A 144179-nucleotide genomic window follows, 5' to 3' on the forward strand; every position below is an offset into this window, starting at 1 on the left:
TAATGTTAGTTTAGTAAGTGCAAGATAATTTACCCACTGGTAATTTTAACTATTACTTTTGGAGCAAAGAATGAATAAAGTAAATGAAATATTACATCTGAACTATAGCTAAGTAATTGCCTTGTTTTTTTCATTATTTATTCACTTTACAACCCAACATTAGCTCCACACCCCCCTTACACTGTTCCTCCCCCCACTTTCCCTTCACTTTCTTCTCTGAGCAGAGGGAGTCCCTCCCTGGGTATCACCAAACCCTGGTACATAAAGTCACTGCAGTACTAGGCGTATGGTCTCCCACTGATGCCAGACTAGGTGCCCCAGTTACGTGTGAATGGTATGTACAGGCAGGCAAAAGGTTCAGAAGCAGCCCTCACTCCAGTTGTTGGGGGACTCCCATGAAGACCAAGCTGCAGATCATCCACGTATTTGCACAAGGCTTAGGTCTAGCCCAAGCTTGCTCTTTGCTTGGTTGTTAATTCTCAGGAAGCTTCCAAGGGTCCAGGTCAGTTGCTTCTGTTGGTCTTCCTCTGAAGTTTCTATTCTCTGCCCATCCCATCTTTCCAACAACTGCTCCACAAAAACTCTTCAATCTCAACCTAATGTTGGGCTGTGGATCTCTGCATCTCTATCAATTAGCTGTTGGATAGAGCCTCTCAGAGCACAGTTAAGCTAGACTAATGTCTATAAGCATAAAAGAGTCCCATTAATAGTGTCAGGGATTTTTTTATTTACATTTCAAATGTTATTCCCTTTCCCAGTTTCCCAGACATAAGCCTCCTATCCTATCCCCCCCTTCTTCCATAAGGGTGTTTCCCTACCCAACCACCCCCTTCCCCCCAAATGTTCCCCTACACTGGGGGTCCAGCCTTGGCAGAACCAAGGGCTTCTCCTTCCATTGTTGCCCAACAAGGCCATTCTCTGCTACATATGCAGATGGAGTCATGGGTCAGTCCATGTATAGTCAGTCTTTGGGTATTGGTTTAGGCCCTGGGATCTCAGCTTGGTTGGCATTGTTGTTTTTATGGGGTTGCAAGCCCCTTCAGCTCTTACAATCCTTTATCTAATGCCCCCAATGGGGATCCCATTCTCAGTTCAAGGGTTTGTTGCTAACATTTGCCTCTGTATTTGACATGCTCTGGCTGTGCCTCACAGGAGACAGATATATCAGGCTCCTGTCAGCATGCACTTCTTGGCTTCATCAGTCTTATCTAGTTTTAGTGGCTGTACATATATATGGGTTATATACCCAGGTGGGGCAGGCTGTGAATGGTGTTCCTTCAGTTTCTGCTCCAAACTGTGCCTCCATATCCCCTCCTATGAATATTTTTGTTCACCCTTTTAAGAAGGAGTGAAGCATCCATATTTGGTTGTCCTTCTTCTTGAGCTTCATATGGTCTGTGGATTGTATCTTGGGTAATTTGAGCATTTGGGCTACTGTCCACGTATAGTGAGTGCATACCATGTGTGTTTTTCTGTGATTGGGTTACCTCACTCAGAATGATATTTTCTAGTTCCATCCATTTGCCTATGAATTTCCTGAAGTCATTGTTTTTGACAGCTGAGTAGTACTCCATTGTGTAGATGTACATTTTCTGTATCTATTCCTCTGTTGAAGGGCATCTGGGTTCTTTCCCGCTTCTGACTATTATAAATAAGGCTGTTATGAACATAGTGGATCGTGTTTCTTTGTTGTATGTTGGAGCATCTTTTGGGTGTATGCCCAGTAGTGATTGATATAGCTGGGTCCTCAGGTAGTGCAATGTCCAATTTTCTGAAGAACCTCCAGACTGATTTCCAGAGTGGTTGTGATGAATTTTCATATATTGAATCATCCCTGCATCCCTGGGATGCAACTTTCTTAGTTTTGATGGATGATGTCTTTGATGTGTTCCTGAATTCAGTTTGTGGTTTTTGAGAATTTTATTGAGTATTTTTGCATCAATGTTCATAAGAGAAATCAATCTGAAGTTCTTTTTCTTTGTTGAGTCTTTGTGTAATATGGTGACTGTGGTCTCATATAATTAGTTTGTCAGTGTTCCTTTGTTTGTATTTTTGTGAAATAGTTTGAGGAATATTATTATTATCTCTTCTTTTAAAATCTGGTAGAATTCTGCACTAAAACCATCTACCCTGGGCTCTTTTGGTTGGGAGACTTTTAATGACCACTTCTATCTCTTTAGGGGTTATGGAGCTGCGTTGGTAATTTGCCTGATCTTGATTTAACCTTACTAAGTGGTACATGTCTAGAAAACCATTCTTTTAATTAAGAATTTGAACTTTTATGGAGCATAGGCTTGTGAAATAAGACCTAATGATTTTTTGAGCATCAGTTGTTATGTTTCCCTTTTCCTTATTGATTTTGTTTATTTGGATACTGTCTCTCTCTCTCTTGGTTAGTTTGGCTAAAGGGCTTGTTTATCTTGTTGATTTTGTCAAAGAATCATCTCCTGGTTTTGTTGATTCTTTGTATTGTTTTCTTTGTTTCTAAATGATGATTTCCTGCCTTCTATTCCTCTTTGGAGTGCTTGCCTCAGTTTTCTTCCCTCAAGCATTCAGGTGTACTTTTAAATTGCTGGTATGAGAAGCTTTTAATTTCTTTATGCAGGCATCTGGTGCCAGCCTCTTAGCACTGCTTTCATTACATTCCATAAATTTGGCTATGTTGGGTCTTTATTTTCATTGAATTCTAGAAAGTCTTTGATTTCTTTATTTCTTCCCTGACCCAGAGATCATTGAGTAGAGAGTTAATTTCCATGAATGTATAGACTTTCCAGTGTTTCTGTTGTTGAAGTGAGATGGCTGTTAGCAAGACCAACATGCAGTCCCTCCAATGACACTGATTAAAAGAGACCTGATACAAATTCAGTGTAGAAAAAAATAAGGTGATGTTCTACCCAATAGACTACAATTCACATGATTTTTCAGGGACATTCAAAATTTTATGTTTTCAGAAACAAGAATATTTGAAAGGAGTTCATATATGCCTCAGTATTTAAATAAAATGAAATAAAACACTTAAAAGCAAGAGTCATAAGCAACAAGTTTGGGATACCAAAAAATGTAACTCCAAAGAAGGCCTCATGGATTCCCCAACTCTGTAATAGCTTTGGAGAAAAATATACACCAAAGTTACAGAAAATACCTGGTGAAATAGAACACAAATGTTTACATTGGAACTCATTCCTGTGGTAGCACAAATGATCCCATAATCAACTAAGCACAAAGAAAAGAGAAAGCACAAGTTCCCTTTCCTGATGATCAGAGATAGGAAAATCACCAATGAGAGTACTTGATACTTCACATCCATTTCAGTAACACACTACAGAGCCCTTCTTTCACTTTCAAAATCCTCCCACTCAGGGACAGAAGGATAATTTGTAACCAAAAGTTAAATAACATCATAACATATAATGAGACTCTAAGAAAGGGTTCTTACTCAGCACAGGGACTAGTGAACTCTCCTGTCATTAAGAAAGTAGCTAGAAAGAAAGGAAGTTTTACAGGAAACAAAGCAGTTTCACAAACAGAAATAGGATATATTTTGTCTTTTTTGGTCATGTGGAAAAAGAAGGCTAAGCTTTTGTAAAAGTCATAGTTACAAAGACATTGTGGAGGGAGTGAAATGCTACAAGAGAAATGATCAAAGTCCATTTTAGGCATGCATAGAAATGGCATAATGAAATTGATTATGCGATATATATATATGTGTGTGTATAATATATATTTAGTATATCTTATTATACTTGTTTTGTAACTATTATTATAATTTGAGCATGTAATACAGTAAATAAATTGTAATTATAAAATAGTGTAATTATCCATTTAGTATAATTAGAATATATTAAAATATTCATAATTAGCATAAACATTAAATATATTTCACATACTATATACATATATACTACATGTATTAATTTATTATGGGTACTAAGTATAAATATTTTTATTGGATTTTAAAAATTTATTTATATTTCAAATGTTATCCCATTTCCCCTATCAAATGTCCCCTTCCCCTTCTTCTATGAAGTTGTTCCCCCACCCATCCAGCCATCCCTTCCCACCTCCATGCCCTGATATTTCCTTACACTGGGGGCTTGAGCCTTAGCAGGACCAAGAGCTTTACCTCCCATTGTTGCCCAGCAAGCCTACTGTCTACTACATATGCAGCTAGAGTTCATGTATACTCTTTGAGTGGAGGTTTAGTCCCTAGGAGCTCTGGTTGGTTGGTTGTTGTTCTTATGGGGTTGCAAATCCATTTAGCTCCTTTGATCTTTTCTCTAACTCCTCCATCAGGGCCCCATTTCTCAGTTCAATGGTTGGCTGCAAGCATTTGCCTCTGTATTTGTCATGCACTGGCAAAGCCTCTCAGGAGACATCTATATCAGGTTCTTCTTGGCATGCACTTCTTGGCATCAGAAATATTGTCTTGATTTGGTGGCTGTATGTATATGGGCTGGATCCTCAGGTGGGGCAGTTTCTGGATGGCCTTTCCTTCAGTCTCTGCTCCAAACTTTCCCACCATATCTCTTTCTATGAATATTTTTGCTTCCTCTTCTAAGAAGGACTGAAGTACCCACACTTTTGTTGTCCTTCTTCTTGAGCTTCATGTTGCCTGTAGACTGTATCTTGAGTAATCCAAGCTTTGGGGCTAATATCCACTTAGCAGTGAGTACATATCATGTATATTATTTTGTGATTGGGTTACCTCACTCAGGATATTTTCAAGTTCCATCCATTTGCTTATGAATTTCATGAAGTCATTGATTTTAATAGTTGAGTAGTACACCTTCTATAGATTATGATATTTTCTGTATCTATTTCTCTGTTGAGGGGTGTCTTTACAGCCTCTGGCTATAATAAATAAGACTGCAGTGAACATAGTGGAGCATGTGTCATTGTTATACGTTGGACCATCTTTTGGGTGTATGCCCAGGAGTTCTATAGCTTGGTCCTCAGGTAGTACTATGTCCAATTTTCTGAGAAGCTGCCAGACTGATTTCCAGCATGGTTGTACCAGCTTGCAATCCCACCCACAATAGCGGAGTATTCCTCTTTGTCCACATTTCCACCAGCATCTGTTGTCACCTGAATTTTTGATCTTAGCCATTCTGAATGGTGTGAGGTGGAATCTCAGTGTTGTTTTGATTTGCATTTCCCTGATGACTAAGGATGTTGACCATATCTTTAGGTACTTCTCAATCATTCAATATTTCTCAGTTGAGAAGTCTTTGTTTAGCTCTGTATCCTAATTTTTAATAGGAATATTTGATTCTGAGGAGTCTAAGTTTTTGAGTTCTTCATATATATTGGATATTAGCCCTCTGTCTGATGTAGGATTGGTAAAGATCTTTTCCTAATCTGTTGGTTGACATTTTGTCCTAATGACAGTATCCTTTGCCTTACAGAAGCTTTGCAAATTTAAGAAGTCCCATTTGTCAATTCTTGATCTTAGAGCATAAGCCATTGTTGTTTTCTTTAGGAAATTGTCAGATGCCTAGAACAAATGAAACTCAAGATGGATGATCAAAATGTGAATGCTTCACTCCTTCTTTAAAAGGGGAACAAGAATACCCTTGGCAGGGAAGAGAGAGGCAAAGATTAAAACAGAGACTGAAGGAACACCCATTCAGAGCCTGCCCCACATGTGCCCCATACATATACAGCCACCCAATTAGACAAGATGGATGAAGCAAAGAAGTGCAGACCAACAGGAGCCGGATGTAGATCGCTCCTGAGAGACACAGCCAGAATACAGCAAATACAGAGGTGAATGCCAGCAGCAAACCACTGAACTGAGAATAGGACCCCCATTGAAGGAATCAGAGAAAGAACTGGAAGAGCTTGAAGGGGCTCGAGACCCCATATGTACAACAATGCCAAGCAACCAGAGCTTCCAGGGACTAAGCCACTACCTAAAGACTATACATGGACTGACCCTGGACTCTGACCTCATAGGTAGCAATGAATAACCTAGTAAGAGCACCAGTGGAAGGGGAAGCCCTGGGTCCTGCTAAGACTGAACCCCCAGTGATCTAGACTGTTGGGGGGAGGGCGGCAATGGGGGGAGGGTTGGGAGAGGAACACCCATAAGGAAGGGGAGGGGGGAGGGGGATGTTTGCCCGGATACCGGGAAAGGGAATAACACTCGAAATGTATATAAGAAATACTCAAGTTAATAAAAAAAAAGGAAATTGTCCACTGTGCCCACGTGTATGAGAATCTTCCCTACTTTTTCTTCTATTAGTTTGAGTGTATTTGGTTTTATATGGAGGCCCTTGATCCACTTGTGCTTGATGTCTGTACAGGGTGACAAGAATGGTTTGATTGTACATGCTGACTTCCAGTTGAACCAGTGCCACTTGTTGAAAATGCTATCCTTTTTTCCAGTGGATGGATTTAGCTCCTTTGTCAAAGATCAAGTGATCATAGATGTGTGGTTCATTTCTGGGTCTTCAATTCTATTCCATTGATCTACCTGCCTGTCTCTTTACCAATACCATACATTTTTTATCACTCTTGCTCTGTAATACAGCTTGAGGTCAGGAATAGTGATTCCCCCAAGAAGTTTTTATATTGTTGATGATATTTTTTGCTACCCTGTGTTTTTTGTTATAACAAATGAGATTGCAAATGACTCTTTCTAACTCTATGAAGAATTGAGTCAGGTTTTTGATGGGGATTGCACTGAATCTGTAGTTTGCTTTTAGCAACATGACCATTTTTACTGTATTAATCCTGCCAATCCATGAGCATGGGAGAACTTTCAATCTTCTGAGATCTTCTTCAATTTCTTTCTTCAGAGACTTAAAGTCCTTGCCATACAAATCTTTCACTTACTTGGTTAGAGTAACACTGAGGTATTTTACATTATTTGGGACTATTGTGAAGGGAATCATTTTCCTAATTTTTTTCTCAGCCTGTTAATTCTTTGAATAGAAGAAGGCTACTCATTTGTTTGAGTTAATTTTATATCCAGCCACTTTGCTGAAGTTGTTTATCAGGTTTAGGATCTCTTCTGGAATTTTTGTGGGCTCTAAGTATACTAACATATCATCTGAAAATAGTTATATTTTGACTTCTTACTTTCCAAATTGTATCCCTTTGACCTCCTTTCATTGTCTGATTGCTTTGGCTAGGACATCGAGTACTATATTGAATAGGTAGGAAGAGAGTGGGCATCCTTGTCTACTTCTTGATTTTAGTGGGATTATTTCAAGTTTCTCTCCATTTAGTTTGATGTTGGCTACTGTTTTGCCATTTATTGATTTTACTATGCTTAGGTATGAGCTTTGAGTTCCTAATCTTTTCAAGACTTTTATCATGAAGAGGTGTTGAATTTTGTGAAATGATTTCTCAGCATCTATTGGGATGATTAAGTGGTTTATTCCTTTAAATTTGTTTACATAGCAAATTATATTGATGTATTTACATATACTGAACTATTTCTGCGTTACTGGGATGAAGCCAACTTGATGATGATGGATGGAACTTTTGATAAGTTCTTGGATTTGGTTTTCAATAATTTTATTCATTATTTTTCCATCAATATTCATAAGGGAAATTGGTCTGAAATCCTCTTGTTGGGTCTTTGTGTAGTTTTGGTATAAGCACAATTATTGCTCCATAGAAGGAGTTGGGTATTTTTCCATTTGTTTCTATTTTGTGGAATAGTGTGAAGGGTATTAGGTCTTCTTTGTGGGTCTGACAGAATTCTGCACTAACCCATCTGGTACTGGCCTCTGTTTGGTTGGGAAACTTTTAATGGCTGCTATTTCTTTAGGGCTTATGCAGTTATTTAGATGGTTTACCTGGTCCTGATTTAACTTTGGTACCTGGAATGTGTCTAGAAAATGGTTCATTCCTTCCAGATTTTCCAATTGGTTGAGAATAGGCTTTTGTAATAGGATCTGATGACTTTTTGAACTTCCTCAGTTTCTGATGTCATGTCTTCCTATTCATTTCTAATTTTGTTAATTCAGATACTGTCTCTGTGCCCTCTGATTAGTCTGGCTAGGGGCTTATCTATCTTGTTGATTTTCTTAAAGAACCAGCTCCTGACTTTGTTGATTTTTTTGTATAGTTATTTTTGTTTCTACTTGGTTGATTTCAGCACTGACTTGGATTATTTCCTGCCTTGTCCTCCTCATGAGTGCATTTGCTTCTTTTTTTTAAAATTTGTTTAATACTTAATAATAATTTTTTGGTTTCCGGGCAAACATCCCCTCCCCCCTCCCCTTCATTATGGGTGTTCCCCTCCCAACCCTCCCCCCGTTGCCGCCCTCCCCCCAACAGTCTCGTTCACTGGGGGTTCAGTCTTTGCAGGACACAGGGCTTCCCCTTCCACTGGTGCTCTTACTAGAATATTCATTGCTACCTATGAGGTCAGAGTCCAGGGTCAGTCCATGTATAGTCTTTAGGTAGTGGCTTAGTCCCTGGAAGCTCTGGTTGCTTGGCATTGTTGTACATATGGGGTCTCGAGCCCCTTCAAGCTCTTCTAGTTCTTTCTCTGATTCCTTCAACGGGGGTCCTATTCTCAGTTCAGTAGTTTGCTGCTGGCATTCGCCTCTGTATTTGCTGTATTCTGGCTGTGTCTCTCAGGAGCGATCTACATCCGGCTCCTGTCAGTCTGCACTTCTTTGCTTCATCCATCTTGTCTAATTGGGTGGCTGTATATGTATGGGCCACATGTGGGGCAGGCTCTGAATGGTAGTTCCTTCAGTCTCTGTTTTAATCTTTGCCTCTCTCTTCCCTGCCAAGGGTATTCTTGTTCCCCTTTTAGAGAAGGAGTGAAGCATTCACATTTTGATCATCCGTCTTGAGTTTCATTTGTTCTAGGCATCTAGGGTAATTCAAGCATTTGGGCTAATAGCCACTTATCAGTGAGTGCATACCATGTATGTCTTCTTTGATTGGGTTAGCTCACTCAGGATGAAATTTTCCAGTTCCAACCATTTGCCTACGAATTTCATAAAGCCGTTGTTTTTGATAGCTGAGTAATATTCCATTGTGTAGATGTACCACATTTTCTGTATCCATTCCTATGTTGAAGGGCATCTGGGTTCTTTCCAGCTTCTGGCTATTATAAAAAAGGCTGCGATGAACATAGTGGAGCACGTGTCTTTTTTATATGTTGGGGCATCTTTTGGGTATATGCCCAAGAGAGGTATAGCTGGAACCTCAGGCAGTTCAATGTCCAATTTTCTGAGGAACCTCCAGACTGATTTCCAGAATGGTTGTACCAGTCAGCAATCACACCAACAATGGAGGAGTGTTCCTATTTCTCCGCATCCTCGCCAGCATCTGCTGTCACCTGAGTTTTTGATCTTAGCCATTCTCACTGGTGTGAGGTGAAATCTCAGGGCTGTTTTGATTTGCATTTCCCTTATGACTAAAGATGTTGAACATTTCTTTAGGTGTTTCTCAGCCATTCGGCATTCCTCAGTTGTGAAATCTTTGTTTAGCTCTGAACCCCATTTTTTAATAGGGTTATTTGTCTCCCTGAGGTCTAACTTCTTGAGTTCTTTGTATATTTTGGATATAAGGCCTCTATCTGTTGTAGGATTGGTAAAGATATTTTCCCAATCTGTTGGTTGCCGATTTGTCCTAACCACAGTGTCCTATGCCTTACAGAAGCTTTGCAGTTTTATGAGATCCCATTTGTCGATTCTTGATCTTAGAGCATAAGCCACTGGTGTTTTGTTCAGGAATTTTTTTCCAGTGCCCATGTGTTCCAGATGCTGCCCTAGTTTTTCTTCTATTAGTTTGAGTGTATCAGGTTTGATGTGGAGGTCCTTGATCCACTTGGACTTAAGCTTTTTACAGGGTGATAAGCATGGATCAATCTGCATTCTTCAACATGTTGACCTCCAGTTGAACCAGCACCATTTGCTGAAAATGCTATCTTTTTTCCATTGGATGGTTTTGGCTCCTTTGTCAAAAATCAAGTGACCATACGTATGTGGGTTCATTTCTGGGACTTCAATTCTATTCCATTGGTCTATCTGTCTGTCTCTGTACCAATACCATGCAGTTTTTATCACTATTGCTCTGTAATACTGCTTGAGTTCAGGGATAGTGATTCCCCCTGAAGTCCTTTTATTGTTGAGGATTGTTTTAGCTATCCTGGGTTTTTTGTTATTCCAGATGAATTTGCAAATTGTTCTGTCTAACTCTTTGAAGAATTGGATTGGTATTTTGATGGGGATTGCATTGAATCTGTAGATTGCTTTTGGTAAAATGGCCATTTTTACTATATTAATCCTGCCAATCCATGAGCATGGGAGATCTTTCCATCTTCTGAGGTCTTCTTCAATTTCTTTCCTCAGAGTCTTGACGTTCTGATTGTACAGATCTTTTACTTGCTTGGTTAAAGTCACACCGAGGTACTTTATATAATTTGGGTCTATTATGAAGGGTGTCGTTTCCCTAATTTCTTTCTCGGCTTGTTTCTCTTTTGTGCTGAGGAAGGCTACTGATTTATCTGAGTTAATTTTATACCCAGCCACATTGCTGAAGTTGTTTATCACCTTTAGTAGTACTCTGGTGGAACTTTTGGGATCACTTAAATAAACTACCTTATCATCTGCAAATAGTGATATTTTGACTTCTTCTTTTCCGATCTGTATCCCCTTGATCTCCTTTTGTTGTCTGATCGCTCTGGCTAGAACTCCAAGAAGTCTATTGAATAAGTAGGGAGAGTGTGGGCAGCCTTGTCTAGTCCCTGATTTTAGTAGGATTGCTTCAAGTTTCTCTCCATTTAGTTTAATGTCAGCAACTGGTTTGCTGTATATGGCTTTTACTATGTTTAGGTATGGGCCTTTCATTCCTATTCTTTCCAGGACTTTTATCATGAATGGGTGTTGAATTTTGTCAAATGCTTTCTCAGCATCTAATGAAATGACCATGTGGTTTTGTTCTTTCAGTTTGTTTATATAATGGATTACGTTGATGGTTTTCCGTATATTAAACCATCCCTGCATGCCTGGGATGAATCCTACTTGATCATGGTGGATTATTGTATTTGATATTAGAATGGCTACTTCAGCTTGCTTCTTCTGACCATTTGCTTGGAAAGTTTTTTTCCAGCCTTTCAGTTTGAGGTAGTGTCTGTCTTTGTCTCTGAGGTGTGTTTCCTGTAGGCAGCAGAATGCAGGGTCCTCGTTGCGTATCCAGTTTGTTAATCTATGTCTTTTTATTGGGGAGTTGAGGCCATTGATGTTGAGAGATACTAAGGAATAGTGATTATTGCTTCCTGTTATATTCATATTTGGATGTGAGGTTATGTTTGTGTGCTTTTCTTCTCTTTGTTTTGTTGCCAAGATGATTAGTTTCTTGCTTCTCCTAGGGTATAGCTTGCCTCCTTATGTTGGGCTTTTCCCTTTATTATCCTTTGTAGTGCTGGATTTGTAGAAAGATATTGTGTAAATTTGGTTTTGTCATGGAATATCTTTGTTTCTCCATCTATGTTAATTGAGAGTTTTGCAGGATACAGTAACCTGGGCTGGCATTTGTGTTCTCTTAGGGTCTGTATGACATCTGTCCAGGATCTTCTGGCCTTCATAGTTTCTGGCGAAAAGTCTGGTGTGATTCTGATAGGTCTGCCTTTATATGTTACTTGACCTTTTTCCCTTACTGCTTTTAATATTCTTTGTTTATTTTGCGCGTTTGGTGTTTTGACTATTATGTGACGGGAGGTGTTTCTTTTCTGGTCCAATCTATTTGGAGTTCTGTAGGCTTCTTTTATGCCTATGGGTATCTCTTTTTTTAGGTTAGGGAAGTTTTCTTCTATGATTTTGTTGAAGATATTTACTGGTCCTTTGAGCTGGGAGTCTTCACTCTCTTCTATACCTATTATCATTAGGTTTGATCTTCTCATTGAGTCCTGGATTTCCTGTATGTTTTGGCCTAGTAGCTTTTTCTGCTTTACATTATCTTTGACAGTTGAGTCAATGATTTCTATGGAATCTTCTGCTCCCGAGATTCTCTCTTCCATCTCTTGTATTCTGTTGGTGAAGCTTGTATCTACAGCTCCTTGTCTTTTCTTCTGATTTTCTATGTCCAGGGTTGTTTCCATGTGTTCTTTCTTGATTGCTTCTATTTCCATTTTTAATTCCTTCAACTCTTTGATTGTGTTTTCCTGGATTTCTTTCAGGGATTTTTGTGTCTCCTCTCTATGGGTTTCTACTTGTTTATTTATGTTTTCCTGGAATTCTTTCAGGGATTTTTGCGATTCCTCTCTGTAGGCTTCTACTTGTTCTCTAAGGGAGTTCTCCACGTCTTTCTTGAAGTCCTCCAGCATCATGATCAAATATGATTTTGAAACTAGATCTTGCTTTTCTTGTGTGTTTGGATATTCCATGTTTATTTTGGTGGGAGACTTGGGCTCCGATGATGCCATGTAGTCTTGGTTTCTGTTGCTTGGGTTCCTGCGCTTGCCTCTCGCCATCAGATTATCTCTAGTGTTACTTTGTTCTGCTATTTCTGACAGTGGCTAGACTGTTCTATAAGCCTGTGTGTCAGGAGTGCTGTAGACCTGTTTTCCTGTTTTCTTTCAGCCAGTTATGGGGACAGAGTGTTCTGCTTTCGGGCGTGTAGTTTTTCCTATCTACAGGTCTTCAGCTGTTCCTGTGGGCCTGTGTCTTGAATTCACCAGGCAGGTCACTTGTAGCAGAAAAGTTTGTCTTACCTGTGGTCCCGAGGCTCAAGTTTGCTCGCGGGGTGCTGCCCAGGAGCTCTCTGCGGCAGCAGCAACCAGAAAGATATGTGCCGCCCTTTCCGGGAGCTTCTGTGCACTAGCGTTCCAGATGGCGTTTGGTGTTTTCCTCTGGCGTCCGAGATGTGTGTGCAGAGTGCAGTTTCTTCTGGTTTCCCAGTCGTGTCTGCCTCTCTGTAGGTTTAGCTCTCCCTCCCACGGGATTTGGGTGCAGAGAACTGTTTATCCGGTCTGTATCCTTCAGGTTCCGGCGGTGTCTCAGTCGCAGGGGTCCTGCCGCTCCTGGGCCCTCCCCTACGGGAACCCAGAGGCCTTATACAGTTGCCTCTTGGGCCAGGGATGTGGGCAGGGGTGGGCAGTGTTGGTGGTCTCCTCCGCTCTGCAGCCTCAGGAGTGCCCACCTGGCCAGGCGGTGAGATCTCTCCCACGGGGTTTGGGAGCAGAGAGCTGCTGCGGGCCGGGATCAGCGGGTCGCATTTGCTTCTTTTTGTTCTAGAACTTTTAGGTGTGCTGTCAAGCTGCTAGTGTATGCTCCCTCCAGTTTTCTTTTAGAGGCCCTCAGATCTATGAGTTTTCCACAGCACTGCTTTCATTGTTTCTCATAAGTTTGGTTATGTTGTGCCTTCGTTTTCATTAAATTATAAAGTCTTTAATTTCTTTATTTTTTCCTTGACCAAATTACCATCGGGTAGAGTGTTGTTCAGCTTCCATGTGTATGTGGGCTTTCTATCATTTTTGCTCTTATTGAAGGCCAGCTTTCATCCATGGTGATCTGATAGGGAACATGGGATTATTTCAATCTTCTTGTATCTGTTGAGTCCTGTTTTGTGTCTGATTATATGGTCAGTTTTGGAGGAGGTACCATGAGGTGCTGCAAAGGTGGTCTATTCTTTTTTTTTAGGATGAAATGTTTATAGATATGTTAAATCCATTTGGTTCATAACATCTGTTAGTTTCTCTGTGTCTGTGTTTAGTTTCTCTTTCCATGTTATGTCCATTATTAGAGTGGGTTGCAATGTGTTCTTTGAGCTTAATAAAGTTTCTTTTATGAATGTAGGTGCCCTTCCATTTGTGCTGCAAGGTTATAGCAGGGTATTACCTAGCATGGTCCATTAAATAGCAGTGTGCTTTGGGTGGCAATGAGATGACCTTAGTGTCTACTAGGGCCCCAAGAAATGGTTCACTATGTGGGGTTATGGAGGGTGCCTAACAACTGCTGATACACAGTTCATGTAGAACTGCATGGTTGGTGAACAGAAAGGCTTGTCATAGAGTATGTTACATGGGGCTTTGTGGGGAAATATTCAGCTGGTTCTAGATGAGCAATACATTTGAGGAGATGGTTTTGGGGGATGGGACTTCAAGCTGGGCCAAATACTACTAATGGTATTTGAGCAGAGCAGCTGGAGGACATATGTGTCAAGTCCTGACTTGCTGGTATGTATTGAATAGAGTGGTGGAGAGAGAGGCATCCAGACCTGATACATTGTAATGTTTGTGGAGTTTTGGTATGTGTTTGTGTGTGCGTGGAAAAAGGTCTCAGTTAAGACCTAATATCTAGAGGTATATGTGGTATAGGGCCACAAGTATTTGCATGGGCTGGTACCTACTAGTGTTGGAGCTGTGCTGTGTCCAGCAGAGCCTGGTAACTTGAAGTCTTTGTAGGGGAGCAGGAGGATGTCTGCACGGGTTGATAACTAGCAGTGTGTATAGAGAATTCATAGGACATGTGCAGCCCTAGGCTTTCTGTTTTCTAGGAGAAGCAGCATTGAGACACTCAAGCTACAGAATGTTCCATGTCTTTCCCATCTTTTACCTCACTCTTCTACTTTCCTGAGGTATTTGGAAGTCAAAAGCAAAGCTAACAGTAAGAGCTGGAAGGGACAACACAGCTTTGGGTTGTGATCATTCTTCTATCCCACATTCCTGTGGAGAAATCTTGGAAGTGGATAAGGGAGTCTTGAGTGTAATACAGCAGCAAACAAAGCACATCTGCCTGTCTGCCAGGACATTCCCTTGGTACTGCTAAATAGTAAATCAGTATCTTGGCATAGGATAGGAATTTGTGGCACCTGGGTGTTACAGTGATGAGGCTCACTCTAGATGTCCTAAGGAGGTGTTTGAACAAGCCAGGCTCCACATTCTGTATTTTCTTGTCTGGTAAATGCAGAGCTCCTGTGTCCATAGTTCACCTTTTCTGTGTTATGTTATAACATAACTGAATAATCCTCTTCACAACGTCACAGTTAGGTAATTCTCTTAGGTAACTTTTATATGAACACTATAGTTTTAGATTTTGGGACAGTGTAATATTGGTGACAGTGTTCATTATTTCAATGGCTTTCCTACTTGTTTTTTTAAGCTTCTTTTGCAACCCTTGTGGATAAACAATGTTATCTGCCTTGATTTGCCTGTGTGCCTTTGACAGAACTAGCTGACTTGAATTAGGTGATCTGTTGCTGGTTTTTGTGGTCAATCTCATGTGTTCAGTCTTTGTTCCTTCCTTGTAGCACTTTCTGTTTCTTGGAGGCTTTGTGTGGAAAGTGCTAGAACCAGAAGTGCAGGGTCTTGAGGAATCTTTTCTGCCCTCTTCCAGTAATTTGTTACATTTGGTATTTGAGCATCATACTAGATTTGGCTAAGTCTATAGATGAAGTGCTAAAGTTCCCTCATGTTAACAACTTTATATTTCTATCAACCAAGTTTTAAAGTTTTCTTAATGACAATTTACGTAAGTTATGTTGGAATTCTTGAATACTTCAATATTTAAATAGAATTTTTCAGTGAGAAATTGTCTAATAGGATGACCTCCAGTTCACCCTCTTCAGCTTAGTTGTAGCCAGGCATAATTGGTCCATGGACGTTGCCTTTCTCAGATCTAGTCTAGAGGCCCAACAGTTGTGCATTCCCTTCTCAAGACTCTACTGAGACACGTTCCTCATCTGATAAGGCCAGTTTCCTTGGTAATCCAAGACGACATAGATGACATTTCTGCACTGTAGAAAGCATGAAAATGAATTGGGGATCTCATCTCCCGAAAGGCTTTCACAGGGTGTCTTTATTCCCAGATACTACTGAGAAGTGAGGATGGTAGTCTATAGGTAGATGATGGAATAGAAACCATTTCATTGTTATTCACAACATGTCTTTCTGATGCTGTGTAGAGCCTCTATGATCCTTTAAAGCTCATGCAATGGCCTGCTGGTCTCCCAGCAGAAGGGTGGTGTGACATGCTATCCTTCATCTCTGGACAAGTGTTGAGTGTGAAGGTCCTGGGATTGGGAAGTGGAAATGAGCTTCAGGATGTGGCCAGGGACCTACAAGAGAAGAAATATTATGGATCAATGAAGAAGCTGGCCAAGAGTTTCACATTCCCCAAGCCCAATACCTGTAACCCTGGTAGATAACAGTAGGCTTATTTTTTTTAGTGGAATCAGGACTGAGACAGATATAAAATTTAGTGTCTTCCAGTGTGAAAGTCGCTACAATGACATCATCATTGTCTCTTCTGTCACCTCTGACTACAAGTTAATGATTTCTCACTGATGCCCTGTTACTTTTCAGAAATCAGGCCCTAGAAGCAAAGGAGGTAAAGCATTCCTCACCAAAATGTCTAAACATATGCACCTAATTCTTGCAGCACAACTCACATATGTTTACATGAGACTAAATGCATACATGCTGAAAGTAAACCTCCACAATAGAATATGTCCAAAAGAGTCTGAAAATATTAGAAGAGAAAGGACAGTCAATGAGAGATCTGGATTTGGCCTCTGAGTCTCCAAAGAAGCCAGGTGCACTGGTTACATATGGTCAAAAGGTTTACTGGGTAGAACTTAAAACACTGTCCCAACCAAAACTGATCTGTCCAAAAAAGCAAGGTACAGAGCATCTCAAGGACTCAGTTTTGTCCTCTATGAGGTGAATACCTGTGGAATGTTTTGAGATGATCTTTGTGAAGACCCTGCTACAAATAGCTGGACTGACTGCCCCTGCTCCTATTCCCTCCAGCAGATAGGGAAGGAAGGAAGTACTGGATGTGTGGTCCTGGTACTCATCTGATTTCTCTCCTATCGGGTAAAAGTCTACATGGAGCAATGCCCCTCACTGAGTAGCAAGGGTACACAAAGTCCCCATCAGATTTACGCATTTCATTTGTTGCTATTGAAATATATCATCTTAGAGACATTTAGCTGGATCTGGAGCCAATGATTCATGCTGGTGAATTATGTCAAATGCTTTCTCAGCATCTAATGAAATGATCATGTGGGTTTTTTCTTTGAGTTTGTTCACATAGTTGATTATGTTGATGGATTTCTGTGTATTGAACCATTCCTGCATTCCTGGGATGAAACCTCATTGATCCTGATGGATGATCATTTTTATGTGTTTTGGGATTTGGTTTGCGAGAATTTTATTGAGTATTTTTACATCAATATTCATAAGGGGAATTGGTGTGAAGTTCTCTTTCTTTGTTGGGTCTTTGTGTGGTTCAGGTATAAGCTTAATTGTGGTTTCATAGAAGGAATTGTATAGTGTTTCTTCTGTTTTTATTTTGTGAAACAGTTTGGCCAGTATTGGTATAAAGTCTTCTATGAAGGTCTCATAAAATTCTACACTAAATCCATCTGGTACTGAGCATTTTTTGGTTGGGAGATTTTTAATGACTGCTTCTATTTCTTTAGTTATTATGGGCCTGTTTAGATGGTTTATCTAATCCTGATTTAAGTTTGGTACCTGTTATCTATCTAGAAAATTGTGTATTTCATCCAGATTTTCCCGTTTTCTTGAATATAGGGTTTTGTAGTAGGATCTGATGATCTTTTGAATTTCCTCAGAATCTATTGTTATTTCTCCTATTTCATTTCTGATTTTGTTAATTTGGATACACTCTCTATGCCCTTTGGATAGTCAGGCTAAGGGTTTATCTATCTTGTTGATTTTCTCAAAGAACCAGTTCCTGGTTTTGTTGATTCTTTGTATAAGTTGGTTGATTTGAGCCCTGAGTTTGATTATTTCCTGTCATCTACTCCTCTTGCGTGTATTTGCTTCTTTTTGTTCTAGAGATTTTAGGTGTGCTGTCAAGCTGCTGATGTATGCTCTCTCCTGTTTCTTTTTGGAGGCACTCAACTATGAGTTTTCCTCTTAGCACTGCTTTCATTGTGTCCCATAAGTTTGGGTATGTTGTGCCCTAATTTTCATTACATTCTAAAAAGTTTTTAATATATTTCTTCATTTCTTCCTTGACCATTGAGTAAAACATTGCTCAACTTCCATGTATATGCAGGCTTTCTGTCGTTTTTGTTGTTATTAAATACCAGCCTTAGATTATGGTGATCTGATACCATGTATGGGGTTATTTCAATCTTCTTGTATCTGTTGAGGCCTGTTTTGTGACTCAGTATATGGTCAGTTTTGGAGAAAGGACCATGAGGTGCTGAAAGGAAGGTATATTCTTTTGTCTTAGGATGAAATGTTCTATAAATATCTGTTAAATTCATTTGGTTCATAACTTCTGTCAGTTTCTGTATGTCTGTTTAATTGCTCTTTCCACGATCTGTCGATGGATGAGAGTGAGGTATTGAAATCTGCTACTATTCGTTTGTGAGGTATAATATGTGATTTGAGCTTTAGTAAGGTTTGTTTTATGAATGTAGGTACCCTTGCATTTGGAGCATACATATTCAGGATTGAGAGTTCATCTTGGTGGATTATTCCTTTGATGTATATGAAGTGTCCTTCCTTATTTTTTTGGATGACTTTCAGTTGAAAGTCGATTTTATTCAATATTAAAATGTGTACTCCAGCTTGTTTTTTGGATTATTTGCTTGGAAAATTGTTTTCCAGCCTTATACTCTGAAATAGTGGCTATCTTTGTCACTGAGGTGTGTTTTCTGTATGCAGCAAAATTCTGGTTCCTCTTTACATATCCAGTCTGTTAGTCTATGTCTTTTTATTGGGGAATTGAGTCCATTGATTTGGAGAGGTATTAAGGAGTTCTGATTGTTGTTTCCTATTATTTTGTTGTTAGAGGTGGAATTATGTTTGTGTGTCTCTCTTCTTTTAGTTTTTTACTTTTTCTAGGGTGTACTTTCCCTCCTTGTTTTGGAATTTTCTATCTCTTATCCTTTGTAGGGATGGATTTGTAGAAATATATTGTGTAGGTTTGGTTTTATCATGGAATATCTTGGTTTCTCCATCTATGTTAATTGAAATTTTTGCTGGATATAGTTGCCTTGGCTGGCATTTGTGTTATCTTAAGTTCCATATGATATCTGCCCAAGATCTTCTGGCTTTCATAATCTGTGGTGAGAAGTCTGGTGTAATTCTCATAGGTCTACCTTTATATGTTAGTTGACCTTTTTCCCTTACTGCCTTTAATATTCTTTCTTTGTTTTGTGCATTTGATGTTTTGACTATTATGTGATGGGAAGAATTTCTTTTCTGGCCCAATCTATTTGGAGTTCTGTAGGCTTCTTTTATGTTGATGCTTATTGCATCTCTTTCTTTAGGTTAGTGAAGTTTTCTTCCATAATTTTTTGAAGATATTTACTGGTCCTTTTACTTGGGGAGCTTTGCACTCTTCTATACCTATTATCCTTTGGTTTGATCTTCTCATTGTGTCCCAGATTTCCTGAATGTTTTGGGATAGGTGCTTTTTGCATTTTTCATTATCTTTGACAATTGTGATGATTTTTTTTAATGGTATCTTCTGCCCCTGAGATTCTCTCTTCTATCTCTTGTAGTCTGTTGGTGATGCTTGCATCTGTGGCTCCTGATCTCTTTCCTAGGTTTTCTATCTCCTGGGTTGTCTTCCTTTTTGCTTTCTTTATTATTTCTAGTTTCATTTTTAATTTTGGATGATTTTGTTCAATCCCTTTACTTGTTTGTATTTTTAGGGATTTTTGTGTTTCTTCTTCAAGGGTTTCTACTTGTTCTACTTGTGTTGTTCTGTATGTCTTTAAGGGAGTTATTTGTGTCCTTCTTAAAGTCCTCTATCATTATGAGACATAATTTTAAATCCAAATCTTGCTTTTCTGGTGTGTTTGGATATTCAGTATTTGCTTTGGTGGAAGAACTGGGCTCTGATGGTGCCAAGTATACATCTAAGTCTAGATACATGGAATAGCTTGATGCTCTGTTGCTTTAAGAAAATACTGACTAAAAGTAAGGAAGGTGAGAAAAAAGAGTTTATTTCATCTCACAAGCTAGGCTATCATGAAGGAATGCCTACACAGTAACTTTAGACAGGAATGAAGAGGAGAACATGGAGTTACATTGTTTGCTGCCCTGCTTTCCATATTGTCTGGGTGTGCTTTAGAGAAACCAGGACCTCCTGCCAAGGGGTGGCACACACATTTGGCAGTACCCTCCATATCAATCATGAATTAAATGCTCCACAGACCTGCAAAAAAACCAATCTGATGGACATAATTCCTCGACTGGAGTTTCTTCTTCCAGGTGACTCTAGTTTGTGCCATGTTGACAAAAACTACCCAGCACATATATTAAAGTCATTGTTTGCACATCCTCATACTGCCATTCTTCATGATGTCTAACTCCTCACCGAAAGCAATCAACCAATCAATCAACCAACCAACCAACCAAATAACAATAAAAAACCATGTAGTATACATTTTTATTCATTAACAATTTGTGTTTAGGGATTATTAATTATGAATAATGGAAATTAACATTCTCCTAAAATGAAGACTTTTTTTCAGATTCATCTCTATATGATTTACTTAGTAAATCATCACAGGAGTCATTCATTTGACTCCTAAGCTCTTTTTAAAAAATATTTATTCATTTATTTATTTATTTATTTATTTATTTAATTGATTTTATGCTTCTTGGATATTTTATGTATTTACATTTCAAATGTTATCTCCATTCCCCTTCTCCCACATCCCCTCCCCACTCCTCTTGCCTCTTTGAGGATGCTCCCACTCCCACCCACCCACTCCAACCTCTCTTGGTGACCAGTATGCTCAGGAAAAATGCCACATTTGGTGTTGTGCAGTTTGGCGGTCGGGAGAAAATGATCCACAAGGTGCAAGGTTTTAGTTGAGTATGATACCCCAGTCTCTTCCACAAATTGGGATAGGTACTTCTTTGACAATTCTGGCTAAGATCTTTTTGCCTGAGAAGTGGTTGTTTCAGGGGCATAGCTGAATGCAAGGGCATGGCTTGCTAATGTGGAAGTTCAGGGTGCTGGAAAGGGATGTAGCCCTGTGAAAAGAATGGGACCTCAGGACTGTATGGGGTCCATGTGCTCATCTGGAAGGGCGAGTGAAACAGATTTATGTTTCTAGGACTGTAATACCTTTTTGCGTGTCTCATAGTGACCTGAGGTGCTGAGCCATGGGTCCTTTTCAGAATTTGCCTGCACCCGCAGTGGAGCCTAGGGATGTGTATCCCAGCTCCTCACCTGGTCCAAGGTCTAGTATGCATCCCCAAAATCCTAAACCTGAGGGGCAGTTGAGAGGGAACACTGGAGGGCAGAGTCCCCAGAATGAGTCTACATGGGGGTAGACTGAAAAATACTAGATTGTGATTGAGTGATTTATTTGACATTTTAAAATTGTGGTCTTATTATACCTTGTTCATAGTAAAAATATTATACAATTATTTTTGCTAGAGGATTTTACTCTCTATTTGCAATGTAAACAACACATTGCAAATGTGGAAATAGTTAAAATGCTGGCAGCTCATGGTAAACATGGGTTTCTTATGTTGGCTAGTGTTTGCACAGAGCTGTGAAACCTGTGACAGTTATTTTCTAGAGTGGCATGGCACTTTTTAATTAGAATGTCTCTCTCTCTCTTTCTCTCTCTCTCTCTCTCTCTCTCTCTCTCTCTGTGTGTGTGTGTGTGTGTGTGTGTGTGTGTGTGTGTTCTGTGTGAGGTTATCCACATAATTTATAGATTTTAAATCTATAAACCACCATGTCTGGAGAAGGCTGGACATATATACAGGACACATGCCCTTTCTTGACATGTACAACACAGACTTTGTCTTAAACTATTGTCTAAAGACTCTTTTACAGCTTAGAAGAGCATTTAAATCATAGTTAATGTAATTGAATAAATAGTAATCATTCAAAAATAGCAAAATCAAGAGGGTTGTGAGCCCAGTTTTAAGGGAAGTTATAAACCGTATATTAAGGACATATTTTGAATAGACAAAATTCACAAACACAGCCAAGAAGAAGACAGATTTGGAGAGAATAAACAATAGATCTATTTGCAAGTTTTCCAATGAAAATATAAACTGGATAGAATTTATCTTCTCCCCTATATAGCTTTTGTTTTAGCTTCTTCCTGAATTTTGTTTCCATTTAATGCCAGAAAATTATTTGGCCATGTTATGTTCATTTGGCATTCATTTCTATGTTTTGGGATTTTTACAATTTATACTGTCGTGGGGGCACCAATGCCAAGGCAGACATTTAGAAGTCAAAAGACAATTTTTCAGAAGTTGTTTTCTTCTTCCATCATGAGGGTTCTGAGAATTAAACTCAATTTCTGGGAATTGACCTCAGTTCTGGGAATGATCAGCTTTGATAACAAATACCTTACATTTATCCTGACATGAACCTTTATCTTAGATGAGGTTGATATTCCAGAGGGAGAATAGTGTTATGTCCCAGATACAAAGCATGCTCAGTGATATTTTGTGTCTCTTTCATGTTTTTCATAAGCCTCAAATATTTCAAACTACTTCCAGCACCATGCTACTTTCTTAGATAAGTTGTTCCTGGAGAGAATACCTATATCGTTTATGCTTGTTCTTTCAGAATTGTGTGCTCTCTAGTGTCTTTTTCCCCATGTCAGTTATCCAAATAATTTTACTGATGTGCTGTGCAATCTGGAAAATGTTAACAAGTGTACTGATTAAACAAAATTGCAAGTGTTGGGACAGGCTTTTGAAGATTGTGGTAGAGGTGTCCTCTTTAGAAAAGTGCTGAACAAATTTGAATTGGATTTTCAAGCAAACACCTGTATGTATGGAAAACACTGCTGATTTTTAGTAGATTTGTTGAGGGCTTTGTACAAATTGTGCTATGGAGATTGTATAGTATTTGCTGTTTAAGCATTGGGGGTATAAATTCCCATTCCCAGGACATACAGAATAATCAAGTAACCTTAGTGCTCTATGGCAGAGAGAAGAGTACATGTGGGGAGACCCATGGATCCAGCTGCATATGTAGCAGAGGAATGCATCGACTGGTATCAAAAGGAAGAGAAGACCTTTGTCTTGTGAAGGCTCATTTCCTAGTGTAGAGGAATGCCAGTGTAGTGAAGCATAGTGGGTGGATGGGAAGGGGAGCATTAGGAGTGATGGCAAAGGGGTTGTACTGAGAAAGGGGATAACATTTGAAATTTAAACACATAAAATATCCAATAAAATAAATGAAATTTAGAAAAAGAAAATTCTTTTTTTAAAAGATTTTCCAAATTGTGGAGTGCAAGTTTTTAATATATTTCCTTATGATTCTCTGGATTTTCTCAGTTTCTGTTGTTATCTCTCTCTTTTCATTTCTAATCATGGTACTTTGGATATTTTCTCTCTGCCTTTTATTTAATTTGACTAAGAGTTTGTCAATCTTGCTGATTTTGTCAAAAAATCAACCTTTTGTTACATTGATTCTTTGTATTTGTTCCAAATTTATTTACTTCAGCCCTGACTTTGATTATTTCTTGCCATCTCCTTCTTTTGGTTGTGATTTCTTTCTTTTATGCTATAGCTTTCAGGTATGCTCACAGTTTCTAATATAACAGCTCTTAACAACCCTGTGAAGCACTTAGTTCCTCTGAGAACTGTCTTTATTGTGTCCTTTAAGTGTGAACATGTAGAGTAACCATTTTCATTCAATTCTAGAAAGTGTTTAATTTCTTTCTTAATTTCTAGCTTGACTTGCTTTCATTCAGTAGTGACCTGTTCTTTTACCATGAGTTTGTAAAGATTTCTGTCTTTTAGTTTTTTGTTTCATTTTTCTATTGTTGGTATCCAGCTTCTCTTGTGATAGACAGAATGTAGAGAGTTATTTCAACTTTCTTGTATGTGAAGACTTTGCGTCTAAGTATGTGATCAATTTTGGAGAAAGTTCTATGATGTGCAAAGAAGAAAGTATATTACTTTGTATTTGGGTGAAATGTTCTGTAAATATTTGTCAGATCCATTTAGTTTTCGATGTCAGTTAGCTCTGGTATTTCTCTATTTAGTTTTGTCTGTATGACATGTCAACTGAGTAGGGTATTGAAGTCTCCTACTATCTGTGTTTAAGGGTCAATATATGAGTAAAGCTGTAAAAATGCTTCTATTATGAACTTAGGTGTACTTGAATTCACGAATGGATGCTAAGAATTGAGCACTTAAACTGAAAATTAAATCAAATAATTAGGAACTAATTAGTTGGCACAGGTAATTTCAAGACAAGAGAGCATTTAGGCTATGCTGTGGCTTCTTCTGAACTCTCTTGTCTACATCTGTGGTGAAAAAGAGCAACTGTTGGATAGACAGATTGGAAAAAAATCTGCAGATTACTGACTAGGAAAAGACAAAGTGAAAATTTCAGCTAAGGTGTATGCTGAAAAAGAGGCTGAGATTGTTACCTGTAATCCCCTGCTCTGCTGTGGGATGATATGAACATACACTGAGGAAAAACTCCACCTATAGCAGACTTCAACTTCTGAACATGCACATTTGTTTAAAAGGTGTCAGTCTGAACTGAGACTGCCACAGAAGGGGATGGATCCCTGATCCTCAACAGTACCCCCAAAATCCAAGAGTAAAGCTGTAACCATGAAGTACAAAAAGCATTGGAGACCTCAAGGTTTTAGTGATACCAGATGTAAGAGAGGTCTGCCGAGGAAGGTTGCATGAGCTTATTAATTGGCTCATTCTTAAACTGGACTGAATCATTTTTACTATCCATTTTCCTGCACCCAGTCTGTTATCAGTATTTATCATGAGCAGAAATAAATAAATGATTGATAGCAAACAAATGGAGTAACTGAAACTCTTTTATTGAATTTTGTGTATATAGAGACGTGCTAGTAAAATAATCATAAGTCAATGCTAGTAAAACTAAAATGTTTATAAACGTTCTAACAGTTACTTAACTACTCTTCTGATGTAATGTTTCATTTACTTGATTAATTCTTTTCTCTAAAAGTAATAGTTAAAAATTGCCAATGGGTAAATTATGAATACAATCGTGTACAAAGCCAACATAGTATGTTTTACCATTTATCTCTTTCAAGTTCTGCTATTTTAATTTCTGAATACAAAGGAAACTCCCAGAAAAATAAAGCCAAAAGAGGCTTAAGTTCGACACTATTATGTTTCCAAAGTTTACCTTAAATCTACAGTTAACCAGTAGATGGTTGGAGACCAGAGTCATTCCTTTTATAGGCTAGAGTGACTCTGGGCTCTTATGAACTTAACCCTGAAAGGAGGCAGATGTAGGGACTTCAGTTTAGTTTGGATTGTAAGAGGGGACTCTCTACCTAGAGAAACTTTGAATAATTTCAAGACTTAGAAGCAAACAATAAAAATTTACAATACAATTAGGATATAATTTTTTAATATAATAGACATTGTTAATTAACTATACACATATGGTTAGATTTCGGCAGTAACCAAGCGATTGTCTATAAGTTCAACAAAATTTCAGACTTTTCTAGTATTTTATAACCACATCATTGGGAATGTATTAGTGAGCTTTCTTTCATTATAACAATATCTGGGGAAAGCAACTTATAAAGACAGAAGCTTTATTTTAGCTCTTGGGTTTGGAATTTACATTCTGTGGAGAGATGGACAGAATATCATGGTGAGGGTAAATGGCAAAGCAAAACTAACCACCTCATTTTATTGAATTTTTCATGGCCAAGAAACAAGGGAAAGGAAGACCCAGGGCCAGGAGCACTCATTTTCTTCTAGGCCATGTTCCAGTTTCTTAGCTTCCATCCACTAACTTCTACTACACCTTCTCATAGCTCTTGCTGGTAGTAACACATGCTGTGCCCACGTCCTCAACATTTAGGAGAAAGTGTACATTTGAGTGATAGAAAGCAAATGTCATTCTAGCTCATGCTAGGTACCCTGAACTCACATATATATCCTGCTCATACCACAGGCTGCTCCTGCTGATCTCAGCTTAGCAGTGCTGACATCTGCAACTAAAGTGAAAGGGTAAGTGCTGAGAATTTGTGACCCGAAACGTGTTTGCCTTTCCGTCTTCCGAGCCATCGTGCAACATGCTGTGTTCTCCATATTGCCTGGTTACTGGGAGTAAAAGGATGCCCAAGACATGGAGCGAGTGGGAGGTGGAAGGAAGTATGCTGGCAAGCAAATGCAGATGGACTCTGCTAAAGTGGGCAAAAGTACAAGCTGTTCCTCAGAAGAGATGACAGGAGATCAAAACTCAACTGGCTGCAAGTTGAACACCAAGCATCCATTCTGCTTTTTTCAAGACACAATTTGTGCTTTCCAAAGGTCACCCTCATGCCTTTCTTCTGTTTCTTTTATGCTCCAGAACTAGGATTCTGTTTATTAAGATTTGGATTTCTGACATCTCCTTGAAGTCCTTCCCTCAATTTCCTCCTACCAGGTAGAAAATGTTCCAGTGAGCATGTTGCAACAAGTTGTCTACAAACTGAGTCTTCCCACTGTAACCATGAAAAATACCGATTGAGCAGAAAGACATTAGGAATTTCTGTACATTCATTTAGATGATTTCTAATATTTGTGTTTTTGTGCATAAGATAGTTATTTAGAGTTAGAATATAGGCTATACCTCCTAGAAAGATGTCATCATAAAATTTATACTATTCAAGTTTGTTTATTTATTAGCTTATTAAGCCATCTTACTGATTTGTACTGAATAGTGGAGAAAGTATACACTGGACATAATATGATTTTGTGAATTGTAATGTGATGTCAGTAATAACAGAGTCGGTGTCACAGTCCTTGGCATTTACAGTTTGCTTTCTGATCTTCCTTTGGCTGGATTGAGGCTTGCAGACGGACTCCTGTCCTTGATGTCTATCTTCTCATCTTGATCAGAGTTCCGTGCAGAAGTTTAGAGAGGTTCCATCCAACTTTTGCTCATAGATTTCATCAAACCTCTCATTCTGGGCCACAGTAAAGTGGTTTTTCCAATCACCCACAATTCCTAAAGGACAAAGGCCAGACAAAAGCATCAGTGTGTGGTTGACAGACTGTATCCCTGACTGGAGTGTGCAGTACCCACATTGGTGCTGTCCTGAGAGGAGCTCAATTCCTCACCACTTTACCTCTCCTTAATGAGAAGGGGGTTTAGTTTTCTTTGTGCAGGGGCTCTGGCATCTAAATAAAATCAATCAATTCAATGTGACCCAGAATCTTGGCTCTACTGTGCTACACACACATATTAGGTAGTAACAATTATAAAAATGAAGGAATGGTAGACATATAGCCATACAAGGAGATCTTAAGATGTTATACTGGCCAGAGATCTGGGGCATAAGAAAATACATATTGTGACACTCCAAGTATATGCCACCTAAGAACAAACAAAACCAACTTACAGTGAGAAATGGGAATATTTTCTTCTGAAGGAAAGATTGCCTGCAAAGGATATGGCAGGATATCAACCAAGCTGATGGAATTCTTTTTACTTTGATCACTTAGTTTTATTTGTTTGTAAGAATGTATTGAACTGCATCGTTTATTTCTATGAATTGTTTTTAGTAGATTATGTTATTGGAACGAGATTCTATTTTTATTATTTTAAATAATTTTAGAGAGATAATCACTGTAACACTTGTGATTCTTAAAGAAAATTATCCAACTTGATGAACAAGAAATGTTCATTGTAGCATTAATCATAAAAATATGGACACAATATCTAGAATAAGAGAAATACTTGGAAGAATAACAGGATATCCATGAGTCCTGTATAGACAGTCATGCGTAGAGGTCAGTATTTCTTTTCCTGGAGGGATAGCTCATATTCTGGTAAGCAAAAGTATGTAAGGTAATCACGGTTTGTGTTAGTGAACAGGTTTCTGTCATGGTATTCTTAGTTGTGTTTTTATGGCCAAAGCAAGCAAGCAAAGAAGCAAACACAAGTGAGTGCAGAGAAGAGTGGACATGGATAGACTGGGAAAAAGGGTGCTTCTCAAACCTTACCAAAGTCTAAGAGAGAAAAGAGGGAATACTGCAAGGGCAATGGATTAACTCCTGTGCTGAAAGTAAAAGAAAAAAAGTTCTGCAGCTGTTTATAAAACCTAGTCCTGGTTGCATAGCAGTGGAAAAAAGTGCAGATGTTAATGAGACAGTGGGATGGGTTTCATTCTGTACCTACCTTTTTGGAAAGTGGGTTTACTGAGGATCTGTGTGAAATCATCGAACTGTTGAGTTTTAGAAAGTTATTGAGTATACTAACTTTAAAAAATAACATTCCCCACTTAAAAGTGAATCACCAGGGATAATCAGATTTTTTTCTTTCAAAATCTAGGAAGCATTAAGGGCCTGGGTCTCAGTAATACATGCTGAAAGTCCTGAAAGTGTCATGAGTCATGATTTGGAGACAGAATCAAACTAGATGTCAGCTCTGATGAGTCTAACCGCAGGCAGGGATCCCAAGGAGGTGTGCACCAAGGGGAGTCTGTCTTAGTTATCTGTAAGACTTGCTTTGTAGAGCTTCTTGTACACTAGGAACAAATCTCTAGCTTTCTTAGAATCACAATATGTGGATTGGAGAGGGACTGCCTCAGAATTAGAGATAAATAAGCCCCACAGACCTTTTCTCATGAAAGGGGAAATGGACTGGTCCATGATAGTCTTGGGGATTGTAGAAAAATTTGTCAAAGGATTGTCTTTCATTTTCTCAAACGATGTCTCCAGGACTATTTTATCCACGACCTCTTCATCCAAATTCTTGCCCATGAACTGCATTACCTTCTGGATTTCACGCTTTGGGTCCTGTGAGTGAGGGTAGCATTAGTTGGACTGGAAAAGAGTTTTCACACTATCACATTTTTCCAGACATCTCTGTCAGAACCACATTCCTAAAGCAGCTTCCCTGTTCCTGATGCTGAAGAAGTAATTTACTTACCCTCTTCATGTCTTCATAGAAGAGGAAGAGAATCTGGTATCTGTCTCGAATTTCCCACCATCCTTTCACATGGTCAAACCAAGATCCCCAACTTACTGTGAAAAACAAGAATTGTTTTCATGGACACAAACCTTCCAAGTCAGGAAAGTTTGACTTTCCTTTTTTCTTTTTCTTTCTCTCTCTCTTTCTCTCTCTCTTTCTCTCTCTCTCTTTCTTTCTTTCTTTCTTTCTTTCTTTCTTTCTCTCTCTCTCTCTGTCTCACTCTCTGTCTCTGTCTCTGTCTCTCTGTCTCTCTCTCTCTCTTTCTTTCTTTCTTTTTTTCTTTTTTCTGGCTTCAGGTACATCAGAGAAGGAAAAATTCTGTATTAGATATTTCCCAGCATCACTGAGCTGCTCGATTCTGAGGTCACGTAGTTTCTGTCAGTATTGGGGGCTTTTCTTTAATATGAGAATTAAAGTGGCTTCATATTGATTATGCACAATCACTTGCACCCTGATATTATGACAGGGTCACACAGGCTGAGGAAAGTCTATAGGTCGGGAATCCCCAAATAGAGGCCAGGATAGGAGGCACAGGAAACTCTGGGGGATCAACTGTCAGGGGTTGTTCTCTCAGCTCAGCCTAATCGGGGTAAAACCACAGAGGGACAATGCATTTTTATTTACCTTTTCCATTGATGAAGGTTTCAAAATACTCATTCCAGGTGCCTGGATTGGGGAGCACCTGGCACATTCTGTAGAAGTGGTAGTAGGAAACCATGCAGTCTTTGGCGTTTCGAGCCACATAAAGGTACTTTGGAGAAGAAGAGAGGTGAGTTAAAGGAACACAAATATTGGAACTCCCTAGTTGTCCCTCTGGGTGAGTCCTTTTGGGGAATGCTCAGCTCTCCTGCCCTGGCACTGAGACTCAGCCTAGAGCAATGTCACCAATTATGGTACTCCCAGCCCAGCCCTAACTCATTAAAATTTATCTCAATTCTTGATTTCCCTTTTGTTATCAGGGGCAAACTCTTCCTCTACATACTCTGAATCAACTACAGAGCCACTGAGCCTTCCAGAAACCTCAGCCTGATTTCTGAGAAAGCAATTGCTCCACCTGCTGTTTTGACGTGGAGCAGCACCGTGGATCCTACTTGATATGAGCACACACTTTCTTCCATGATGATCACTTTAAAATCTGTGTGTTTCTACACAGAATAAGCAAACACTAGGTGCATTTCAATAAGGACCCTGTTGGGAGACTTTGTTATCTTGCCCATGTATTCTCCAAGTCAAAATGCTGCTGTGCACCAATGGAAAGAATTTTCTAAAGTGTCAGATTATTTATTTATTTTTTAATTTAATTCTTGCACTTTGTACTCAGGCTGTCTTTCACCTCAGTATTGACTGACATTTTAGGAGTTTCATCTTTCCTTTTCAGGGATGTGCTTTCCAGCCACATGGCATAACTCTCACCTTTCCTCAGCCCTCATTCATCCCTTTCCAAGTCCATACATTTCTCTATTCTGATGCACACAGTCTGAGGGTTAGGCTCGTTCTGGTTTTTAATTTTCTGTGTTGTATATATAAATCGTTAAATATGTATATATAATATATAATGTATATAATATATGATGATATATACATATATGTGTAAGCAATTATAAAACACCATTGCTTTATTTGATGATTCAACCTAAAGTCACATCTTCTTTCTTTATGTCATATTTGATACAATGATCTATTTGGTACAGCATTAACATTTTCTTTTTTTGTCACTTTTTTTGTTTGTTTATTTATTTATTTACTTTTTTAACTTGAGTATTTCTTATTTCCATTTGGAGTGTTATTCCCTTTCCCGGTTTACGGGCCAACATCCCCCTAATCCCTCCCCCTCCCCTTCTTTATTGGTGTTCCCCTCCGCATCCTCCCACCATTGCCGCCCTCCCTCCAGTAATCACGTTCACTGGGGGTTCAGTCTTAGCAGGATCCAGGGCTTCCCCTTACACTGATGATCTTACTAGGGTATTCAATGCTATCTATTTGGTCAGAGTACAGGGTCAGTCCATGTATAGTCTTTAGGTAGTGGCTTAGTCCCTGGATGCTCTGGTTGCTTGGCATTGTTGTTCATATGGTGTCTCGAGACCCTTCAAGCTTTTCAGTTCTTTCTCTGATTTCTTCAATGAAGGTCCTATTCTCAGTTCAGTGGTTTGCTGCTGGCATTCGCCTCTGTATTTGCTGTATTCTGGCTGTGTCTCTCAGAGGAGATCTACATCCAGCTCCTGTCTGCCTGCACTTCTTTGCTTCATCCATCTTGTCTAATTGGGTGGCTGTATATGTATGGGCCACATGTGTGGCAGGCTCTGAATGGGTGTTCCTCTGGTTCTGTTTTAATCTTTGCTTCTCTATTCCCTGCCAAGGATATTCTTGTTCCCCTTTCAAAGAAGGAGTGAAGATTTCACATTTTGATCACCCGTATTGAGTTTCAAGTGTTCTAGGCATCTAGGGTAATTCAAGCATTTGGGCTAATAGCCACTTATCAATGAGCGCATACCATGTGTGTTTTTCTGTGATTGGGTTATCTCACTCAGGATGATATTTTCCAGTTCCAACCATTTGCCTACAAATTTCATAAAGTCATTGTGTTTGATAGCTGAGTAATATTCCATTGTGTAGGTGTACCACACTTTCTGTATCCATTCCTCTGTTGAAGGGCATCTGGGTTCTTTCCAGCTTCTGGCTATTATAAATAAGGCTATAAAATAGTGGAGCACGTGTCTTTTTTATCTGTTGCGGCATCTTTTGGGTATATGCCCAAGAGAGGTATAGCTGGATCCTCAGGCAGTTCAATGTCCAATTTTCCGAGGAACCTCCATACTGATTTCCAGAATGGTTGTACCAGTCTGCAATCCCACCAACAATGGAGGAGTGTTCCTCTTTCTCCCCATCCTTGCCAGCATTTGCTGTCACCTGAGGTTTTGATCTTAGCCATTCTCACTGGTGTGAGGTGAAATCTCAGGGTTGTTTTGATTTGCATTTCCCTTATGACTAAAGATGTTGAACATTTCTTTAGGTGTTTCTCAGCCATTCAGCGTTCCTCAGCTGTGAATTCTTTGTTTAGCTCTGAACCCCATTTTTTAATAGGGTTATTTGTCTCCCTGCGGTCTAACTTCTTGAGTTCTTTGTATATTTTGGATATAAGGCCTCTATCTGTTGTAGGATTGGTAAAGATCTTTTCCCAATCTGTTGGTTGCCGTTTTGTCCTAACCACAGTGTCCTTTGCCTTACAGAAGCTTTGCAGTTTTATGAGATCCCAGTTGTCGATTCTTGATCTTAGAGCGTAAGCCACTGGTGTTTTGTTCAGGAAATTTTTTCCAGTGCCCATGTGTTCCAGATGCTTCCCTAGTTTTTCTTCTATTAGTTTGAGTGTATCTAGTTTGATGTGGAGGTCCTTGATCCACTTGGACTTAAGCTTTGTACAGGGTGATAAGCATTGATTGATCTGCATTCTTCTCCATGTTGACCTCCAGTTGAACCAGCACCATTTGCTGAAAATGCTATCTTTTTTCCATTGGCTGCTTTTGGCTCCTTTATCAAAAATCAAGTGCCCATAGGTGTGTGGGTTCATTTCTGGGTCTTCAATTCTGTTCCATTGGTCTATCTGTTTGTCTCTGTACCAATGCCATGCAGTTTTTATCACTATTGCTCTGTAATACTGCTTGAGTTCAGGGATAGTGATTCCCCCTGAAGTCCTTTTATTGTTGAGGATAGTTTTAGCTATCCTGGGTTTTTTCTTATTCCAGATGAATTTGCAAATTGTTCTGTCTAACTCTTTGAAGAAATGGATTGGTATTTTGATGGGGATTGCATTGAATCTGTAGATCGCTTTTGGTAAAATGGCCATTTTTACTATATTAGTCCTGCCAATCCATGAGCATGGGAGACCTTTCCATCTTCTGAGGTCTTCTTCAATTTCTTTCTTCAGGTTCTTGAAGTTCTTATTGTACAGATCTTTTACTTGCTTGTTTAAAGTCACACTGAGGTACTTTATATTATTTGGGTCTATTATGAAGGGTGTCGTTTCCCTAATTTCTTTCTCGGCTTGTTTCTCTTTTGTGTAGAGGAAGGCTACTGATTTATTTCAGTTAATTTTATACCCAGCCACTATGCTGAAGTTGTCTATCAGCTTCAGTAGTTCTCTGGTGGAACTTTTGGGATCACTTAAATATACTATCATATCATCTGCAAATAGTGATATTTTGACTTCTTCTTTTCCGATCTCTATCCCCTTGACCTCCTTTTGTTTTCTGATAGCTCTGATATTTTGACTTCTTCTTTTCCGATCTGTATCCCCTTGACCTCCTTTTGTTTTCTGATAGCTCTGGCTAGAACTTCAAGAACTATATTGAATAAGTAGGGAGAGAGTGGGCAACCTTGTCTAGTCCCTGATTTTAGTGGGACTGCTTCAAGTTTCTCTCCATTTAGTTTAATGTTAGCAACTGGTTTGCTGTATATGGCTTTTACTATGTTTAGGTATGGGCCTTGAATTCCTATTCTTTCCAGGACTTTTATCATGAAAGGGTGTGGAATTTTGTCAAATGCTTTCTCAGCATCTAATGAAATGATCATGTGCTTTTGTTCTTTCAGTTTGTTTATATAATGGATCACGTTGAAAAAATCATGGTGGTTGAAAGTTCCACCAGAGAACTACTGAAGCTGATAGACAACTTCAGCATAGTGGCTGGGTATAAAATTAACTGAAATAAATCAGTTTTCTGTATATTAAACCATCCCTGCATGCCTGGGATGAAGCCGACTTGATCATGATGGGTGATTGTTTTGATGTGCTCTTGTATTCGGTTTGCCAGAATTTTATTGAGTATTTTTACGTCGATATTCATAAGGGAAATTGGTCTGAAGTTCTCTTTCTTTGTTGGGTCTTTGTGTGGTTTAGGTATAAGAGTAATTGTGGCTTCATAGAAGGAATTTGGTAGTGCTCCATCTGTTTCAATTTTGTGGAATAGTTTGGATAATATTGGTACGAGGTCTTCTATGAAGGTATGATAGAATTCTGCACTAAACTCGTCTGGATCTGGGCTCTTTTTGGTTGGGAGACCTTTAATGACTGCTTCTATTTCCTTAGGAGTTATGGGGTTGTTTAACTGGTTTATCTGTTCCTGATTTAACTTCGGTACCTGGTATCTGTCTAGGAAATTGTCCATATCCTGCAGATTTTCAAGTTTTGTTGAATATAAGCTTTTATAGTAAGATCTGATGATTTTTTGAATTTCCTCTGAATCTGTAGTTATGTCTCCCTTTTCATTTCTGATTTTGTTAATTTGGACACACTCTCTGTGTCCTCTCGTTAGTCTGGCTAAGGGTTTATCTATCTTGTTGATTTTCTCAAAGATCCAACTTTTGGTACTGTTGATCCTTTCTCTGGTCCTTTTTGTTTCTACTTGGTTGATTTCAGCTCTGAGTTTGATTATTTCCTGCTTTCTACTTCTCCTGGGTGTATTTGCTTCTTTGTGTTCTAGAGCTTTTAGGTGTGATGTCAAGCTGGTGACATATGCTCTTTCCTGTTTCTTTCTGCAGGCACTCAGAGGTATGAGTTTTCCTCTTAGCACAGCTTTCATTGTGTCCCATAAGTTTGGGTATGTTGTACCTTCATTTGCATTAAATTCTAAGAAGTCTTTAATATCTTTCTTTATTTCTTCCTTGACCAGGTTATCGTTGAGTAGAGCATTGTTCAACTTCCACGTATATGTGGGCATTCTTCCCTTTTTGTTATTGAAGACCAGCTTTAGGCCGTGATGGTCTGATAGCTCGCATGGGATGATTTCTATCTTTCTGTACCTGTTGAGGCCTGTTTTTTGACCAATTATATGGTCAATTTTGGAGAAAGTACCATGAGGAGCTGAGAAGAAGGTATATACTTTTCCTTTAGGATAGAATGTTCTATAAATATCTGTTAAGTCCATTTGGTTCGTGACTTATCTTAGTCTGTCTTTGTCTCTGTTTAATTTCTGTTTGCATGATCTGTCCATTGATGGGAGTGGGGTGTTGAAATCTCCTACTATTATTGTGTGAGGTGCAATGTGTGTTTTGAGCTTTAGTAAGGTTTCTTTTACGTATGTAGGTGCCCTTGTATTTGGGGCATAGATATTTAGGATTGGAGTTCATCTTAGTGGATTTTTCCTTTGATGAACATGAAGTGTCCTTCCTTATCTTTTTTGATGACTTTTAGTTGAAAATTGATTTTATTTGATATTAGAATGGCTACTCCAGCGTGCTTCTTCTGACCATTTGCTCGGCAAGTTGTTTTCCAGCCTTTCACTCTGAGGTAGTGTCTGTCTTTGTCTCTGAGGTGTGTTTCTTGTAGGCAGTAGAATGCAGGGACCTTGTTGCGTATCCAGTTTGTTAATCTATGTCTTTTTATTGGGGAGATGAGTCCATTGATGTTGAGAGATATTAAGGAATAGTGATTATTGCTTCCTGTTATATTCATATTTGGATATGAGGTTATGTTTGTGTGCTTTTTCTTCTCTTTGTTTTGTTGCCAAGGCGATTAGTTTCTTGCTTCTTCTAGGGTGTAGCTTGCCTCCTTATGTTGGGTTTTACCATTAATTATCATTTTTAGTGCTGGATTTGTAGAAAGATATTGTTTAAATTTGGTTTTGTCATGGAATATCTTGGTTTCTCCATCTATGTTTTGCTGGATACAGTAACCTGGGCTGCCATTTGTGTTCTCTTAGGGTCTGTATGACATCTGTCCAGGATCTTCAGGCTTTCATAGTTTCTGGAGAAAAGTCTGGTGTGATTCTGATAGGTCTGCCTTTATATGTTACTTGACCTTTTTCCCTTACTGCTTTTAATATTCTTTCTTTATTTTGTGCGTTTGGTGTTTTGACTATTATGTGACGGGAGGAGTTTCTTTTCTGGTCCAATCTATTTGGAGTTCTGTGGGCTTCTTGTATGCCTATGGGTATCTCCTTCTTTAGGTTAGGGAAGTTTTCTTCTATGATTTTGTTGAATATATTTACTGGTCCTTTAAGTTGGGAGTCTTCACTCTCTTCTACAACTATTATCCTTAGGTTTGATCTTCTCATTGAGTCCTGGATTTCCTGTATGTTTTGGACCAGTAGCTTTTTCTGCTTTACATTATCTTTGACAGTTGAGTCAATGATTTCTATAGAATCTTCTGCTCCTGAGATTCTCTCTTCCATCTCTTGTATTCTGTTGGTGAAGCTTGTATCTACAGCTCCTTGTCTCTTCTTTTGGTTTCCTATATCCGGGGTTGTTTACATGTGTTCTTTCTTGATTGCTTCTATTTCCATTTTTAATTCCTTCAACTGTTTGATTGTGTTTTCCTGGAATTCTTTCAGGGATTTTTGTGATTCCTCTCTGTAGGCTTCTACTTGTTTATTTATGTTTTCCTGTGTTTCTCTAAGGGAGTTCTTCACATCTTTCTTGAAGTCCTCCAGCGTCATGATCAAATATGATTTTGAAACTAGATCTTGCTTTTCTGGCGTGTTTGGATATTCAGTGTTTGCTTTGGTGGAAGAATTGGGCTCCGATGATGCCATGTAGTCTTGGTTTCTGTTCCTTGGGTTCGTGCGCTTGCCTCTCACCATCAGATTATCTCTGGTGTTACTTTGTTCTGCTATTTCTGACAGTGGCTAGACTGTCCTATAATCCTGTGTTTCAGGGGTGTTGTAGACCTGTTTTCCTGTTTTCTTTCAGTCAGTTATGGGAACAGAGTGTTCTGCTTTCGGGCGTGTAGTTTTTCCTATCTACAGGTCTTTAGCTCTTCCTGTGGGCCTGTGTCCTGAGTTCACTAGGCAGGTCGCTTGGAGTAGGAAGGTTTGTCTTACCTGTGGTGCTGAGGCTCAAGTTTGCTTGTGGGGTGCTGCCTACGAGCTCTTTGTGGGGGTAGCAACTAGGAAGCTCTGTGCTGCCCTTTCCAGGAGCTTCCGTGCACCAGGGTTCCAGATGGCGTTTGGTGTTTTCCTCTGGAATCAGTAATGTGTGCAGAGTGCAGTCTCTTCTGGTTTCCCAGGCTTGTCTGCCTCTCTGAAAGTTTAGCTCTCCCTCCCACAGGATTTGGGTGTAGAGAACTGTTTATCTGGTCGGTCCCTTCAGGTTCTGCGGGTGTCTCAGACGCACTTGACCCGCTGCTGCTGTGCCCTTATCCAAGGGAACCCAGAGGTCATATACAGTTTCCTCTTGGGCCAGGGATGTGGGCAGGGTTGGGCAATGTTGGTGGTCTCTTCTGCTCTGAAGTCTCAGGAGTGCCTACCTGTCCAGGCGGTGAAGTCTCTCTCCCACGGGGTTTGGGAGCAGCCGCATTAACATTTTCTTATTTTTGCATATAACAGGTTTGTCAGAAGTTTTTAGGAGCCAACTTGAACTGTTCTTTAGCAGACACCCTCATGAAGGTCTCTTTCCTTATGTATGTTGTATGTATGTATGTATGTATGTATGTATGTATGTATGTTGTAATGTATGATCATGATCACAGTAGTAATCTGGGGATCTGAGCTGAGATGACTCTTCAGATAAGATCATGTGTATTTCTGTTAGATATACTGGTGTTTCTGGTACTTGGGTCATCTTATGCTGATTTGTAAGAGCTTATAGTCCAGGGTAAGAATAGGGAATTAATCTTTAAAACCTTTGACAGATGACACAAGACTACCCAGAAGTTGCCTACAGTCTTTTTTACCACCTACTATATTGGTAAATTTCCTTCTGTTGTTTGAATTCACCGAGAAGCTGGCTTCAGAAGTTGGGTTACTCCATACGCACTTCAACACCAAATATATTTTTCTAAGTGTACTCCAAGATCCCTTATCTGGGGAGAGACTACTCCATGAACTCTGTGACAAGGAGGGAAGAGAAGAGCAAAATAGCCCAAGTAAAAAACTAGTTACTGAGAACATCTGGAAGGTGAACTCTTTTGTAAAGGTGTTACTTTGTTTAGCCCATTGGGAAAGAGATACTAGAAGATCAGCTCTTGGAAACCTTAGCCATAGAGAGAAACCTCAGTGTGAAACTCCAGCTGATGCTTAAACTTCCTCAGTTTCTTGAAAATGGTGTGAGCACAGGATCTCCTGATGTTATCTCTTTCCTACCTGTCCTTTACTTGGAGGAATATTCTGATCAGCCTGGGTATTTTATGAGTAAATTGACTGGCTATCCCAATGGAGATTCATCAGTAGTTTTTGCTAGATGTTTGTGAGTCCTCCCTTTGTAATATTATCTTTCTACTGTGATTTGTTCCTTGACCTGGAAGCCTTGCCCAGGGACACTCTATGCTCTGCCTGAGAATCTCTGTGCTGGGAACAACAAGTGTCAGATTCAAGAGGGCTTGTCCAGGCAATTTCTGCTTGAGGACCTGATTTGTTGTTTGTTATCTCTCTCTCTCTCTCTCTCTCTCTCTCTCTCTCTCTCTCTCTCCCTCTCTCTCTCTCTCTCTCTCTCTCTCTCTCTCTCTCTCTCTCCACCCTTCCATTTGCCTGCTGCTTTCTATTTGTTCATTTTCTCTTGCTTGTTTTATATACTTAATAACCTCACTCATTCAAAACTGAAAATATACCCATTGAAGACGGTTCTCAGTACCACAGAGCTCAACTCCTCCACCTACATATACATGGAAGATGATGACCCATGATACCTATGCTCTCTCCTCATTCTCTTATCTCCTTGTGTTCATGTTCTGTTTCAATCCCTGTGCAAACATTAAAGCTAATGTTGCTGAATTATCCAGGGGATCAAATACCACTGCACAGGTCCATGATAATTATGCTTTTCTTAATTTTATTTCAGTTTTATTTTTTTGTAACTTGGGAATTTCCTCAGCTTATTTGATCTCAGATAATATCAAGAGGTATTCCTCAGTGATTTCATGATAGCTGGTCTCAGTAATGCCAGGAATAGAATTGGCATTCGTCACCCACCTTTACGGACAATACAAGTAATTTGATTGTAGGAACTCCACCAATATTTCTGCTATCTATAAATACTTTAGTCCTTTCAAAACAATCCTTAAAGCTTAAATTATGTGATGGTTTTATTTATATTGATGCATTGCCTGCTTGTATGATTATGACCCATGTGCAAGCAGTACCCATACAAAACAGAAGAGGGCATCATATCCCCTAGTACTGAAGTTACAGACAGTTGTGAGCTAGTATCTGAACCTTTGTCCTCTGGAAGAACAGTCAATACACTTAAGCACTGAGCCCATTTCTCTAGTCCCTTTTTATCTTTCTTTCACTATTTCCATTTAAAAAAGAAAAAGATTATTCTTAGAAAAGCCATTGACTCATCCTTGAATTTCAGCTCCACTCACTGCACGAATTCTGTACCCTTGGCATACTCCTTGGTATACCTATGGTATACTCCTATCATGGTCAAACACCCTCAATGTGTCAGGAACACAATAGACAAGACACTGGGACACATGACATAATCCTAGAAAGAGTGAAAGCAGCCTGGAGGCTTCTGAGGCTCCATCCAAGCCTCCTCTGCAGCTCCACTGGGATTTACCCTTTGAACATCAGTCCTTTGCACTTGATCTGCTCAGTCTTCTTTGTGCTCCACTCCATAAGCCCTCCTATAGCCTACAGCCTATGGTTCCCGTTCCCCACTCCCAGTCTGCTTCACTGAAGAACACATGATCCCCAGTACCTCAGTCTGCCCTCGGCCTTCACATCACATTTGAAAGCCTCTGGGGAACCACTCTACTAAATCTAGCATGGTGTTTGACTTTACTGCACAGTATGAGGTCTCAGAGGTACAGCGTACTGCTAAGGAAGCTATACTCACTCAGGCTGTGAAGGCCTGAGGCTCTGGGCTCCCTGCTCCAGTCCCGATAGGAACTGCTACTGTCTTACCTTACAGTTGTTTGTCCAGAAAGACGGTGGCAGCAGCTGAGGGGGAAGATGGGTCCTTAATATCCTTGGAGCTGGCATCGCATTGGCTTTGTCCACACCTGTAACACAATTCAGGAGATGATTGCACAGTATGCTCAGCACATGAGAATATCCACTCCAGGTGCTGCTCAGGGAATCCAGCATCCACACAGGGATTCTCGTATTTTTGCCTTGGGGATTGGGGGTGGTGGAAGAAGGATTATTGGTTTTGCTTTCGTGTTTGTAGGCTTACATAGCTTAAGACCTGGATGCTCCCTTCGAGTGAATTTACTGTCAGTTTGTAGAAAATGGGATGGAGGCTTCGATAAGTATGTGTTATTAAGAAAATCCAAACAGGACTGTTCCTCAGCACACACACACACCACAGGCACAGCCTGTACTTTCTATAAAGGAAATAGCGACCCAGCACTAGGAACGTATATGTCCTTGTCTAAAATCTATAGACTAAGAGATTCACTTGGTTCTCAAATTATAGGAGGAAGAAAGACTCTATTCTTCCTTCTTTAAGAAAATTTAGATGCCCAAACTACCAGACCCAAGGAGAACAGAAAGCCACTAATGACAACACATCCCACACCTGTGTAGCATGTTCAACTTCAATAGATGTGTCCCACACACATCACTGGAGTTGTACATTCCTACCTTGAGATTATTCCTCCTCCTCCTCCTCCTCCTCCTCCTCCTCCTCCTCCTCCTCCTTCTCTTCCTTCTCCCCTTTCCTCCTCCTCCTCCCCCTTCCTCCTCCTCCTCCTCCTTTTCGTTCTCTATAGGAATTAGTCAGCCTGAGTTCATGAAACCCCCCAATTCCTCTGAGACCTATAAGAATGGACTTCCCATATTTTACCATGTTGCTTGGATTCTCATCAGTGCTCTTTCATGCTGCTATCTGTATGACCATGGGGTTAACAATTCTCCTAACAAGACTTACATCTCTAAGGAAACTCCTCTTAGTGTCCCTCTCAACACCCAAACATGAAGTCTCTTATTGGAACCTCAAGGAATTCACTCTCTCATTTTGAGGATAATGACCTGGAAGCCAAGAATAACCAAATTTGTCCTATTGAGCCAGAGCTGATAAGAAACAGTGAGCAGACTCTTTTCACCTCCCTTCCAGCCATATCAAAAACTTCTCTCTGGTTATGTGCAGTGATGTTTCTTCTATTACATCCTTTCTGATACATGATTTGTAATTTCTGCACTTCTATTTACAAACCTTGTAGGGACTTTCTCTGTGAATCATTGAGTTAAAATGGGGTAAGATGAAATAAAGATATTGCAGACTGTCCCTAAGGTCTTTCCTTTAATCTAGCAATCAGGCTATTCAAATAATGGCAGTGGAGAAGTTAGAGAATTAGTCCTGCATTGCTTCAAAGATTGCATGAAATCATTCTGTTAGGTGGCACATTTGAATCTGGACTGTGATCCACAGAAAATGGTAAAGATTCTCTTATATGAATAATCTGAAAACCTGTCAAACAAGGAGCAGAGATACTTTTAAAAAACTAGAATTGTGACTGATAATAAGTGGCATTTAACTATAAACATACAGCGGAAGGGCATGCTGTAAACTTGCGTTCCACCTTACTTCTATGATATGAGGTCTGGAAGGTGACAAGGTATAATGCTTACTTTCCATTGTCAACTTGACTGGACTATGAACTGTATCTCTGGGTGTGTATATCCATAATACGGTTTCCAGAAAGGTTCACCCACAGATTGGCAGCCCAATGGGAAATTAAACTAAATAGAAAAAGGTGAGCAAAACATTAGCATCTGTCTGTGCTCCTAACTATAGACTCAATGTGATGAGCTTCATGACAGATTTATAATGTGTCCTGAAATTTGAGTTTAAAACCCCTAAAATGCTGTAAGCAAAGCTTCACAGACAATTCTGGGGAAATTTTGGAAGAGCACAGTGCCAAAAAAAGAGTAGAGTGTGGAGGCCCACTCATGAGGTCGCAGAACTGCTCTATGGAGAGATGGGCTGGAGGTTATTATATTATATTTTGGTGAAGAGTCTGGCCACACACTGCTCTTGAACTAAGAATTTGATAAAGTTGATTTCACAACAATAAGGGATTATGTTTAGCAAGGAAATCTCAAGACTAGAAACTATGTATGAAAAGAAAAATGTTCAGTTAAAGTTACGTGAAAAATAGCTTTTCAATTGAACAAAGTAATTGCCTCCTCGTGTGTGTGTGTGTGTGTGCATATGTATGTATGTACATGTGTATGTGTGTGTATTTATATGCATGCATATGTGTGTGCATGTGTGTATGTGTGTGTATGTGTGCACATGTTTATATGTGTATGTGTGTATATGTGTGTGCATGCATGTGTTTGTGTTTCTGTTTGTGTGTATGTGTGTGTGTGCGTGTGTGTGTGTGTTTTGAATCATAAGACACTGTCCAGAAACCACTTGGTTATGAAAGTAAAGTACTGAACGCAGATGGGTGTGAGCTGCTGATGAGTAGATTTCTGTTCCTTCCTCTATTCTGCAGTTACACATGACCAGAGCAAAGGTATAATGAGAACATTAGGCAGAATTTTGCCTTCATATGCATCTATCTTCCTTGCTGATTCACATTTGGTAGAAATACAGAAAAGAAATGGATCTGGAAAGGGTGGCATATACATTTAACCCAACACTCAGGAGGCAGAAGCAGGAGAATCTCAGTGAGTTCAAAGCCGGACTAATATACAGCATGATGCTGTTCCAAAAGACAAATAGGGGGAGGGAGAGAGACAGGATAGGAAAGAAAAAGAGAAGATGAAGGGACAAGGACAGAGATTAGACAGAAGAGGAACATATATGGAATCAGGGTCTCTTACCTGAAGGCTGGGGTGGCTGAGCCCACTCAATAAAAGGGTGTCGGTGTTGAATGATGGTTCTCTGGCACTTCTCTACATCCCCATTCTGCTCAATCATGTTGACAATTTCTTGAATCCATGTTGTCCCTGGGAAGACCATAAAGATTGAGTTAGAAGATTATTCTTCAAATATACTAATGAAGGGGTGTGGATGCAGATGTTGGCTTTACCTTCTGTTCTAACCAGGATCTTGTTAGCTATAGAAGAAATACTTTGGATCTCTGGGAAAGGTAAAAAAGTAGAGACAAATCTCACCTCTTCCCAAGAAAAATGAATGGTACAGACTAAGCTTCAAGATCCCAGGGATAAGACATGTGAAGTAGCACCCATTGTGGGACAAAAAGAGCCAGCTTCTAACTGTAGGTAGTTCTAACTTAGGTGAGGAGTTCAGATAGCTCAGAGGATGAGGCTGGGGCTACTACTCTACCAGGTTACCTGATTTAGGGTAAGTACAGATGAGGAGGTCATCTGGCTTTGCCTTGAAGGTCTGAATCTGACTCCAGTTGTTGACAGTTGGATCCATCAGTGGGATCCCTGCGACCTCTTTCAGTTTTGTCTGTCTGCTCAATTCTGGGGCCAGGGCCATGATGTCTCAGGGAAGAAGGTTTAGTTCCTGTGAGAAAAGATCAGAATGGAATTCTTTTTTCTTTCTCTATTTTTTTTATTAACTTGAGTATTATTTACAGTTCCAGTCTTATTCCCTTTCCTGGTTTACGGGCCAACATAAGGGATTATGTTTAGCAAGGAAACTCCCCCTCCCCTTCTTTATGGGTGTTCCCCTCCCCATCCTCCCCCCATTGCCGCCCTCCCCCCAACAATCTAGTTCACTGGGCTTCAATCTTAGCAGGACCCAGGGCTTCCCCTTACACTGGTGATCTTACTAGGATATTCAGTGCTACCTATGAGGTCAGAGTCCAGGGTCAGTCCATATATAAAGTTTAGGTAGTGGCTTAGTCCCTAGAAGCTCTGGTTGCTTGGCATTGTTGTTCATATGGGGTCTCGAGCCCCTTCAGGCTCTTCCAGTTCTTTCTCTGATTCCTTCAACGGGGGTTCTGTTCTCAGTTCAGTGGTTTGCTGCTGGCATTCGCCTCTGTATTTGCTGTATTCTGGCTGTGTCTCTCAGGAGAGATCTACATCCGGCTACTCCAGCTTGCTTCTTCTGACCATTTGCTTGGCAAGTTGTTTTGAGCCTTTCACTCTGAGGTGGTGTCTGTGTTTTTCTCGGAGGTGTGTTTCCTGTAGGCAGCAGAATGCAGGGTCCTCGTTGCGTATCCAGTTTGTTAATCTATGTCTTTTTATTGGGGAGCTGAGGCCATTGATGTTGAGAGATATTAAGGAATAGTGATTATTGCTTCCTGTTACATTCATATTTGGATGTGAGGTTATGTTGTTGTGCTTTTCTTCTCTTTGTTTTGTTGCCAAGACGATTAGTTTCTTGCTTCTTCTAGGGTGTAGCTTGCCTCCTTATGTTGGGCTTTACCATTTATTACCCTTTATAGTGCTGGATTTGTATAAAGATATTGTTTAAATTTGGTTTTGTCATGGAATATCTTGCTTTCTCCATCTATGTTAATTGAGAGTTTTGCAGGATACAGTAACCTGGGCTGGCATTTGTGTTCTCTTAGGGTCTGTATGACATCTGTTCAGGATCTTCTGGCTTTCATAGTTTCTGGAGAAAAGTCTGGTGTGATTCTGATAGGTCTGCCTTTATATGTTACTTGACCTTTTCCCCTTACTGCTTTTAATATTCTTTCTTTATTTTGTGTGTTTGGTGTTTTGACTATTATGTGACGGGAGGAGTTTCTTTTCTGGTCCAATCTATTTGGAGTTCTGTAGGCTCCTTTTACGCCTATGGGTATCTCTTTTTTTAGGTTAGGGAAGATTTCTTCTATGATTTTGTTGAAGATATTTACTGTTCCTTTGACCTGGGAGTCTTCACTCTCTTCTATACCTATTATCCTTAGATTTTATCTTCTCATTCAGTCCTGGATTCCCTGTATGTTTTGGACCAGTAGCTTTTTCTGCTTTACATTATCTTTGACAGTTGAGTCGATGATTTCTATGGAATCTTCTGCTCCTGAGATTCTCTCTTCTATCTCTTTTATTCTGTTGGTGAAGCTTGTATCTACGGCTCCTTGTCTCTTCTTTTGGTTTTCTATATCTGGGGATGTTTCTATGTGTTCTTTCTTGTTTGCTTCTATTTCCATTTTTAATTCCTTCAACTGTTTGATTGTGTTTTCCTGGAATTCTTTCAGGGATTTTTGTGATTCCTCTCTTTAGGCTTCTACTTGTTTATTTATGTTTTCCTGTGTTTCTCTAAGGGAGTTCTTCACGTCTTTCTTGAAGTCCTCCAGCATCATGATCAAATATGATTTTGAAACTAGATCTTGCTTTTCTGGTGTGTTTGCATATTCCGTGTTTGTTTTGGTGGGAGAATTGGGCTCTGATGATGACATGTATTCTTCGTTTCTGTTGCTTGGATTCCTGCGCTTGCCTCTCGCCATCAGATTATCTCTAGTGTTACTTTGTTCTGCTATTTCTGACAGTGGCTAGACTGTCCTATAAACCTGTGTATCAGGAGTGCTGTAGACCTGTTTTCCTTTTTTTCTTTCAGCCAGTTATGGGAACAGAGTGTTCTGATTTCGGACGTGTAGTTTTTCCTATCTACAGGTCTTCAGCTATTCCTGTGCCCTGTGTCTTGAGTCCACCAGGTACGTCGCTTGGAGCAGGAAGGTTTGTCTTACCTGTGGTCCTGAGGCTCAAGTTTGCTAATGGGGTGTTGCTTATGAGCTCCCCGGGGGGACAGCAACCAGGATTATCTGCACAGCCCTTTCCGGGAGCTTCCATGCACCAGGGTTCCAGATGGCGTTTGTTTTTTCCTCTGGAATCAGTAATGTGAGCAGAGTGTAGTCTCCTCAGGTTTCCCACGCGTGTCTGACTTTCTGAAGATTTAGCTCTCCCTCCCATGAGATTTGGGTGCGGAGAACTGTTTATCTGGTCGGTCCCTTCAGGTTCCGGTGGTGTCTCAGGGGCATGGGACCTGCTGCTCCTGTGCGCTTATTTCCAGGAACCCAGAGGCCGTATACAGTTTTCTCTGGTGCCAGGGATATGGGCAGGTGTGCGCACTGTTGGTGGTCTCTTCCACTCTGCAGTCTCAGGAATGCCCACCTGTCCAGGCGGTGAGCTCTCGCTCCCATGGGGTTTGGGAGCAGTGAGCTGGTGGGGGCCCAGAATGGAATTCTTAAAGTACTGTGATAAAGCATATACAACATGAAAATGACTCTTAAGTATCATAAGTGGATGGCTCAGTGGCATTAATAATATTCCTGCTGTTCTATGTCTACCATCACCTTCCATCTCCTGAAAACATTTTACTTTTCTAGATGGAAGCTAGGAGCCCACTACTGCTAAAGCTCAGTGCCAGGCTACCACTATTTTCCTTTTTATCTCCTTAAACTCTAGATGCTTTAGAGTAAGTTCATTTTGTCTTCTTGTGAATAGCTATTTTATTTAGTTGAATATTCTTAAGGATCGGCTGTATTGTGGCATGCTATCAGATTTTCTTCCCAATTAATGCTAACTTTTATTGCATGCCTGCTTGTAGTGTGGTTTGTTTATCCATTTCCTTGTCCACGGGAACTTGGAGTGCCTCCTTTCAACTATTGTACTATAAACAATGCACAATACCTAAGCTTCTACATTCATATTTTTGGGTTCATAACTCAATGCAGATATGCAAAATAGTATGTTCTCATTTTTGAGAAATTGTCATAGAACTTTCCTACAGTGGCTGTATCATTTAAGAAGTCTACCAGTAGTATATAGTACTCTCGAATCACTGACATGTATCTTCCTTAAATCTCCATCCCAATAGATTTGTTTTGCTTTTCCTTCATGACTAATAATGAATATCTTCTCATGTACTTACAGTCTACTTTATGTCTTTTTTTCAGAGAGAGACACATTGTTCCACTGTTTGTGGTTGGTTGCTATACCTAGAAACTTACAAATATATGAATAGGAGGGATGAATGATCTTCTAATACTCAAGAGTAAGTGGCTATTGTAGTTTCAAAGCACATCTACCACTGCTGCTCAGAGGCATAGCAAGGTAATGTTCAGTGACTGCTACAGTAGTGAGTACCACTATTATATTTATTATAAGCAACTCGTTTTTAGTTCTTATATAATTTGAAGCCTAGAACATTAGAGGGAAAGAATATTTATGGAAAGTGTAACCGCGAATAATTGCTAGTAATTGTGTAAAGAAAACTACAGTGAATGAGAGAAACAAAAACTGTCCAGGCTGGCCAGATCAAATATCAGGATGACAGGTTCCCAGAGAAAGTTGAGTTCTCTGGAATGGATGCAGTGCTTTTAGAAAATGAAGACCCGGTTTTACTTGAAAACATTTCCAATATAAGCAGCAGCTATAGTTGTAGTATAGCAGAGAGGGTGTACTTCCCATAAAACTCTGAGATGTGATATAGTCAGCTTCAGCAGAGGAAGATAGAGTATTGCCATCTCCCCTTCCTTTCTTTTCTTTTAAGGTAAGAGTAGATAGGATCTCTGCATATCCCAGGATTGCCCATAGCTCCCTCTGTAGCCTTGAATGTACAATCCTCCTGCTCCAGTCTCCTTGGTTCTGAAGTGGCAAGTGTAAGCTCACTCACTTAGTTTGGAGCACTGACATTTCTAACATACCTTCCATGTTAGGTCCTTCCCTTTTAATTCACATCACAGGTTTAGCATAAGTAATAATCATTCCTCTAAATATAAGAAGGCTTACAAGATTCTAAATCAATGGTTTGATAAAGACCTCAGCTAGTATCTGTCTACTAATCTCATAAAACTTCTTTAAAAATTGCTTCTAAGTTACAAGTGTGCGTGAAATTTAAGATGTTCATGCAATAAGTCCATATTCACAAAGAAAACTAATACAGAAATTGTTATTACTTAATGTATTTTTGTCCTTTTCTTTTTTTTTTCTTTGAGCCTGTAGAAATAGAGTTTTAAAAAGGTTACTCATTGTCAGAGTCAGGATGTGCAGTGCCGGACGTGCCTGAGGGAGAGCCAGAGATAGGACTTGCCAAACCAGCTACCAGTTCCAAGGACACTGATCATCCGTAGCCACCCCCTCCCCTTCCTTCACTCCCCAGAAGTGAGTCATCTCCCTGAGTGAGATGAGCCACCCTACCCGAGCTGCTGAGCTGCTAGATAGCATGTACTCCTTGCTGTTGTAATTTCGAGCCGAAAGTAAGTGTGCACCATTTGAAATGACCAATCATGTGTAACCACGCAAATGTCCCTAACCTCCCCTATATAAACCCCCGAGTTTGGAAGCTCGGGGTCGATTCCTCTGTCTCCTGTGTGAGATACGTATCGACCCAGGATCCCGCTAATAGGGATCTCGTTAATAAAAGCTACCTCTTGCTGTTACATCAAGACCGGCTACTCGTGATTCCTGGTGGCACCCCACCCCATGATTGGAGCGAGAGACGAGGCTCCCCGTTCAGGGGTACGCTCTTTCAAGCCAATTGTTAAGATATAATTGCCCACCTAAACATACAAATCCCAGTACCATCCATCCCTTAGGAACATTAGTAACAACCTGTAAATACACAGAGCGAGATCTTTACATCAGTGTCCATTGTCCTGCCAGCGAGTCTCTCTCTCTCGCTCTCTTCTCCTTTCTGTTCCAGTCTCCTCCTCTTCCTTCAAACTTCTCTCCCACCCATCCTTCCTTCTCCTCCAATGACAGGCCTCCTTCTATCCTGTACCTACCCCTCACCTGTATTTTACAAATTCAATGGGGAGAAGTTTCTAGTGAAGTCACCTGATTCCTGAGTACTTGACTAGGCAGCTGTCCTTGGGGCAGTGGAGTTAGCATCAAAATACAGATAACTCCAGGGCAAACCAGAACATTTCCCCCTTTTTGTCCAGTTAAAAAGCCTTTTCACTTATATATAAATTGAGTACAATTATTACCATTCTAAAATTTATAAAGCATATGATATACTCAACACCCAGTCCATCACTTTTTTAGTTAAACAGAACATTTAGTTATCCATTCCAGCTTAAGAAAGGCTTAAAATGTATATTATATCTTGGCTAGCTTGTATACTATCTGATAACTATCCAATAAAATATGTATTTTCAGAGTTAAACAGCCTGATAGGCTATGAGACTGTAATCAGTCTTCAACCCTGCCAGAAATCTTTGAATGACCAAATATCTATTAAGATAGGAAGCCTAACATGGCTTCCAGAACTACGAGGTTGTAGAGACAAATCTCCACTAGCACATTCCCCTATTAGCAACATGTGAGTGCAAGTCTGCAAGTCTACAGTGTCCTTTTCAAATATAAATTTTGGTATTCAGTATAACAGTTCCCAAACACATTCTCATTTTGAACTCCAGTAGAACTTTGGTGGTGGATATGGGAGTCCTCAAAGTATATTGATGATGCAGTTCCCTCTACCAGCTCATAGACAAAAGGGAATAGATTTCAAGGCCTTTAGAAGCTGAGAGTAAATTGGAGGCAACAGCCTCAGTCCTTCACCTGCACAACAGAACAGAAGGCTGATGTTCAGCAGATGAACTGAGGTGGGATGTTTTCCCCAAGCCTCTTGGTGTGCAGACCTTCATTTCACCTAGCTGCTGTAATCTGCTCAAACTTCTGACCAAAAACAGTTAAAACAATCAGTAGGGTATGATGGCAAGCAATATGAGGGAAGCTAGCAGAAAGAGTGTGACTTTGAGGCCAGTCTAGGTTACAGTAATACTGTTTTAAAGCACTAAACCTGTGAGTCTGGAATGCCATGCAACCAAGGGAGCCATCCAGAGCAAGAGTAAGGTTGATGTGTCGAAGCCTTGAAAATCTCATCCTGATACCAGCAGGAGTAGGACTGTTTTCCTCCTTGCTCTGGGTGTGCATTCCCTGTGCACATAAACCCTATGATCCCCATTTTTGCCACCCTTGAGGTAGTCATGCAAAATTACAGATTATCCTTCCTCTTTCCCTGTAAGGATATGTTCAGGAATCAAATAGTCCTCCACAGGTAAATGAACATTCCAAACATATGAACACCAGCCAGTAATATACCCTCAGTATGAAAACTCCTACCTACTCACCGAGGTATATATAGCCCTTAATAAGCCCAATAAGAGAGAGCTATTTCACTGAAAACCATCACTAAAGAAGGCTATTTATCCCTTTGCATTCACTCCAACTGACACCCTGTGAAATCCACATACCAGAATAAACTTTGTTCTTTTCAGTCCTGCTCAGTGCACAATGGTACCTGGATACCTCAAGGGCAGAAGCAGACCTAGGCTGGCACAAAACAAAATAAGAATAAAGGAAAAAGTTTGAGTTAATTAATTCATCCTTTGTTTTCCTATACAAAATTGCAAGTATGCTTCTGCCTCTGCCTCTGCCTCTGCCTCTGCCTCTGCCTCTGCCTCTGCCTCTGCCTCTGCCTCTGCCTCTGCCTCTGCCTCTGCCTCTGCCTCTGACTCTGCCTCTGCCTCTGCCACTGCCTCTGCCTCTGCCTCTGCCTCTGCCTCTGCCTCTGCCTCTGCCTCTGCCTCTGCCTCTGCCTCTGCCTCTGCCTCTGCCTCTGCCTCTGCCTCTGCCTCTGCCTCTGCCTCTGCCTCTGCCTCTGCCTCCAAAATGCTGCGATTCCAGATACGTACTACCACATCTTGTTGCATCATTTTAAACTGCTCAATTTGTGAGCAAGTGCAAACTATTTGCATAAACTAATATTGCAAAAGCATTGGTGGATATGATGGACTGAACTGTGTGCCTCCACATTCACATGTTGAGCTCTAATCTTCTTACTTTAAAATGTGTCAGTTTGAGACAGGGCCCTGAAGATGTCATTAAGTTGAGATGAGGCTCCAATTCTATCATACTAGGGTTCTTCTTAGAAGAGATTTAGACATACAGAGAAATACCAAGGGATGTACACAGGGAACAACATGTGTGGACATAGTAAAAGAAGGCCCCCTGCAAACAGAGGAAAAGGCCTTGAGAAAACATACTGACAGACACCTTGATCTGGGACTTTTTTGTAGGAATTTTTTTTAAAACTGAGCAGAATAGCATGATCAGTTAAAGCTCAGAGACCTGCTGTTTCATTGAACATTGGAAAATAAAGAAAATTATTCATTTGTCTTAGTGTTTCTTTTTTACTTGACCAAACAAGTAACTGAATTTAAATAAGTTTAAAATTATGACCTGGAGGTAAGGACTGAACATCTTCAGTTGACAGAGACCAGCTCATTAATAGAGTCTGTGTGGTATAAAGGTAGATTTGAGGGCTGAGTGAGGCCATGGAAGTATGTACAGTGAGTCAGGTGGGGGCTGATGTGTAGTTCTGTAGTAAAGGTTTGCCCAGTGTGCACCATGCCCAGCTTGACAATGTTGGGGAGGAATAGAGGTTTCTGAATGCCTTATCTTACAGTGATACAAAAGCCACAGACACCCAGCTGAAATCAGATTCTCAAGTTTGAATGTGTTCCCAGAATTGGAGTTGATGTGTGCACAAACCTCACTTCTGCTGCTGAGCAGAAGCAGAGATCACAGGGGAAGAACTGAAAGCAGCTTCCTGTGCTACTGAGCACCAGTGCCTCGCAGACTGGGTACATCAAATACTGAGAATGACACTTTCTACTTCTGATAACCTCATAGAAGGTCAAGGAGCACACAGGTAGAAATACACCTGCCATCTGACAGCCCACAGCATGCAGGCTAGAAGAGAAAAAGAGTGCTTCCTTGGGCTTCTACTTATAGGTGGTCTCAGCTGTGGTCACTGCTATTTTTAGAGTAAGGCAGATAGACACACAGACTTTCCCAGGCAGGCTCCTTTTCGTCCTCTGAGGCCAGGTCCCTGTGGCCTCCTTTGTGAAACAATCTCTAGTCTTTTCCATAGAGTTAACCTTTCATCTTGTTTTCTGAGACAGGTCCTCACACTGTCCTCCAGACACGATTTGAAGTCATAACTGTCCTCCACCCTCAGCTGCAAGAGGATCTAAATTTACATGAGAACTTCCCAGATCTTATGCCACAGTGCTATGGTTACTTGCTTATATAAGTAACTTCCCTAAGCAGGAGACCTGGTCCAGTTTTTTTTATAGGCCTAGCTTGAATGGTGTCCACAGACTTAACGAAAGAAGGTCCAGTGTGGTGAAGAAATAGTCATAGCCAGAGCAGTGTAGATGGCTGACAGGAGGGGAGTCTTTGTGAGGGAAAAGTACAGTATGCACAAAGAGATGGTATTGTGGAAAGGTGTCTGCATGAATTTCTAAGTTGAACACAGCCAATGTTAGCTTCAGATTTTTTTTTTATTATTATTTTTCTTAGGTTTCTTAAGACTTAGGATCTTTCTGACTTGAGTTACACCACTTACACATTAGCACCTGTATGTCTGAGAACTAAGAACATACACCAACAAGTTATGCCAAATGTTTTAGATAAGCTGTGTTCTTACCTTCAAACTCTAGTTTTCACCAATCTAAAAGCTGGACTGCCCAGTGTTCGGTAAGTACAAAGGTACACTTAGAGGAAGGAAGAAAGTATTTCTGGTATAGGGCAAGCACAGATGCTCAAATTCTACTATGCCAAATATACCCAAACTTTAGCAATCAATCTCAAACAATCTGTAATCAACGAGATCAGCTAGAGCTTTAATCAACAGAGTCACGACTACAAGAAACAAACTTTGGCATCTGGCCAATGAGGAAGTAAGTCTCACTGTTTAGGGATCACTGTTCTATAAATCTCCACTACCTTAAGTACTTTCAGACTCAAGGCTGTTTAGAGAAATGCACAGAGGCAAACACACTGCTCCTCCCTCTCTAAGACCACCTGCTTCCCCACTATGTGCAGGCCCTGGCTTTGTTGCAGAGTCCCCATGCTACGTGGTCTTCTTCCTCTCCAGTCTGATAGAGTTTAAAGTGGGAAAAACAAGAGTATTGCCATGCTTATGTTCAAAAAGAAAAATAACTCAAAAGCTGACACATTCAGCCTTTTACTCAAAGCACCCTGTGCCTAGATGAGTGCAGCCCTTATAAAGTTACTCAAACCTGGCACATGAGGCTTACATCCATGACCTCATTTACCTTTTAAGACTCGTGATGCTAAGGTGTGCCAAACTAAAAAATTATTAACCACCAGGATTCACAAAGTAAACTAATTCCCAATCTCCCCTTAACTGTGATTAAAAAGAAGCTTAAAACATGAGTGAGTTTAAAAAGACATTTCAGAACACGAGTCTAAAGAATCTTTGTTTTTCTTCTACCACAAGAGCTAGTCTTAGTTACTTGGGTCCTGTTCTGTTGGCAAGTAAACAGACTTGGGTTCAGTAATGGAGAAACTAAAATACTGGCTGCATGGTCTCAGGTATCCAGTGGAACCTTCTTAGAGATTTCTTTTTTATATGTATAAAATGTGAGTCATGCTAACTACCTCCAATCAGTACTGTTAGATTAAAAACATGGAACCAGGGCTCTGAGGTTAGAGTGGGTGGGTAAGAGAGGGAGCATGCTCATAGAAGCAGGGGGAGGAGGTATGGGAGAGAGGGAAAGGGGATAACCTTTGGAATGTAAATATATAAAATATCCAAGAAAAATAAAATTTAAAAAGAAATAAAGAGAGAGAGAAAGACAGACCCAGCACAGACTAAGTAGTTACAAATGCTGGCTTTTTCCCTTTCTTTCCAGAATATATTCATTGATGCACACATATGAAGAATGACAGAACAAAAGTTTAGACGAAGAAACTATGTATATATTTATTTATACTCACATCATCCCATGATATATATATATATATATATATATATATATATATATATATATATATTTGCATGAAGAAGGCAAATTAAATTCCTTGATGTTGTTCTTGGCAACCTCAGATCAAACTGAGCTTACTAGATCTCTTCTGGCAACTTCCAAACTTGCTTTAGCCATGAAATTAAAGCTTAACTCATCTTTTGATACTGTAATTCCTCCATGGCTGATATGTCTTCTACCACCTCCTTTCTAAAGAGGTTTTGTTTGTTGACTCGCAAGTCACAATTGCCCTGTAGCAGAAGACCCTGTGTCCTAGTATCTGTGTGGAGATATCCTACGTTGCATGCTACTATTTTCACACTCAAAGTGTCACTCTAGACTCTTTATCCCATATAAGAGTGATATTGCTAATTGAATAGCTATGTATTGAGGGTGAATGCAAAAGAGATAAATCAATAGGTTCTAATAACCTGGCATATGTATTTAGTGAGCATTGATTACAACTGATTCCTTCATGGTCACAGTGATGAACTAAAGTGACACTCACCCCTCCAACAGCTCTATTTGCTTCCTCTACCACACAACAAACTGTGGGCCACCAACCAGACGCCAATAAATGAGAAAACAGAAATGGTATACAGCTTGCCACAGTTGAAACAGGCAGCTAGAAGCCAGGGGAAAAGATGGTAAAAGTCCTCAAATATTCAGTCACTCCTGACAGCCCATTGTTCGAGTAAAGGAGCCTCTAGAAAAGAAAATCTGTAAATATTTATAACCATAAATGCACTAAACACAAATTCATAAAACAAATACTGTCTATTAGATCTAAATCCACAGATTAACCACCACAATGACATTTGATGACTTTAGTATCCCATTGTCAAAAACTGAGAGGTTGTCCAGACACAAACTAAACAGAGAAACACTGGAAATGAATGAAATCGCAACACAAAAGGACAAAATATATCTTATAGCACATCTACCTGAACATTAAAATTATACTTTCTCCTCAATGAGACAAAGAAATCTCTCTAATATTCACCGTATATTAGAACAAAAAGCAACTTTCAACAAACACAGGAAAATTGAAATAACTTCCTGCATTCTATCTGAACACAATGAAATATTACAGCTTTGAATGCTTAATGAAAATCTAATTGAGAGATCAAAAAATCAATAACTTCATCATACATCCAAAAGCCTTGAACAAACCAAACCCCAAACCAGTAGATGAAAAGAGGTCAAAAGTTAATGAAATGGAAGTAAAAAAAAGTTTACAAAGAATCCATTAAATTAAAAGTTTCATCTGAAAATATTTTGGCAAACTCTATGTTAATCTAAGCAAAGTAAAAAGAACTCACATGTAGAAAGCCCTGAATGAAAGCCTAAGTGCATGTGTGTTTTTACAGACCCAAATAATAAAATGAGAAATGAAAAAGGAAATATTATAACATATAAATGAAATTAAGAAAAGTATAAGAACATATTTTAAGTCTCTTTTCCACTAATCTAAAATACCTGAAAGAAACAGATGAATTTTTAGAAACACTTGACATATCAAAATTAAACCAATAAAAAACAAATGAGCTAAAGAGATCCATAACTTAGTAATGAGACTGGAGAAATAATAAAAATAAAACATGTCCCAAATAACCAGTGCCAAAGATCAGATGGACTCACTGCAGAATTTTAGCACAAGTTCAGAGAAGAACTATCCAATTGCTCACAAAATAGAAAAAGAGTGTATGAGCCAGCAGATATAGAGGACAGCTATAAAATGCTGACTTCTGGAAATGACACAGCTGGTGCAAGAATCAAGTAACTCAGAGCAGATGTGGTTACCGGTATAACACCTGTACAAGATCATCAAGCCAGTTAATTACCCTGTAGTAGATAGTCCTGTGTCTTGGTGTCTCTGCATACACTGCATGCAACTATTTCACACTTGAAATGGCTTACAAGAATTGGTAAATCCAATCACAGGACCCATGCCCTCTTCTGGCTTCTGTGGACACAGGTAAAGCCCTCAAACATAAAAGAAAATTACTCTAAACAACTTCTTTTAAAGAAAAATAACATTTTTCTTGTTAGCCAACATCATTTGAAATTTGCCCTTGTCAATTGAAGAGCCAACAATCCTATTCATCTTTCAAAATGTGTAATCTATTTTCTTACATTTTTGGTTGTTAGCTTAGCCTTTAATGGCTGAGCCATCTCTTCAGCCTAACAGCATATTTTCTATTCAGTGTTTAATGGCATTTCATTTAAAGGACTAAGTAAAGTCGGTGCTATATGCTATCTTTATTACTTACAGTTAGTGTTTAAGCACAAGCAGTATGTGTCTCTAAGGATACTAAGCAGAACAGATGCACGTCTTGCTTTTCTAACAGTCTCTTCCAAAGGTCCTCCTTCAGATTAGTGAATTCCCTGATCCAAGGTTAACTGGCAGCACAGGAATCCACACACTTTGACCCCATCCTGGAGGCACCAGAACATCTTGGCATGAATGCTGTGGCTTTCTTCAGGAAATCACCCCTCAGTGTTGCCATATTGTATTATGATTAATAAGTTTACTTTTGATAGTATTGGCCACATATATGTTTGAAATCAGGGTTGGACTTTTGTCCTCTAGAGGAAAGAGCATGCAGGCTGAATTAATTCTCAATGTGGGAGGAAAGTGACAGAAACATTCTTCTTGAGGGCCTCTGTTCAAGGGAGGGAGAACAGTGCACTACACTTATGTCTTTTCAGACTTTAGGGGGCTATTGGTGATGTCTAGTAGCTTCTGGCAACATGTTCTAGTTAGAAAGCCAAAAGGTTCTATGAACAGGTAATAGGAGGCTTTGAATTCTATAAAAAGATGGAAAGAAATACTGATATTGTTCTAGTAATTAGTGATGATGGCCATTTATTCATTAAATATTGGTTGATTACTAGGAACTGTATCAGACATGGAGGAGTGTGCAAAGAAAGAAGTGTTAAAAATCTTAAGATTTTTAAAACTTGACACTGCATGTGTTGTTACCGCTCTCAAAATCTTAAGAGAAATGGCCCAAAACTCCTGGGTTGAGTATATAGTCCTATCTCCTGCTTCTGTAAAAGACAGTGGAATTCTGGAGACAGGTAAGATAAAAGAATGTGCAATAGGACAATGTGCTCCCTTGGTTCTGTCCATTCAGATGCACTTACTGGCTGGTAAACATGGTTATCCTGAAAACCTTCAGTGGTGGCACCCTCTACATAGCAGGGTCTTAGTTTGATTTCTCTTCCTATTACAAAATAGCCTAGACTAGGTAATTTATCATGAAATGAAGAATAGAGAACCTTGTGACCTCTGAGGCAGAGGTATCACACAGTGAAGAGCAGGAAACATTCTAGTTCTTGCTTTATGTATTCTCACCCAATCCTATTTACTTTTCAAGGACCCTTCTAAATAGCATTCATGCATGAATGTGGGATGATTGTTTCTAGCACATGGTTTTTGTGGTACACTTTAAAATTAACATTAAAGGCCAGATGTATATATTGGGCAGCATCATATGATAAATATGTTATGATTTACTGATCGATCATATGGTAACTTTGCAAGTATGCAGTTGTCTATTTACTGTGAAATCAGTTACAACACACTAAGTAGATAGGCATGACTATATTCAAATGTTGATTTCTCTGCTCCCGTAACTTCTTGTAATCCAGACATGGCATTGTAATGCTTATTCCAATATCTCCTGTCTCGCTGATATATACTTATTTCTCCCCATTTATTCTCTGATTTGTCAATGAAAACTGATCAGCCAATGACTGAGCTGGGGAGAGAACAGAGGTGGACTTCCGATTCCAGTGAGTGGAGAGGAGTAAAGAAAGGGGTCAAAGAAAAGTCAACACAAAGAGAGAGTCCGAGTGATACCTGGAAAAGTGCCCAGAGCAGAGAGAGCCAAATCAATACTAAAATGCAAGTATCTTGGGAATCTTCCCTGAGAGGTAGTCAGATTAGCTTAGAGGGTTATATAGACTAATAACTACTCAGATATTGTTCTGTAAAGCTTATCAAATAAATCTTATAGTCTCTGTCTCATGTACTTGGAAGATAACCAAGATAAACAAGAAACTGTTAATTATAAAATTGCACTAACAAGATGAGATGTCAGATGTTATTTCAATTTTCCTATGTTCATGAAGACTTACTTTTTCTCCTAATACTGTGTTTAGTTTTGGATAAAATGTCATTAACTGCCAAAATAAAATTTAGTGTTTAATGATTGGGTAAAACATTGTAAGAGTCCCATTAGCTCCATTCAATGTATGATGTAATTAACTCCAGAGTTTTTCTGTTTAGCTTTTGTCAGGGTGGCCTGCTTATTGGTTAGAAGTAGGTCCTGAAGTCACTATGCCTGTGTGATGCTCGACATATAATTTTGGATAGAGTAGTGTTTGTAGTATGAAAGGGGGTGCCCTTACATTTGGTACAGAAATGTTTAAAACTGTAACATCCTGTTGGTAGTTTTTTCCTTTAATGAGTATGTAGCTTCCTCCCTTATATCTTCTAATTAGTTTTTGTTGGAAGTATATTTGTCAGATATCAAATAGTTAGCCTGCTTGCTTCTTGTCCTCATTCCCTTGAGTACATTTCTCTATTCTTTAACTCTAAGATGGTACCTGTCCTTGATGGACAAGCGTGCTTCTTCCAGGGAGCAGGATCCTGCTTTTCAATCCAATCTCTTATTCTGTATCTTTTTATTAAGAAATTAAAAATATTAACAGTTATTATTGAGTATTTATGAATTCTTGTTGTTTTTGTGTTCCTGACTCACTTTTTAATCATCTTTTGCCTACCTATTTTGGGATTATTTACTCATTGTGCCTTCTTTTGGTCTATAACTAGTGCCGTGTGTAGAAATGAATTGGTGGACAGAAATTGTTGATATTTGTCCTTACTGTGAAATATTTTTTCTTTAATCTTTCATTATGTTTGATAGTTTTACTAGGTAGTCTGGGCTGACATCTTATTTTCTTAGAGCATGCAGACTATCTATCCAGGTCATTCTGACTTTCTGCATGTCTGCACAAAAACTCTTGGAAAGATTTCATATTAATAAGCAAATGATACACATGAACACTTTAGAAAAACAAGCAGAAGCAATACACCAAAAGTACAGACAGAAAGAAATAGTCAAACACAGAGATCAAACTAATAAGATAGAAATAAACAAAAAAAGCAATACACTAAAACTCAGTGAAATTAAGAACTATTTCATTTAAAAAATCAACAGTCCTGACAGACTTTTAGACAAATTAGCCAGAAAAGAAAGAGAATCAAAATTAGGAAAATTAGAGATGTGAAAGAGAGCCATTACAACAGACACTGAGGAAATTCAGAGAATCATAAAGATATAGTTTAAAAATCTTTATTACACTAAACTGGAAAACATAAAAAAATGCGTGAATTTCTTTTTTTTTCATTTCATGTATATATATATTTTCAACCTTATTAACTTGGGTAATTTACAGTTCAACTGTTATTCCCTTTCCCGGTTTATGGGCCAACATCCCCCAACCCCTCCCCCTCCCCTTCTTTATGGTTGTTCCCCTCCCCATCCTCCCCAATTACCGCAATCCCCCCTTCCATCCAGTTCACTGGAGGTTCAATCTTGGCAGGAACAGGAGCTTCCCCTTCCACTGGTGCTCTTACTAGGCTATTCATTTCTACCTATGAGGTTGGAGCCCAAGGTCAGTCCATGAATAGTCTTTGGGTAGTGACTTAGTCCCTGTAAGCTCTGGTTGGTTGGCATTGTTTTTCATATGGGGTCTCAAGCACCTTCAAGCTCTTTCAGTCCTTTCTACGATTCCTTCAACGGTGGTCCCGTTCTCAGTTCAGTGGTTTAAGATGGCATTTGCCTATGTATTTGGTGTATTCTGGCTGTCTCTCGGGAGAGATCTACATCCAGTTCCTGTCCGCCTACACTTCTTTGCTTCATCCATCTTATCTAGTTTCGGGGCTGTATATGTATAGGCCACATGTAGGGTAGGCTCTGAACGGATGTTCCTTCTGCGTCTGTTCTAAACTTTGCCTCTCTATTCCATGCCAAGGGTATTCTTGTTCCCCTTTTAAAGAAAGAGTGAAGAATTCTGATTTTGGTCATCCTTCTTGAGATTCATGTGTTCTGTGCATCTAGGGTAATTCGAGCATTTGGGCTAATATCCACTTATCAATGAGTGCATACCATGTGTGTTTTTCTGTTGGCGAGGATGTGGATAAAGAGGAACACTCCTCCATTGTTGGTGGGATTGCAGACTAGTACAACCATTCTGGAAATCAGTCTGGAGGTTCCTCAGAAAATTGGACATTGAACTGCCTGAGGATCCAGCTATACCTCTCTTGGGCATATATCCAAAAGATGCCCCAACATATAAAAAAGACACGTGCTCCACTATGTTCATAGCAGCCTTATTTATAATAGCCAGAAGTTGGAAAGAACCCAGATGCCCTTCAACAGAGGAATGGATACAGAAAATGGGGTTCTACTACACAATGGAATATTACCCAGCTATCAAAAACAATGACTTTATGAAATTCGTAGGCAAATGGTTGGAATTGGAAAATATCATCCTGAGTGAGCTAACCCAATCACAGAAAAACACACATGGTATGCACTCATTGATAAATGGCCCATACGTATACAGCCACCCAATTAGACAAGATGGAGGAAGCAAAGAAGTGCAGGCAGACAGGAGCCAGATGTAGATCTCTCCTGAGAGACACAGCCAGAATACAGCAAATACAGAGGCGAATGCCAGCAGCAAACCACTGAACTGAGAACAGGACCCCCGTTGAAGAAATCAGAGAAAGAACTGGAAAGCTTGAAAGCCCTGGGTCCTGCTAAGACTGAACCCCCAGTGAACTTGATTGTTCGGGGGAGGGTGGCAATTGGGGGAGGATGAGGGAGGGGGAGCGGCTAGCGGGATGTTGGCCCGTAAACCAGGAAGGGAATAACACTCGAAATGTAAATAAGAAATACTCAAGTTAATAAATAAATAAAAAAAAGTTGGAATCTGAATGTCTTCATCCCACCCACCCCTTATATTGTTTGACACCATGCAAAAGGTCAACAGAACAACACAGATAATGCACATTTTTATTTAGTAACAGTTCATGCTTATATATTATGGATTACAAATAATTTAACTTAACATTATCCTAAAATGCAAATATCCTTCACTCTTATATCTACATAAATTTCTTAGTAAATCACTACAACAGAAACAGATTTTTGGTCAGTCATGCGATTCCTAAGCACTTGGTTACCAGTATACTATGGAAAATTACCACTCTCCTTGTGTTAGCTGAGATCTTGGGATCTGGGGAGAGGTACCACCAGATTGTAGTTTTATTTGAAAGTACTACCTCAGGCAATTACAAGAAGTTGGGCAGGATTCTAGAAGGGTCAAGCTTCCTAGCCAATTTGGTGTGTGGTCTATTATCCTGAGGTGGTGTTGTTTCAGGGTTCCACCAGTGTGCCCAGGGCAGGGATGGCAGAAATGGCTGTTCAGGGTACTCGGAGTGGGTGTGGTCCTGTGAAAGGCATGGGGCTGCAGGCCTGAATATGACTGTGCCCTAAGCTGAGCAGTGAGTTGAGTAAAGTTGAGTTTCTAGACCTCTGACCACTTCTGACCGTGTGGAAGTCCCATGCTGCTGTCCAGTGTTGCTGAGCCTTGGATCCTTCTAGAAATTTTTCTCCAATTGCTGTGGAGCTTAGGAAGGTGTATACCTTGTTTGAACACACTCCAAGGCCTGATATGTGTTCCATAAAGCCTGAAACTGTAGACAGCGCTGGCAGGAACATTGATGAAGAAATCCCAGAGGGAGCCTTCACTCAGACAGACTGATGGACAAATACTAGGATTGTGGTAGAGTGTGATATGGCTTTTCTTTTAGAATTTATTGTTGATATATTCTACATGTGATGTTTTCAGCATGTTTGTTGTGTTGATGTATAGATAATTCTACCTGCTCCTGTCCATTAAGAAACCCAGCACCATCAGTAGCTACAGAAGGACAGTATACTCTTGCTTCTTCATTGTTCCTTCCCCTGTAAACCAATGATAAGCCCCTCAAGACACAACAATCCCTCTGGTACTGGAAAGCTTTGGTAAAGGATAAGAAGTCCAGGGAAATGTGCTTTATGGTTGTTTTGTTCCATTGACAGTTCCTATTGTGCAGTGTCTAAGCTGTCCTCCGGCTCATTATTAAGGTTAAGGTAATTTTGAACTCTCGATCCTTCTTCCTCTGCAACTTATGTCTTGACATGGCAGGCTTGCCCAAACCACATCTGGACAATGTGCTGATTTGTTTTATGCTTTGAATGTTTGTTTGTGACAGATACCTTTGTTGTTTCTGTTCTTTGTTGAATGTGGTATTTATGAAAGGCTGGCTTCAGAGACTGGAATAGAAAGGATACCATCAACTTCTATCCTCTGACAGGAATTAGAGAGCAGGACCTGTAGCTCAGTGGTAGAGTATTTGACACAGGATGTCCTAGGTTCAATCCCCAACTCTGCCAAAATGGAAAGGAGGATAGAGGACTATCACAGTTTCTTTTCTAAATGTTTAGAAGAATTTACCATTCATCCTTTATAGTATTCAAAGCCAGACATCTTATTACTCTGGAGGTAGAGGAAAGTGAATGTCCATGAGTTTTAGAGCATCCTGTTATAAGGGTGCACTTATAAGGGTAAACCGGCTCACAAGGTAAAGGGGCTTGACATGCACCTTCATGGTCTGAGTTCAATCCTCAGGAATTCACATGGTTGGAAGAGAGACCTGCTTCCCACAAATTATCCTCTGACCTCCACAGGCACATAGTAGCAAATGCAGTGTGGTGTGTGTGTATGTATATGTGTGTATGTGTGTGAGAGTGAGTGAGTGACTTTTTAAATAACAAAGTCAAGGAGGCTTACACTTGAAGAATGGCACCCAAGGTTGACATTTCTTGCTTTCACATTTATACACTTGTGAAAAATCTTCATAAACATTAATAGGCACCACTCCACATACATACATATGATGTATACAAGAAAGTAACATCTCAAAGCACTGCTTTACATCAGTACTGGAATTCAGGGCACTTGAGCACAGTGTAACATTTCAACAAAGTACAGCTATGCCTTTTTCCAGTTGACCATTAACATGAATTCCTGAGAATGTCTGTGACTGAAATCCACAGGTTAAATACAAAGTCATGAGTTAATTCATTTCTCTAAGAGCAAAGAAACCCTTGCAAGAAATAACACAAAGAAACTGCAGGAAGTGACAGTTCAAACAGTGTAAATATTTATATATTTTCGGTTCCAGAGGGAAGTTCTATAGGAAACTTGGATATGTCAAATTATAAAGACACAATTTATAAGGGGTAATACGTAGCTAATGTTGTTAATTACAAAGAAGTCACATAAAAGATAGAAAAAAGACAAATAACCCAAGAGGAAAATGTGAATTCTTGTGGTCAAGGCCTTTACAGACATTGAATCTTTTAGTTACCTTTAAGGGAGGTCCTGCTGCTGAATGTCAGGCAGTGAGGGTTGGCAGAAGGGACTGGAAACAATCGCGAGTGTCTCGCTTCTATGATTTACAGGCTGTATAGTGTCAGGAAAAATTCATGGTCCCATACATATTATTTCTCTAAATCCTAGGTCTACAGATGTTTCCCAACATGCCAAGTCTCTAAGTGGGAAGAGATGGTGCTAACTCAGGAATTCATTAGTGTAAACCATGATCTATCTTTCTTGAAGTGTCGATGTCTAAATCCTGCCACCTTGCATTGTGCTTTGACCTGGAGCACCCTGTTGGTTGATAGGAAATGAACCATTAATGACTTGCCTGGTGCGTATTTGCATGTTTGCCTAGTTGGGGGTGTTAAGAGAATCATCATTTAGCAGAGATTTGGTTTTGTCACTAAGGCCCCAATGAACTTTTTTTTTATGTTTAACTTATAGAACCTCATGAGTACAATTCCTAAGATACTTTCAGTATCATAGCACTCACATGTGTCTTTGTGTGTGTTTTTGTATGTGTGTGACTGCTATGTTTCTGTGTGTATGTTTTTGGTCTTTGCTATTTTGTGGACTCTTCTTTTTCGCACTTTTTATCCCCTTCTCTCTGGTTTCACCTCATAACATTAGATAAGGCAACAGGGTTATAGAGGGTAGAGAGATAGAGATGCCTGAATTTTTCTTTTGTTTCTTCTTTGATCACAACTACTTACAAATTATAAACAACCCCCATTAAGGACCAACAGTACCAACACCCTCTCCAGCCCTCACATTTATGTACCCTATGAAAAGTTCCTGGAAATTCAAATGTCATACAATCACATAAACCATCTGAAGTTGGTGAACCATACTTAAGCTAGAGCATGGTCAGCAGCCACAGAAGTCTGAAGTATCCCAGTATCCCTACACCTAATTTTAAGATGAAAGCTCATTCTTACAATATGTCTGGGTGTTTTCCCCCTAAAACACAAAATTTGCAAATTCTTAACAATGCCACCCTATTTGACTTTGGTACCAATCAGGAGCCCCACTGTTCCCTGACCAAAATGTATACACATGGCCACATCTAGGTAGAACATATGCTTTGCTCACAGATTTGAATTATGAGCAAACTAAATTGCAACCCACTCAACTTATGAGAGATACTTTGGCAATGACCACTTGGGAACTTTTTTTTATGGGTCCCCACATTTGCCTTGTTCTCTGTCCTTGTTATTTTTCTCTCAGTTCTGTGAGCAATTCTGTACCCGTACTAGTTTCTGTTGTACTGGAATAAGGTGATCCATGTTGTGCTTGCTACCATAGAAACAAATGAACACACACACACACACACAGACACACACACACACACACACACACACACACACACACACACACACACACACAGAATCTTTAAACTGCATTTTAGTCAGACATCCAGCATTCTTCTCTCTGTGTAGTGAATGATTCACACATACACAAGGCTGTTGCATTGCTCTTGAGTCTCCATCTGTGTTACACCTAGGTTAAAGGTTAACTTAGAACAGTTAGCAGTGTAACCTGCTGGGCTACTTACAGTGTGCACATTCAGCTTCCTTTCTACTCGATGAAATACGGATGTGCCTCACTAACATAGAACCAAAAAGTGTCCCTCAGTATTCCCATCAGTGGTATTTATTATTAAAGAACTCTAATAATTAATCACTCACCTCCATGGACCTATATGACATATGTTAAAACTACACAAATGCAAAACTCAAAAGGGCATGGTTAAATAAAATCTTTTTTTTTTTTTTTTTTTTTTTTTTTTTTTTTTTTTTTAGCAGCCTGCCCCCCCCCTTTTTTTTTTTTTTTTTTATTAACTTGAGTATTTCTTATATACATTTCGAGTGTTATTCCCTTTCCCGGTTTCCGGGCAAACATCCCCCTCCCCCCTCCCCTTCCTTATGGGTGTTCCCCTCCCAACCCTCCCCCCATTGCCGCCCTCCCCCCATAGACTAGTTCACTGGGGGTTCAGTCTTAGCAGGACCCAGGGCTTCCCCTTCCACTGGTGCTCTTACTAGGATATTCATTGCTACCTATGGGGTCAGAGTCCAGGGTCAGTCCATGTATAGTCTTTAGGTAGTGGCTTAGTCCCTGGAAGCTCTGGTTGCTTGGCATTGTTGTACTTTTGGGGTCTCGAGCCCCTTCAAGCTCTTCCAGTTCTTTCTCTGATTCCTTCAATAGGGGACCTATTCTCAGTTCAGTGGTTTGCTGCTGGCATTCGCCTCTATATTTGCTGTATTCTGGCTGTGTCTCTCAGGAGCGATCTACATCCGGCTCCTGTCGGTCTGCACTTCTTTGCTTCATCCATCTTGTCTAATTGGGTGGCTGTATATGTATGGGCCACATGTGGGGCAGGCTCTGAATGGGTGTTCCTTCAGTCTCTGTTTTAATCTTTGCCTCTCCCTTCCCTGCCAAGGGTATTCTTTTTCCTCATTTAAAGAAGGAGTGAAGCATTCACATTTTGATCATCCGTCTTGAGTTTCGTTTGTTCTAGGGATCTAGGGTAATTCAAGCATTTGGGCTAATAGCCACTTATCAATGAGTGCATACCATGTATGTCTTTCTGTGATTGGGTTAGCTCACTCAGGATGATATTTTCCAGTTCCAACCATTTGCCTACGAATTTCATAAACTCGTTGTTTTTGATAGCTGAGTAATATTCCATTGTGTAGATGTACCACATTTTCTGTATCCATTCCTCTGTTGAAGGGCATCTGGGTTCTTTCCAGCTTCTGGCTATTATAAATAAGGCTGCGATGAACATAGTGGAGCACGTGTCTCTTTTATATGTTGAGGCATCTTTTGGGTATATGCCCAAGAGAGGTACAGCTGGATCATCAGGCAGTTCAATGTCCAATTTTCTGAGGAACCTCCAGACTGATTTCCAGAATGGTTTTACCAGTCTGCAATCCCACCAACAATGGAGGAGTGTTCCTCTTTCTCCACATCCTCGCCAGCATCTGCTGTCACCTGAGTTTTTGATCTTAGCCAATCGCACTGGTGTGAGGTGAAATCTCAGGGTTGTTTTGATTTGCATTTCCCTTATGACTAAAGATGTTGAACATTTCTTTAGGTGTTTCTCAGCCATTCGGCATTCCTCAGCTGTGAATTCTTTGTTTAGCTCTGAACCCCATTTTTTAATAGGGTTATTTGTTTCCCTGCGGTCTAACTTCTTGAGTTCTTTGTATATTTTGGAAATAAGGCCTCTATCTGTTGTAGGATTGGTAAAGATCTTTTCCCAATCTGTTGGTTGCCGTTTTGTCCTAACCACAGTGTCCTTTGCCTTACAGAAGCTTTGCAGTTTTATGAGATCCCATTTGTCGATTCTTGATCTTAGAGCATAAGCCATTGGTGTTTTGTTTAGGAAATTTTTTCCAGTGCCCATGTGTTCCAGATGCTTCCCTAGTTTTTCTTCTATTAGTTTGAGTGTGTCTGGTTTGATGTGGAGGTCCTTGATCCACTTGGACTTAAGCTTTGTACAGGGTGATAAGGATGGATCGATCTGCATTCTTCTACATGTTGCCCTCCAGTTGAACCAGCACCATTTGCTGAAAATACTATCTTTTTTCCATTGGATGGTTTTGGCTCCTTTGTCAAAAATCAAGTGACCATAGGTGTGTGGGTTCATTTCTGGGTCTTCAATTCTATTCCATTGGTCTATCTGTCTGTCTCTGTACCAATACCATGCAGTTTTTATCACTATTGCTCTGTAATACTGCTTGAGTTCAGGGATAGTGATTCCCCCTGAAGTCCTTTTATTGTTGAGGATAGCTTTAGCTATCCTGGGTTTTTTTGTTATTCCAGATGAATTTGCAAATTGTTCTGTCTAACTCTTTGAAGAATTGGATTGGTATTTTGATGGGGATTGCATTGAATCTGTAGATTGCTTTTGGTAAAATGGCCATTTTTACCATATTAATCCTGCCAATCCATGAGCATGGGAGATCTTTCCATCTTCTGAGGTCTTCTTCAATTTCTTTCCTCAGTGTCTTGAAGTTCTTATTGTACAGATCTTTTACTTGCTTGGTTAAAGTCACACCGAGGTACTTTATATTATTTGGGTCTATTATGAAGGGTGTCGTTTCCCTAATTTCTTTCTCGGCTTGTTTCTCTTTTGTATAGAGGAAGGCAACTGATTTATTTGAGTTAATTTTATACCCAGCCACTTTGCTGAAGTTGTTTATCAGCTTTAGTAGTTCTCTGGTGGAACTTTTGGGATCACTTAAATATACTATCGTGTCATCTGCAAATAGTGATATTTTGACCTCTTCTTTTCCGATCTGTATCCCTTTGATCTCCTTTTGTTGTCTGATTGCTCTGGCTAGAACTTCAAGAACTATATTGAATAAGTAGGGAGAGAGTGGGCAGCCTTGTCTAGTCCCTGATTTTAGTGGGATTGCTTCAAGTTTCTCTCCATTTAGTTTAATGTAAGCAACTGGTTTGCTGTATATGGCTTTTACTATGTTTAGGTATGGGCCTTGAATTCCTATTCTTTCCAGGACTTTTATCATGAAGGGGTGTTGAATTTTGTCAAATGCTTTCTCAGCATCTAATGAAATGATCATGTGGTTCTGTTCTTTCAGTTTGTTTATATAATGGATCACGTTGATGGTTTTCCGTATATTAAACCATCCCTGCATGCCTGGGATGAAGCCTACTTGATCATGGTGGATGATTGTTTTGATGTGCTCTTGAATTCGGTTTGCCAGAATTTTATTGAGTATTTTTGCGTCGATATTCATAAGGGAAATTGGTCTGAAGTTCTCTTTCTTTGTTGTGTCTTTGTGTGGTTTAGGTATAAGAGTAATTGTGGCTTCATAGAAGGAATTCGGTAGGGCTCCATCTGTTTCAATTTTGTGGAATAGTTTGGATAATATTGGTATGAGGTCTTCTATGAAGGTTTGATAGAATTCTGCCCTAAACAGGTCTGGACCTGGGCTCTTTTTGGTTGGGAGACCTTTAATGACTGCTTCTATTTCCTTAGGAGTTATGGGGTTGTTTAACTGGTTTATCTGTTCCTGATTTAACTTCGATACCTGGTATCTGTCTAGGAAATTGTCCATTTCCTGAAGATTTTCAAATTTTGTTGAATATAGGTTTTTATAGTAAGATCTGATGATTTTTTGAATTTCCTCCGAATCTGTAGTTATGTCTCCCTTTTCATTTCTGATTTTGTTAATTTGGACACACTCTCTGTGTCCTCTCGTTAGTCTGGCTAAGGGTTTATCTATCTTGTTGATTTTCTCAAAGAACCAACTTTTGGTTCTGTTGATTCTTTCTATGGTCCTTTTTGTTTCTACTTGGTTGATTTCAGCTCTGAGTTTGATTATTTCCTGCCTTCTACTCCTCCTGGGTGTATTTGCTTCTTTTTGTTCTAGAGCTTTTAGGTGTGCTGTCAAGCTGCTGACATATGCTCTTTCCTGTTTCTTTCTGCAGGCACTCAGCGCTATGAGTTTTCCTCTTAGCACAGCTTTCATTGTGTCCCATAAGTTTGAGTATGTTGTATCTTCATTTTCATTAAATTCTAAAAAGTTTTTAATTTCTTTCTTTATTTCTTCCTTGACCAGGTTATCATTGAGTAGAGCATTGTTCAATTTCCACGTATATGTGGGCATTCTTCCCTTATTGTTATTGAAGACCAGTTTTAGGCCGTGGTGGTCCGATAGCACGCATGGGATTATTTCTATCTTTCTGTACCTGTTGAGGCCCGTTTTTTGACCAATTATATGGTCAATTTTGGAGAAAGTACCATGAGGAGCTGAGAAGAAGGTATATCCTTTTGCTTTAGGATAGAATGTTCTATAAATATCCGTTAAGTCCATTTGGCTCATGACTTCTCTTAGTCTGTCTACATCACTGTTTAATTTCTGTTTCCATGATCTGTCCATTGATGAGAGTGGGGTGTTGAAATCTCCCACTATTATTGTGTGAGGTGCAATGTGTGTTTTGAGCTTTAGTAAGGTTTCTTTTACATATGTAGGTGCCCTTGTATTTGGGGCATAGATATTTAGGATTGAGAGTTCATCTTGGTTGATTTTTCCTTTGATGAATATGAAGTGTCCTTCCTTATCTTTTTTGATGACTTTTAGTTGGAAATTGATTTTATTTGATATTAGAATGGCTACTCCAGCTTGCTTCTTCTGACCATTTGCTTGGAAAGTTGTTTTCCAGCCTTTCACTCTGAGGTAGTGTCTGTCTTTGTCTCTGAGGTGTGTTTCCTGTAGGCAGCAGAATGCAGGGTCCTCGTTGCGTATCCAGTTTGTTAATTTATGTCTTTTTATTGGGGAGTTGAGGCCATTGATATTGAGAGATATTAAGGAATAGTGATTATTGCTTCCCGTTATATTCATATTTGATGTGAGGTTATGTTTGTGTGCTTTCATTCTCTTTGTTTTGTTGCCAAGACGATTAGTTTCTTGCTTCTTCTAGGGTATACCTTGCCTCCTATGTTGGGCTTTACCATTTATTATCCTTTGTAGTGCTGGATTTGTAGAAAGATATTGTGTAAATTTGGTTTTGTCATGGAATATCTTGGTTTCTCCATCAATGTTAATTGAGAGTTTTGCTGGATACAGTAATCTGGGCTGGCATTTGTGTTCTCTTAGGGTCTGTATAACATCAGTCCAGGATCTTCTGGCCTTCATAGTTTCTGGCGAGAAGTCTGGTGTGATTCTGATAGGTCTCCCTTTATATGTTACTTGACCTTTTTCCCTTACTGCTTTTAATATTCTTTCTTTATTTTGTGCGTTTGGTGTTTTGACAATTATGTGACGGGAGGTGTTTCTTTTCTGGTCCAATCTATTTGGAGTTCTGTAGGCTTCCTGTATGTCTATGGGTATCTCTTTTTTTAGGTTAGGGAAGTTTTCTTCTATGATTTTGTTGAAGATATTTACTGGTCCTTTGAGCTGGGAGTCTTCACTCTCTTCTATACCTATTATCCTTAGGTTTGATCTTCTCATTGAGTCCTGGATTTCCTGTATGTTTTGGACCAGTAGCTTTTTCCGCTTTACATTATCTTTGACAGTTGAGTCAATGATTTCTATGGAATCTTCTGCTCCTGAGATTCTCTCTTCCATCTCTTGTATTCTGTTGGTGAAGCTTGTATCTACAGCTCCTTGTCTCTTCTTTTGGTTTTCTATATCCAGGGTTGTTTCCATGTGTTCTTTCTTGATTGCTTCTATTTCCATTTTTAATTCCTTCAACTGTTTGATTGTGTTTTCCTGGAATTCTTTCAGGGATTTTTGCGATTCCTCTCTGTAGGCTTTTACTTGTTTATTAATGTTTTCCTGTGCTTCCCTAAGTGTGTTCAGGTCTTTCCTGAAGTCCTCCAGCATCATGATCAAATATGATTTTGAAACTAGATCTTGCTTTTCTGGTGTGTTTGGATATTCCATGTTTGTTTTGGTGGGAGAATTGGGCTCCGATGATGGCATGTAGTCTTGGTTTCTGTTGCTTGGGTTCCTGCGCTTGCCTCTCGCCATCAGATTATCTCTAGTGTTACTTTGTTCTGCTATTTCTGACAGTGGCTAGACTGTCCTATAAGCCTGTGTGTCAGGAGTGCTGTAGACCTGTTTTCCTCTCTTTCAGTCAGTTATGGGGACAGAGTGTTCTGCTTTCGGGCGTGTAGTTTTTCCTCTCTACAGGTCTTCGGCTGTTCCTGTGGGCCTGTGTCTTGAGTTCACCAGGCAGCTTTCTTGCAGCAGAAAATTTGGTCTTACCTGTGGTCCCGAGGCTCAGGTTTGCTCGTGGGGTGCTGTCCAGGGGCTCTCTGCAGCGGCAGCAACCAGGAAGACCTGTGCTGCCCCTTCCGGGAGCTTCAGTGCACCAGGGTTCCAGATGGTCTTTGGCTTTTTCCTCTGGCGTCTGAGATGTGTGTGCAGGGAGCAGTCTCTTCTGGTTTCCCAGGCCTGTCTGCCTCTCTGAAGGTTTAGCTCTCCCTCCCACGGGATTTGGGTGCAGAGAACTGTTTATCCGGTCTGTTTCCTTCAGGGTCCGGCGGTGTCTCCGGCAGGGGTCCTGCCGCTCCTGGGCCCTCCCCCACGGGAGCCCAGAGGCCTTATACAGTTTCCTCTTGGGCCAGGGATGTGGGCAGGGGTGAGGAGTGTTGGTGGTCTCTTCCGCTCTGCAGCCTCAGGAGTGCCCACCTGACCAGGCGGTTGGGTTTCTCTCTCACCGGGTCTGGGAGCAGAGAGCTGCTGCGGGCCGGGATCCGCGGGTGTGGGACTTCCGGTAAACACAGAACGTGCCCGGTTCTAGAGAAATTCTGCTTCCGTGTGTCCCAAGCTCACCAGGCAGCTTTCTTGCAGCAGAAAATTTGGTCTTACCTGTGGTCCCGAGGCTCAAGTTCGCTCGTGGGGTGCTGCCCAGGGGCTCTCTGCAGCGGCAGCAACCAGGAAGACCTGTGCCGCCCCTTCCGGGAGCTTCAGTGCACCAGGGTTCCAGATGGTCTTTGGCTTTTTCCTCTGGCGTCCGAGATGTGTGTGCAGGGAGCAGTCTCTTCTGGTTTCCCAGGCCTGTCTGCCTCTCTGAAGGTTTAGCTCTCCCTCCCACGGGATTTGGGTGCAGAGAACTGTTTATCCGGTCTGTTTCCTTCAGGGTCCGGCGGTGTCTGTGGCAGGGGTCCTGCTGCTCCTGGGCCCTCCCCCACGGGAGCCCAGAGGCCTTATACAGTTTCCTCTTGGGCCAGGGATGTGGGCAGGGGTGAGCAGTGTTGGTGGTCTCTTCCGCTCTGCAGCCTCAGGAGTGCCCACCTGACCAGGCGGTTGGGTCTCTCTCTCACCGGGTCTGGTTAAATACAATCTTAATAACCTTTGCAAGACAGTCAACATAGCACACATGTGTATTGTACACATCCACATCACTTTATAACACACACACACATGCACACACACCATACACACACACACACACACACACACACACACACACTCAAAGACTCAAAGAGAGAAAGAGATAGAGCAAATACTACCTTTTAAAAGTAGAATTCCTTAAAACGATACATTATCCACATAATATTCTAAAGTGATGGTACCATATTTCTGCTTGAGATATCATTTGAGGATTATTCAGTACCTACCACTGGAAGAAAAAAGGTCTGAAACTTTGATTCATTCTTCGCAGGTAGAGGTACTAAGGGCCCAGAACTAAAGTCCATATACATATGCATTCTTTTCTGTTCATCTTTTGTTTGAAATGTGTGAGTGCCTGCCTGTATGTTTGTTTATACACCTCCTGGAATTGGATTTATAGTTGTGATTTATCATGTAGGTGCCAGGAATTGAATGAACTTGTGTCCTTTGCAAGAGGAACACATGCTCTTAACCACTGAGTTATTTCTCTAGCAGTCACAGTCTTGAAAAATCATAAACACTTGCTATGAAATAGACTGAGTGACTTTCAAGCACATACTTTAAAAAAGTGAAGTGAACTCTTCTCATCGGCTCCTCTGAGGAGAGGAACTCCATGATGGGAGGCAAGCTGAGCAAGAAGGGTTACAATGTGAATGAGGAGAAGGCCAAGGACAAAGACAAGAAGGCTAAAGGCGCGGGCACCGAGGAGGAGGGGACCCCAAAGGAGAGAGAACCCCAGACGGCCGCCCACACCACTGAGGTCAAGGAGAGCGCAGAGAAGCCCAAGGACACTCCAGATGGGGAGGCATGGGCTGAGGAAAAGGAGGCCGACCAACAGGCGGCCGGTAAGGAGGAGGCGCCCAAGGCCCAGCCCGAGAAGAGCGAGGGCGCCACGGAGGAGCAGCCCGAGCCCCGGCCAGTGCCTGAGCAGGAGGCGGCCTGGCCCGGGCCCGCGATGGGCGGCGAGACCCCCAAGGCCGGCGAGGCGAGCGCCGAGCGCCGAGGGCACCCGCGCGCCGGATCGCGCGCCCCAGGAGGGGGGCGAGGCCAAAAAGACTGAGGGTCCCGCCGCTGGCCGCGAGGCGAAAAGCGACGCGGCCCAGGCGGCTTCAGATTCTAAACCTAGCACTGCGGAGCCCGCGCCCTGGTCCACAGAGACGCTCGCGGCCTCTGAGGCGCCCAGTTCCGCGGCCAAGGCCCCCCAGGCACCGGTCTCCAGCTCAGAACAAAGCGTGGCCATCAGAGGTCACTCGCAAAGGACCGGTCTCAAGCTCTCTCTGTCTCTGTATCCTATACTAACTTGTTTCAAATTGGAAGTGAGGCTATGTATTGCCCAAGGGATTAAAAAATTAAAAAAAAAGAAAAGAAAAGAAAAGAAAAAAAATAGGAGGATGTGTCCCATCCGGGGAGGGAGGGAGCGGGGAGCATCCAAATAGTATTTTTGTGGGGAAATATCTAATATACCTTCAGTCACCTTGACCAGTCAGTCCTGGATTTTACAGACCATTGTCTGGAAGTTCATCATCTGTACCTGAACCGCTATCCCCTAGGCTCCATCCTTTAAAAACCCCAGCATCCCTCCTGTGATACAGCTGGGGAGGAGGGTGTTTGATTTTGCCCACAGGGCCAGTGCCAAGGCAATCAGATCTTTATGAAAGCAGTATTTTCTGTTTCTTTTTTAATCTACAGCCTTTTCTTATTTTTTTTTTAACGTTTGTGGATGAATGCCAACTTTCAGACGGAGACCACTTAGCTTGTCCACACTGTATCTCAATGCCAGCCCTCCACTCTTCCTCTCCAGATAGTTTTGGGAGTGACAAACATTCTCTCACCTTACTTAGCCTACCTAGATTTCTCATGACGAGTTAATGCATGTCCGTGGTTGGGTGCACCTGTACTTCTGTTTATTGGTCAGTGGAAATGAAAAATAAAAAGTCTGCATTCATTGCAGCTCCAGTTTTCTTCCATCTGTGTCTCAGACCCCAACACACCAGCCATTGGAAAATGGAAAATAAATAAATAAATAAATAAATAAATGTACAATGGATGCATTGAAATTATATGTAAGAGTATAAATGGCATGAAACTAATAAAGCTAAGCAATTAAAAAGTAAAAAAAAAAAAGTGAAGTGAAACATACAAACTGGTGGTTTGAATATGCTTGGCCGAGGAATGGCACTATTAGGCAGTGTGGCTTGGAGGAAGTTTGTCACTATGGGGGTGGGTTTTGAGAGACTGTTCTCTTACCTGCCTGGAATTCAGTCTTCTAGAAGCTTTCAGAAGGCTGTAGAACTCTCAGATCCTCCAGTGTCAAGACTGCCTAGATGCTGGCACGCTCCTGTCTTGATGATAAGGGACTGAAACTCTGAATCTGTAAACCAGCCACAATTAAATGTTGTCCCTATAAGAGTTGTTTTGGTTATGATGTCTGTTTACAGAAGTAAAACCTTAGCTAAGACACAAACAGAAGGGAACAGGTTGCATATGGACATACCTCAAAGGAGAAGTGAGACCAAAACTTCACAAGTATAAATTGAAGATCCTTGGCAAAAAGACAAAACATGTTTAATGGAAGGATTCAGATTCATGAAAATTAAAGATATGCTTCTCTCTAGGCAGAATAATGTGGCAAGAGAAGGAAATTAAAGAAAGCGGTACAAATAGAAAAAGAAGTTAAATTATCTCAATTTGCAGATGATGTGATATTACATTTAAGTGATCCCAAAATGCTACTAGAAAACGTCTAGACAATTTCAGCAAAATGGCAGGACACCACGTCAACTTACAAAATCAGGAGCCTTTCTATACAACACCAACAAATACACCAAGAGATCACGAATATATTCACATTTACAATAGCATCTACAATATAAACTTCAAATACCTAATGAAAGAAATAAGAAAGAAGCTAGAAAGTGAAAAGGTTTAAAATATTTATGCACTGGTAGAATTAATATAGTGAGACTGTCATCCTACCAAAAGTGATTTAAAGCTCAGTGCAATGTTAAAATAAATACCCCCCAAAATTAGTCAAAGAAATAGAAAAATTCTAAAAAATCATACGGAAATAAAAATAACATCAGAAACCAAAGTAATTCTGAGAAAATAGTGGGGAAATTACTAATAAAAAGTTAAAGACACGTCTTGCACCCAAATCCTGTTGGGAAGAGAGCTGCACTTTCAGAAGTACAGACAATCCTGAGAACTCAGGGGAGACCGCCACTTCTGCTCACATTCCTGGCCCAAGAGGACCCTGCCTAGTGCCCTCTGGATACTGGAATATAGGAGCAGTCAATGGCAGGAACCTTCTGGTTTCTGCCTGCACCCAGAAGTGAACTGAACTGGTACCACAGCTCCCTGCACCCAGATCCCATGGAGCAGAGAGCTGGACTCTCAGAAGTGCAGATAATCCTGAGAGCTCAGAGGAAACAACTACTTCTGCCCACATTCCCAATCCCATAAGGACCTGCCTAATGCCCTCTGTGCCCTCTGGACACAGGGACCTAGGAGTAGTCAGAGGCAGAACCCTTCTGGTTTCTGCCTGCCCTGAGAGCCAAAAGCCAGTCAGCAGGAGCACCTACACATTTGAGAACAGACAGAAGACCTACTCTTCTGCTCCAAGCGACCCACCTGGTAGCCTTAGGACACACAAAGTCAGGAGTAGCTCTCTGTTCCCAGATCTGGCTGAAAGAAAACAGGTCTACAGGAGTACTGACACACAGGCTAAAAGGAAGGTCAAGTCACTGTCAGAGACAGAAAGACAAGCTAACACCAGAGAAAACCTGATGGCAAGAGACAAGCACAGGAACCTAAGCAACAGAAACCAAGACTAGTTGGCATCATCAGAAACCAGTTCTCCCACCAAAACAAGATTTAGATTCAAAATCACATCTCAGGATGATGATAGAGGACTTTGAGAAGGACATAACTTCCTTAAAGAAATACGGGCCAACACGGTTGAACAAATAGAAGCCCTTAAAGAGGAAACAGAAAATCCCTTAAAGAATTATAGGAAAACACAACCAAACAGGTGAAGGAATTGAACATAACCATCCAGGTTTCAAAAATGGAAATAGAAACAAAAAAGAAAGCACAAAGGGAGACAACCCTGGAGATAGAAAGCCTAGGAAAGAGATGAGGAGTCACAGATGCAAGCATCACTAACATAATACAAGAGCTAGAAGAGAGAATCTCAGGGGCAGAAGATACTATAGAAAACAGCAACATAACCATCAAAGATAATGTAAAATGCAAAAAGCTCCTCTAGGAAATCTGGGGCACAATGAGAAGATCAAACCAAAGGATAATAGGTATAGAAGAGAGCAAAGATTCCTAACTTAAAGGGTCACTAAATTTCTTCAACAAAATTATAGAGGAAATCTTCCCTAACCTAAAGAAAGAGATGACCATAAACATACAAGAAGCCTATAGAACTCCAAATGGATTGGACCAAAAAGGAATTAACTCTTGTCACATAATAGTCAAAATACCAAATGAACAAAACAATGAAAATGTATTAAAAGCAGTATGGGGAAAAGGCCGAGTAACATAAAAAGGTGAACCTATCAGAAATACAGCAGACTTCTCACCAGATTCTATGAATGCCAGAAGGTCCTGGGCAGATGTCATACAGACCCTAAGAGAACAGAAATGCCAGCCCAGGCTACTATATCCAGCAAAACTCTCAACTAACATAAATAGAGAAACCAAGATATTCAATGAGAAAACCAAATTTACACAATATCTTTCTACAAATCCAGCCCTACAAAGGAGAATAGATGGAAAACTCAAATACAAGGAGGGAAACTACTCCACAGAAAAAAGCAAAAAAGTAATCTCCTTGCAATAAAACCAAAAGAAGAGAGACACACAAACCGAATTCCAGTTTTAAATATGAAAAGAACAGGAAGCAACAATCACTAGTCCTTAATATATCTCAACATCAATGGACTCAATTCCCCCCGAAAAAAGACATAGACTAACAGACTGGATATGTAAAGAGGACCCAGCACTTTGCTGCATGCAGGAAACACACCTCAGAGACAAAGACAGACACTACCTCAGGGTAAATGGCTGGAAAACAAATTTCCAAGCAAATGGCTGGAAGAAACAAGCTAGAGTTGCCATTCTAATATGAAATAAAATTGACTTTCAACCAAATGTCATCAAAAAAGATAAGGAAGGATATTTCATATTCATCAAAGGAATAATCCACCAAGATGAACTCTCAATCCTAAATATCTATGCTCCAAATGCAAGGGCATCTACATTCATAAAAGAAACCTTATTAAAGCTCAAATCACATATTGTATCTCACAAAATAATAGTAGGAGATTTCAACACCCCATTCTCATCAATGGATAGATCATGGAAACAGAAACTAAACAGAGACATAGAGAAACTAACAGAAGTTATGAACCAAATGGATTTGACAGATATTTTTGAATATTTCATCGTAAAACAAATGGATATACCCCTTTCTCAACACCTCATGGTACATTCTACAAAATTGATCATATAATCAGTCACAAAGCAGGCCTCAACAGATACAAGAGGATTGAAATAATCTGACGTATCCTATCAGATGACCACGTGGTAAGGCTGGTCTTCAATAAAACAAAAGTGACAGAGAGCCCACATATACATGGAAGTTGAACAATGCTTTATACTGTGATAACTTGGTCAAGGAAGAAATAAAGAAAGAAATTAAAGACTTTTTAGAATTTAATGAAAATAAAGAAACAACATACCCAAACTTATGGGACACAATGAAAGCAGTGCTAAGAGGAAAACTCATAGTTCTGAGTGCCTCCAAAAAGAAACAGGACATAACATACATTAGCAGCTTGGCAGCATGCCTAAAAGCTCTAGAACAAAAAGAAGCAAATACACCCAGGAGGAGTAGAAGGCAGGAAATAATCAGACTCAGGGCTGAAATCAACCAAGTAGGAACAAAAAAGGAGTATAAAATGCATCAACAAAACCAGAAGATGGTTCTTTGAGAAAATTACAAGATAGAGAAACCTTTAGCCAGACTAACCAGAGGCACAGAGAGCATATCCAAATTGACAAAAATCAGAAATGAAAAGGAATTAACAAGGAATTCTGAGGAAATTAGAAAAATCATCACATCCTATTACAAAAGCCTATATTCAACAAAACTGGAAAATCTTGATGAAATGGAAAATTTTGTAGACAGATACCAGGTACCAAAGGAAATCAGGATCAGATAAACCATCGAAACTGGCCCATAACTCCCAAGAAATAGAAGCAGTTATTAAAAGTCCCTCAAATAAAAAGAGCCCAGGACCAGATGGGTTTAGTGCAGAATTCTATCAGACTTTCATACAAGAAAATACTGTCAAACTATTTCACAAAATACAAACTAAAGGAATACTACCCAATTCTTTCTATGAAGCCACAATTATGCTTATACCTAAACCCTTCAGGTATAAAAAGAACTTCAGACCAATTTCCTTATGAAGATCAATGCAATAATAATAAAATTCTCGCAAACAAAATCCAAGAACACATCAAAAAGATCATCCATCATGATCAAGTAGGCTTCATCCCAGAGATACTGGAATGGTTCAATATACCGAAATCCATCAACATAATCCACTATGTAAACAAACTCAAAGAAAAAGAAAACACATGATCATTCCATTAGTTAGTGAGAAATCACTTGACAAAATTCAACACCTCTTCATGAGAAGTCTTGGAAAGATCAGGAAATCAAGATCCATACCTAAACATAGTAAAAGCAACATACAGCAAACCAGTAGCCAACATTAAATTAAATGGAGAAAAACTTGAAGCAATCCCATTAAACTCAGGGACTAGGCAGGGCCGCCCACTCTCTTGCTACTTATTCAATATAGTACTTGAAGTCCTATTCAGAGCAATCAGACAACACAATGAAGTCAAAGGGATACAAATTTCAAAGGAAGAAGTCAAAATATCACCATTTTCAGATGATATGACAGTATACTTAAGTGACCTCAAAAGTTCCACCTGAGAACTACTAAGCCTGATAAACAACTTCAGCAAAGTGGCTGGATATAAAATTAACTCAATGAAAAATCTTCCTCTACTCAAAGTATAATCAGGCTGACAAAGAAATTAGGGAAATGGCACACTTTACAACAGTCATAAATACCATAAAATACCTCGATGTAACTCTAAAAAGGAAGTAAAAAACCCATATGACAAGAACTTCAAGTCTCTGAAGGAAGAAATTGAAGAAAATTTCAGAAGATGGAAAAATCTCCCATGCTCATGGATTGTCAGGATTAATATAGTAAAAATGGCTATTTTGTCAAAAGCAATCTACAGATTCAATGTAATCCCTATCAAAATTCCAACTCAGTTCTTCACAGAATTAGAGGGAACAATTTGCAAATTCATTTGGAATAACAAAAAGCCCAGGATAGTGAAAACTATCCTCAAGAATAAAAGAAGTGCTACGGGAACCACCATCCCTGACCTCAAGCAGTATTACAGAGCAATAGTCATAAAAGCTGTATGGTATTAGTATAGAGACAGGTAGGTAGATCAGTGGAATAGTTCAAAGACACAGAAATGAACCCACACACCTATGGTCACTTGATCTTTGACAAAGGAGTCAAAAACCATCCAATGGAAAAAGGATAGCATTTTCAACAAATGGTGCTTTTTCAACTGAAGTCAGCATGTAGAAGAATGCAAATCAACCCATTATTATCACCTTGTACAAAGCTTAAGTTCAAGTGGATCAAGGACCTCCACATTCACCCAGATACACTCAAACTAATAGAAGAAAAAGTGGGGAAGAACCTCAAAGACATTTTGGGCAGTGCGACAAATTTTCTGAACAGAACACCAATGGTTTATGCTCTAAGATTAAGAATTAACAAATGGTACCTCATAAAACTGCAGAGTTTCTGTAAGGCAAAGGTCACTGATATTAGGACAAAACGGCAACCAACAGATTGCAAAAAGATCTTTAGCAGTCCTTTATCCAATAGAGGGCTAATATCCAAAATATACAAGACTCAAGAAGTTAGACTCCAGAGAGACAAATAACCGTATAAAAATGGGGTCCAGAGCTAAACAAAGAATTCTCAGCTGAGGAATATTGAATGGCTGAGAAGTACCTAAAGAAATGTTCAACATCCTTAGTCATCAGGGAAATGCAAATCAAAACAAACCTGAGATTCCACCTCATGCCAGTCAAAAACTCAGGTGACAATATATGCTAGTGAGGATGTAGAACAGAGGAACATTTCTCTATTGTTTGTGGGATTGCAAACTGCTACAATCACTCTTGAAATCAGTTTGGAGGTTCCTCAAAAAATTGGACATTGCATTACCTGAGGACCCAGCTATACCTCTCCTGGGCATATACCCAAAAGATGCTCTAACATAGAACAAGGATGTATACTCCACTCTGTTCATAGCAGCCTTATTTATACTAGCCAGAAGCTGTAAAAAACCAAGATGCCCTTCAACAGAGGAAATGATACAGAAAATATCATATATCTACATATTGGTATACTACTCACCTATCAAAAACAATGAGTTCATGAAATTCATAGGCAAATGGATGGAACTTGAAAATATCATCCTGCATGAGGTAACCCAGTCACAGAAAAACACACATGGTTTACACTCACTGATAAGTGAATATTAGCCCAAAAGCTCAAATTACCCAAGATACAATATACAGATCACATGAACCTCAAGAAGAAGGATTACCAAAGTGCAGACGCTTCAGTTTTTCTTAAAAGGGGGAACAAAAATATTCATAGGGGGGATATGGAGACAAATGTTGCAGCAGAGACGGAAGGAATGGCCATATGGAGCCTGCCCCATGTGGGGATACAGCATGTGTATGTGTATGTGTATGTGTATGTATATGTATAGGTATAGGTATAGGTATATGAATAGGTATAGGTATAGGTATAGGTATATATGTCTCTAACTATTTATAGCCACCAAAACTAGGTTGTTATCTATGAAATCAAGAAGTACATGATGACAGGTCCCTGATACATCTGTCTCCTGAGAGGCTCAAGAAGAGCGTGACAAATACAGAGGTGGATGCTTGCATTCAACCATTGAACTTAAAATGGGATCCACATTGGAGGAGTTAGAGAAAGGATTAATGGAGCTGAAGGGGCTTGCAACCCCATAAGAAGAACAAAACCAACCAACCATTGCTCTCAGGGATTAAACTCTATCTAAAGAGTACACATGGACATATCTATGGCTCCAGCTGCATATGTAGCAGAGGATGGCCTTGTGGGCACCAGTGGAAGGAGAAGTCCTTCTTTCTGCCAAGGCAGGACCCCCAATGCAGGGGAATGTCACGGGCAGTGGAATGGGGGTGGTTGGGGAAGGGAAATAATACCCTTATTGAAGAAATGGAGGGGACTGGATAGGGAGCTTTGGGTCAGGGAACTGGGAAAGGGAATAACATTCAATATGTAAGTAAAAAATATCCAATTTTTTAGGAGAAAATAACTTCCAAGACACATTATACAGCTAAAGTAACACTACTATTTTAAAAATTCAGTATCAACAGAGACACAGAGAAACTAACAGAAGTTATGAACCAAATGGACCTAACAGATATCTACAGAACGTTTCATCCTAAAACAAAAGACTATACCTTCTCAGCACCTCATGATACCTTTCCCAAAATTGACCATATAATCAGTCACAAAACAGGCCTCAACAGATACAAGAAGATTGAAATAATCCCATACATCTTATCAAATTACCACAGACTAAGATTGGTCTCCAGTAACAACAAAAATGAAAGAAAGCTTGCATAAACATGGAAGCTGAACAACGTTCTGCTCAATGACAACTTGTTCAAGGAAGAAATAAAGAAATTGAAGACTTTTTAGAATTTAATGAAAATGAAGACACAAAATACCTAAATTTATGGGACACAATAAAACAGTGCTAAGAGGAAAACACGTAGCTCTGAGTGCCTCCAAAAGAAACTGGAGAGAGCGTACATTTGCAGCTTGACTGTACACCTAAAAGCTCTAGAACAAAAAGAAGCAAATAAACCCAAGAGTAGTAGAAGGCAGAAAATAAGCAAACTCAGGGCTGAAATCAACCAAGTAGAAACAAAAAGGACTATGCAAAGAATCAACAAAATCAGGATCTGGTTCTTTGAGAAATTCAACCAGATAGATAAACCCTTAGCCAGACTTATCAGAGCGCACACAGATAGTGTCCATATTAACAAAATCAGAAATGAAAAGGGAGGCATAACAACAGAAATTGAGGAAATTCAAAAAATCGTCAGATCTTACTACAAAAGACTATATCAACAAAACTAGAAAATCTTGATGAAATGGACAATTTTCTAGACAGAAGCCAGGTATCAAAGTTAAATCAGGATCAGATAAACCATCTAAACAGGCCTATAACTGTTAACGTAATAGAAGCAGCCATTAAAAGTCTCCCAATGAATAAAAGCCCTGGACCATGGGTTTAGTACAGAATTTTATCAGCCCTTCATACAAGACCTAATATCAATACTGTCTAAATTATCCCACAAAATAGAAACAGAAGTTGCTCTTCGCAATTCCTGCTATGAAGCCATGATTATGCTTATACCGAAAGCACACAAAGAACCAAAAAAGAAAGAGAACTTAAGGCCATTTTTCCTTATGAGTGTTGAGGCAAAAATACTAAAAAAAATTTTTCACGAATGAATCTAAGAATTTTTCAAAACGACCATCCATCATGATCAAGTAGGCTTCCTCCCAGTGATACAAGGATGGTTCAATATACATCAACCTAATCTTCTATATAAACAAACACAGAAAAAATCACATGAACATCTCATTATATGCTGAGAGTGCATTTGACAAAATTCAACATCCGTTCATCTTAAAAGACTTGGAAAGATCAGGAATTCAAGGCCCATGCCTATACACAGTAAATCAGTATGCAGCAAACCAGTAGCCAGCATTAAAGTAAATGGAGAGAAACTTGAAGCAATCCCCCTAAAATCAGGGACTGGACAAGGCTCCCCACTCTTTCCCTACTTATTCAATACAGGACTTGAAGTCCTAGACAGAACAATCAGACAACAAAAGGAGGTCATAGGGATTCAAATTAGAAAGGAAGAAGTCAAACTGTCACTATTTGAAAATGATATGATAGTATACTTAAGTGAAACCAAAAGTTCCACCAGAGAGTTGTAAGCCTGATTAACAACTTCAGCAAAGAGGCTGTGTATAAAATTAACTCAAACAAATCAGTAGTCTTCCTCTAATCAAAGGATAAACAGGCTGAGAAAGAAATTAGGGAATTGATACCTTCAAAATAGACCCCATATGAACAACAATGCCAACCAACCAGAGCTTCCAGGGACTAAGCCACTACCTAAAGACTATACATGGACTGTCCCTGGGCTCCAACCTCATAGGTAGCAATGAATAGCCTAGTAAGAGCACCAGTGGAAGGGGAAGCCCTTGGTCTGCCAAGACTGAACCCCCAGTGAACGTGATTGATGGGGAGAGGGTAGTAATGGGAGGAGGATGGGGAGGGAAACACCCATAGAGAAGGGGAGGGGGAGGGGCTAGGAGGATGTTGGCCCAGAAACTGGGAAAGGGAATAACAATCGAAATGTAATAAGAAATACCCAAGTTAATAAAGATAAAGAAAAAAATCTATAAAAAAAATAGGCACAAATAATAAAAAATACTTTGGTGTGACTCTAACCAAGCAAGTGAAAGATCTGTATGACAGGAACTTCAAGTCTCCTAAGAAAGAAATTGAAGAAGGTCTCAGAAGATGGAAAGATCTCCCATGCTCATGGATTGGCAGGATTAATATTGTAAAAATGGCCATCGTTCCAAGCACAATCTACAGATTCAATGTAATCCCCATCAAAATTCCAACTCAATTTTTCATAGAGTTTGAAAGAGCAATTTGCAAATTCATTTGGAAAAGCAAAAGACTCAGGATAGCAAAAATTATCTTCTACAATAAAATCACTTCTGGGGGAATCACTATCCTTGACCTCTAGCTGTATTACAGAGCAATAGTGATAAAAATTGTATGGTCCTGTCCCAGGTTGCTCCTCAGTTCCTGTGTCCAGAGGTCTCGATGTGACCTCTTCCTCTTGGGCCAGGATTGTGAGCAGAAGTGGTTGTCTCCCCTGAACTTTCAGGATTGTCTGCACTTCTGAGGTGGACAGCTCTCTCTCCCCCATGTGGTTTGTGTATAGAGAGCTGTGGGACTGGGTCAAATCTGGGTGCAGATGGAAACTGGAAGCAGCACTCTGATTTATAATACCCAGCATCTCAAAAGAACCAGGATATCTTTCAACAGAGGAATGGATACAGAGAATGTGGTACATTTACACAATGGAGTACTACTCAGCTATTAAAAACAATGACTTCATGAAATTCAAAGCAAATGTATGGAAATAGAAAATATCATCCTGAGTGAGGTAACTCAATTACAAAAAAAAAAAAAAACCCACACACATGGTATGCACTCACTTATAAGTGGATATTAGCCCAAAAGCTTGGTGTACCCAAGATACAATCTATAGCCTATACGAAGCTCAAGAAGAAGGACCACCAAACTGCAGATGCTTTAGTCCTTCTGAGAAGGTGGAAGAAAAATATTCTTGGAGGAGACACGGAGATGAAGTGTGGAGCAGAGACTAAAGGAATGGCCATTCAGAGCCTGTCCCACCTGGGGATACAGCCCATGTACATACAATCACCAAATTCAAACAATATTGAGATGTCAAGAAGTGCATGCTGACAGGAGCCTGATATAGCTGTCTTGTGAGAGGCTCTTCCAGAGCATGACAAAGACAGAGGTGAACACTCACAGCTAACCATTGAACATAGGATGGGGTCCCCATTGGAGGAGTTAGAGAAGGGATTATTGGAGTTGAAGGGGTTTGCAACCCCATAAGAACAACAATACCAACCAACCAGTGCTCTCAGGGATTAAACCCCTATACAAAGAGTAAACATGGACAGTCCATGGCTCCAGCTGCATATGTAGCAGAGGATGGCCTTATTGGGCACCAGTGGAAGGAGAAGCCCTTGATAATGCCAAGTCTCACCTTGCCCTGCCCCCCACTCAGTGTAGGGGAATGTCAGGACAGGGAGGCAGGAAGGAGTGTGTGGATGGCTGGTAGAATACCCTCATAGACAAAGGGGGGTGGTGGTGGAATAGGCATTTATTGAAGAGAAACCAGGAAAGGGGGATAATACTTAAAATGTACATACAAAATACCCAATAAAAATTCAATATAATAGAATAAAAAGAGACATGTTGATGAATGAAACAGAAGACCCAAACATGAGTACTTGAAAATATATCCATCTGATATTTGATGAAAAGATAAAACCATACACTAAAGAAGAATAGTGTCTTCAGCAAATGATGCTAGGAAACTGAATATCCACATGTACAAAAATGAAAGTAAACCTCTATATATCATCCTGTATAAAAACTAGACTCAAGTGGATCAAAGACCTCAATGTGAATCCTGAAATATTGAAACTGTTTGAGCAGTATCATGCAGGATTTACATGGAAAAAATAATTTTCTGAAAGCTCAATAGGACATTTACCCAGGAATTAATTATTTACCTGGGAATTATGATATCAAAAAACTAAAAACTTCTCTACAGCTAAGGAAACAGTACATTGAGTAAAATAGAAACCCGCAGAATGGGATATAATCTTTGCTACTTATTCTTCTGAAAGAAAGTTAATATCCAAGCTATATAAAGAACTCAGAAAGAACAGTCAAAGGAAACATGAGCTAGGAATTAACAAATGAGCTAAAAAATCTAAACAGAATTTTCAACTCAGGAAACAAACACAACACAGATCAGTTAAAAAAAATGTTCAGTATCTCTGCAATTAGGGAAGTGCACATTGAAACAGACTTGAGATTTCATCTTGCCCCAGTCTGAATGGCTAAGACAACAGATCAACTAGCAAATGTTGAGGAGCTTGTGGGAAGAGGGAACCCTCATTCATTGTTATTCAGAATGAAAATTGGTGCAACCATCCTAGAAATCAATATGGTGATTTCACAAAAATCTTAAAAAATTAAATACAGTATATGATCCATATATACCACTCCTTGGCCTATGCCCAAAGGAAGGAACATGCTACTTCACAATATACTTGTCAGCCATGGTCAGTACACATGGTCATTCACACTAGCTAGACAGTGAAAACCACCTAAGTGTCATGCAACACATGAAAAGATAATGAAATATAGCAATATACACAATAATATTCCAATTAGCCTTAACAAAAACATTAGATCATGAAGTTTTAGGTAAATGGGTAGAACTAGAAAATATTATATTGAATGATGTAACGCAAAATGAGGTAAACCAGACATGTTACATTTCTCTCATCTGTAGTTCTGTCAGATGGGAGTCTACACTTCTTCATGTGTCAGCATGCAACAAGTAACCACAGAAACAAAGAAACTATAAAGGGGCTATTGGGATAAGGGGATTAGGGGTTATGAGAGGAATAGCAAAAGACAGTGATGTGAGGTGAAAACGGAAAAATGAGGGAGGAGAATCCAGCTTCTGGGTACAAAGGAAGGTCAATACAGAAGATGGGGATGAATGACAAATAACATCAAGGTTGTTTGAAAAAGTCTCAAGGAAACATTATTTCATATATATCTAAAATTATAAGCATATAAGTGTATAAGTGTATGAAGCATACAAGTACATGAAGATGCTTAAATTAAAATATGGCACTAGATCTGGCAGTGTGTCCCCTAAGAACCACTGACTAAGAAAAACTTAGTTCCAATACCGGGGACAAGGAATATCCTTTAGAAAAGTTCATCAAGGTAGTCCTTGTAGTAACAGCAAGAGTGTAGTAACTCCTAAAACAATGTAGACTCTGACAGTTGCCCTCAGTTGCCTGTTAGTGAAGATATGTCCCTATTGCAGAAGATACCACACACTTAAGATAGAGGTGTCAGTTGATACAAACTGGATATAATCTGGAAGATTCTTACTGCAGTCTACCTTCCATGGTATCAAAAAATACTAAGTAAGCTGCCAAGGGAGGGAAGTAATTAACAATACTACTCACCTGTGGCACACATGGACCACAACAATGACCAGCATGACAAGATGTCCATAAAGGTACAGGGATTGACACATGTTGGTGATTGAAGATGATGAAAACCCTGCCTGGCACTAGAAGCACAGCCACCTTCCTAGGTGTTGTGTGACAGGACTTTTCCTCATTAGATGCTACACACATGTTTTCTCATACGCTGGAGAGGGAGTCTAAAATAGACCAAAGTATGATGCCACCAAAGTCCAACTTGGTCAACTAATGTTTTATTGGGGTTTCTCATAGGAGTATGGTTGGTAGGTTACTTACAGGAACAGAAATGACTCAAAGCTGCATCACCACCCCAGCGTGAATGACAACTCACAAAAGCTGTGAACCTAAAGCATAGTACGAAGCTTACAGGCCATTCAACAGTGTGGAGAATGTCCTTTCCAAGTGATTGAGTGATTCTCTGGGTCTAAGCATCTTCTGGGCAGTTCTGCTGCTTTCCTCTTTCAGCAGCTGGTCTGATCTCAGTCTTCTTTGTATCCTGACTTGTTTGGTAGTGACACATAGGAACTTTATTGCTACTCTGGGAGAGAGGGAATCTGGCTACCCTAAAGAATATGGTCCCTTTCTGGGTCTTTCTATTTTGAGTTGTTTACTTTTTTGCTTGAGGCGCTTCCCTGCATATCACAATGTTTATAAGTTAGAGGAAACTGTTACACAGTACTAGGGCAAGTGAAGTGATGGATTGTAGAAGAGAATCTACGATCACTACCTTGTTACACCAGCATAATTTCTAACTACATTCTAAATCATATCCTTATATTCACATATAATTATAATTATTACCTTCATCAAAGAAGCTGTTTTTTTTTAAAGCAAATCACACAGATAACAACTGTATCCAATATCACAAAGATCAACTAATTGTACAAAGCCTAGTCCCAGTGTATACAACTATCCAATATCTCCTTATCTATGACTCATGGAGCATCACAGTTGAGATTGAAGAAAGATTTCAAGAGCTAGAAAAACAAGAAGTCGGCTTTGAAGCAGTCTTTTATTATAACAGCTGCTAAACAAAATCTGAACTTAGCAATATCGAAAGACATGCTAATGAGGTAGGGAAAAAGAAATCTGATAGGGTCTCATTCCTGTGAAAGTAACTACAGCCACCTAATGAATGCTGAGGGAAGGCGTCTTTCTCAGGGGTGAGCTAAATAATTGGCTGTCCAGAACAAAGTGGTCAGCCTTGAAGCCCTATATATAGAAACAAGAAAAGAAGACCCGGCAAGTTATTTTTTTTCTTTCTTTTTTTCTTTCTTTTTTCTGGAGCTGGGGACCAAACCCAGGGCCTTGTACTTGCTAGGCAAGCACTCTACCACTGAGCTAAACCCCCAACCCCCTGGCAAGTTATATTTAGATACTTTGGCATTCACAAACATACATATATATGTTATAATAATTGAGGAAGACGAGCTATTAATTTGAGAGTTGGAAGGCAGGGGAGAACTTACAAGGAGGAAACTTGGGAGGGGCTAGAGGAGAAAGGGAAGAGGGAAAGTGATATAATTATATTTTAATTAAAATGTATAATTAAAATAAAATGTAAGAAAAAAACTCTTATGCTTTAAAAGTGCAGCCAAAAAAGTGAAATAAAACTGAGGAGAATCAGCAACAGGACATGATGAAATATTTGCAAGTACATCAGATAAAACTGTTTGAGCATTATTTAAAGGAGTCTTCAAGTTAGATAATAAAAACAACAAGTAGTCCACTTTAAGAAAAAAAACCAAAAATACTAATCTTCAATATTACGTTTATCTGTGACAGGGAGAAATGTTTCAAGGTATACAATAGAAGAAAGAGAAAGGTGCTTACGTAGACTGACCTGCTTTTCACGAGCCAAAAATGTGCTGAGAAAAGCACATGGCAGGAACAAGGGTGGCAGAGACTTTCTCTTCCTATTCATTATTCAGAAACTTTTCTTGCTCAGGGAAATCACTTGGCAATCAACTATGATTCTGTTTCAAAGTTGTAGCTTTCTCAGTCTTCCTGTGTAACTTATCAAATCCACTGCTTTGATACTTCAAGTCCTTACATTTCATAATATCTTCTCCAGCCCATGTAACATGTACCATTGAGTGAACATATTGCCTTATTCATCAAGGCTACTGTAATTAGTAACACTGGCAGTGGAGTTTTGGCAGGAAAATTGATTTCCAGCCTTTCACTCTGAGGTAGTGTCTGTCTTTGTCTCTGAGGTGTGTTTCCTGTAGGCAGCAGAATGCAGGGTCCTTGTTGTGTATCCAGTTTGTTAATCTATGTCTTTTTACTGGGGAGTTGAGGCCATTGATGTTGACAGATATTAAGGAATAGTGATTATTGCTTCCTGTTATTTTCATATTTGGATATGAGGTTATGTTGGTGTGCTTTTCTTCTCTTTGTTTTGTTGCAAAGACGATTAGTTTCTTGCTTCTTCTAGGGTATAGCTTGCCTCCTTATGTTGGGCTTTACCCTTTATTATCCTTTGTAGTGCTGGATTTGTAGAAAGATATTGTGTAAATTTGGTTTTGTCATGGAATATCTTGGTTTCTCCATCTATATTAATTGAGAGTTTTGCAGGATACAGTAACCTGGGCTGGCATTTGTGTTCTCTTAGGGTCTGTATGACATCAGTCCAGGATCTTCTGGCTCTCATAGTCTCTGGCGAAAAGTCTGGTGTGATTCTGATAGGTCTGCCTTTATATGTTACTTGACCTTTTCCCCTTACTGCTTTTAATATTCTTTCTCTGTTTTGTGCGTTTGGTGTTTTGACTATTATGTGACGGGAGGAGTTTCTTTTCTGGTCCAATCTATTTGGAGTTCTGTAGGCTTCTTGTATGTTTATGGGTATCTCTTTCTTTAGGTTGGGGAAGTTTTCTTCTATGATTTTGTTGAAGATATTTACTGGTCCTTTGAGCTGGGAGTCTTCCCTCTCTTCTATACCTATTATCCTTAGGTTTGATCTTCTCATTGAGTCCTGGATTTCCTGTATGTTTTGGCCCAGTAGCTTTTACCGCTTTACATTATCTTTGACAGTTGAGTTGATGATTTCTATGGAATCTTCTGCTCCTGAGATTCTCTCTTCCATCTCTTGTATTCTGTTGGTGAAGCTTGTATCTACAGCTCCTTGTCTCTTCTTTTGGTTTTCTATATCCAGGGTTGTTTCCATGTGTTCTTTCTCGATTGCTTCTATTTCCATTTTTAATTCCTTCAACTGTTTGATTGTGTTTTCCTGGAATTCTTTCAGGGATTTTTGTGACTCCTCTCTATGGGCTTCTACTTGTTTATTTATGTTTTCCTGGAATTCTTTCAGGGATTTTTGTGACTCCTCTCTATGGGCTTCTACTTGTTTATTTATGTTTTCCTGGAATTCTTTCAGGGATTTTTGCGAATCCTCTCTGTAGGCTTCTACTTGTTTATTAATGTTTTCCTGTGTTTCTCTAAGGGAGTTCTTCACATCTTTCTTGAAGTCCTCCAGCATCATGATCAAATATGATTTTGAAACTAGATCTTGCTTTTCTGGTGTGTTTGGATATTCTGTGTTTGCTTTGGTGGGAGAATTGGGCTCCGATGATGCCATGTAGTCTTGGTTTCTGTTGCTTGGGTTCCAGTGCTTGCCTCTCGCCATCAGATTATTTCTAGTGTTACTTTGTTCTGCTATTTCTGACAGTGGCTAGACTGTCCTATAAGCCCGTGTGTCAGGAGTGCTGTAGACCTGTTTTCGTGTTTTCTTTCAGCCAGTTATGGGGACAGAGTGTTCTCCTTTCGGGCGTGTAGTTTTTCCTCTCTACAGGTCTTCAGCTGTTCCTGTGGGCCTGTGTCTTGAGTTCACCAGGCAGGTCGCTTGCAGAAGAAAAGTTGTTCTTACCTGTGGTCCCGAGGCTCAAGTTTGCTTGTGGGGTGTTGCTTATGAGCTCTCCGGGGCGGCCGCAACCAGGAAGATCTGCGCTGCCCTTTCCAGGAGCTTCCGTGCACCAGGGTTCCAGATGGCGTTTGGTGTTTTCCTCTGGAATCAGTAATGTGTGCAGAGTGCAGTCTCTTCTGGTTTCCCAGGCATGTCTGCCTCTCTGAAGGTTTAGCTCTCCCTCCCACGGGATTTGGGTGCAGAGAACTGTTTATCTGGTCGGTCCCTTCAGGTTCTGGGGGTGTCTCAGACGCAGGGGACCCGCTGCTGCTGTGCCCTTATCCAAGGGAACTCAGAGGCCATATACAGTTTCCTCTTGAGCCAGGGATGTGGGCAGGGGTGGGCAGTGTTGGTGGTCTCTTCCGCTCTTCAGTCTCAGGAGTGCCCTCCTGTCCAGGGGGTGAGGGCTCTCTCCCACGGGGTTTGGGAGCAGAGACCTGCTGTGGGCAGGGATCCGCAGGTTTGGGACTCCCACTAAATACCGGAAGTGTACGGTCCTAGAGGAATTTTGCCTCTGTGTGTCTTGAGTTCACCAGGCAGGTCACTTGCAGCAGAAAAGTTGGCCTTACCTGTGGTCCCGAGGCTCAAGTTTGCTCGTGGGGTGTTGCTTATGAGCTCTCCGTGGCGGCCGCAACCAGAAAGATCTGTGCCACACTTTTTGACCCATTTTTTTCTTCTTGTACAAAGCTCAATTCCAAGTGGATCAAAGATCTCCTCATAAAACCATATTCACTGAAACTAATAGAAGAAAAATGGGGAAGAGTCTTGAACACATCGGCACAGGGGAAAGTTTCCTGAACAAAACACCAATGGCTTATGTCTAAGATCAAGAATTGACAAATGGGACCTCATAAAAATGCAAAGCTTCTGTAAGGCAAAGGACACTGTGGTTAGGACAAAAATGGCAACCAACAGATTGAGAAAAAGATCTTTACCAATCCTATATCTAATAGAAGGCTACTATCTAATATATACAAAGAACTCTTCAAAGTCTTTAGAGAACCAAATAATCTTATTAAAAAAATGGGGTCTAGAACTAAACAAAGAATTCTCAGTTGAGGAATACTGAATGGCTGAAAATCACCTAAAAAAATTTCAGCATCCTTAGTTGTCAGGGAAATCAAAACAACCCTGAGATGGTGAGGATGTGGGGAAATAGGAACACTCCTCTATTGTTGGTGGGATTGCAAGCTGGTACTGAAAGGAAAATTATACGAATTTAAGGTTTAAAAATATTAAAACTAAAAGAGTAAGCCCCAAAAGCCATATACTCAGGGCTAAGCCCTGCTGCCAGGAATAACAGGCCATAAAGATAAAGAAAAGGAATGCAAGAGAACTACTTTGCTTATCACCCTGTGTGAGTAACTGTTCTTTGTTCTGCCCCTGTGATGTTTATTTAAGCCCCTACTTGTGCTTTCCAGCCATTGTGTCCTGCAGAGAGCACTCCAGGAAACCCGTGGCCCAAGCCTAACCAGAGGTGTTTCAAATACAGATGCTTCATCAATTCTGACAAACTTTAAAAAATAATGAGGACCTGAAGACCCTGATTTAGTAGCTCTCCTGATTTAGTAGCTCTGTTCCAGGAACCAGGGGGCCATAAATTCTTCTGGGTCCCCTTATCTCCTGGAGCCATAAACCAGTCCTGTGACTTGGGTGCATCCCCCTTTGACATCCCCATCCCCTGGGCTCACAGCCTCTGCCTTTAAATGCTCTTTCTCCCAGCCTCTCAGGGGTCGACATCTCTGTCTCCTGCGGGATACCTGTTGGCCGGAGATCTCTGTAATATGTCTCCTTAATAAACCTCGCCTTTATTTATTACATCCAAAATGGTCTCTCTGTGTCTGGGGTCTGAGATTTCCCAAGACTTGAGTAAGGGTCTCTCTGCGTGGGATCTTTCAGTACAACCACTCGGAAGAGGGGGTGGATAAGGGATAACATTTGAAATGCAAGTACGTAAAATATCCAAGAAAAATAAAATTAAAAGAAAACAAAACACCCCCCCAAAATGTTAGTGACTATAAGATGCTTGATTTATACCAGTTTTAATAAAAAGGAAGAAGAAGAAGGAGGAGGAGGAGGAGGAGGAGGAGGAGGAGGAGGAGGAGGAGGAGGTGGAGGAGAAGAAGAAAGAAAGAAAGAAAGAAAGAAAGAAAGAAAGAAAGAAAGAAAGAAAATCACCTACAAACTCGCATACTTGCAAATCTTTTAGAGGCATTGTGTTTTGTTTTGTTTTTAATTCAGAATTCCTCTTCCCAAATAACTCTAACTTGCTTAAAGTTGACAATAAAGTAGCCAGGATACCGCTGAGCCTTGAAAGAATTACAAAATTGAGACTGTACGTTTGAGATTGTGAAAGCAGCCAGTCACAAAAGAACCTGAGTGACTGTACTTGCAGGAAATGTGGAGAATTGACAAATCTATTTCCAGTTTTAAAGAGTCATAGATGAGTCATGTGGGGGATGGAAGGACTCAGAAGGTAGATGAAGACCACAGGATTTCTTTGAGAAGTGATGACAGTATTTTAACATGGAAGGAGGCAAAAACCTGTGAACATACTGAAAATCCCTCAACTCATACATTTTGATCATATTCTTTTCCTCCCCCAAATACTCCCAGATTATCTTCAAAGTACTTTTATTTCCTTGTCTTAAAAACAAAACAAAACCAAAATGTAAAAGTACAGATTCAATTAAGCAAAGTGAAGTCATTCTTAGGTTTCAAACCTGGGACAATGGCTGAGATGTCTATTTAACATATCAAAGCAGATGCTGCCTATTAGGATCTCCACACAACCCTCAATCTTAACTTGTTATAGAGTTCTAATGGGTGCAGACCCTGCTGTACCCTGAACTTTTCAGCCCAGAGGGCTCTTTATACCTTTGGGCCTCCTGCTGCAGTGCCTGTCTTGTCTGTCTCCCCCCCACCCCCCGTGGACCCCCCCCCCCCCGGTTCCCTGTTTACTCACATGGCAAAACTCAAGCTGGTCTTGTCCTCACTGAACTCTCCCATTTGTTCCTGCCTCTGACTATGCTCTTCTCAATATCTACAATAAATCTCCTCCAACATTTCATTCTCTCTCTCTCTCTCTCTCTCTCTCTCTCTCTCTCTCTCTCTGTCTCTCTCTCTCTCTCCCTCCTCTTAACCCTCCCTCCCCCCTCTTTTTTCTCTTTCTTTTTTTTATTCATCCATTTTGTATTGGGTCACTATTCTTGAAGATGAAGCCTGTCCTACAGAGTGATTGATACATCCAGTTTCACTCCACTGAAGAAAACTCATTTTCCCAGTTCTAGCAGTTACCAATTTTAAGTAGCTTCTAATTAGGGATGCTACTTTGGGTCTATTTCTCCCCTGTGCTAGGATTTTGGTCTGGCTTAACGTTGTCTTTTGCATGTAGTCAGGGTCATTCTCTTTGAGTGCTTGTGCACCTTCCCTATTGTCTGGAAAATACTTCTTTGTTGGACTCATCGACTATTTCAGTCTCTTTCTACCTCCTTTCCTTCATAGATTACTGAACCTTGAGAGGAGTTGTTTCACAGAGTCATCCTATTTGGGGCCAAATGCTCCAAATCTCTTACTCTTTGCACGTTGTCCACTTGTAGTGTCTCTTAACTACTGTCTACTGCAAGAAGCTTCTCTTGTGAGGGTTGAGTGATGCAGTTGTCTACATCATTAGGAGTCATCCTATTGCTGTGTTCACTTAGCAGAAAAATATAAAGTTTTCCCCTAGTAATCATGACCTATTTTACCTCGGGTTATTGATCATGAACAGTGCCAAATATGGCTACTATTCTCTTGGAGCAGGCCATAAATTCTATCCAAGCGGTTGGTTATTAGCATAACATATTAGACCAGAAAGTATACCTTGCATTGAGGTTGCTATTATAGCTCACAGAATTTTTAGTGTTCTTTGTATGTATGTCCAATGCTAGTATAGCTGGCTCTTTTGCTAGATCTATTTTCTGCTTTTTGAGAAATCTTCATATTGATTTCCATATTGGTAATTTTTTATCAGCAATGAATACATGTTCACCATTCCTCAAATCCTCACTAAGATCAGTTGTCATTTAGTTTATTAATATTGGCTATTCTTAGGGGAGTGAGGGGAAATAGTTTTATACCCACTTTAAAATTGTTTTTTCCCCTCAATGGTCACTCTTTAGTTATAAATATAGTTTGGATGATAACCCTCTTTTAAACGTATAATCAATCAGTCAGGATATTTTTCTATTCTGCAGGCTGACATTTGAATAATGATGATCTTTGCTGTACAGAAAATTTTCAACTTCACTAGATTAAATTTATTAATAATTGGTTTTAATCACATTCCTGTTTAAAAACTATTTTCTTCTTTGATGAATTCAAGCCTCTCTCCCACTTAAACTTTTACCAAACTGAGGAAGATTTCAGCAGATGGAAAGATCTCCCATGCTCATGGATTGGCAGGATTAATATTGTAAAAATGGCCATTTTACCAAAAGCGAAAAACAGATTCAATGCAATCCCCATCAAAAGACCAATCCAATTCTTCAAAGAGTTAGACAAAACAATTTGCAAATTCATCTGGAATAACAAAAAAACCAGGATAGCTAAAACTATCCTCAACAATAAAAGGACTTCCCGGGGAATCAGTATCCCTGAACTCAAGCAGTATTACAGAGCAATAGTGATAAAAACTGCATGGTATTGGTACAGAGACAGACAGATAGTCCAGTGGAATAGAATTGAAGACCCAGAAATAAACTCACACACCTATGGTCACTTGATTTTTGACAAAGGAGCCAAAACTATCCAATGGAAAAAAGATAGCATTTTCAGCAAATGGTGCTGGTTCAACTGGAGGTCAGCATGTAGAAGAATGCAGATCGATCCATTCTTATCACCCTGTACAAAACTTAAGTCCAAGTGGATCAATGACCTCCACATCAAACCAGATACACTCAAACTAATAGAAGAAAAAGCAGGGAAGCTTCTCGAAGACATGGGCACTGGAGAAAATTTCCTGAACAAAACACCAATGGCTTATGCTCTAAGATCAATAATTGACAAATGGGATCTCATAAAACTGCAAAGCTTCTGTAAGGCAAAGGACACTGTGGTTAGGAAAAAACGGCAACCAACAGATTGGGAAAAGATCTTTACCAATCCTACAACAGATAGAGGCCTTATATCCAAAATATACAAAGAATTCAAGAAGTTAGACTGCAGGGAGACAAATAACCCTATTAAAAAATGGGGTTCAGAGCTAAACAAAGAATTCACAGCTGAGGAATGCCGAATGGCTGAGAAACACATGAAGAAATGTTCAACATCTTTAGTCATAAGGGAAATGCAAATCAAAACAACCCCGAGATTTCACCTCACACCAGTGAGAATGGCTAAGACCAAGAACTCAGGTGACAGCAGATGTTGGCGAGGATGTGGATAAAGAGGAACACTCCTCCATTGTTGGTGGGATTGCAGACTGGTACAACCATTCTGGAAATCAGTCTGGACGTTCCTTAGAAAATTGGACATTGAACTACCTGAGGACCCAGCTATACCTCTCTTCGGCATACACCCAAAAGATGCCCCAAAATATAACAAAGACACGTGCTCCACTATGTTCATAGCAGCCTTATTTATAATAGCCAGAAGTTGGAAAGAACCCAGATGCCCTTCAACAGAGGAATGGATACAGAAAATGTGGTACATCTACACAATTGAATATTACTCAGCTATCAAAAACAATGACTTTATGAAATTCATAGGCAAATGGATTTAACTGGAAAATATCATCCTGAGTGAGCGAACCCAATCACAGAAAAACACACATGGTATGCACTCATTGATAAGTGGCTATTAGCCCAAATGCTTGAATTACCCTAGATGTACAGAGCACATGAATCTCAAGAAGGATGACCAAAATGCGAATGCTTCACTCCTTCTTCAAAAGGGAACAAGAATACCCTTGGGAGGGAATAGGGAGGCAAAGTTTAGAACAGAGGCAGAAGGAACACCCATTCAGAGCCTGCCCTACATGTGGTCCATACATATACAGCCACCAAACTAGATAAGATGGATGAAGCAAAGAAGTGTAGGCAGACAGGAACCGGATGTAGATTTCTCCCGAGAGACACAGCCAGAATACAGTAAATACATAGGCGAATGCCATCTTAAACCACTGAACTGAGAACGGGACCCCGGTTGAAGGAATCATAGAAAGAACTGAAAGAGCTTGAAGGGTCTTCAGACCCCATATGAAAAACAATGCCAACCAACAAGAGCTTCCAGGGACTAAACCAGTACTCAAAGACTATTCGTGGACTGACCTTGGGCTCCAACCTCATAGGTAGAAATGAATAGCCTAGTAAGAACACCAGTGGAAGGGGAAGCTCTTGGTCCTGCCAAGACTGAACCACCAGCGAACTGGATGGTAGGGGGGATGGTGGTAATGGGGGGAGGATGGGGAGGGGAAGAACCATAAGAAGGGGAGGGTAAGGAGTTAGGGGGATGTTGGCCCAGAAACCGGGAAAGGGGATAACAGTCAAATTGTAAATAAGAAATACCCAAGTTAATAAAGATGAAATATATATATATATATATATATATACATATACATGAAATGAAAAGAAAAAAGAAATTCACGCATTTTTTACATTTTCCAGTTTAGTGTAATAAAGTTTTTTAAACTATTTCTTTATGGTTCTCTGAATTTCCTCAGTGTCTGTTGTAATGGCCCCCTTTCACATCTCTAATTTTCCTAATTTTGATTCTCTTTCTTTTTTTTTTGTTTTCTTTTTTTTTTTTTTGTATTAACTTGAGTATTTCTTATATACATTTCGAGTGTTATTCCCTTTCCCGGTTTCCGGGCAAACATCCCCTCCCACCTCCCCTTCCTTATGGGTGTTCCCCTCCCAACCCTCCCCCCATTGCCGCCCTCCCCCCATAGACTAGTTCACTGGGGGTTCAGTCTTAGCAGGACCCAGGGCTTCCCCTTCCACTGGTGCTCTTACTAGGATATTCATTGCTACCTATGGGGTCAGAGTCCAGGGTCAGTCCATGTATAGTCTTTAGGTAGTGGCTTAGTCCCTGGAAGCTCTGGTTGCTTGGCATTGTTGTACTTTTGGGGTCTCGAGCCCCTTCAGGCTCTTCCAGTTCTTTCTCTGATTCCTTCAATAGGGGACCTATTCTCAGTTCAGTGGTTTGCTGCTGGCATTCGCCTCTGTATTTGCTGTATTCTGGCTGTGTCTCTCAGGAGCGATCTATATCCGGCTCCTGTCGGTCTGCACTTCTTTGCTTCATCCATCTTGTCTAATGGTTGTACCAGTCTGCAATCCCACCAACAATGGAGGAGTGTTCCTCTTTCTCCGCATCCTCGCCAGCATCTGCTGTAACCTGAGTTTTTGATCTTAGCCATTCTCACTGGTGTGAGGGGAAATCAAGTTTCTCTCCATTTAGTTTAATGTTAGCAACTGGTTTGCTGTATATGGCTGTTACTATGTTTAGGTATGGGCCTTGAATTCCTATTCTTTCCAGGACTTTTGTCATGAAGGGGTGTTGAATTTTGTCAAATGCTTTTTCAGCATCTAATGAAATGATCATGTGGTTTTGTTCTTTCAGTTTGTTTATATAATGGATCACGTTGATGGTTTTCCGTATATTAAACCATCCCTGCATGCCTGGGATGAAGCCTACTTGATCATGGTGGATGATTGTTTTGATGTGCTCTTGAATTCGGTTTGCCAGAATTTTATTGAGTATTTTTGCGTCGATATTCTTATGGGAAATTGGTCTGAAGTTCTCTTTCTTTGTTTGGTCTTTGTGTGGTTTAGGTATAAGAGTAATTGTGGCTTCATAGAAGGAATTTTGGAGTGATCCATCTGTTTCAATTTTGTGGAATAGTTTGGATAATATTGGTATGAGGTCTTCTATGAAGGTTTGATAGAATTCTGCCCTAAACAGGTCTGGACCTGGGCTCTTTTTGGTTGGGAGACCTTTAATGACTGCTTCTATTTCCTTAGGAGTTATGGGGTTGTTTAACTGGTTTATCTGTTCCTGATTTAACTTCGGTACCTGGTATCTGTCTAGGAAATTGTCCATTTCCTGTAGATTTTCAAGTTTTGTTGAATATAGGCTTTTATAGTAAGATCTGATGATTTTTTGAATTTCCTCTGAATCTGTATTTATGTCTCCCTTTTCATTTCTGATTTTGTTAATTTGGACACACTCTCTGTGTCCTCTCGTTAGTCTGGCTAAGGGTTTATCTATTTGTTGATTTTCTCAAAGAACCAACTTTTGGTTCTGTTGATTCTTTCTATGGTCCTTTTTGTTTCTACTTGATTGATTTCGGCTCTGTGTTTGATTATGTCCTGCCTTCTACTCCTCCTGGGTATATTTGCTTCTTTTTGTACTAGACCTTTTAGGTGTGCTGTCAAGCTGCTGACATATGCTCTTTCCTGTTTCTTTCTGCAGGCACTCAGCGCTATGAGTTTTCCTCTTAGCACAGCTTTCATTGTGTCCTATGAGTTTGGGTATGTTGTACCTTCATTTTCATTAAATTCTAAAAAGTTTTTAATTTCTTTCTTTATTTCTTCCTTGACCAGGTTATTATTGAGTAGAGCATTGTTCAATTTCCACGTATATGTGGGCATTTTTCCCTTATTTTTATTGAAGACCAGTTTTAGGCCGTGGTGGTCTGATAGCACGCATGGGATTATTTCTATCTTTCTGTACTTGTTGAGGCCCGTTTTTTGACCAATTGTATGATCAATTTTGGAGAAAGTACCATGAGAAGCTGAGAAGAAGGTATATCTTTTTGCTTTAGGATAGAATGTTCTATAAACATCCGTTAAGTCCATTTGGCTCATGACTTCTCTTAGTCTGTCTATGTCTCTGTTTAATTTCTGTTTCCATGATCTGTCCATTGATGAGAGTGGGGTGTTGAAATCTCCCACTATTATTGTGTGAGGTGCAATGTGTGTTTTGAGCTTTAGTAAGGTTTCTTTTACGTATGTAGGTGCCCTTGTATTTGGGGCATAGATATTTAGGATTGAGAGTTCATCTTGGTGGATTTTTCCTTTGATGAATATGAAGTGTCCTTCCTTATCTTTTTTGATGACTTTTAGTTGAAAATTGATTTTATTTGATATTAGAATGGCTACTCCAGCATACTTCTTCTGACCATTTGATTGGAAAGTTGTTTTCCAGCCTTTCACTCTGAGGTAGTGTCTGTCTTTGTCTCTGAGGTGTGTTTCCTGTAGGCAGCAGAATGCAGGGTCCTCGTTGCGTATCCAGTTTGTTAATCTATGTCTTTTTATTGGGGAGTTGTGGCCATTGATGTTGAGAGATGTTAAGGATTAGTGATTATTGCTTCCTGTTATATTCATATTTGGATGTGAGGTTTTTTTGTGTGCTTTTCTTCTCTTTGTTTTGTTGCCAAGACGATTAGTTCCTTGCTTCTTCTAGGGTATAGCTTGCCTCCTTAAGTTGGGCTTTACCATTCATTACCCTTTGTAGTGCTGGATTTGTAGAAAGATACTGTGTAAATTTGGTTTTGTCATGGAATATCTTGGATTCTCCATCTATGTTAATTGAGAGTTTTGCAGGATACAGTAACCTGGACTGACATTTGTGTTCTCTTAGGGTCTGTATGACATCTGTCCAGGATCTTCTGGCTTTCATAGTTTCTGGCGAAAAGTCTGGTGTAATTCTGATAGGTCTGCGTTTATATGTTACTTGACCTTTTTCCCTTACTGCTTTTAATATTCTTTCTTTATTTTATGCGTTTGGTGTTTTGACTATTATGTGACGGGAAGTGTTTCTTTTCTGGTCCAATCTATTTGGAGTTCTGTAGGCTTCTTGTATGCCTATGGTTATCTCTTTTTTTTAGGTTAGGGAAGTTTTCTTCTATGATTTTGTTGAAGATATTTACTGGTCCTTTGAGCTGGGAGTCTTCACTCTCTTCTATACCTATTATCCTTAGGTTTGATCTTCTCATTGAGTCCTGGATTTCCTTTATGTTTTGGACCAGTAGCTTTTTCTGCTTTACATTATCTTTGACAGTTGAGTCAATGATTTCTATGGAATCTTCTGCTCCTGAGATTTTCTCTTCCATCTCTTGCATTCTGTTGGTGAAGCTTGTATCTACAACTCCTTGTCTCTTCTTTTGGTTTTCTATATCCAGGGTTGTTTCCATGTGTTCTTTCTTGATTGCTTCTATTTCCATTGTTAATTCCTTCAACTGTTTGATTGTGTTTTCCTGCAATTCTTTCAGGGATTTTTGTGATTCCTCTCTGTAGGCTTCTACTTGTTTATTAATGTTTTCCTGTGTTTCTCTAAGGGAATTCTTCACATCTTTCTTGAAGTCCTCCAGCATCATGATCAAATATGGTTTTGAAACTAGATCTTGCTTTTATGGTGTGTTTGGATATTCTGTGTTTGCTTTGGTGGGAGAATTGGGCTCTGATGATGCCAGGTAGTCTTGGTTTCTGTTGCTGGGTTCCAGCGCTTGCCTCTCGCCATCAGCTTATCTCTAGTGTTAGTTTGTTCTGCTATTTCTGACAGTGGCTAGACTTTCCTATAAGCCTGTGTGTCAGGAGTGCTGTAGACCTGTTTTCCTGTTTTCTTTCAGCCAGTTATGGGGACAGAGTGTTCTGCTTTCAGGCGTGTAGTTTTTCCTCTCTACAGGTTTTCAGCTGTTCCTGCGGGCCTGTGTCTTGAGTTCACCAGGCAGGTCACTTGCAGCAGAAAAGTTGGTCTTACCTGTGGTCCCGAGGCTCAAGTTCGCTCGCGGGGTGCTGCCCACAAGCTCTCTGGGGCGGCAGCAACCAGGAAGATCTGTGCCGCCCTTTCCGGTAGCTTCCGTGCACCAGGGTTCCAGATGGCGTTTGGTGTTTTCCTCTGGCATCCAAGATGTGTGCAGAGTGCAGACTCTTTTGGTTTCCCAGGCATGTCTGCCTCTCTGAAGGTTTAGCTCTCCCTCCCACGGGATTTGGGTGCAGAGAACTGTTTATCCAGTCTGTTTCCTTCAGGTTCCAGTGGTGTCTCAGGCGCAGGGGTCCTGCCGGTCCTGGGCCCTCCCCTACGGGAACCCAGAGGCCTTATACAGTTTCCTCTTGGGCCAGGGATGTAGGCAGGGGTGGGCAGTGTTGGTGGTCTCTTCTGCTCTGCAGCCTCAGGAGTGCCCACCTGACCAGGCGGTGGGGTCTCTCTCCCACGGGGTCTGGGAGCAGAGAGCTGCTGCGGGCCGGGATCCGCGGGTGTGGGACTCCCGGTAAACACAGGACATGCCCGGTCCTAGAGGAATTCTGCCTCTGCGTGTCCCGAGTTCATCAGGCAGGTCTTTTGCAGCAGAAAAGTTGGTCTTACCTGTGGTCCCGAGGCTCAAGTTTGCTCGTGGGCTGCTACCCACGAACTTTCTGCGGTGGCAGCAACCAGGAAGATCCGTGCCGCTGTTTCCAGGAGCTTCAGTGCACCAGGGTTCCAGATAGCGTTTGGTGTTTTCCTCTGGTGTCCGAGATGTGTGTGCAGAGTGCAGTCTCTTCTGGTTTCCCAGGCGTGTCTGCCTCTCTGAAGGTTTAGCTCTCCCTCCCACGGGATTTGGGTGCACAGAACTGTTTATCCGGTCTGTTTCCTTCAGGTTCCGGTGGTGTTGATTCTCTTTCTTTTCTGGCTAATTTGTCTAAAAGTCTGTCAGGACTATTAATTTTTTAAATGAAATAGTTCTTAATTTCACTTACTTTTAGCGTATTGCTTTTTTTGTTTATTTCTATCTTATTAGTTTGATCTCTGTGTTTGATTATTTCTTTCTGTCTGTACTTTTGGGGTAATGCTTCTGCTTGTTTTTTTTAAAGTGTTCATGTGTATCATTAACTTATTAATATGAAATCTTTCCAAGAGTTTTTGTGCAGACATGCAGAAAGTCAGAATGACCTAGATAGATAGTCTGCATGCTCTAAGAAAATCAGATGTCAGCCCAGAATACCTAGTAAAACTATCAAACATAATGAAAGGTTAAAGAAAAAACATTTCACAGTAGGGACAAATATCAGCAATTTCTGTCCACCAATTCATTTCTACACACGGCATTAGTTATAGACCAAAAGAAGGCACAATGAGTAAATAATCCCAAAACACGTAGGCAAAAGATGATTAAAAAGTGAGTCAGGAACACAAAAACAACAGGAATTAATAAATACTCCTTAATAATAACTGTTAATATTTTTAATTTCTTAATAAAAAATACAGAATAAGATTTTTTTTTTGATTAGAAAGCAGGATCCTGCTCCCTGGAAGAAGCACACTTGTCCATCAAGGACAGGTACCATCTTAGAGTTAAAGAATAGAGAAATGTACTCAAGGGAATGAGGACAAGAAGCAAGCAGGCTAACTATTTGATATCTGACAAATATACTTCCAACAAAAACTAATTAGAAGATATAAGGGAGGAAGCTAAATACTCATTGAAGGAAAAAACTACCAACAGGATGTTACAGTTTTAAACATTTCTGTACCAAATGTAAGGGCACCCCCTTTCATACTACAAACACTACTCTATCCAAAATTATATGTCGAGCATCACACAGGTATAGTGACTTCAGGACCTACTTCTAACCAATAAGCAGGTCACCCTGACAAAAGCTAAACAGAAAAACTCTGGAGTTAATTACATCATACATTGAATGGAGCTAATGGGACTCTTAAAATGTTTTACCCAATCATTAAACATTAAATTTTATTTTGGCAGTTAATGACATTTTCTCCAAAACTAAACACAGTACTAGGAGAAAAAGTAAGTCTTCATGAACATAGAAAATTGAAATAACATCTGACATCTCATCTTGTTAATGCAATTTTATAATTAACAGTTTCTTGTTTATCTTGGTTATCTTCCAAATACATGAGACAGAGACTATAAGGTTTATTTGATAAGCTTTACAGAACAATATCTGAGTAGTTATTAATCAATCTAATCCTCTAAGCTAATCTGGCTACCTCTCAGGGAAGATTCCCAAGATACTTGCATTTTAGTATTGATTTGGCTCTCTCTGCTCTGTGCACTTTTCTAGGTATCTCTCGGACTCTCTCTTTGTGTTGACGTTTCTTTAACCCCTTTATTTACTCCTTTCCACTCACTGGAATCGGAAGTCCACCCCTGTTCTCTCCCCTGCTCAGCCATTGGCTGATCAGTTTTCATTGACAAATCAGAGAATAAATGGGGAGCAAAATGTATATAACAGCGAGACAGGAGATATTGGAATAAGCATTACAACGCCATGTCTGGATTACAAGAAGTTATGGGAGCAGAGAAATCAACATTTGAATAATACAAGGCTAATCTTTATACAATGCACAAAACATTATGCCTATGCCATCAGACTACCATGTATTAAATATGGATATCAACAATAGATATATCAAAAATTATACAATCTCATGTATAAAAACTGGTTCAAAACAGAATCCAAGAAGGAAGTAAAAAAGCTTTAGAACTGAATGAAAATATGACATACCAAATCTGTGGGAAACAATGACAGTATATTTAGCAGGAAAGTTCTTAGGCTAATTAAATGGTACAATTTAAATGCATTATTTATATGATGTCCAAACTACACCCAAATGACGTTTTTATAAAAAAATCAGTAATGAAAATGTGGTAGAACACACTTCCAGCTTTTAGGAAGTGGAAGCATAGGAGGAGTTCAAGGCCAGGCTAAACTACATAGCCTCAGCTAAATGATCTTTGTCCACAAAAGGAAAAGAAAGTAGGGAAAAGACAGTAAAACCAAGGCCTTCAGATGATGGCTGAAGGAGAATGTAACAGGGAAAAGAGTCACAGAGATTCCAAGGTTTGGGTAAGGAAATATTTACTGAAGGGATGGGGTGTTGTTTCTAGTACAGGACTTTCCTCTTTATTCTGTATACTAGAATGGGGAAAAAACAGTTCACTATCTCTATTTGTAAATAATGTTTTATTTGAATACAGTCATGCCTAACTACTTAGTGTGATGTGACTGATTTCACAGTAAATAGACAACTTTGCAAAGTTACCATATGATTGATCAGTAAATCATAACATATTTTTCATATGCTGCTGCAAAAGATATACATCTGGTCTTTATTATTAAGTTTAAAGTGTACCACAAAAACCATGTGCTAGAAACAATCATCCCACATTCATGCATGAATCCTATTTAGAAGGGTCCTTGAAAAGTAAATAGGATTGGGTGAGAATACATAAGGTAAGAACTAGAATATTTCCTGTTCTTCTCTGTGTGATACCTCTGCCTCAGAGGGCACAAGGTTCTCTATTCTTCACTTCTTGATAAATTACCTAGTCTAGGCTATTTTGTAATAGGAAGAGAAATCAAACTAAAACCCTGCTATGTAGAACTAAAAACCACCACTGAAGGTTTTCAGGATAACCATGTTTACCAGCCAGTAAGTGCATCTGAATGGACAGAACCAAGGGAGCACATTGTCCTATTGCACATTCTTTTATCTTACCTGTCTCCAGAATTCCACTGTCTTTTACAGAAGCAGGAGATAGGGCTATATACTCAACCCAGGAGTTTTGGGCCATTTCTCTTAAGATTTTGAGAGCAGTAACAACACATGCAGTACCAAGTTTTAAAAATCTTAAGATTTTTAACACTTCTTTCTTTGCACACTCCTCCATGTCTGATACAGTTCCTAGTAATCAACCAATATTTAATGAGTAAATGGCCATCATCACTAGTTACTAGAACAATATCAGTATTTCTTTCCATCTTTTTATAGAATTCAAAGCCTCCTATTGCCTGTTCATAGAACCTTTTGGCTTTCTAACTAGAACATGTTTCCAGAAGCTACTAGACATCACCAATATCCCCCTAAAGTCTCAAAAGACATAAGTGTAGTGCACTGTTCTCCTTCCCTTGAACAGAGGCCCTCAAGAAGAATGTTTCTGTCACTTTCCTCCCACATTGAGAATTAATTCAGCCTGCATGCTCTTTCCTCTAGAGGACAAAAGTCCAACCCTGATTTAAAACATATATGTGGCCAATACTATCAAAAGTAAACTTACTAATCATAATACAATATGGCAACACTGAGGAGTGATTTCCTGAAGAAAGCCACAGCATTCATGCCAAGATGTTCTTGTGTCTCCAGGATGGGGTCAAAGTGGGTGGATTCCTGTGCTGCCAGTTAACCTTGGATCAGGGAATTTACTAGTCTGAAGGAGGATCTTCAGAAGAGACTGTCAGAAAAGGAAGACGGTGCATCTGTTCTGCTTAACATCTTACAGACCCATACTGCTTGTGCTTAAACACTAACTGTAAGTAATTAAAGATAGCATATAGCACTGACTTTACTTAGTCCTTTAAATGAAATGCCATTAAACACTGAATAGAAAATATGCTGTTAGGCTGAAGAGATGGCTCAGCCATTAAAGGCTAGGCTAACAACCGAAAATGTAAGAAAATAGATTACACATTTTGAAAGATGAATGGGATTGTTGGCTCTTCAATTGACAAGGGCAAAGTTCAAATGATGTTGGCTAACAAGAAAAATGTTATTTTTCTTTAAAAGAAGTTGTTTAGAGTAATTTTCTTTTATGTTTGAGTGCTTTACCTGTGTCCACAGAAGCCAGAAGAGGGCATGGGTCCTGTGATTGGATTTACCAATTCTTGTAAGCCATTTCAAGTGTGAAATAGTTGCATGCAGTGTATGACATCCCCAAAGAGACACCAGGACACAGGACTTTCTACTACAGGGTAATTAATTGGCTTGATGATCTTGTACAGGTGTTATACAGGTAACCACATCAGCTCTGATTCTTGCACCAGCTGTTTCATTTACAGAAGTCAACATTTTATAGCTGTCCTCTATATCTGCTGGCTCATACACTCTTTTTCTATTTTGTGGAGTCGTTTCCATAGCAATTGGATAGTTCTTCTCTGAACTTGTGCTAAAATTCTGCAGTGAGTCCATCTGATCTTTGGCACTGGTTATTTGGGACATATATTATTTTTATTATTTTCTTCAGTCTCATCACTAATTTATGGATCTGTTTAGCTCACTTGTTTTTTATTGGTTTAATTTTGATATGTCAAGTGTTTCTAGAAATTTTCTGTTTCTTTCAGACATTTCAGATTAGTGGAAAAGAGACTTTTAAAATAGGTTCTTATAATTTTCTTAATTACATTTATATGTTATAATATTTCCTTTTTCATTTCTCATTTTATTATTTGGGTCTGTAAAAACACACATGCACTTAGGCTTTCATTCAGGGCTTTCTATTTGTGAGTTTTTTTACTTTTCTTAGATTAACATAGAGTTTGCCAAAATATATTCAAATATAACTTTTAATTTAATGGATTCTTTGGAAACTTTTTTGCTTCCATTTCATTAACTTTTGACCTCTTTTCATCTACTGGTTTGGGGTTTGGTTTGCTCAAGTCTTTTGGATGTATCATTACGTTATTGATTACTGATGTCTCGATTAGTTTTTCATTAAGCATTCAAAGCTGTAATATTTCATTGTGTTCAGATAGAATGCAGGAAGTTATTTCAATTTTCCTGTGTTTGTTGAAAGTTGCTTTTTGTTCTAATATATGGTGAATATTGGAGAGATTTCTTTGTCTTGTTGAGGAGAAAGTATAATTTTAATGTTTAGGTAGATGTGCTATAAGATATATTTTGTCCTTTTGCGTTATGATTTCATTCAGTTCCAATGTTTGTCTGTTTAGTTTGAGTCTGGACAACCTCTCAGTTTTTGATAATTGGGTACTAAAGTCATCCAATGTCATTGTGGTGATTAATCTGTAGATTTAGATCTAATAGACAGTATTTGTTTTATGAAATTGTGTTTAGTGCAGTTATGGTTATAAATATTTACAGATTTTCTTTTCTAGAGGCCCCTTACTTGATCAATGGGCTGTCAGGAGTGACTGAATATTTGAGGACTTTTACCATCTTTTCCCCTGGATTCTAGCAGCTTGTTTCAACTGTCGAAAGCTGTATACCATTTCTGTTCTCTCATTTATTGGCGTCTGGTTGGTGGCCCACAGTTTGTTGTGTGGTAGAGGAAGTAAATAGAGCTGTTGGAGGGGTGAGTGTCAGTTTAGTTCATCACTGTGACCATGAAGGAATCAGTTGTAATCAATGCTCACTAAATACATATGCCAGGTTGTTAGAACCTATTGATTTATCTCCTTTACATTCACCCTCAATACATAGCTGTTCAATTAATGATATCACTCTGATATGGGATAAAGAGTCTAAAGTGACACTTTGAGTGTGAAAATAGTTGCATGCAGTGTAGGACATCTCCACACAGTTACTAGGACACAGGGACTTCTGCTACAGGGCAATTGCGACTTGCGAGTCAACAAAGAAAACCTCTTTTAGAAAGGAGGTGGTAGAAGACATATCAGCCATGGAGGAATTACAGTATCAAAAGATGAGTTAAGCTTTAATTTCCTGGCTAAAGCAAGTTTGGAAGTTGCCAGAAGATATCTAGTAAGCTCAGTTTGATCTGAGGTAGCCAAGAACAACATCAAGGAACATAATTTGCCTTCTTCATGCAAGTATGTATGTATGTGTATATATATATATGTATATATATATATATATATATATATATATATATATATATCATGGGATGATGTGAGTATAAATAAATATATACATAGTTTCTTCATCCAGACTTTTGTTCTGTCCTTTCTTCATATGTGTGTATCAATGAATATATTCTGGAAAGAAAGGGAAAAAGCCAGCATTTGTAACTATTTAGTCTGTGTTGGGTCTGTCTTTCTCTCTCTATTTCTTTTTAAATTTTATTTTTCTTGGATATTTTATGTATTTACATTCCAAAGGTTATCCCCTTTCCCTCTCTCCCATACCTCCTCCCCCTGCTTCTATGAGCATGCTCCCTCTCCTACCCACCCACTCCAACCTCAGAGCCCTGGTTCCAAGTTTTTAATCTAACAGTACTGATTGGAGGTAATTAGCATGACTCACATTTTATAGATATAGAACAGAAATCTCTAAGAAGGTCCCACTGGGTACCTGAGACCATGTAGCCAGTATTTTAGTTTCTCCATTACTGAACCCAAGTCTGTTTACTTGCCAACAGAACAGGACCCAAGTAACTAAGACTAGCTCTTGTGGTAGAAGAAAAACAAAGATTCTTTAGACTCGTGTTTTGAAATGTCTTTTTAAACTCACTCAGGTTTTAAGCTTCTTTTTATCACAGTCAAGGGGAGATTGGGAATTAGTTTACTTAGTGAATCCTGGTGGTTAATAATTTTTTTAGTTTGGCACACCGTAGCATCACGAGTCTTAAAAGGTAAATGAGGTCATGTATGTAAGCCTCATGTGCCGGGTTTGAGTAACTTTATAAGGGCTGCACTCATCTAGGCACAGGGTGCTTTGAGCAAAAGGCTGAATGTGTCAGCTTTTGAGTTATTTTTCGTTTTGAACATAAGCATGGCTATACTCTTGTTTTTCCCAGTTTAAACTCTATCAGAGTAGAGAGGAAGAAGACCAAGTAGCATGGAAACTTTGCAACAAAGCCAGGGCCTGCACATAGTGGGGAACCAGGTGGTCTTAGAGAGGGAGGAGCAGTGTGTTTGCCTCTGTGCATTTCTCTAAACAGCCTTGAGTCTGAAAGTACTTAAGGTAGTGGAGATTTATAGACCAGTGATCACTAAACAGTGAGACTTACTTCCTCATTGGCCAGATGCCAAAGTTTGTTTCTTGTAGTCCTGACTCTGTTGATTAAAGCTCTAGCTGATCTCGTTGATTGCAGAGCATTTGAGATTGATTGCTAAAGGTTGGGTACATTTGGCATAGTAGAATTTGAGCCTCTGTGCTTGCCATATACCAGACATACTTTCTTCCTTCCTCTAAATGTACCTTTATACTCACCGAACACTGGGCAGTCCAGCTTTTAGATTGCTGACAACTAGAGTTTGAAGGTAAGAACACAGCTTATCTAAAACATTTGGCATAACTTGTTGGTGTATGTTCTTAGTTCTCAGACATACAGGTGCTAATGTGTAAGTGGTGTAACTCAAGTCAGAAAGATCCTAAGTCTTAGGAAACCTAAGAAAAATAATAATAAAAAAATCTGAAGCTAACATTGGCTGTGTTCAACTTAGAAATTCATGCAGACACCTTTCCACAATACCATCTCTTTGTGCATCCTGTACTTTTCCCTCACAAAGACTCCCCTCCTGTCAGCCATCTACACTGCTCTGGCTATGACTATTTCTTCACCACACTGGACCCTCTTTCGTCTAAGTCTGTGGACACCATTCAAGCTAGGCCTATAAAAGGAACTGGACCAGGTCTCCTGCTTAGGGAAGTTACTTATATAAGCAAGTAACCATAGCACTGTGGCATAACATCTGGAAAGTTCTCATGTAAATTTAGATCCTCTTGCAGCTCAGGGTGGAGGACAGTTATGATTTCAAATCGTGTCTGGAGGACAGTGTGAGGACCTGTCTCAGAAAACAAGATGAAAGGTTAACTCTATGGAAAAGACTAGAGATTGTTTCACAAAGGAGGCCACAGGGACCTGGCCTCAGAGGACGAAAAGGAGCCTGCCTGGGAAAGTCTGTGTGTCTATCTGCCTTACTCTAAAAATAGCAGTGACCACAGCTGAGACCACCTATAAGTAGAAGCCCAAGGAAGCACTCTTTTTCTCTTCTAGCCTGCATGCTGTGGGCTGTCAGATGGCAGGTGTATTTCTACCTGTGTGCTCCTTGACCTTCTATGAGGTTATCAGAAGTAGAAAGTGTCATTCTCAGTATTTGATGTACCCAGTCTGCGAGGCACTGGTGCTCAGTAGCACAGGAAGCTGCTTTCAGTTCTTCCCCTGTGATCTCTGCTTCTGCTCAGCAGCAGAAGTGAGGTTTGTGCACACATCAACTCCAATTCTGGGAACACATTCAAACTTGAGAATCTGATTTCAGCTGGGTGTCTGTGGCTTTTGTATCACTGTAAGATAAGGCATTCAGAAACCTCTATTCCTCCCCAACATTGTCAAGCTGGGCATGGTGCACACTGGGCAAACCTTTACTACAGAACTACACATCAGCCCCCACCTGACTCACTGTACATACTTCCATGGCCTCACTCAGCCCTCAAATCTACCTTTATACCACAGAGACTCTATTAATGAGCTGGTCTCTGTCAACTGAAGATTTTCAGTCCTTACCTCAAGGTCATAATTTTAAACTTATTTAAATTCAGTTACTTGTTTGGTCAAGTAACAAAGAAACACTAAGACAAATGAATAATTTTCTTTATTTTCCAATGTTCAATGAAACAGCAGGTCTCTGAGCTTTAACTGATCATGCTATTCTGCTCAGTTTTAAAAAAAAATCCTACAAAAAAGTCCCAGATCAAGGTGTCTGTCAGTATGTTTTCTCAAGGCCTTTTCCTCTGTTTGCAGGGGGCCTTCTTTTACTATGTCCACACATGTTGTTCCCTGTGTACATCCCTTGGTATTTCTCTGTATGTCTAAATCTCTTCTAAGAAGAACCCTAGTATGATAGAATTGGAGCCTCATCTCAACTTAATGACATCTTCAGGGCCCTGTCTCAAACTGACACATTTTAAAGTAAGAAGATTAGAGCTCAACATGTGAATGTGGAGGCACACAGTTCAGTCCATCATATCCACCAATGCTTTTGCAATATTAGTTTATGCAAATAGTTTGCACTTGCTCACAAATTGAGCAGTTTAAAATGATGCAACAAGATGTGGTAGTACGTATCTGGAATCGCAGCATTTTGGAGGCAGAGGCAGAGGCAGAGGCAGAGGCAGAGGCAGAGGCAGAGGCAGAGGCAGAGGCAGAGGCAGTGGCAGAGGCAGAGGCAGAGGCAGAGGCAGAGGCAGAGGCAGAGGCAGAGGCAGAGGCAGAGGCAGAGGCAGAGGCATAGGCAGAGGCAGAAGCATACTTGCAATTTTGTTTAGGAAAACAAAGGATGAATTAATTAACTCAAACTTTTTCCTTTATTCTTATTTTGTTTTGTGCCAGCCTAGGTCTGCTTCTGCCCTTGAGGTATCCAGGTACCATTGTGCACTGAGCAGGACTGAAAAGAACAAAGTTTATTCTGGTAGGTGGATTTCACAGGGTGTCAGTTGGAGTGAATGCAAAGGGATAAATAGCCTTCTTTAGTGATGGTTTTCAGTGAAATAGCTCTCTCTTATTGGGCTTATTAAGGGCTATATATACCTCGGTGAGTAGGTAGGAGTTTTCATACTGAGGGTATATTACTGGCTGGTGTTCATATGTTTGGAATGTTCATTTACCTGTGGAGGACTATTTGATTCCTGAACATATCCTTACAGGGAAAGAGGAAGGATAATCTGTAATTTTGCATGACTACCTCAAGGGTGGCAAAAATGGGGATCATAGGGTTTATGTGCACAGGGAATGCACACCCAGAGCAAGGAGGAAAACAGTCCTACTCCTGCTGATATCAGGATGAGATTTTCAAGGCTTCGACACATCAACCTTACTCTTGCTCTGGATGGCTCCCTTGGTTGCATGGCATTCCAGACTCACAGGTTTAGTGCTTTGAAACAGTATTACTGTAACCTAGACTGGCCTCAAAGTCACACTCTTTCTGCTAGCTTCCCTCATATTGCTTGCCATCATACCCTACTGATTGTTTTAACTGTTTTTGGTCAGAAGTTTGAGCAGATTACAACAGCTAGGTGAAATGAAGGTCTGCACACCAAGAGGCTTGGGGAAAACATCCCTCCTCAGTTCATCTGCTGAACATCAGCCTTCTGTTCTGTTGTGCAGGTGAAGGACTGAGGCTGCTGCCTCCAATTTACTCTCAGCTTCTAAAGGCCTTGAAATCTATTCCCTTTTGTCTATGAGCTGGTAGAGGGAACTGCGTCATCAATATACTTTGAGGACTCCCATATCCACCACCAAAGTTCTACTGGAGTTCAAAATGAGAATGTGTTTGGGAACTGTTATACTGAATACCAAAATTTATATTTGAAAAGGACACTGTAGACTTGCAGACTTGCACTCACATGTTGCTAATAGGGGAATGTGCTAGTGGAGATTTGTCTCTACAACCTCGTAGTTCTGGAAGCCATGTTAGGCTTCCTATCTTAATAGATATTTGGTCATTCAAAGATTTCTGGCAGGGTTGAAGACTGATTACAGTCTCATAGCCTATCAGGCTGTTTAACTCTGAAAATACATATTTTATTGGATAGTTATCAGATAGTATACAAGCTAGCCAAGATATAATATACATTTTAAGCCTTTCTTAAGCTGGAATGGATAACTAAATGTTCTGTTTAACTAAAAAAGTGATGGACTGGGTGTTGAGTATATCATATGCTTTATAAATTTTAGAATGGTAATAATTGTACTCAATTTATATATAAGTGAAAAGGCTTTTTAACTGGACAAAAAGGGGGAAATGTTCTGGTTTGCCCTGGAGTTATCTGTATTTTGATGCTAACTCCACTGCCCCAAGGACAGCTGCCTAGTCACGTACTCAGGAATCAGGTGACTTCACTAGAAACTTCTCCCCATTGAATTTGTAAAATACAGGTGAGGGGTAGGTACAGGATAGAAGGAGGCCTGTCATTGGAGGAGAAGGAAGGATGGGTGGGAGAGAAGTTTGAAGGAAGAGGAGGAGACTGGAACAGAAAGGAGAAGAGAGCGAGAGAGAGAGACTCGCTGGCAGGACAATGGACACTGATGTAAAGATCTCGCTCTGTGTATTTACAGGTTGTTACTAATGTTCCTAAGGGATGGATGGTACTGGGATTTGTATGTTTAGGTGGGCAATTATATCTTAACAATTGGCTTGAAAGAGCGTACCCCTGAACGGGGAGCCTCGTCTCTCGCTCCAATCATGGGGTGGGGTGCCACCAGGAATCACGAGTAGCCGGTCTTGATGTAACAGCAAGAGGTAGCTTTTATAACGAGATCCCTATTAGCGGGATCCTGGGTCGATACGTATCTCACACAGGAGACAGAGGAATCGACCCCGAGCTTCCAAACTCGGGGGTTTATATAGGGGAGGTTAGGGACATTTGCGTGGTTACACATGATTGGTCATTTCAAATGGTGCACACTTACTTTCGGCTCGAAATTACAACAGCAAGGAGTACATGCTATCTAGCAGCTCAGCAGCTCGGGTAGGGTGGCTCATCTCACTCAGGAAGATGACTCACTTCAGGGGAGTGAAGGAAGGGGAGGGGGTGGCTACGGATGATCAGTGTCCTTGGAACTGGTAGCTGGTTTGGCAAGTCCTATCTCTGGCTCTCCCTCAGGCACGTCCGGCACTGCACATCTTGACTCTGACAATGAGTAACCTTTTTAAAACTCTATTTCTACAGGCTCAAAGAAAAAAAAAAGAAAAGGACAAAAATACATTAAGTAATAACAATTTCTGTATTAGTTTTCTTTGTGAATATGGACTTATTGCATGAACATCTTAAATTTCACGCACACTTGTAACTTAGAAGCAATTTTTAAAGAAGTTTTATGAGATTAGTAGACAGATACTAGCTGAGGTCTTTATCAAACCATTGATTTAGAATCTTGTAAGCCTTCTTATATTTAGAGGAATGATTATTACTTATGCTAAACCTGTGATGTGAATTAAAAGGGAAGGACCTAACATGGAAGGTATGTTAGAAATGTCAGTGCTCCAAACTAAGTGAGTGAGCTTACACTTGCCACTTCAGAACCAAGGAGACTGGAGCAGGAGGATTGTACATTCAAGGCTACAGAGGGAGCTATGGGCAATCCTGGGATATGCAGAGACCCTATCTACTCTTACCTTAAAAGAAAAGAAAGGAAGGGGAGATGGCAATACTCTATCTTCCTCTGCTGAAGCTGACTATATCACATCTCAGAGTTTTATGGGAAGTACACCCTCTCTGCTATACTACAACTATAGCTGCTGCTTATATTGGAAATGTTTTCAAGTAAAACCGGGTCTTCATTTTCTAAAAGCACTGCATCCATTCCAGAGAACTCAACTTTCTCTGGGAACCTGTCATCCTGATATTTGGTCTGGCCAGCCTGGACAGTTTTTGTTTCTCTCATTCACTGTAGTTTTCTTTACACAATTACTAGCAATTATTCGCGGTTACACTTTCCATAAATATTCTTTCCCTCTAATGTTCTAGGCTTCAAATTATATAAGAACTAAAAACGAGTTGCTTATAATAAATATAATAGTGGTACTCACTACTGTAGCAGTCACTGAACATTACCTTGCTATGCCTCTGAGCAGCAGTGGTAGATGTGCTTTGAAACTACAATAGCCACTTACTCTTGAGTATTAGAAGATCATTCATCCCTCCTATTCATATATTTGTAAGTTTCTAGGTATAGCAACCAACCACAAACAGTGGAACAATGTGTCTCTCTCTGAAAAAAAGACATAAAGTAGACTGTAAGTACATGAGAAGATATTCATTATTAGTCATGAAGGAAAAGCAAAACAAATCTATTGGGATGGAGATTTAAGGGAGATACATGTCAGTGATTCGAGAGTACTATATACTACTGGTAGACTTCTTAAATGATACAGCCACTGTAGGAAAGTTCTATGACAATTTCTCAAAAATGAGAACATACTATTTTGCATATCTGCATTGAGTTATGAACCCAAAAATATGAATGTAGAAGCTTAGGTATTTGTGCATTGTTTATAGTACAATAGTTGAAAGGAGGCACTCCAAGTTCCCGTGGACAAGGAAATGGATAAACAAACCACACTACAAGCAGGCATGCAATAAAAGTTAGCATTAATTGGGAAGAAAATCTGATGGCATGCCACAATACAGCCGATCCTTAAGAATATTCAACTAAGTAAAATAGCTATTCACAAGAAGACAAAATGAACTTACTCTAAAGCATCTAGAGTTTAAGGAGATAAAAAGGAAAATAGTGGTAGCCTGGCACTGTGATTTAGCAGTAGTGGGCTCCTAGCTTCCATCTAGAAAAGTAAAATGTTTTCAGGAGATGGAAGGTGATGGTAGACATAGAACAGCAGGAATATTATTAATGCCACTGAGCAATCCACTTATGATACTTAAGAGTCATTTTCATGTTGTGTATGCTTTATCACAGTACTTTAAGAATTCCATTCTGGGCCCCCACCAGCTCACTGCTCCCAAACCCCATGGGAGCGAGAGCTCACCGCCTGGACAGGTGGGCACTCCTGAGACTGCAGAGCAGAAGAAACCACCAACAGTGCGCACACCTGCCCATATCCCTGGCACAAGAGAAAACTGTATACGGCCTCTGGGTTCCTGGAAATAAGCGCACAGGAGCAGCAGGTCCCCTGCCTCTGAGACACCACCAGAACCTGAAGGGACCGACCAGATAAACAGTTCTCCGCACCCAAATCTCATGGGAGGGAGAGCTAAATCTTCAGAAAGGCAGACACGCCTGGGAAACCTGAGGAGACTACACTCTGCTCACATTACTAATTCCAGAGGAAAAAACAAACGCCATCTGGAACCCTGGTGCATGGAAGCTCCCGGAAAGGGCTGTGCAGATAATCCTGGTTGCTGTCCCCCCGGAGAGCTCATAAGCAACACCCCATGAGCAAACTTGAGCCTCAGGACCACAGGTAAGACAAACCTTCCTGCTCCAAGCGACGTGCCTGGTGGACTCAAGACACAGGGCACAGGAATAGCTGAAGACCTGTAGATAGGAAAAACTACACGTCCGAAATCAGAACACTCTGTTCCCATAACTGGCTGAAAGAAAAAAAGGAAAACAGGTCTACAGCACTCCTGATACACAGGTTTATAGGACAGTCTAGCCACTGTCAGAAATAGCAGAACAAAGTAACACTAGAGATAATCTGATGGCGAGAGGCAAGCGCAGGAATCCAAGCAATAGAAACGAAGAATACATGTCATCATCAGAGCCCAATTTCCCACCAAAACAAACACAGAATATGCAAACACACCAGAAAAGCAAGATCTAGTTTCAAAATCATATTTGATCATGAAGCTGGAGGACTTCAAGAAAGACGTGAAGAACTCCCTTAGAGAAACACAGGAAAACATAAATAAACAAGTAGAAGCCTAAGAGAGGAATCACAAAAATCCCTGAAAGAATTCCAGGAAAACACAATCAAACAGTTGAAGGAATTAAAAATGGAAATAGAAGCAAACAAGAAAGAACACATAGAAACATCCCCAGATATAGAAAACCAAAAGAAGAGACAAGGAGCCGTAGATACAAGCTTCACCAACAGAATAAAAGAGATAGAAGAGAGAATCTCAGGAGCAGAAGATTCCATAGAAATCATCGACTCAACTGTCAAAGATAATGTAAAGCGGAAAAAGCTACTGGTCCAAAACATACAGGGAATCCAGGACTCAATGAGAAGATAAAATCTAAGGATAATAGGTATAGAAGAGAGTGAAGACTCCCAGCTCAAAGGAACAGTAAATATCTTCAACAAAATCATAGAAGAAATCTTCCCTAACCTAAAAAAAAGAGATACCCATAGGCATAAAAGAAGCCTACAGAACTCCAAATAGATTGGACCAGAAAAGAAACACCTCCCGTCACATAATAGTCAAAACACCAAACGCACAAAATAAAGAAAGAATATTAAAAGCAGTAAGGGGAAAAGGTCAAGTAACATATAAAGGCAGACCTATCAGAATCACACCAGACTTTTCGCTAGAAACTATGAAAGCCAGAAGATCCTGAACAGATGTCATACAGAACCTAAGAAAACACAAATGCCAGCCCAGGTTACTGTATCCTGCAAAACTCTCAATTAACATAGATGGAGAAACCAAGATATTCCATGACAAAACCAAATTTAAACAATATCTTTATACAAATCCAGCACTATAAAGGGTAATAAATGGTAAAGCCCAACATAAGGAGGCAAGCTACACCCTAGAAGAAGCAAGAAACTAATCGTCTTGGCAACAAAACAAAGAGAAGAAAAGCACAACAACATAACCTCACATCCAAATATGAATGTAACAGGAAGCAATAATCACTATTCCTTAATATCTCTCAACATCAATGGCCTCAACTCCCCAATAAAAAGACATAGATTAACAAACTGGATACACAACGAGGACCCTGCATTCTACTGCCTACAGGAAACACACCTCCGAGAAAAACACAGACACCACCTCAGAGTGAAAGGCTCAAAACAACTTGCCAAGCAAATGGTCAGAAGAAGCAAGCTGGAGTAGCCGGATGTAGATCTCTCCTGAGAGACACAGCCAGAATACAGCAAATACAGAGGCGAATGCCAGCAGCAAACTACTGAACTGAGAACAGAACCCCCGTTGAAGGAATCAGAGAAAGAACTGGAAGAGCCTGAAGGGGCTCGAGACCCCATATGAACAACAATGCCAAGCAACCAGAGCTTCTAGGGACTAAGCCACTACCTAAAGTCTATATATGGACTGACCCTGGACTCTGACCTCATAGGTAGCATTGAATATCCTAGTAAGATCACCAGTGTAAGGGGAAGCCCTGGGTCCTGCTAAGATTGAACCCCAGTGAACTAGATTGTTGGGGGGAGGGCGGCAATGGGGGGAGGATGGGGAGGGGAACACCCATAAAAAAGGGGAGGGGGAGTTTCCTTGCTAAACATAATCCCTTATGTTGGCCCGTAAACCAGGAAAGGGAATAAGACTGGAACTGTAAATAATACTCAAGTTAATAAAAAAAAAAGAGAAAGAGAAAAGAATTCCATTCTGATCTTTTCTCACAGGAACTAAACCTTCTTCCCTGAGACATCATGGCCCTGGCCCCAGAATTGAGCAGACAGACAAAACTGAAAGAGGTCGCAGGGATCCCACTGCGGGATTCAACTGTTGACAACTGGAGTCAGATTCAGACCTTCAAGGCGAAGCCAGATGACCTCCTCATCTGTACTTACCCTAAATCAGGTAACCTGGTAGAGTAGTAGCCCCAGCCTCATCCTCTGAGCTATCTGAACTCCTCACCTAATTTAGAACTACCTACAGTTAGAAGCTGGCTCTTTTTGTCCCACAATGGGTGCTACTTCACATGTCTTATCCCTGGGATCTTGAAGCTTAGTCTCTTGTACCATTCATTTTTCTTGGGAAGAGGTGAGATTTGTCTCTACTTTTTTACCTTTCCCAGAGATCCAAAGTATTTCTTCTATAGCTAACAAGATCCTGGTTAGAACAGAAGGTAAAGCCAACATCTGCATCCACACCCCTTCATTAGTATATTTGAAGAATAATCTTCTAACTCAATCTTTATGGTCTTCCCAGGGACAACATGGATTCAAGAAATTGTCAACATGATTGAGCAGAATGGGGATGTAGAGAAGTGCCAGAGAACCATCATTCAACACCGACACCCTTTTATTGAGTGGGCTCGGCCACCCCAGCCTTCAGGTAAGAGACCCTGATTCCATATATGTTCCTCTTCTGTCTAATCTCTGTCCTTGTCCCTTCATCTTCTCTTTTTCTTTCCTATCCTGTCTCTCTCCCTCCCCCTATTTGCCATTTGGAACAGCATCATGCTGTATATTAGTCCGGCTTTGAACTCACTGAGATTCTCCTGCTTCTGCCTCCTGAGTGTTGGGTTAAATGTATATGCCACCCTTTCCAGATCCATTTCTTTTCTGTATTTCTACCAAATGTGAATCAGCAAGGAAGATAGATGCATATGAAGGCAAAATTCTGCCTAATGTTCTCATTATACCTTTGCTCTGGTCATGTGTAACTGCAGAATAGAGGAAGGAACAGAAATCTACTCATCAGCAGCTCACAGCCATCTGCATTCAGTACTTTACTTTCATAACCAAGTGGTTGCTGGACAGTGTCTTATGATTCAAAACACACACACACACGCACACACACACATACACACAAACAGAAACACAAACACATGCATGCACACACACATATACACACATACACATATAAACATGTGCACACATACACACACATACACACATGCACACACATATGCATGCATATAAATACACACACATACACATGTACATACATACATATGCACACACACACACACACACACACACACACGAGGAGGCAATTACTTTGTTCAATTGAAAAGCTATTTTTCACGTAACTTTAACTGAACATTTTTCTTTTCATACATAGTTTCTAGTCTTGAGACTTCCTTGCTAAACATAATCCCTTATTGTTGTGAAATCAACTTTATCAAATTCTTAGTTCAAGAGCAGTGTGTGGCCAGACTCTTCACCAAAATATAACATAATAACCTCCAGCCCATCTCTCCATAGAGCAGTTCTGCGACCTCATGAGTGGGCCTCCACACTCTACTCTTTTTTTGGCACTGTGCTCTTCCAAAATTTCCCCAGAATTGTCTGTGAAGCTTTGCTTACAGCATTTTAGGGCTTTTAAGCTCAAATTTCAGGACACATTATAAATCTGTCATGAAGCTCATCACATTGAGTCTATAGTTAGGAGCACAGACAGATGCTAATGTTTTGCTCACCTTTTTCTATTTAGTTTAATTTCCCATTGGGCTGCCAATCTGTGGGTGAACCTTTCTGGAAACCGTATTATGGATATACACACCCAGAGATACAGTTCATAGTCCAGTCAAGTTGACAATGGAAAGTAAGCATTATACCTTGTCACCTTCCAGACCTCATATCATAGAAGTAAGGTGGAACGCAAGTTTACAGCATGCCCTCCCGCTGTATGTTTATAGTTAAATGCCACTTATTATCAGTCACAATTCTAGTTTTTTAAAAGTATCTCTGCTCCTTGTTTGACAGGTTTTCAGATTATTCATATAAGAGAATCTTTACCATTTTCTGTGGATCACAGTCCAGATTCAAATGTGCCACCTAACAGAATGATTTCATGCAATCTTTGGAGCAATGCAGGACTAATTCTCTAACTTCTCCACTGCCATTATTTGAATAGCCTGATTGCTAGATTAAAGGAAAGACCTTAGGGACAGTCTGCAATATCTTTATTTCATCTTACCCCATTTTAACTCAATGATTCACAGAGAAAGTCCCTACAAGGTTTGTAAATAGAAGTGCAGAAATTACAAATCATGTATCAGAAAGGATGTAATAGAAGAAACATCACTGCACATAACCAGAGAGAAGTTTTTGATATGGCTGGAAGGGAGGTGAAAAGAGTCTGCTCACTGTTTCTTATCAGCTCTGGCTCAATAGGACAAATTTGGTTATTCTTGGCTTCCAGGTCATTATCCTCAAAATGAGAGAGTGAATTCCTTGAGGTTCCAATAAGAGACTTCATGTTTGGGTGTTGAGAGGGACACTAAGAGGAGTTTCCTTAGAGATGTAAGTCTTGTTAGGAGAATTGTTAACCCCATGGTCATACAGATAGCAGCATGAAAGAGCACTGATGAGAATCCAAGCAACATGGTAAAATATGGGAAGTCCATTCTTATAGGTCTCAGAGGAATTGGGGGGTTTCATGAACTCAGGCTGACTAATTCCTATAGAGAAAGAAAAGGAGGAGGAGGAAGAGGAAAGGGGAGAAGGAAGAGAAGGAGGAGGAGGAGGAATAATCTCAAGGTAGGAATGTACAACTCCAGTGATGTGTGTGGGACACATCTATTGAAGTTGAACATGCTACACAGGTGTGGGATGTGTTGTCATTAGTGGCTTTCTGTTCTCCTTGGGTCTGGTAGTTTGGGCATCTAAATTTTCTTAAAGAAGGAAGAATAGAGTCTTTCTTCCTCCTATAATTTGAGAACCAAGTGAATCTCTTAGTCTATAGATTTTAGACAAGGACATATACGTTCCTAGTGCTGGGTCGCTATTTCCTTTATAGAAAGTACAGGCTGTGCCTGTGGTGTGTGTGTGTGCTGAGGAACAGTCCTGTTTGGATTTTCTTAATAACACATACTTATCGAAGCCTCCATCCCATTTTCTACAAACTGACAGTAAATTCACTCGAAGGGAGCATCCAGGTCTTAAGCTATGTAAGCCTACAAACACGAAAGCAAAACCAATAATCCTTCTTCCACCACCCCCAATCCCCAAGGCAAAAATACGAGAATCCCTGTGTGGATGCTGGATTCCCTGAGCAGCACCTGGAGTGGATATTCTCATGTGCTGAGCATACTGTGCAATCATCTCCTGAATTGTGTTACAGGTGTGGACAAAGCCAATGCGATGCCAGCTCCAAGGATACTAAGGACCCATCTTCCCACTCAGCTGCTGCCACCGTCTTTCTGGACAAACAACTGTAAGGTAAGACAGTAGCAGTTCCTATCGGGACTGGAGCAGGGAGCCCAGAGCCTCAGGCCTTCACAGCCTGAGTGAGTATAGCTTCCTTAGCAGTACGCTGTACCTCTGAGACCTCATACTGTGCAGTAAAGTCAAACACCATGCTAGATTTAGTAGAGTGGTTCCCCAGAGGCTTTCAAATGTGATGTGAAGGCCGAGGGCAGACTGAGGTACTGGGGATCATGTATTCTTCAGTGAAGCAGACTGGGAGTGGGGAACGGGAACCATAGGCTGTAGGCTATAGGAGGGCTTATGGAGTGGAGCACAAAGAAGACTGAGCAGATCAAGTGCAAAGGACTGATGTTCAAAGGGTAAATCCCAGTGGAGCTGCAGAGGAGGCTTGGATGGAGCCTCAGAAGCCTCCAGGCTGCTTTCACTCTTTCTAGGATTATGTCATGTGTCCCAGTGTCTTGTCTATTGTGTTCCTGACACATTGAGGGTGTTGGACCATGGTAGGAGTATACCATAGGTATACCAAGGAGTATGCCAAGGGTACAGTAATCGTGCAGTGAGTGGAGCTGAAATTCAAGGATGAGTCAATGGCTTTTCTAAGAATAATCTTTTTCTTTTTTAAATGGAAATAGTGAAAGAAAGATAAAAAGGGACTAGAGAAATGGGCTCAGTGCTTAAGTGTATTGACTGTTCTTCCAGAGGACAAAGGTTCAGATACTAGCTCACAACTGTCTGTAACTTCAGTACTAGGGGATATGATGCCCTCTTCTGGTTTGTATGGGTACTGCTTGCACATGGGTCATGATCATACAAGCAGGCAATGCATCAATATAAATAAAACCATCACATAATTTAAGCTTTAAGGATTGTTTTGAAAGGACTAAAGTATTTATAGATAGCAGAAATATTGGTGGAGTTCCTACAATCAAATGACTTGTATTGTCCGTAAAGGTGGGTGACGAGTGCCAATTCTATTCCTGGCATTACTGAGACCAGCTATTATGAAATCACTGAGGAATACCTCTTGATATTATCTGAGATCAAATAAGCTGAGGAAATTCCCAAGTTACAAAAAAATAAAACTGAAATAAAATTAAGAAAAGCATAATTATCATGGACCTGTGCAGTGGTATTTGATCCCCTGGATAATTCAGCAACATTAGCTTTAATGTTTGCACAGGGATTGAAACAGAACATGAACACAAGGAGATAAGAGAATGAGGAGAGAGCATAGGTATCATGGGTCATCATCTTCCATGTATATGTAGGTGGAGGAGTTGAGCTCTGTGGTACTGAGAACCGTCTTCAATGGGTATATTTTCAGTTTTGAATGAGTGAGGTTATTAAGTATATAAAACAAGCCAGAGAAAATGAACAAATAGAAAGCAGCAGGCAAATGGAAGGGTGGAGAGAGAGAGAGAGAGAGAGAGAGAGAGAGAGAGAGAGAGAGAGAGAGAGAGATAACAAACAACAAATCAGGTCCTCAAGCAGAAATTGCCTGGACAAGCCCTCTTGAATCTGACACTTGTTGTTCCCAGCACAGAGATTCTCAGGCAGAGCATAGAGTGTCCCTGGGCAAGGCTTCCAGGTCAAGGAACAAATCACAGTAGAAAGATAATATTACAAAGGGAGGACTCACAAACATCTAGCAAAAACTACTGATGAATCTCCACTGGGATAGCCAGTCAATTTACTCATAAAATACCCAGGCTGATCAGAATATTCCTCCAAGTAAAGGACAGGTAGGAAAGAGATAACATCAGGAGATCCTGTGCTCACACCATTTTCAAGAAACTGAGGAAGTTTAAGCATCAGCTGGAGTTTCACACTGAGGTTTCTCTCTATGGCTAAGGTTTCCAAGAGCTGATCTTCTAGTATCTCTTTCCCAATGGGCTAAACAAAGTAACACCTTTACAAAAGAGTTCACCTTCCAGATGTTCTCAGTAACTAGTTTTTTACTTGGGCTATTTTGCTCTTCTCTTCCCTCCTTGTCACAGAGTTCATGGAGTAGTCTCTCCCCAGATAAGGGATCTTGGAGTACACTTAGAAAAATATATTTGGTGTTGAAGTGCGTATGGAGTAACCCAACTTCTGAAGCCAGCTTCTCAGTGAATTCAAACAACAGAAGGAAATTTACCAATATAGTATACATTGTAGGTGGTAAAGAAGACTGTAGGCAACTTCTGGGTAGTCTTGTGTCATCTGTCAAAGGTTTTAAAGATTAATTCCCTATTCTTACCCTGGACTATAAGCTCTTACAAATCAGCATAAGATGACCCCAGTACCAGAAACACCAGTATATCTAACAGAAATACACATGATCTTATCTGAAGAGTCATCTCAGCTCAGATCCCCAGATTACTACTGTGATCATGATCATACATTACAACATACATACATACATACATACATACATACATACATACATACATACAACATACATAAGGAAAGAGACCTTCATGAGGGTGTCTGCTAAAGAACAGTTCAAGTTGGCTCCTAAAAACTTCTGACAAACCTGTTATATGCAAAAATAAGAAAATGTTAATGCGGCTGCTCCCAAACCCCGTGGGGGAGAGACTTCACCGCCTGGACAGGTAGGCACTCCTGAGACTTCAGAGCAGAAGAGACCACCAACATTGCCCAACCCTGCCCACATCCCTGGCCCAAGAGGAAACTGTATATGACCTCTGGGTTCCCTTGGATAAGGGCACAGCAGCAGCGGGTCAAGTGCGACTGAGACACCCCCAGAACCTGAAGGGACCGACCAGATAAACAGTTCTCTACACCCAAATCCTGTGGGAGGGAGAGCTAAACTTTCAGAGAGGCAGACAAGCCTGGGAAACCAGAAGAGACTGCACTCTGCACACATTACTGATTCCAGAGGAAAACACCAAACGCCATCTGGAACCCTGGTGCACGGAAGCTCCTGGAAAGGGCAGCACAGAACTTCCTAGTTGCTACCCCCACAAAGAGCTCGTAGGCAGCACCCCACAAGCAAACTTGAGCCTCAGCACCACAGGTAAGACAAACCTTCCTACTCCAAACGACCTGCCTAGTGAACTCAGGACACAGGCCCACAGGAACAGCTAAAGACCTGTAGATAGGAAAAACTACACGTCCGAAATCAGAACACTCTGTTCCCATAACTGACTGAAAGAAAACAGGAAAACAGGTCTACAACACCCCTGAAACACAGGATGATAGGACAGTCTAGCCACTGTCAAAAATAGCAGAACAAAGTAACACCAGAGATAATTTGATGGTGAGAGGCAAGCGCACGAACCCAAGGAACAGAAACCAAGACTACATGGCATCATCGGAGCACAATTCTTCCACCAAAGCAAACACTGAATATCCAAACACGCCAGAAAAGCAAGATCTAGTTTCAAAATCATATTTGATCATGACGCTGGAGGACTTCAAGAAAGATGTGAAGAACTCCCTTAGAGAAACACAGGAAAACATAAATAAACAAGTAGAAGCCTACAGAGAGGAATCACAAAAATCCCTGAAAGAATTCCAGGAAAACACAATTAAACAGTTGAAGGAATTAAAAATGGAAATAGAAGCAATCAAGAAAGAACACATGTAAACAACCCCGGATATAGAAAACCAAAAGAAGAGACAAGGAGCTGTAGATACAAGCTTCACCAACAGAATACAAGAGATGGAAGAGAGAATCTCAGGAGCAGAAGATTCCATAGAAATCATTGACTCAACTGTCAAAGATAATGTAAAGCAGAAAAAGCTACTGGTCCAAAACATACAGGAAATCCAGGACTCAATGAGAAGATCAAACCTAAGGATAATAGTTGTAGAAGAGAGTGAAGACTCCCAACTTAAAGGACCAGTAAATATCTTCAACAAAATCATAGAAGAAAACTTCCCTAACCTAAAGAAGGAGATACCCATAAGCATACAAGAAGCCTACAGAACTCCAAATAGATTGGACCAGAAAAGAAACTCCTCCCGTCACATAATAGTCAAAACACCAAACGCACAAAATAAAGAAAGAATATTAAAAGCAGTAAGGGAAAAAGGTCAAGTAACATATAAAGGCAGACCTATCAGAATCACACCAGACTTTTCTCCAGAAACTATGAAAGCCTGAAAATCCTGGACAGATGTCATACAGACCCTAAGAGAACACAAATGGCAGCCTAGGTTACTGTATCCAGCAAAACATAGATGGAGAAACCAAGATATTCCATGACAAAACCAAATTTAAACAATATCTTTCTACAAATCCAGCACTAAAAATGATAATTAATGGTAAAACCCAACATAAGGAGGCAAGCTACACCCTAAAAGAAGCAAGAAACTAATCGCCTTGGCAACAAAACAAAGAGAAGAAGAAGCACACAAACATAACCTCAGATCCAAATATGAATATAACAGGAAGCAATAATCACTATTCCTTAATATCTCTCAACATCAATGGACTCATCTCCCCAATAAAAAGACATAGATTAACAAACTGGATATGCAACAAGGACCCTGCATTCTGCTGCCTACAAGAAACACACCTCAGAGACAAAGACAGACACTACCTCAGAGTGAAAGGCTGGAAAACAACTTGCCGAGCAAATGGTCAGAAGAAGCACGCTGGAGTAGCCATTCTAATATCAAATAAAATCAATTTTCAACTAAAAGTCATCAAAAAAGATAAGGAATGACACTTCATGTTCATCAAAGGAAAAATCCACCAAGATGAACTATCAATCCTAAATATCTATGCCCCAAATACAAGGGCACCTACATACGTAAAAGAAACCTTACTAAAGCTCAAAACACACATTGCACCTCACACAATAATAGTAGGAGATTTCAACACCCCACTCCCATCAATGGACAGATCATGGAAACAGAAATTAAACAGAGACGAAGACAGACTAAGAGAAGTCACGAACCAAATGGACTTAACAGATATTTATAGAACATTCTATCCTAAAGGAAAAGTATATACCTTCTTCTCAGCTCCTCATGGTACTTTCTCCAAAACTGACCATATAATTGGTCAAAAAACGGGCCTCAACAGGTACAGAAAGATAGAAATCATCCCATGCGAGCTATCAGACCATCACGGCCGAAAGCTGGTCTTCAATAACAAAAAGGGAAGAATGCCCACATATACGTGGAAGTTGAACAATGCTCTACTCAACGATAACCTGGTCAAGGAAGAAATAAAGAAAGATATTAAAGACTTCTTAGAATTTAATGCAAATGAAGGTACAACATACCCAAACTTATGGGACACAATGAAAGCTGTGCTAAGAGGAAAACTCATACCTCTGAGTGCCTGCGGAAAGAAACAGGAAAGAGCATATGTCACCAGCTTGACATCACACCTAAAAGCTCTAGAACACAAAGAAGCAAATACACCCAGGAGAAGTAGAAAGCAGGAAATAATCAAACTCAGAGCTGAAATCAACCAAGTAGAAACAAAAAGGACCATAGAAAGGATCAACAGTACCGAAAGTTGGTTCTTTGAGAAAATCAACAAGATAGATAAACCCTTAGCCAGACTAACGAGAGGATACAGAGAGTGTGTCCAAATTAACAAAATCATAAATGAAAAGGGAGACATAACTACAGATTCAGAGGAAATTCAAAAAATCATCAGATCTTACTATAAAAGCTTATATTCAACAAAACTTGAAAATCTGCAGGATATGGACAATTTCCTAGACAGATACCAGGTACCGAAGTTAAATCAGGAACAGATAAACCAGTTAAACAACCCCATAACTCCTAAGGAAATAGAAGCAGTCATTAAAGGTCTCCCAACCAAAAAGAGCCCAGATCCAGACGAGTTTAGTGCAGAATTCTATCAGACCTTCATAGAAGAACTCGTACCAATATTATCCAAACTATTCCACAAAATTGAAACAGATGGAGCACTACCAAATTCCTTCTATGAAGCCACAATTACTCTTATACTTAAACCACACAAAGACCCAACAACGAAAGAGAACTTCAGACCAATTTCCCTTATGAATATCGACGTAAAATTACTCAATAAAATTCTGGCAAACCGAATCCAAGAGCACATCAAAACAATCACCCATCATGATCAAGTCGGCTTCATCCCAGGCATGCAGGGATGGTTTAATATACAGAAAACTGATTTATTTCAGTTAATTTTATACCCAGCCACTATGCTGAAGTTGTCTATCAGCTTCAGTAGTTCTCTGGTGGAACTTTCAACCACCATGATTTTTTCAACGTGATCCATTATATAAACAAACTGAAAGAACAAAAGCACATGATCATTTCATTAGATGCTGAGAAAGCATTTGACAAAATTCCACACCCTTTCATGATAAAAGTCCTGGAAAGAATAGGAATTCAAGGCCCATACCTAAACATAGTAAAAGCCATATACAGCAAACCAGTTGCTAACATTAAACTAAATGGAGAGAAACTTGAAGCAGTCCCACTAAAATCAGGGACTAGACAAGGTTGCCCACTCTCTCCCTACTTATTCAATATAGTTCTTGAAGTTCTAGCCAGAGCTATCAGAAAACAAAAGGAGGTCAAGGGGATACAGATCGGAAAAGAAGAAGTCAAAATATCAGAGCTATCAGAAAACAAAAGGAGGTCAAGGGGATAGAGATCGGAAAAGAAGAAGTCAAAATATCACTATTTGCAGATGATATGATAGTATATTTAAGTGATCCCAAAAGTTCCACCAGAGAACTACTGAAGCTGATAGACAACTTCAGCATAGTGGCTGGGTATAAAATTAACTGAAATAAATCAGTAGCCTTCCTCTACACAAAAGAGAAACAAGCCGAGAAAGAAATTAGGGAAACGACACCCTTCATAATAGACCCAAATAATATAAAGTACCTCAGTGTGACTTTAAACAAGCAAGTAAAAGATCTGTACAATAAGAACTTCAAGAACCTGAAGAAAGAAATTGAAGAAGACCTCAGAAGATGGAAAGGTCTCCCATGCTCATGGATTGGCAGGACTAATATAGTAAAAATGGCCATTTTACCAAAAGTGATCTACAGATTCAATGCAATCCCCATCAAAATACCAATCCATTTCTTCAAAGAGTTAGACAGAACAATTTGCAAATTCATCTGGAATAACAAAAAACCCAGGATAGCTAAAACTATCCTCAACAATAAAAGGACTTCAGGGGGAATCACTATCCCTGAACTCAAGCAGTATTACAGAGCAATAGTGATAAAAACTGCATGGTATTGGTACAGAGACAAACAGATAGACCAATGGAACAGAATTGAAGACCCAGAAATGAACCCACACACCTATCGGCACTTGATTTTTGACAAAGGAGCCGAAACCATCCAATGGAAAAAAGATAGCATTTTCAGCAAATGGTGCTGGTTCAACTGGAGGGCAACATGTAGAAGAATGCAGATCGATCCATGCTTATCACCCTGTACAAAGCTTAAGTCCAAGTGGATCAAGGACCTCCACATCAAACCAGACACACTCAAACTAATAGAAGAAAAACTAGGGAAGCATCTGGAACACATGGGCACTGGAAAAAATTTCCTGAACAAAACACCAATGGCTTATGCTCTAAGATCAAGAATCGACAAATGGGATCTCATAAAACTGCAAAGCTTCTGTAAGGCAAAGGACACTGTGGTTAGGAAAAAACGGCAACCAACAGATTGGGAAAAGATCTTTACCAATCCTACAACAGATAGAGGCCTTATATCCAAAATATACAAAGAACTCAAGAAGTTAGACCGCAGGGAGACAAATAACCCTATTAAAAAAATGGGGTTCAGAGCTAAACAAAGAATTCACAGCTGAGGAACGCTGAATGGCTGAGAAACACCTAAAGAAATGTTCAACATCTTTAGTCATAAGGGAAATGCAAATCAAAACAACCCTGAGATTTCACCTCACACCAGTGAGAATGGCTAAGATCAAAAACTCAGGTGACAGCAAATGCTGGCAAGGATGTGGAGAAAGAGGAACACTCCTCCATTGTTGGTGGGATTGCAGACTGGTACAACCATTCTGGAAATCAGTATGGAGGTTCCTCAGAAAATTGGACATTGAACTGCCTGAGGATCCAGCTATACCTCTCTTGGGCATATACCCAAAAGATGCCGCAACAGATAAAAAAGACACGTGCTCCACTATGTTCATAGCAGCCTTATTTATAATAGCCAGAAGCTGGAAAGAACCCAGATGCCCTTCAACAGAGGAATGGATACAGAAAGTGTGGTACATCTACACAATGGAATATTACTCAGCTATCAAACACAATGACTTTATGAAATTCGTAGGCAAATGGTTGGAACTGGAAAATATCATCCTGAGTGAGATAACCCAATCACAGAAAAACACACATGGTATGCACTCATTGATAAGTGGCTATTAGCCCAAATGCTTGAATTACCCTAGATGCCTAGAACACTTGAAACTCAATACGGGTGATCAAAATGTGAAATCTTCACTCCTTCTTTGAAAGGGGAACAAGAATATCCTTGGCAGGGAATAGAGAAGCAAAGATTAAAACAGAAACAGAGGAACACCCATTCAGAGCCTGCCACACATGTGGCCCATACATATACAGCCACCCAATTGGACAAGATGGATGAAGCAAAGAAGTGCAGGCAGACAGGAGCTGGATGTAGATCTCCTCTGAGAGACACAGCCAGAATACAGCAAATACAGAGGCGAATGCCAGCAGCAAACCACTGAACTGAGAATAGGACCTTCATTGAAGAAATCAGAGAAAGAACTGGAAAGCTTGAAGGGTCTCGAGACACCATATGAACAACAATGCCAAGCAACCAGGGCATCCAGGGACTAAGCCACTACCTAAAGACTATACATGGACTGACCCTGTACTCTGACCAAATAGATAGCATTGAATACCCTAGTAAGATCATCAGTGTAAGGGGAAGCCCTGGATCCTGCTAAGACTGAACCCCCAGTGAACGTGATTACTGGAGGGAGGGTGGCAATGGTGGGAGGATGCGGAGGGGAACACCCATAAAGAAGGGGAGGGGGAGGGATTAGGGGGATATTGGCCCGTAAACCGGGAAAGGGAATAACACTCCCAATGGAAATAAGAAATACTCAAGTTAAAAAAATAAATAAATAAAAAAACAAACAAAAAAAGTGACAAAAAAAGAAAATGTTAATGCTGTACCAAATAGATCATTGTATCAAATATGACATAAAGAAAGAAGATGTGACTTTAGGTTGAATCATCAAATAAAGCAATGGTGTTTTATAATTGCTTACACATATATGTATATATCATTATATATTATATACATTATATATTATATATACATATTTAACGATTTATATATACAACACAGAAAATTAAAAACCAGAACGAGCCTAACCCTCAGACTGTGTGCATCTGAATAGAGAAATGTATGGACTTGGAAAGGGATGAATGAGGGCTGAGGAAAGGTGAGAGTTATGCCATGTGGCTGGAAAGCACATCTCTGAAAAGGAAAGATGAGACTCCTAAAATGTCAGTCAATACTGAGGTGAAAGACAGCCTGAGTACAAAGTGCAAGAATTAAATTAAAAAATAAATAAATAATCTGACACTTTAGAAAATTCTTTCCATTGGTGCACAGCAGCATTTTGACTTGGAGAATACAAGGGCAAGATAACAAAGTCTCCCAACAGGGTCCTTATTGAAATGCACCTAGTGTTTGCTTATTCTGTGTAGAAACACACAGATTTTAAAGTGATCATCATGGAAGAAAGTGTGTGCTCATATCAAGTAGGATCCACGGTGCTGCTCCACGTCAAAACAGCAGGTGGAGCAATTGCTTTCTCAGAAATCAGGCTGAGGTTTCTGGAAGGCTCAGTGGCTCTGTAGTTGATTCAGAGTATGTAGAGGAAGAGTTTGCCCCTGATAACAAAAGGGAAATCAAGAATTGAGATAAATTTTAATGAGTTAGGGCTGGGCTGGGAGTATCATAATTGGTGACATTGCTCTAGGCTGAGTGTCAGTGCCAGGGCAGGAGAGCTGAGCATTCCCCAAAAGGACTCACCCAGAGGGACAACTAGGGAGTTCCAATATTTGTGTTCCTTTAACTCACCTCTCTTCTTCTCCAAAGTTCCTTTATGTGGCTCGAAACGCCAAAGACTGCATGGTTTCCTTCTACCACTTCTACAGAATGTGCCAGGTGCTCCCCAATCCAGGCACCTGGAATGAGTATTTTGAAACCTTCATCAATGGAAAAGGTAAATAAAAATGCATTGTCCCTCTGTGGTTTTACCCCGATTAGGCTGAGCTGAGAGAACAACCCCTGACAGTTGATCCCCCAGAGTTTCCGGTGCCTCCTATCCTGGCCTCTATTTGGGGATTCCCGACCTATAGACTTTCCTCAGCCTGTGTGACCCTGTCATAATATCAGGGTGCAAGTGATTGTGCATAATCAATATGAAGCCACTTTAATTCTCATATTAAAGAAAAGCCCCCAATACTGACAGAAACTACGTGACCTCAGAATCGAGCAGCTCAGTGATGCTGGGAAATATCTAATACAGAATTTTTCCTTCTCTGATGTACCTGAAGCCAGAAAAAAGAAAAAAAGAAAGAAAGGAAGAGAGAGAGAGAGAGAGAGAGAGAGAGAGAGAGAGAGAGACAGAGACAGAGACAGAGACAGAGACAGAGACAGAGAGACAGAGACAGAGAGACAGAGACAGAGAGAGACAGAGAGAGAGAGAAAGAAAGAAAGAAAGAAAGAAAGAAAGAAAGAAAGAAAGAAAGAAAGAAAGAGAGAAAGAGAGAGAGAAAGAAAAAGAAAAAAGGAAAGTCAAACTTTCCTGACTTGGAAGATTTGTGTCCATGAAAACAATTCTTGTTTTTCACAGTAAGTTGTGGATCTTGGTTTGACCATGTGAAAGGATGGTGGGAAATTCGAGACAGATACCAGATTCTCTTCCTCTTCTATGAAGACATGAAGAGGGTAAGTAAATTACTTCTTCAGCATCAGGGACAGGGAAGCTGCTTTAGGAATGTGGTTCTGACAGGAATGTCTGGAAAAATGTGATAGTGTGAAAACTCTTTTCCAGTCCAACTAATGCTACCCTCACTCACAGGACCCAAAGCGTGAAATCCAGAAGGTAATACAGTTCATGGGCAAGAATTTGGATGAAGAGGTCGTGGATAAAATAGTCCTGGAGACATCATTTGAGAAAATGAAAGACAATCCTTTGACAAATTTTTCTACAATCCCCAAGACTATCATGGACCAGTCCATTTCCCCTTTCATGAGAAAAGGTCTGTGGGGCTTATTTATCTCTAATTCTGAGGCAGTCCCCCTCCAATCCACATATTGTGATTCTAAAAAAGCTAGAGATTTGTTCCTAGTGTACAAGAAGCTCTACAAAGCAAGTCTTACAGATAACTAAGACAGACTCCCCTTGGTGCACACCTCCTTGGGATCCCTGCCTGCGGTTAGACTCATCAGATCTGACATCTAGTTTGATTCTGTCTCCAAATCATGACTCATGACACTTTTAGGACTTTCAGCATGTATTACTGAGACCCAGGCCCTTAATGCTTCCTAGATTTTGAAAGAAAAAAATCTGATTATCCCTGGTGATTCACTTTTAAGTGGGGAATGTTATTTTTTAAAGTTAGTATACTCAATAACTTTCTAAAACTCAACAGTTCGATGATTTCACACAGATCCTCAGTAAACCCACTTTCCAAAAAGGTAGGTACAGAATGAAACCCATCCCACTGTCTCATTAACATCTGCACTTTTTTCCACTGCTATGCAACCAGGACTAGGTTTTATAAACAGCTGCAGAACTTTTTTTCTTTTACTTTCAGCACAGGAGTTAATCCATTGCCCTTGCAGTATTCCCTCTTTTCTCTCTTAGACTTTGGTAAGGTTTGAGAAGCACCCTTTTTCCCAGTCTATCCATGTCCACTCTTCTCTGCACTCACTTGTGTTTGCTTCTTTGCTTGCTTGCTTTGGCCATAAAAACACAACTAAGAATACCATGACAGAAACCTGTTCACTAACACAAACCGTGATTACCTTACATACTTTTGCTTACCAGAATATGAGCTATCCCTCCAGGAAAAGAAATACTGACCTCTACGCATGACTATCTATACAGGACTCATGGATATCCTGTTATTCTTCCAAGTATTTCTCTTATTATAGATATTGTGTCCATATTTTTATGATTAATGCTACAATGAACATTTCTTGTTCATCAAGTTGGATAATTTTCTTTAAGAATCACAAGTGTTACAGTGATTATCTCTCTAAAATTATTTAAAATAATAAAAATAGAATCTCGTTCCAATAACATAATCTACAAAAAACAATTCATAGAAATAAACGATGCAGTTCAATACATTCTTACAAACAAATAAAACTAAGTGATCAAAGTAAAAAGAATTCCACCAGCTTGGTTGATATCCTGCCATATCCTTTGCAGGCAATCTTTCCTTCAGAAGAAAATATTCCCATTTCTCACTGTAAGTTGGTTTTGTTTGTTCTTAGGTGGCATATACTTGGAGTGTCACAATATGTATTTTCTTATGCCCCAGATCTCTGGCCAGTATAACATCTTAAGATCTCCTTGTATGGCTATATGTCTACCATTCCTTCATTTTTATAATTGTTACTACCTAATATGTGTGTGTAGCACAGTAGAGCCAAGATTCTGGGTCACATTGAATTGATTGATTTTATTTAGACGCCAGAGCCCCTGCACAAAGACAACTAAACCCCCTTCTCATTAAGGAGAGGTAAAGTGGTGAGGAATTGAGCTCCTGTCAGGACAGCACCAATGTGGGTACTGCACACTCCAGTCAGGGATACAGTCTGTCAACCACACACTGATGCTTTTGTCTGGCCTTTGTCCTTTAGGAATTGTGGGTGATTGGAAAAACCACTTTACTGTGGCCCAGAATGAGAGGTTTGATGAAATCTATGAGCAAAAGATGGACGGAACCTCTCTAAACTTCTGCATGGAACTCTGATCAAGATGAGAAGATAGACATCAAGGACAGGAGTCTGTCTGCAAGCCTCAATCCAGCCAAAGGAAGATCAGAAAGCAAACTGTAAATGCCAAGGACTGTGACACCAACTCTGTTATTACTGACATCACTTTACAATTCACAAAATCATATTATGTCCAGTGTATACTTTCTCCACTATTCAGTACAAATCAGTAAGATGGCTTAATAAGCTAATAAATAAACAAACTTGAATAGTATAAATTTTATGATGACATCTTTCTAGGAGGTATAGCCTATATTCTAACTCTAAATAACTATCTTATGCACAAAAACACAAATATTAGAAATCATCTAAATGAATGTACAGAAATTCCTAATGTCTTTCTGCTCAATCGGTATTTTTCATGGTTACAGTGGGAAGACTCAGTTTGTGGACAACTTGTTGCAACATGCTCACTGGAACATTTTCTACCTGGTAGGAGGAAATTGAGGGAAGGACTTCAAGGAGATGTCAGAAATCCAAATCTTAATAAACGGAATCCTAGTTCTGGATCATAAAAGAAACAGAAGAAAGGCATGAGGGTGACCTTTGGAAAGCACAAATTGTGTCTTGAAAAAAGCAGAATGGAAGCTTGGTGTTCAACTTGCAGCCAGTTGAGTTTTGATCTCCTGTCATCTCTTCTGAGGAACAGCTTGTACTTTTGCCCACTTTAGCAGAGTCCATCTGCATTTGCTTGCCAGCATACTTCCTTCCACCTCCCACTCGCTCCATGTCTTGGGCATCCTTTTACTCCCAGTAACCAGGCAATATGGAGAACACAGCATGTTGCACGATGGCTCGGAAGACGGAAAGGCAAACACGTTTCGGGTCACAAATTCTCAGCACTTACCCTTTCACTTTAGTTGCAGATGTCAGCACTGCTAAGCTGAGATCAGCAGGAGCAGCCTGTGGCATGAGCAGGATATATATGTGAGCTCAGGGTACCTAGCATGAGCTAGAATGCCATTTGCTTTCTAGCACTCAAACCTGCAATGGCCATGTGATGAGGACGTGGGCACAGCATGTGTTACTACCAGCAAGAGCTATGAGAAGGTGTAGTACAAGTTAGTGGATGGAAGCTAAGAAACTGGAACATGGCCTAGAAGAGAATGAGTGCTCCTGGCCCTGGGTCTTCCTTTCCCTTGTTTCTTGGCCATGAAAAATTCAATAAAATGAGGTGGTTAGTTTTGCTTTGCCATTTACCCTCACCATGATATTCTGTCCATCTCACCACAGAATGTAAATTCCAAACCCAAGAGCTAAAATAAAGCTTCTGTCTTTATAAGTTGCTTTCCCAGATACTTGTTATAATGAAAGAAAGCTCACTAATACATTCCCAATGATGTGGTTATAAAATACTAGAAAAGTCTGAAATTTTGTTGAACTTATAGACAATCGCTTGGTTACTGCCGAAATCTAACCATATGTGTACAGTTAATTAACAATGTCTATTATATAAAAAAAATTATATCCGAATTGTATTGTAAATTTTTATTGTTTGCTCCTAAGTCTTGAAATTATTCAAAGTTTCTCTAGGTAGAGAGTCCCCTCTTACAATCCAAACTAAACTGAAGTCCCTACATCTGCTTCCTGTCAGGGTTAAGTTCATAAGAGCCCAGAGTCACTCTAGCCTATAAAAGGAATGACTCTGGTCTCCAACCATCTACTGGTTAACTGTAGATTTAAGGTAAACTTTGGAAACATAATAGTGTCGAACTTAAGCCTCTTTTGGCTTTATTCTTCTGGGAGTTTCCTTTGTATTCAGAAATTAAAATAGCAGAACTTGAAAGAGATAAATTGTAAAACATATTATGTTGGCTTTGTAAGTACACGATTGTATTAATAATTTACACATTGGCAATTTTTAACTATTACTTTTAGAGACAAGAATTAATCAAGTAAATGAAACATTACATCAGAAGAGTAGTTAAGTAACTGTTAGAACGTTTATAAACATTTTAGTTTTACTAGCATTGACTTATGATTATTTTACTAGCATGTCTCTATATACACAAAATTCAATAAAAGAGTTTCAATTACTCCATTTGTTTGCTATCAATCATTTATTTATTTCTGCTCATGATAAATACTGATAACAGACTGGGTGCAGAAAAAATGGATAGTAAAAATGATTCAGTCCAGCTTAAGAATGAGCCAATTAATAAGCTCATGTAACCTTCCTTAGCAGACCTCTCTTACATCTGGTATCACTAACACCTTGAGGTCTCCAATGCTTTTTGTACTTCATGGTTACAGCTTTACTCTTGGATTTTGGGGGTACTGTTGAGGATCAGGGATCCATCCCCTTCTGTGGCAGTCTCAGTTCAGACTGACACCTTTTAAACAAATTTGCATGTTCAGAAGTTGAGGCCTGCTATAGGTGGAGTTTTTCCTCAGTGTATGTTCATATCATCCCACAGCAGAGCAGGGGATTACAGGTAACAATCACAGCCTCTTTTTCAGAATATACCTTAGCTGAAATTTTCACTTGGTCTTTTCCTAGTCAGTAATCTGCAGATTTTTTTTCCCAATCTGTCTATCCAACAGTTGCTCTTTTTCACCACAGATGTAGACAAGAGAGTTCAGAAGAAGCCACAACATAGCCTAAATGCTCTCTTGTCTTGAAATTACCTGTGCCAACTAATTAGTTCCTAATTATTTGATTTAATTTTCAGTTTAAGTGCTCAATTCTTAGCATCCATTCGTGAACGCATAATAATAATAGAAGCATTTTTACAGCTTTACTCATATATTGACCCTAGAACACAGATAGTAGGAGACTTCAATACTCTACTCAGTTGACATGTCATCCAGACAAAACTAAACAAAGAAATACCAGAGCTGACATCAAAAACCAAATGGATCTGACAAATATTTACAGAACGTTTCACTCAAATACAAAAGAATATACTTTCTTCTTTCCACATCATAGAACTTTCTCCTAAATTGATCACATACTTAGACACAAAGTCTGCACATACAAGAAAGTTGAAATAACTCTCTACATTCTTTCTGACTGTCACAAGAGAAGCTGGATACCAACAATAGAAAAATGAAACAAAAAACTAAAAGACAGAAAGCTTTACAAACTCATGGTAAAAGAACAGGTCACTACTGAATGAAAAGAAGTCAAGCCAGAAATTAAGAAAGAAATTAAACACTTTCTAGAATTGAATGAAAATGGTTACTCTACATGTTCACACTTAAAGGACACAATAAAGACAGTTCTCAGAGGAACTAAGTGCTTCACAGGGTTGTTAAGAGCTGCTATATTAGAAACTGTGAGCATACCTAAAAGCTATAGAATAAAAGAGAAATCACAACCAAAAGAAGGAGATGGCAAGAAATAACCAAAGTCAGGGCTGAAGTAAATAAAATTGGAACAAATACAAAGAATCAATGTAACAAAAGGTTGATTTTTTGACAAAATCAGCAAGATTGACAAAACTCTTAGTCAAATTAAATAAAAGACAGAGAGAAAATATCCAAAGTACCATGATTAGAAATGAAAAGAGAGAGATAACAACAGAAACTGAGAAAATCCAGGGAATCATAAGGAAATATATTAAAAACTTGCACTCCACAAAATTGGAAAATCTTTTTAAAAAATAATTTTCTTTTTCTAAATTTCATTTATTTTACTGGATATTTTATGTGTTTAAATTTCAAGTTATGCCCTTTCCCAGTTCAACCCCTTTGCCATCACTCTTAATGCTCCCCTTCCCATCCACCCACTATGCTTCACTACACTGGCATTCCTCTACATTAGGAAATGAGCCTTCACAAGACAAAGGTCTTCTTTTCCTTTTGATACCAGTCAATGCAATCCTCTGCTACATATGCAGCTGGATCCATGGGTCTCCCCACATGTACTCTTCTCTCTGCCCTAGAGCACTAAGGTTACTGGATTATTCTGTATGTCCTGGGAATGGGAATTTACACCCCCAATGCTTAAACAGCAAATACTATACAATCTCCATAGCCCAATTTGTACAAAGCCCTCAACAAATCTACTAAAAATCAGCAGTGTTTTCCAGATATACAGGTGTTTGCTTGAAAATCCAATTCAAATTTGTTCAGCACTTTTCTAAAGAGGACACCTCTACCACAATCTTCAAAAGCTTGTATTAGTCCCAACACTTGCAATTTTGTTTAATCAGTACACTTGTTAACATTTTCCAGATTGCACAGCACATCAGTAAAATTATTTGGATAACTGACATGGGGAAAAAGACACTAGAGAGCACACAATTCTGAAAGAACAAGCATAAAAGATATAGGTATTCTCTCCAGGAACAACTTATCTAAGAAAGTAGCATGGTGCTGGAAGTAGTTTGAAATATTTGAGGCTTATGAAAAACATGAAAGAGACACAAAATATCACTGAGCATGCTTTGTATCTGGGACATAACACTATTCTCCATCTGGAATATCAACCTCATCTAAGATAAAGGTTCATGTCAGGATAAATGTAAGGTATTTGTTATCAAAGCTGATCATTCCCAGAACTGAGGTCAATTCCCAGAAATTGAGTTTAATTCTCAGAACCCTCATGATGGAAGAAGAAAACAACTTCTAAAAAATTGTCTTTTGACTTCTAAATGTCTGCCTTGGCATTGGTGCCCCCACGACAGTATAAATTGTAAAAATCCCAAAACATAGAAATGAATGCCAAATGAACATAACATGGCCAAATAATTTTCTGGCATGTTCAGAAAATTCAGAAAGAAGCTAAAACAAAAGCTATATAGGGGAGAAGATTAATTCTATCCAGTTTATATTTTTATTGGAAAACTCGCAAATATATCTATTGTTTATTCTCTCCAAATCTGTCTTCTTATTGGCTATGTTTGTGAATTTTGTCTATTCAAAATATGTCCTTAATATATGGTTTATAACTTCCCTTAAAACTGGGCTCACAAGCCTCTTGATTTTGCTCTTTTTGAATGATTACTATTTATTCAATTACATTACCTCTATGATTTAAATGCTCTTCTAAGCTGTAAAAGAAGTCTTTGGACAATAGTTTAAGACAAAGTCTGTGTTGTACATGTCAAGAAAGGGCATGTGTCCTGTATGTATGTCCAGCCTTCTCCAGACTTCGTGGTTTACAGATTTAAAATCTATAAATTATGTGGATAAACTCACACAGAACACACACACAGAGAGAGAGAGAGAGAGAGAGAGAGAGACAGAGACAGAGACAGAGACAGAGACAGAGACAGAGACAGAAAATATTCTAATTAAAAAGTGCCATGCCACTCTAGAAAATAACTGTCACAGGTTTCACAGCTCTGTGCAAACACTAGCCAACACAAGAAACCCACGTTATACCATGAGCTGCCAGCATTTTAAATAATTCCACATTTGCAATGTGTTGTTTACATTGCAAATAGAGAGTAAAATCCTCTAGCAAAAATAATTGTATAATATTTTTACTATGAACAAGGTATAATAAGACCACAGTTTTAAAATGTCAAATAAATCACTCAATCACAATCTACTATTTTCAGTCTACCCCCATGTAGACTCATTCTGGGGTCTCTGCCCTCCAGTGTTTCCTCTCAACTGCCCCTCAGGTTTAAGTTTTTGGGGATGCATACTAGACCTTGGACCAGGTGAGGAGCTGGGTTACACATCCCTAGGCTCCACTGCGGGTGCAGGCAAATTCTGAAAAGGACCCATGGCTCAGCACCTCAGGTCACTATGAGACAGGTAAAAAGGTATTACAGTCCTAGAAACATAAATCTGTTTCACTCGCCCTTCCAGATGAGCACATGGACCCCATACAGTCCTGAGGTCCCATTCTTTTCACAGGGCTACATCCCTTTCCAGCACCCTGAACTTCCACATTAGCCAGCCATGCCCTTGCATTCAGCTATGCCCCTAAAACAACCACTTCTCAGGCAAAAAGATCTTACCCAGAATTGTCAAAGATATTCCTATCTCAATTTGTGGAAGAGACTGGGGTATCATCCTCAACTAAAACCTTGCACCTTGTGGATCATTTTCTCCCGACCGCCAAACTGCACAACACCAAATGTGGCATTTTTCCTGAGCATACTGGTCACCAAGAGAGGTTGGAGTGGGTGGGTGGGAGTGGGAGCATCCTCAAAGAGGCAAGAGGAGTGGGGAGGGGATGTGGGAGAAGGAGAATGGAGATAACACTTGAAATGTAAATACATAAAATATCCAAGAAACATAAAATCAATTAAGTAAATAAATAAATATTTTTTAAAAAGAGCTTAGGAGTCAAATGAATGACTCCTGTGATGATTTACTAAGTAAATCATATAGAGATGAATCTTAAAAAAGACTTCATTTTAGGAGAATGTTAATTTCCATTATTCATAATTAATAATCCCTAAACACAAATTGTTAATGAATAAAAATGTATACTACATGGTATTTTATTGTTATTTGGTTGGTTGGTTGGTTGGTTTCGGTGAGGAGTTAGACATCAGGAAGAATGGCAGTATGAGGATGTACAAACAATGACTTTAATATATGTGCTGGGTAGTTTTTGTCAACATGGCACAAACTAGAGTCACCAGGAATAAGAAACCCCAGTCGAGGAATTATGTCCATCAGATTGGTTTTTTTTTTTTGCAGGTCTGTGGAGCATTTAATTCATGACTGATATGGAGGGTACTGCCAAATGTGTGTGCCACCCCTTGGCAGGAGGTCCTGGTTTCTCTAAAGCACACCCGGACAATATGGAAAGCAGGGCAGCAACCAATGTAACTCCATGTTCTCCTCTTCATTCCAGTCTAAAGTTACTGTGTAAGCATTCCTTCATGATAGCCTAGCTTGTGAGATGAAATAAACTCTTTTTTCTCACCTTCCTTACTTCTAGCCAGTTTTTCTTAAAGCAACAGAGCATCAAGCTATTCCATGTATCAAGACTTAGATGTACACTTGGCACCATCAGAGCCCAGTTCTTCCACCAAAGCAAATACTGAGTATCCAAACACACCGGAAAAGAAAGATTTGGATTTAAAATTATATCTCATAATGATAGAGGACTTTAAGAAGGACACAAATAACTCCCTTAAAGACATACAGAACACAAGAAGAACAAGTAGAAACCCTTGAAGAAGAAACACAAAAATCCCTTAAAATACAAACAAGTGAAGGAATTGAACAAAATCATCCAAAATTTAAAAATGAAACTAGAAACAATAAAGAAAGCAAAAAGGAAGACAATCCAGGAGATAGAAAACCTAGGAAAGAGATCAGCAGCCACAGATGCAAGCATCACCAACAGACTGCAAGAGATAGAAGAGAGAATCTCAGGGGCAGAAGATACCATTAAAAACATCATCACAATTGACAAAGATAATGAAAAATGCAAAAAGCTCCTATCCCAAAACATTCAGAAAATCCGGGACACAATGAGAAGATCAAACCAAAGGATAATAGGTATAGAAGAGTGCAAAGCTTCCCAAGTAAAAGGACCAGTAAATATCTTCAAAAAATTATGGAAGAAAACTTCACTAACCCAAAGAAAGAGATGCAATAAGCATCAACATAAAAGAAGCCTACAGAACTCCAAATAGATTGGGCCAGAAAAGAAATTCTTCCCATCACATAATAGTCAAAACATCAAATGCACAAAACAAAGAAAGAATATTAAAGGCAGTAAGGGAAAACGGTCAACTAACATATAAAGGTAGACCAATCAGAATTACACCAGACTTCTCACCACAGATTATGAAAGCCAGAAGATCTTGGGCAGATATCATATGGAACTTAAGACAACACAAATGCCAGCCAAGGCAACTATATCCAGCAAAAACTTCAATTAACATAGATGGAGAAACCAAGATATTCCATGATAAAACCAAACTTACACAATATATTTCTACAAATCCAGCCCTACAAAGGATAAGAGTTAGAAAACTCCAAAACAAGGAGGGAAACTACACCTTAGAAAAAGTAAAAAACTAAAAGAAGAGAGACACACAAACATAATTCCACCTCTAACAACAAAATAATAGGAAACAACAATCAGTATTCCTTAATATCTCTCCAAATCAATGGACTCAATTCCCCAATAAAAAGACATAGACTAACAGACTGGATATGGAAAGAGGAACTAGAATTTTGCTGCATACAGAAAACACACCTCAGTGACAAAGATAGCCACTATTTCAGAGTATAAAGCTGGAAAACAATTTTCCAAGCAAATAATCCAAAAAACAAGCTGGAGTACACATTTTAATATTGAATAAAATCGACTTTCAACTGAAAGTCATCCAGAAAAATAAGGAAGGACACTTCATATACATCAAAGGAATAATCCACCAAGATGAACTCTCAATCCTGAATATGTATGCTCCAAAAGCAGGGGTACCTACATTCATAAAACAAACCTTACTAAAGCTCAAATCACATATTACACCTCACAAACTAATAGTAGCAGATTTCAATACCTCACTCTCATCAATCGACAGATCGTGGAAAGAGCAATTAAACAGACATACAGAAACTGACAGAAGTTATGAACCAAATGGATTTAACAGATATTTATAGAACATTTCATCCTAAGACAAAAGAATATACCTTCTTTTCAGCACCTCATGGTCCTTTCTCCAAAACTGACCATATACTGAGTCACAAAACAGGCCTCAACAGATACAAGAAGATTGAAATAACCCCATACATGTTATCACCATAATCTAAGGCTCGTATTTAATAACAACAAAAACGACAGAAAGCCTGCATATACATGGAAGTTGAGCAATGTTTTACTCAATGGTCAAGGAAGAAATGAAGAAAGAAATTAAAAACTTTTTAGAATGTAATGAAAATTAGGGCACAACATACCCAAACTTATGGGACACAATGACAGCAGTGCTAAAAGGAAAACTCATAGTTGGGTACCTCCAAAAGAAACAGGAGAGAGACTACACCAGCAGCTTGACAGCACACCTAAAATCTCTAGAACAAAAAGAAGCAAATACACCCAAGAGGAGTAGATGACAGGAAATAATCAAACTCAGGGCTCAAATCAACCAAACTATACAAAGAGTCAACAAAACCAGGAACTGGTTCTTTGAGAAAATCAACAAGATAGATAAACCCTTAGCCTGACTATACAAAGGGCA

At 39.8% G+C, this 144179-nt stretch overlaps 2 protein-coding genes and 1 pseudogene across 34 annotated transcripts; 2 read left to right on the top strand and 1 right to left on the bottom strand.

The window, feature by feature from the left end:
- Positions 1 to 25275: 25275 nt before the first annotated feature.
- Positions 25276 to 102681, bottom strand: LOC148003312 (sulfotransferase 1C2A-like). Of its 8 annotated transcripts, none has more exons than XM_087567958.1 (10): positions 55722 to 55903; positions 53957 to 54154; positions 49867 to 49940; positions 43046 to 43223; positions 42572 to 42697; positions 39701 to 39798; positions 29490 to 29616; positions 28824 to 28918; positions 28510 to 28690; positions 25276 to 26897 (listed from the first exon to the last, which is right to left on the bottom strand). In XM_087567958.1, the coding sequence occupies exons 4-10, from the start codon at positions 43194 to 43196 to the stop codon at positions 26785 to 26787; spliced, it is 891 nt and encodes a 296-aa protein (XP_087424084.1). In that variant the 5' UTR covers positions 43197 to 43223; positions 49867 to 49940; positions 53957 to 54154; positions 55722 to 55903; the 3' UTR covers positions 25276 to 26784. The 8 variants fall into 8 exon arrangements, with proteins under 8 accessions (XP_087424084.1, XP_087424089.1, XP_087424082.1 ...); XM_087567963.1 differs by lacking the exons at positions 49867 to 49940; positions 53957 to 54154 and adding exons at positions 37535 to 37681; positions 45355 to 45859 and having other exon boundaries at positions 55722 to 55884; XM_087567956.1 differs by having other exon boundaries at positions 49867 to 49945; positions 55722 to 55829.
- Positions 72369 to 92334, top strand: LOC148003313 (brain acid soluble protein 1-like; annotated as a pseudogene).
- Positions 102682 to 105903: 3222 nt separating the features above from the next.
- LOC148003314 (sulfotransferase 1C2A-like) lies at positions 105904 to 135998 on the top strand. Of its 26 annotated transcripts, XM_087567971.1 has the most exons (11): positions 106467 to 106597; positions 107738 to 107934; positions 111874 to 111952; positions 115960 to 116464; positions 118595 to 118772; positions 119124 to 119249; positions 121986 to 122083; positions 132157 to 132283; positions 132917 to 133011; positions 133145 to 133325; positions 134938 to 135998. In XM_087567971.1, exons 5-11 carry the CDS (start codon positions 118622 to 118624, stop codon positions 135048 to 135050), a joined length of 891 nt encoding a protein of 296 aa, XP_087424097.1. In that variant the 5' UTR covers positions 106467 to 106597; positions 107738 to 107934; positions 111874 to 111952; positions 115960 to 116464; positions 118595 to 118621; the 3' UTR covers positions 135051 to 135998. The 26 variants fall into 26 exon arrangements, with proteins under 26 accessions (XP_087424091.1, XP_087424107.1, XP_087424109.1 ...); XM_087567966.1 differs by lacking the exons at positions 106467 to 106597; positions 107738 to 107934 and adding an exon at positions 105945 to 106158; XM_087567968.1 differs by lacking the exons at positions 106467 to 106597; positions 107738 to 107934 and adding an exon at positions 105953 to 106158 and having other exon boundaries at positions 111879 to 111952.
- The last annotated feature ends 8181 nt before the right edge of the window (positions 135999 to 144179 follow it).

This window comes from Rattus norvegicus, chromosome 9, assembly GCF_021556685.1.
Source record: "Rattus norvegicus strain SHRSP/BbbUtx chromosome 9, alternate assembly SHRSP_T2T, whole genome shotgun sequence".
NCBI lineage: Eukaryota > Metazoa > Chordata > Mammalia > Rodentia > Muridae > Rattus > Rattus norvegicus.

Excerpts from the sequence above, each read along its gene's own strand:
- LOC148003312 (XM_087567963.1), bottom strand. The coding sequence starts at position 43,196 with ATGGCCCTGGCCCCAGAATTGAGCAGACAGACAAAACTGAAAGAGGTC. Across the intron at positions 42,698-43,045 it reads CTGTACTTACCCTAAATCAG|GGACAACATGGATTCAAGAA; the intron begins GTAACCTGGTAG and ends TGGTCTTCCCAG. Across the intron at positions 28,919-29,489 it reads AACCTTCATCAATGGAAAAG|TAAGTTGGGGATCTTGGTTT; the intron begins GTAAATAAAAAT and ends TGTTTTTCACAG.
- LOC148003314 (XM_087567965.1), top strand. The coding sequence starts at position 118,622 with ATGGCCCTGGCCCCAGAATTGAGCAGACAGACAAAACTGAAAGAGGTC. Across the intron at positions 118,773-119,123 it reads CTGTACTTACCCTAAATCAG|GGACAACATGGATTCAAGAA; the intron begins GTAACCTGGTAG and ends TGGTCTTCCCAG. Across the intron at positions 133,326-134,937 it reads TTCCCCTTTCATGAGAAAAG|GAATTGTGGGTGATTGGAAA; the intron begins GTCTGTGGGGCT and ends TTTGTCCTTTAG.